Source organism: Bombina bombina, chromosome 10, assembly GCF_027579735.1.
Source record: "Bombina bombina isolate aBomBom1 chromosome 10, aBomBom1.pri, whole genome shotgun sequence".
Lineage (NCBI taxonomy): Eukaryota > Metazoa > Chordata > Amphibia > Anura > Bombinatoridae > Bombina > Bombina bombina.
In genome coordinates, this window is record NC_069508.1 from 162,818,116 (window position 1) to 162,956,541 (window position 138,426).

Sequence of the window (138,426 nt, forward strand, 5' to 3'; positions counted from 1 at the left end):
TTGTTGACGATGGATGTCCGGTCTTCAAAACTGTAAGTGGATCTTCGGGGGTTAGTGTTAGGTTTTTTTAAGAGTTTATTGGGTGGGTTTTAGTTTTAGATTAGGTTTTGGGCAGCAATAGAGCTAAATGCCCTTTTAAGGGCAATGCCCATCTAAATGCCCTTTTCAGGGGAATGAGGAGCTTAGGTTTTTTTTAGTTAGGGTTTTATTTGGGGGGTTAGTTGTGTGGGTGGTGGGTTTTACTGTTAGGGGGTTGTTTGTATTTTTTTTACAAGAGCTGATTTCTTTAGGGCAATGCCCCGCAAAAGGCCCTTTTAAGGGATATTGGTAGTTTAGTTTAGGTTAGGGTTTTTTTATTGTGGGGGGGCTTTTTTATTTTGATAGGGCTATTAGATTAGGTGTAATTAGTTGTAATTTAGGTATTTGTATTTAATTTAGTTAATTGTATTTATTTTAGGTAATTGTATTTAATTTAGGTAATTGATTTAATTGTAGTGTAAGGTTAGGTGTTAGAGTATGACAGGTTAGGTTTTATTTTACAGGTAAATTTGTATTTATTTTAGCTAGGTAGTTAGTAAATAGTTAATAACTATTTAGTAACTATTCTACCTAGTTAAAATAAATACAACGCAATTTTTACTCCCATAAGCTAACATGGAACTGTGTCAAAAATCGGTATCCAATATTCAGCGAGATGACTTACGTGGCGAAAATGGAGAAATGTTACTTGATTTTCACCTAGCCACACAAAGGCTGCCACAGCAAGCATTGCGCTGAGTATGGGAGCACTGTAACTCTCGTAACTGCCTGAAAATATAAACTAACACCAAACGCATGCACAATATCTATCTACCTGTCAACCACAATACCCCACCGCAATAACTAATAAAGTATATTAACCCCTATATCCAACATCAAACCCATACCGTAAGTAATAATTAAATTATTAATCCCTGTATACGCCATCAAACCCACACCGCAAGTAATAATTAAATTATTAACCCCTATATCCGCCATCAAACCCACACTGCTAGTAATAACTAAAGTATTAACCCCTAAATCCACCAACCCCAACATCGGAAACTACCTAATAAAACTATTAACCCCTAATCCGCCATTATCCCACAACGCAATAAACCTATTAAAGTATTAACCCCTAACCCTCCATACCCACACAACACAATGCTAATAAATCTATTAACCCCTAAACCGCCAAAGCCCACAACGCAAATAAGTAATTAAATTACTAAGCCCCCTAACCTAACACCCCCTAAATTAACCCAAATTACCTACATGAAAAAATACTAAAGTTGCTAACTATTAGAATAAAAAAACTAACATTACTTTAAAAATAAAAAATAAAAGTTTAAATTAATCTAAAATTACGGAAAATAAAAAAAAACATGTACAGCTAAAGGGGACTGCGATGGGGACTACGTTTGCCCTATCGTATGTGAACCTTTTTATGGATAATTTTGAAAGACATTTTATTTGGAACAATAATCCATTTAAGACTAATTTAATAGAATATTATAGGTACATAGATGATGTAATTATTTTATGGAAAGGGTCAGAAGACACTCTATTAGATTTTACTAATTACATCAATAAGAACAATTATAACCTAACATTTACAGGAAATAGTTAAACTGACAGTATTGAATTTTTGGACATTGTTCTTTTTGTAGATGGTTCTAATAATAAAATCTCAGTCAGGAACTTTAGGAAGACAGTAGATAAAAACAGCTTTGTGGATGTCCAAAGTGGCCATCTCAATAGCTGGAAGAATAATATTCCAGCCAGTCAGTACATTAGATTGAGACGCAATTGTACTAATTTTAAAGATTTTGAGAGTGAAGCCACCTTACTTGATGAGAAATTTATTAGGAAAGGTTATAACTTAGAAGTCTTAAATAAAGCTAAATATAAGCTAAATATAAGGCAATAACGGACACTATATTGCCACAAAGGGCCTCAATTTTAATAAACCCAAGGATAATACCACCAATATGGATGCTGTACATGTTATTACAAGTTTTAATGAGGGGGCACCAGCCATTAAAAAGGTTCTAAATAAACACTGGTACATACTCAGATCTGATCCCATCTTAGGTAATCTGATAGGGGACAGACCATTGATTACATTCAAGAAAAATAAAAATCTGAAAAATTATTTAGCACCAAGTAAAACTCAATAATGTAAATAAGTCCCCTTGCAATGGTAGTTTACAAAATTGTCTATCAGCTCCCAGAGGGACATTCAAATGTAATAAACCGAATTGCCCCATGTGTCCGTTTGTTAGAAAAGGTGACACCTTTTTTAATTATAATGGCTCAGAGACTTTTAATATGAAACATAGATGCAATTGGCAAACAACATATACAGTATATCTCCTGTCCTGCAAGTGTGAACATATTTATATTGGACGCACAACGAGAAAAACATCCAAAAGGTTTAGTGAACATCTTTACAATATTAAAACTGATTTTGAGAAACATAGTGTACCTGTTCATTTCACAACAGTTCATGGGCGTAGCAGTAAAGACCTTAAGATACAAGTTATAGACTGGGTACCTCCAGGAACTAATAATAGATTATTGAGTCTGAGGAGAAAAGAGACTGAATGGATTTACAGGTTAAAAAGCTTAGCCCCTCTTGGACTAAACATTGATCTAGATGTACAAGCTTTTTTATAGTTTTTACATAACTTGTTTATAGTGGTTGTTCAACTGTTTTTTTTAGAGTATTCGATGGTGTTTTATGTTTGATATTTCATGAAGTTTTTACATATGTGTTTAACAAATAGGCTTTTATGAATGAATAATGTTTTTAATGTTTTATTTTTTAACGTTTGTATGCACGAAATATGAAGTGGACTGTGCCTTTTTAACGTTTCTTAGCATATTCATAATGATGAATTATAAATTATATATGTGGACAAAGGCAAGTGTGTCTTGCCTACAGTCAAGAATGGTGGTGGGAGTGTCATGGTCTGAACCTGCATGAGTGCTGCCGGCACTGGGGAGCTACAGTTCATTGAGGGAACCATGAATGCCAACATGTACTGTGACAGACTGAAGCAGAGCATGATCCCCTACTGGACCGCAGGGCAGTAGTCCAACATAATAACGACCCCAAACACACCTCCAAGATGACCACTGCCTTGCTAAAGAAGCTAAGGGTAAAGGTGGTGGACTGTCCAAGCATGTCTCCAGACCTAAACCCTATTGAGCATCTGTGGGGCATCCTCAAACGGAAGGTGGGGGAGCGCAAGTTCTTTAACATCCACCAGCTCTGTGATGTTGTCAAGGAGGAGTGGAAGAGGACTCCAATGGCATCCTGTGAAGCTCTGGTGAACTCCATGCCAGAGGGTTAAGGCAGTGCCGGAAAATAATGGTGGTCACACAAAATATTGACACTGGACATTTCCACTTAGGGGTGTACTCACTTTTGTTGCCAATGGTTTAGACATTAATGGTTGTGTGTTGAGTCATTTTGAGGGGACAGCAAATTTACACTGTTATACAGGCTGCACACTCACTACTTTACATTGTAACAAAGTCTAATTTCTTCAGTGTTGTCACATGAAAAGATATAATAAAATATTTACAAACATGTGAAGGTTGTACTCACTTTTGTGGGATACTGTATATGTATATATGATAAATAGTTTATTCTTATATTTAGAATCATTAAGAAACACAATAATAACTGAACACAGGAATCCGACATAGGTGCAAATGAAAGAGTTTATTAGATTCTTATTTCTGTATCTGTTGTAGCTGCGTCAATCACAGGTGAAGGTCACATGTACAAAATACATATTTTACACAATTGTGTTGGAGTTGCTAAGCAACATACTTTGAGGCACTAATTTTCTTAAGAGACTAGCAAATTGCTGTGCATTAAATGAAAATGGGGGAGGGATACACTTAACACCCGAGCGGAGTGAAGAAGAATGTAAACTGGGTGAAAAACAGAAGCCGATATTACTTTACACCAGCCAAACACTTTATGGCTCAAAATGAACATCAGCAATGTAAGCTCAGTCCAATTCCTGCTTTACTATTGCTCTATTATCCCTCAGAGCCAATGACATATACAAATATAAGTGACCACCTTGCAAATTTACTGCTTAAGAATCAGGGCTTCTCAAGTAGTTATTGTGGGTACAGAGCACTCTCAGCAAAACCATAGAAACCCACTTGTGCCTTTGTCAAAATAGGGCCCTGAAAAGTCTGCTAGCCTTTTGTCTTCAGGTATACATTTGTCTTCATTCTGTTTGCCATTGTGTTGTTTAGCTTTTGCCATTATACACAGAAATAATGCTTCACCTTATTTAGCTGATGCGTTTTGTATCAGCTGCCTGTAACTTGGCAAATCCACTATTTGCACATTACTTGCTTATATTAGCTACAATCTGATACCCTTGTGTCTATAAATATTCTGTAAAGCTCCACTCATACCTATTATAATAACTATTACAGGTATACAGGATTGCAGAGTCCCTTTTTAATCAGTTACTTATAACAGGAGGTAGATATGCCAGCAGCCATAAAGTCCAAATTCTTAAAATGTTATATTCAGCTCCTATTATTTTATTTGTGAGTGGTAATAAGATATCTTTGTGTTAATCAATCAGCCCTGAATCCTAATAAAATGAAGCTAAATTCATTTTTTTTCCCTTTTGTTCTATTTGCCAATCAATATGGTAGAGGTAACACACATGATATCTAGCTGACTTCCTAAAGACTCAAGGAATAGAATCATTTTGCATGCGCCATGCGAGGGCAGGGGGTTGGCACCATTTAAGTTAGCAGTTGGCATATGTGCTGGTATTTGGTGGCAGCTGAGGACAGATAAGCACACAGAAAAAAAAAGTCTGGTAAATTAGCACAGACCGCATGTCTGAATTTTAGTCTATTCCCAGGTGAAGTCATATAAAATACATATCCTGAATCAGCCATAAAACAATGGTTTTCAGTCAGTCAGAGCTCATCCTGTATGGCATTATTCCACAAGAATGTGTCACATTAACACGTTATCTGCCAGGCTGAGTGCTACCAATTAAAAAGCCATTCTAGTACTACCTTTGGGCTCTGATTGTTTGCAACCTAAACTTTGAAGCAAGGTTGACAAGTCCTGTACCCTCACCACATATGTGTCTCTGCAAACTCTGCTTTTGTGCAAACTCATGATTTTTTTGTATTGATACTGCAGTGGATGCAACAAGTAATTAGTCACATCTAAATTGTAAGCTCCCCGGGCAAGATGTCCATTTGTATGACATTCGTCGAAAGATTAAAATGCATGTTACTTTAAATGAGGTCAGGTAGCCCCTTGCACATTGATAGTTGTCACTGTGGCTAGGAAACACCTCTGGAACAGTCTGTCAGGATCCTGGGGCTGATTATCACAGTCTAGTTTATGGTTCAGGAAATGTCTTTTGAACCCATTAGGAGCTGCTGATTGGCTGGATCTGCTGGGTCCTTCCAGAGAGCTCTGCTCTGTTCCTGCGAAGATAAAAATGAATCAGTGTATGATTGCAGCATTATTGCCCTATGTGACATCATTACAATATTTTACATCATGTTGGTGCATGGTGTGACATCACTGCTGTCATTTCACTGCTCAGCGGGGCATACTGTTTTCTGTAACATTACAGCTTGGTGAGACATCAGTGCTCTATATGACATCACAAGTGAGATGTCACTGCTCTATATAGCTTACTGTTTATCAGGTAGATTACGAGTTTTACGTTACAGTTTTTAACGCTGAAAAAATGGCAATTTCAGTGTAATAACAGTAACGCAGCTATTGCGAGTCATATTGGTATAGCTATACCGCAAGCATTTTAGCCTGTAACGCAACGGCCATTCCGCACTAAAAAAAATGATGCTTTTGCGTGGGATTTTCATAGCGCTGGTATTACAGGTTGTGTGGTGAGGCTAAAAAGCTTGCGTTACAGCCTATACCGACACAATCCATACCGTCATCTGAAACCAGTATTATGAGTTTTGCACCACAAAAATGTTTCATAAAACTCATAACTAAAGTGTTACAAAGTACACTAACACCTATAAACTACTTATTAACCTCTAAACTGCCACCCTCCCGCATAGCAAACACTATCTCAAACTTATTAACCCCTAATCTGCCGCTCCCAACATCGCCGACACTAATACAAATTATTAACCCCTATTTCAGCACCACTCCCCGGCATCACCGCCACTATAATAAAGTTATTAACCCCTATTCTGCCACTCCCCGACATCACTGCCACTATAATAAAGTTATTAACCCCTAAACCTCTGGCCTCCCACATCTCTGCAACTAAATAAACCTATTAACCCCTAAACATCCAGCCTCCCACATCTCTGCCACTAAATAAACATATTAGCCCCTAAACTGCTGGCCCCCCACATCGCAAAACACTAAACTAAACTATTAACCCCTAAACCTAACACCCCCTAACTTTAAATCAAAATTACAATATAACTATATTTAAATAATTCAAAACTCACCTGTGAAATAAAAATAAACCTAACATTAAACTATAAATTAACCTAGCCTTACTATTCTAATAAAAAAATCTAAAAATCTAAAATTACAAAAAATAATAAACACTAAATTTAGAAAAATAAAAAACTCTAAGCTTACAAAAAATAATAAACTAAATTATCAAAAATAAGCCCTATAAAATAAAAAAGCCCCTCCAAAATAAAAACACCCCCTAGCCTACAATAAACTACCAATAGCCCTTAAAATGGCCTTTTGTAGGGCATTGCCCTAAGTTAAACAGCTCTTTTACCTGTAAAAAAAGGTAAAGCCCCCCCCCAACAGTAAAACCCGCCACCCAACCAACCCCCAAAATAAAAAAACCTAGCTCTAAAAATAAAATAAGCTACCCATTGCCCCTAAAGGGGCATTTGTATGGGCATTGCCCTTAAAAGGGCATTCAGGTCTTTTTCATTGCCCTTAAAAGGGCATTTAGCTCTTTTTCAAAAGCCCAAATCCTAATCTGAAAAAAAACCAAAAAAAACCTTACACTAACCCCAGAATATCTACTCACAGTTGCTGAAGTCTGGACATCCAGGCGGCGAGAAGTCTTTATCCATGTTGCGACATCTTCATCTATCGCGGGGGCGTCTACTATCTTCATCCCGGCGGAGCGGCGAAGACATCCAGTGCAGAGTGTCCTCTTCATACAGTCCCCGCCGTACACTGAAGCTTCAAAGCAAGGTAGCCGTTTTAAAATGGCGTACCTTGCATTCCTATTGGCTGATTTGATTCTTCAAATTCAAATCAGTCAATAGGATGAGAACTTCTAAAATCCTATTGGCTGTTCAAAACAGCCAATAGGATGAGAGCTACTGAAATCCTATTGGCTGTTCAAATCAGCCAATAGGATTTTAGTAGCTCTCATCCTATTGGTTGTTTTGAACAGCCAATAGGATTTTAGAAGCTCTCGTCCTATTAGCTGTTTTGAACAGGCAATAGGATTTTAGAAGCTCTTGTCCTATTGGCTGATTTGAATTTGAAGAATCAAATCAGCCAATAGGAATGCAAGGTACGCCATTTTGAGACAGCTACCTTGCACTGAAGCTTCAGTGTACGGCGGGGACTATATGAAGAGGACCTTCCGTACTGGATTGTCTTCGCCCGCTCTGCACCACGCCGAGCCACCGGGATGAAGATAGAAGACGCCCCCGCAATGGATGAAGATGTCGCCACCTGAATGAAGACTTCTTGCCACCTGGATGTCTAGACTTCAGCAACCATGAGTAGATATTCCGGGGTTAGTGCTAAGTATTTTTTTATTTTTTGGGGTGTTTTTTTTTTCAGATTAAAGTTTGGGCTTTTGAAAAAGAGCTAAATGCCCTTTTAAGGGCAATGAAAAAGACCTGAATGTCCTTTTAAGGGCAATGCCCATACAAATGTCCCTTTAGGGGCAATGGGTAGTTTAGGATTTTTTTAGAGTTAGGTTATTTTATTTTGGGGGGTTGGTTGGGTGGGTGGTGGGTTTTACTGTTGGGAGGACTTTGTATTTTTTTTACAGGTAAAAGAGCTGTTTAACTTAGGGCAATGCCCTACAAAAGATCCTTTGAAGGGCTATTGGTAGTTTATTGTAGGCTAGGGGGTGTTTTTATTTTGGGGGGGCTTTTTTATTTTTTTATAGGGCTATTAGATTAGGTGTAATTGTTTTTATTTTTGATAACTTCGTTTATTATTTTTTGTAAGCTTAATTTTAGATTTTTTTATTTTTTTCGTAGTGTTAGGTTTTTTTACATTTGAAATTTAGATTTTTTTAATTGGTAGTTTTTTTATTTTATTAGAATTATTATGTTAGGTTAATTTATAATTTAGACTTAGGTTTTTTTTATTTCACAGGTAAGTTTTTATTTATTTGAATATAGTTATATTATAATTTTAATTTAAAGTTAAGGGGGTGTTAGGTTTAGGGGTCAATAGTGTTATTTAGTGTTTTGTGCTTTGAGGGTGGCCGGCGGTTTAGGGGTTAATAGGTTTATTTTGTTGTGGAGATGTGGGAGGCCGGCGGTTTAGGGGTTAATAGGTTTATTTAGTTGCGGAGATGTGGGAGGTCAGAGATTTAGGGGTAGGGTGACCATATTGCCGCTTTAAAAAGGGACACATATGAAAAATGCATATGTCATGGCTGTTTTCAGGGCTGTTTATTTTTGTATAAGAACCCTGACATATGTTTTTTTCATATGTGTCTCTTTTTAAAGCGGCAATATGGTCACCCTATTTAGGGGTTAATAGGTTTATTTAGTTGCGGAGATGTTGGAGGCCGGAGGTTTAGGGGTTAATAAGTTTATTTAGTTGCGGAGATGTGGGAGGCCGGAGGTTTAGGGGTTAATAACTTTATTATAGTGCCGGTGATGTCGGGGAGCGGCGGATTAGGGGTTAATCATTTTTTTAAGTGTCGGCGATGTGGGGAGCGGCAGATTAGGGGTTAATAACTTTATTTAGGTGTCAGCTATGTCAGGGGGTTAGATTAGGGGTGTTTAGACTTGGGGTTTATGTTAGGGTGTTAGGTTTAAACGTAACTTTTTTTCCCCCATAGACATCAGTGGGGTTGCGTTACGGAGATTTTTCATTCCGCCATCGCAGGTGTTAGCTTTTTTTCTAACATTCTCTCCCCATGGATGTCTAAGGGGGAAAGCGTGCATGAGCACGTCAAAGCAGCCCTTGGATTTTGTGCGCTATGGAGCTTATCGCCACCATATCGCATGCACAAGGAGGCTTTTCAGTAACTCGTAATGGCAACGCTATGGAAGGTGAAATAATGCAACTTTTTGGCGTTAGTTTCGCACCCTGTTTAGTGCAAAGCTCATAATCTAGGCGATTGTGAGATATTTCTGCACTAGTGTGACTTCACTGCTCTATAGCACATGAGTGGTGTGATGTCACTGCTCTGTATGGCACTACCTGCTTAAGTAATGACATCACTGCTGAGTTAAATTAATGTTCTCTTTACAAATGTACAAACTGTTCTATTTAACCATCACTATAGAATTCAAAAAGAGCATCCAGCTACATACTGCTCAATACATACAATCACATAGCCAAGTACTTTATGAATAAGTCTGTCAGCAAACATACACAAGTGATAATAAATGTCAGATCTAAACCACTATAGATAAATTACAATAGATATCAAAATAATTATTAGACTTGTGCGTGACGGAAAAATTTGTTTTGGTTCGTTTCAGACCAATTCAGATTTTTTTCGAATTTCATTTTTGGATCGATTCGAATTCGGATACATTCAAATGCATTTGTTTCGGATTTGAATAAATTTGGATGTATTCAGTTCGGATTCGATTCGTAAATTCGGAAGTTCGGTATGTGTTAGGTGGGATGTGCTGTGTATTAGACTAGTATTATGTACTGTATATTAGGTGTAACCCATCTGAATCAACATAAGTGCCAACCTCACAGGTACCAGATACACAATATACAACCGAGCTAGCAGAGGTATATAACCTAATATACAGTACATAATACTAGTGTAATACACATCACATCCCACCTAAGTACCAACCTCACAGGTACCAGCTACATAATGTGCCCTGCACAGAGCTAGCAGAATGATATAACCTAATATACTGTACAATACTACTGTAATTGTAATTAGTCCATGGCCATTCGAATGCAACAAATAAATCCGAACTAATTTGGATTTATTCGGTACAAATGCATTCAGATTAGTTACATTTCGTTGCTAGGGTAATTCGGAAATTTAAATCGATTCGATGCTCCGAATTTAACAAATTTGTCTGAATTTCGATTTGGAACGAAACGAAACGCACATGTCTAATAATTATAGATAGATGACAATAGGTAACTAAGTCACTAGAGGGTGCATATATATATATATATATATATAGTCTCAGTAAGCTGTAGCTATTTTTTCATCTCCCCCTCTGAAAAAAAAGTACGAAAAATTTTAATAGTCTTTAATTTATTATTAATTTTTTTTGTTAAACAAATATTTTTTTCTGATTTCAAACAGTGACTACAATAAATGTGTTTAAGTTGTATAGGGATGAATACAGAAGTGGTGATATGATAAAGTCAACTAGATTAAAATGGCATATATCATACAGTATATCAGTGATTAAGCATTGAACTGTAAATCAGTAAATAAAGGGATATAAAACCCCAAAACGTTCTTGTGGGATTCACACAGAACAAACCATTTTTTAAAAAGTTTCCAATTTACTTCTATTATCAAATTTGCTTTGTTCCCATGATATTCTTTGTTGGAGAGATACCTAGGTAGACATCCGGAGCCCTACATGGCAGGAAATAGAGCTGCCATATAGTGATCTTGCAAATAGATAACATTATTGCAAAACGGCTGCCTTATAGTGCTCCAGAAATAAGCTGGCTTAAAAGCTTACATCCTTGTTGTGCTACAAAAGATACCAAGAGAACGAAGAAAAATTGATAATAGAAGTAAATTAAAAAGTTGTTTGAAATTGATGCTCTGAATCATGAAAGAAACATTTTGGGTTTCATGTTCCTTTAAGAATTGCATTGCAAACCATCTCTAAACAAAATACGTGTTTTAAAAACTTTTGGTTTTTAATTTGGCAAAGAAACTGTGCCTAGCATTGACATTTCAGAGTAGCTTAGGGATCCATCACTTGAAAAACCTGGTGGATTTCATGTTCTTTGTCTGTTTTTCTGTTTTGCCAATCAGTGGTTACCCCTCTAGAAGTCAGTGTGACATGTGAGACTCACTGTAGCATTGCCCTATACACAGATAATCTCAGTATAACTGCAGTATGCACTCCTGGTCTGCTGTCCCTCTGGGGGTGACATGTGAGACTCACTGTAGCATTGCCCTATACACAGACAATCTCAGTATAACTGCAGTATGCACTCCTGGTCTGCTGTCCAGGGCCGGCGTTTTGTAATAGGCAGCTTAGGCTACCGCCTTAGGGCGCATTAGCAGGGGGGCGCTCAAGAGCAGCAGTGCATTTGCTGATTAATTTGCTGCTCAAAAAAAAAAAATTTTAAGTATTTTTTTTTTTACCACCCCCCCCAGCCCCCCCCCCCAGCCCCCCCCCCTGCCGACCGCAACATGAATGATTATGATTATAACATGTGTTGTGAATAATTTGAACAACTTCATCTTCAAGATTCACTGACACTGATCGATCGTTATAACAGGAAGTTGCCTATGCCTAAGTTCAGGCGCCAGTTGCTAAGTTGCGGCGCGGCGCAGCGCAGCACACACAGCCTCTCTGAGTGGCTGACTGAAGTCTGACTGACAGGCTGCCCGTCCAACCACCTGGTGACGTCACGTCACTTGACTGAGTGAGAGAGGGAACGTGACACAGGCAGCCTGAGCCAGCCACGTGAGGAGAGAGCCCGCTCGTGCTGCGCAGTTCACATCACCTGAGAAGAAGACCAGTCACCTCACCAGCCCAGCACAGCAGGCAGAGGGACTGGGAGCGCCGAGCGGACAACAACTTGAGAGTGAGAGTGAGACAAGTCGACACTCAACACAGTGACAGAAGACGTTCAAGTTACGGTAGGAGGATTTAGCCTATTTAGGAGGAGAATGGAGATATTTATATTTATATAATTTATATAAGCAGCCAGTCCATAAGCATATAAGCCTTACATTCAGTTCAGGATTGGATCATTTGGAATTAGGTTAGGTCGGTGGAGGATTATGAAAAAATAATAATAATCAATCATAATGGATATGGATGATGCATCATGTCATGCTGGCTGAGCCTGCTGGGGTCTGGGATGATGGATGGTCTGGATGGGGTTAGTAGTGTGAGTCGTGAGACAGTGTGATCATGACATGTTGTGTTGTTATTATGTATGTTAATTAAATTGTATAAAAAAATAAATATAAGATATGATGATGGTGGGGGACCGCCGGGGGGGGGGGGGTGCAGGCCCAGTCTACTAGTCTAGTGGTAACAGTCAGTCTGACTAAGACAGAGTGCAGCAGCAGGCAGCAGCACAGGACAGGACAGAGTCACAGTCAGAGAGTTAATTAAATTGTAAAATATATAAATATATCATATGATGATGGTGGGGGACCGGGGGTGCAGGCCCAGCCGCCCAGTCTACTAGTAGTAACAGTCAGTCTGACTAAGACAGAGTGCAGCAGCAGCAGCACAGGACAGGACAGAGTCACAGAGAGTTAATTAAATTGTATAAAATAAATATCATATGATGATGGTGGGGGACAGGGGGGGGTGCAGGCCCAGTCTACTACTAGTAGTAACAGTCAGTCTGACTAAGACAGAGTGCAGCAGCAGCAGCACAGGACAGAGTCCAGAACAGGACAGTAGGAATTTAGGATTATTTGGAGGATGATGGATCATTTGGAATTGGAAGGAATTAGGAAAAAAAATTCATAATCATTTATTCATGATGGATGCATGTCATGCTGGATCTGGATGGGTTAGTTAGTGAAGTCATGTGCATGGATGTGTGATCATGATGATGATCATGGGGGGGGACCGTGGGGGGGGGGGTGCAGCCCGTGGGATCTACTAGTCAGTCTGACTGAGTCTGAGAGTGAGTGGTCAGTGGAACTGTCACTGAGGTGAGGTCACGGTGAGGTTGGAAACTTGGAAGCTCAAGCCTGACACAGACAGAGACAGTCACCTGACCTAACCCAGACCACCAGTCCTACAGTTCATCACATTTCAAACAGTAACTAACCTAACACTACACAGTCAGTCAGTGACTGACTCACCACCGACTGTCTGTGAGACCCCAACAATGCATGCATGCATGATGCAGTAGTGTGGTGTCCACCGTGTCCTTAATTTATTAACTCAAAAATCTCTTGGCAGCAGTTGGCTTCATAAATAAACTGGCACTGGCAGACAGTTTACACATGGTACACACCCTGTCTTCATTATACTTTTTTATATTAAATGAATATATGTTGTTAGGTATAAAAAGAGATTGGAAAACATTAGAAAAAAATAATAAGTACAATGGCCCTTTAACAGTATAGCATGTCATTTATACATGGCTTTCTTTTGCTAAGACCTTGCATTTTCTGAGTTTCCAAGAGGTTGGTGATATTGTCTGGGTTTTTTGGTGGGGGGGGGGGGGCGTCCAAATGCACCTTCGCCTGTGTAGACAAAAATCCTTGCACCGGCCCTGCTGCTGTCCCTCTGGGGGTGACATGTGAGACTCACTGTAGCATTGCCCTATACACAGATAATCTCAGTATAACTGCAGTATGCACTCCTGGTCTCCTGTCTCTTTGGGTTTCACATGTGAGACTCACTGTAGCATTGCCCTATACACAGATAATCTCAGTATAACTGCAGTATGCACTCCTGGTCTGCTGTCCCTCTGGGGGTGACATGTGAGACTCACTGTAGCATTGCCCTATACACAGATAATCTCAGTATAACTGCAGTATGCACTCCTGGACTCCTGTCTCTCTGGGGGTGACATGTGAGACTCACTGTAGCATTACCTTATACACAGACAATCTCAGTATAGCTACAGTATGCACTCCTGGTCTCCTGTCCCCCTGGGGGTGACATGTGAGACTCACTGTAGCATTTCCCTATACACAGATAATCTCAGTATAACTGCAGTATACACTCCTGGTCTCCTGTCTCTTTGGGTTTCACATGTGAGACTCACTGTAGCATTGCCCTATACACAGATAATCTCAGTATAACTGCAGTATGCACTCCTGGTCTGCTGTCCCTCTGGGGGTGACATGTAAGACTCACTGTAGCATTGCCCTATACACAGATAATCTCAGTATAACTGCAGTATGCACTCCTGGTCTGCTGTCCCTCTGGGGGTGACATGTGAGACTCACTGTAGCATTGCCCTATACACAGATAATCTCAGTATAAATGCAGTATGCACTCCTGGTCTCCTGTTCCTCTGGGGTGACATGTGAGACTCACTGTAGCATTGCCCTATACACAGATAATCTCAGTATAACTGCAGTATGCACTCCTGGTCTCCTGTTCCTCTGGGGTGACATGTGAGACTCACTGTAGCATTGCCCTATACACAGACAATCTCAGTATAACTGCAGTATGCACTCCTGGTCTCCTGTCCCTCCACGGGTGACATGTGAGACTCACTGTAGCATTGCCCTATACACAGACAATCTCAGTATAACTGCAGTATGCACTCCTGGTCTCCTGTCCCTCTACGGGTGACATGTGAGACTCACTGTAGCATTGCTCTATACACAGACAATCTCAGTATAACTGCAGTATGCACTCCTGGTTTCCTGTCCTTCTAATGGGTGACATGTGAGACTCACTGTAACATTACCTTATACAAAGACAATCTCAGTATAACTGCAGTATGCACTCCTGGTCTCTGGGGGTCACATGTGAGACTCACTGTAGCATTGCCCTATACACAGACAATCTCAGTATAACTGCAGTATGCACTCCTGGTCTCCTGTCCCTCTATGGGTGACATGTGAGACTCACTGTAGAATTGCCCTATACACAGACAATCTCAGTATAACTGCAGTATGCACTCCTGGTCTCTGGGGGTCACATGTGAGACTCACTGTAGCATTGCCCTATACACAGACAATCTCAGTATAACTGCAGTATGCACTCCTGGTCTCCTGTCCCTCTACGGGTGACATGTGAGACTCACTGTAGCATTGCTCTATACACAGACAATCTCAGTATAACTGCAGTATGCACTCCTGGTTTCCTGTCCTTCTAATGGGTGACATGTGAGACTCACTGTAGCATTACCTTATACAAAGACAATCTCTGTATAAATGCAGTATGCACTCCTGGTCTCTGGGGGTCACATGTGAGACTCACTGTAGCATTGCCCTATACACAGACAATCTCAGTATAACTGCAGTATGCACTCCTGGTCTCCTGTCCTTCTAATGGGTTACATGTGAGACTCACTGTAGCATTGCCCTATACACAGACAATCTCAGTATAACTGCAGAATGTACTCCTGTCCCTCTAGGGCTGACATGTGAGACTCACTGCAGCATTGCCCTATACACAGACAATCTCAGTATAACTGCAGTATGCACTCCTGGTCTCCTGTCCCTCTAATGGGTGACATGTGAGACTCACTGTAGCATTGCCCTATACACAGACAATCTCAGTATAGCTACAGTATGCACTCCTGGTCTCCTGTCCCTCTGGGAGTGACATGTGAGACTTACTGTAGCATTGCCTTATACACAGACAATCTCAGTATAACGGCAGTATGCACTCCTGGTCTCCTGTCCCTCCAATGGGTGACATGTTAGACTCACTGTAGCATTGCCTTATACACAGACAATCTCAGTATAGCTACAGTATGCACTCCTGGTCTCCTGTCCCTCTGGGGGTGACATGTGAGACTCACTGTAGTATTGCCCTATACACAGACAATCTCAGTATAACTGCAGTATGCACTCCTGGTCTCCTGTCCCTCTAATGGGTGACATGTGAGACTCACTGTAGCATTGTCCTATACACAGACAATCTATGTATAGCTGCAGTATGTACTCCTGGTCTCCTGTCCTTCTGGGAGGTGACATGTGACACTCACTGTAGCATTACCTTAAACACAGACAATCTCAGTATAGCTGCAGTATGCACTCCTGGACTCCTGTCTCTCTGGGAGGTGACATGTGACACTCACTGTAGCATTACCTTATACACAGACAATCTCAGTATAGCTGCAGTATGCACTCCTGGACTCCTGTCCCTCTGGGGGGTGAGATGTGAGACTCACTGTAGCATTGCCCTATATACAGACAATCTCAATATAGCTACAGTATGCACTCCTGGTCTCCTGTCCCTCTGGGGGTGACATGTGATACTCACTGTAGCATTGCCCTATACACAGACAATCTCAGTATAGCTGCAGTATGCACTCTTGGTCTCCTGTCCCTCTAGGGGTGACATGTGAGACTCACTGTAGCATTGCCCTATACACAGATAATCTCAGTATAACTGCAGTATGCACTCCTGGTCTCCTGTCCCTCTAGGGGGTGACATGTGAGACTCACTGTAGCATTGCCCTATACACAGATAATCTCAGTATAGCTACAGTATGCACTCCTGGTCTCCTGTCCCTCTGGGGGTGACATGTGATACTCACTGTAGCATTGCCCTATACACAGACAATCTCAGTATAACTGCAGTATGCACTCCTTGACCCCTGTCCCTCTAATGGGTGACATGTGAGACTCACTGTAGCATTACCTTATACACAGACAATCTCAGTATAGCTGCAGTATGCACTCCTGGACTCCTGTCCCTCTGGGAGGTGACATGTGACACTCACTGTAGCATTACCTTATACACAGACAATCTCAGTATAGCTGCAGTATGCACTCCTGGACTCCTGTCCCTCTGGGGGGTGAGATGTGAGACTCACTGTAGCATTGCCCTATACACAGACAATCTCAGTATAACTGCAGTATGCACTCCTGGTCTCCTGTCCCTCTGGGGGGTGACATGTGAGACTCACTGTAGCATTGCCTTATCTCAGTATAGCTGCAGTATGCACTCCTGGTCTCCTGTCCCTCTGGGGGGGTGACATGTTAGACTCACTGTAGCATTGCCCTATACACAGACAATCTCAGTATAACTGCAGTATGCACTCCTGGTCTCCTGTCCCTCTAATGGGTGACATGTGAGACTCACTGTAGCATTGCCCTATACACAGACAATCTCAGTATAACTGCAGTATGCACTCCTGGTCTGCTTAACCTCTGAGGTGACATGTGACCCTCACTGTAGCATTACCCTATAAACAGATAATCTCAGTATAACTGCAGTATGCACTCCTGGTCTTCTGTCCCTATAAGGGTGGGAGTTGATATGTGAGACTTACTGTAGCAATGCTCTATACACAGACAATCTCAGTTTAACTGCAGTATGCACTCCTGGTCTCCTGTCCCTCTGGGAGGTGACATGTGAGATTCACTGTAGCATTGCCTTATACACAGACAATCTCAGTATAGCTGCAGTATGCACTCCTAGTCTCCTGTACCTCTGAGGGGGGGACATGTGAGATTCACTGTAGCATTACCTTATACACAGACAATCTCAGTATAGCTACAGTATGCACTCCTAGTCTCCTGTCCCTCTGGGGGGTGACATGTGAGACTCACTGTAGCATTGCCTTATACACAGACAATCTCAGTATAGCTGCAGTATGCACTCCTGGTCTCCTGTCCCTCTGAGGGGGGACATGTGAGATTCACTGTAGCATTACCTTATACACAGACAATCTCAGTATAGCTACAGTATGCACTCCTAGTCTCCTGTCCCTCTAGGGGTTGACATGTGAGACTCACTGTAGCATTGCCCTATACACAGACAATCTCAGTATAACTGCAGTATGTACTCCTGGTCTCTTGTCCCTCTGGGGGGTGACATGTGAGACTCAATGTAGCATTACCTGATACACAGACAATCTCAGGATAACTAAAGTATACACTCCTTGTCTCCTGTCCCTCTAGGAGTGACATGTGAGATTGGGTTACTATTTTGTATATGTTAGCATGTTCTGGTTTACAGATGGGTTACTATTTTGCATATGTTAGCGTCACGTGTTCTGGTTTATAGATGGGTCACTATTTTGCATATATTAGTGTGTTTGGGTTTATAAATGGGTCACTATTTTGTATATGTTAGCGTGTTCTGGTTTATAGATGGGTTACTATTTTGCATATTAAGTAAAAAGGAAGGTTGTGGGAGGCGCCAAAGGTAGTTAAAAAACTAATTATTCCTTAAAACTATAAATATATATATATATATGTATACAAGATTAACCAACCTAATTATTAAATGATCTGGGGCCCCATCCGATATGCAGCGTTGTCCGCAAAAGCCGGTGATGCCGGTTTTTGCGGGGTTTAGTATCACATATACGGCGTAGCATACAACTTACGCCCGTATATTTCACCCGTCGCCCGCAATTCTTACTCCCATAGGCTAACATGGGACAGCGTCGTAAATCGGTATCAAATATCCAGCGCAAGGCCTTACGTGGCGAAAATGGAGAAATCTTACTCCATTTTCACCTCGCCATAAAATGCAGCCGTAGCAGTATGGGAGCACCATAACTCCCTAAAATGCCTTCCAAAAAAGTTCAATCCGATTGGCTGATTGGATCAGCCAATATAATGTGAGGTCAATTCTATTGGCTGATCCGATCAGCCAATCGGATTGAACTTCAATCCGATTGGCTGTTTAAATCAACCAATCGGATTTTTCCTACCTTAATTCCGATTGGCTGATAGAATCCTATCAGCCAATCAGAATTCGAGGGACGCCATCGTGGATGACGTCATTTAAAGGAACCGTCATTCGTCGTTAGTCTGTCGTGCTGGAAGGATGCTCCGCACCGGAGGTCTTCAAGATGGAGCCGCTCTTCGTCAGATGGATGAAGATAGAAGATGCCGCTTGGATAAAGACGTCTGCCGGTCCAGATGTCCTCTTCTGCCCGGATAGGATGAAGACTTCTGCCGGTCCGGATGTCCTCTTCTGCCCCATCGGATGAAGACTTCTGCCCGGATCGGATGACCACTGGTGCCCGGCTGGGTGAAGACGGCTCAAGGTAGGGTGATCTTCAATGGGGTAGTGTTAGGCTTTTTTAAGGGGGGATCGGGTGGGTTTTAGAGTAGGGGTGTGTGGGTGGTGGGTTGTAATGTTGGGGGGGATTGTTCTTTTTTTTTACAGGTAAAAGAGCTGATTACTTTGGGGCAATGCCCTGCAAAAGGCCCTTTTAAGGGCTATTTGTAATTTAGTATAGGGTAGGGCATTTTATTATTTTGTTTTTTTTTAATTTTATTAGGGGGCTTAGATTAGGTCTAATTAGTTTAAACTTCTTGTAAAAATTTTTTTTTTGTTCTGTAATTTAGTTTGTTTTTTTTACTATAGTTTATTTTATTTAATTGTATTTTATTTTAGCTAATTGTAGTTAATTAATTTAATTTATTTATTGATAGTGTAGTGTTAGGTGTATTTGTAACTTAGGTTAGGATTTATTTTACAGGTAATTTTGTAATTATTTTAACTAGGTAGCTATTAAATAGTTATTAACTAATTAATAGCTATTGTACCTAGTTAAAATAAATACAAAGTTCCCTGTAAAATAAAAATAAATCCTAAAATAGCTACAATGTAATTATTAATTATATTGTAGCTATCTTAGGGTTTATTTTATAGGTAAGTATTTAGTTTTAAATAGGAATACTTTAGTTATTAATAGTAATATTATTTAGATTTATTTAAATAATAATTAAGTTAGGGGGTGTTAGGGTTAGGTTTAGGGGTTAATACTTTAATAGGTGTATTGCGTTGTGGGCTATGGCGGTTTAGGGGTTAATACTTTAATAGGTGTATTGTGTTGTGGGCTATGGCAGTTTAGGGGTTAATAATTTAGTTATTACTTGCGGTGTGGGCTATGGTGGTTTAGGGGTTAATACATTTATTATTAGGAGTGAGAGGGGGGATTGTGGGTATAGGGGTATATGTGTCGGGATTATTTTTGGGAGGCGTGTTAGACAGTTACGGGATATTTAAGATTTTAGTTAGTTTTCTTAGGCGCCGGCAGTTTCTAAAGTGCCGTAAGTCACTAGCGACTCCAGAAATTTGTAGATACGCTCATTTCTGGACATCGCTAGTTTATCCGACTTATGGCACTTTAGGAACTGCCGGCGGGGTATATGTAATACCCCGATGTGCGAGGTGAAATTACGGGCGGCGCGGGTTCCCTCGCTTGCGCCGAAAACTACGCTGTATATCGGATCGCCAAGTATGAGACTCCAAATAATATACTTTAGTCAGTTTAGCATTACACAAAATTTTAATATGTATAAAAATACATATAAAAATACAAGTTACTATTTTGCATATTTTAGCGTGTTCTGGTTTATAGATGGGTTACTATTTTGCATATGTTAGCGTGTTCTGGTTTATAGATGGGAAACTTTTTTCATTTTAATCCACTTGTTTTAAAAGGCATTTTTGCAGTCTGTGATTGTAGCAGAGAGCGACCGGTAATTTGGACGAGCATAAAATTGAATTCCTATAATTCCACAATTTTTCAGCGAGGTATTAATTTCAGCAGCAGATTTTACTGAATATTGGCCAGTCTATTTCATTGAATAATTTTCAATCCTTCAGAGACTTTCCGGTTAGAGTCTGCCTTGCATATTACTGCTAATTACTAATTATGTGGCATCACCTGCGTGAGAGGGCCATTTATATGTTTATACGACATCACATGAGCTTATAGTGGCACAGGTGAGAACAGGGGTTTCTGGGAGTTAAAGGGCAGCAAATAAGCCAGAGAAATGCAAGAATGACAGCCATGTGACAGCTCAAGCACAGATATAATTAGTTAAAATGCTGAAGCATGTACAAGACCTTGAATAAAACACGTAATGGAAACCATAACAAAGCCTTAATAAAAAAAACTATTATGGGCTGTTATTTGCTTTTCTTAAGTGGTTTAGAAATAACAAATAAACAAAGACTTACGTCTGGGAACCTAAGACCTGTCTGAAGTGAATCTGACTTTTTTTAAAAACAATTACAAAAACAAAACAGTAAATGCATTCTCAGCTGATCCAGAGACCCTCGGCATTCTGTCTGATTCTCTCAGTTAAAGGGACAGTCTAGTCAAAATTAAACTTTCATGATTCAGATAGAGCATGCAATCTTAAACAACTTTCCAATTTACTTTTATCATTACATTTGCTTTGTTCTCTTGGTATTCTTTGTTGAAAGCTAAACCTAGGTAGGCTCATATGCTAATATCTAAGCCCTTGAAGGCCAAACCTTATTTCAATGCATTTGACTGTGTTTCTGCAGAGGCTTAGATACAATGTAATCACAGAGGAAAAAAGTATATTAAAGGAACAATAAAGTCATCATTAGACATTCATGATTTAGACAGGATTTACCATTTTAAACAACTTTCCAATTTACGTCTATTATTTAATTTGTTTCCCCCTCTTGTTATTCTTTGCTGAAAGGTTTATCTAGGTAAGCTCAGGAGTAGCAAAGAACCTAGGTTCTAGCTGCTGATTGGTGGCTGCACATATATACCCATTGTCATTGGCTCACCCATGTGTTCAATTACAAACCAGTTTTGCGTTGCTGCTTCTTCAACAAATGATACCAAGAGAATGACGCTAATTTGATAAGAGAAGTAAACTGGAAAGTTGTTTAAAATTGTATGTTCTACCTAAATCATGAAATAAACATTTTGGGTTTCATGTCTCTTTAATATAATCGTGTTGGTTATGCAAAACTAGGGAATGGGTAATAAAGGCTAAATCTATCTTTAAAAAAAGAAAAATTCTGGCGTAGACTGTCTAAGCAAGATTGCGCCTTTTCGACTGTTTTTTATTGAGAGAGAACAAGCGTTCATGCACACTAAGGGGTAGATTTATCAAGCACAGGATGCTGCAATCTACCCACAAAGTTTCCAGCTCACCAGAAACTTAAGTTAAGAAGCAGCGGTCGAAAGACTGCTCCTTAACTCATTCGCCACCTCAGAGATGGAGGGCAGGAATCATCCTGGTCAGATACGGTCGGAATGATTGACACCGCTGATTGGCAGTGAATGTGAATGTGCAATGATAAATGCCGACAGTGTATGCTAGAGCGAATCACATCTGCCCGCAAGTTGATAAATCGGTTCCTTAGTCCAAATTTTTTCTCAAGAGTGTGTTTTAAAGTACTTGCACCTGCATTAATGAGCTCCCAGTCCGAAATGCTTTATCTAGTTTACAACTTCAATAATGTGGGTGCAAGTACTTTAAAATGCACTCTTGTGAATTAGTTTGGACTTGGCATGGAGGCTTGGGGGGCGATTTATCAAGGGCCGAATGGCCCCTGATGCAGTTATGAAGCAGCGGTCTTATGACCTCTGCTCCATAATTGATCTGCTGCCTCTCAGGCTGCGGCCTGCAATCCATCCAATCCTATACAATCGGGTTGATTGAGACCCCCTGCTAGCGGCTGTAAAATCTGCAGGGGGCGGCATTGCACAAGCAGTTCACCAGAACTGCTTGTGCGATGTTAAATGCTGGCAGCGTATGCTGTCGGCATTGAGCGTATCATGTCGGACAGACAATGATAAATCGGCCCCTCGTTCTCTTTAAAAACCCATTCACGAGACACAATTTTGATTAAGGGTCTCCTAGGCAGATACAATGTAGCAAGGCAGCAGGTTCAATACTTACAGTTAAAGAATTTTAAAATCCACCAAAAGAAAATATTATGGGCCCTATTTGTCAAAGTTTCAACTGAAAACTTGCTATAATTAAGCATCAAATTATGCACAAAATATATTAATTAAAGTTATCATGTTGTGAAAATGATTTAAGTTCTGTTGTGGCGATCTGTTGTGGGGGCTGTCTGAGTGTGTGTGTGTGGGGGGCCTGTCTGAGTGTGTGTGCGTGTGGGGGCTGTCTGAGTGTGTATGTTGTGGGGGCTGTCTGAGTGTGTGTATGTGTGGGGGCTGTCTGAGTGTGTGTGGGGGCTGTCTGAGTGTGTGTGGGGTCTGTTTGAGTGTGTGTGTGGGGTGGGGGCTGTCTGAGTGTGTGTGTGGGGGGGGGGCTGTCTGAGTGTGTGTGTGGGGGGCTGTCTGAGTGTGTATGTGTGTGGGGGCTGTCTGAGTGTGTGTGTGTGTGGGGGCTGTCTGAGTGTGTATGTGTATGGGGGCTGTCTGAGTGTGTGTGTGGGGGGGGCTGTCTGAGTGTGTGTGGGGGCTGTCTGAGTGTGTGTGTGGGGTGGGGGCTGTCTGAGTGTGTGTGGGGGGCTGTCTGAGTGTGTGTGTGTGTGGGGGGCTGTCTGAGTGTGTGTGGGGGCGGGGGCTATGGGGGCTGTGTGTGTGGGGATGTATGTGTATATAAGTATCTCTGTGTGTGTATTATATCTGTGCACTGTGTTTGTGTGGTACAGTGCATTGCCCCATTTCTTTTAAGTATTTTTTTGTTCTGGGTAGAGGCCCCGCGCTGTCTTTCTGCCTAGGGACCTGCACTTGCTGAGGCAGCCCTGGCATCTCTGTAATGTTCTTGTTATAATAAGAAAACACATAAAAATAAGGCACAGTTCAACTCCACTGTTCCTAATTGTCAGCATAATTCTTCATTATATAATAAACCGTTGTTCCAATATTACAAATGGTATATTGCAATATATACAATGTTATAGTGCTCCACTTTATTGGATTTATATATTTTTTTAATTTAAAATGTTGTGCATTACTTTAAATTATTTTTCTCCCATTGTTTTTATTTGTAAAAAACGGCGGGGGCGGAGATTGGGCGGGGTTGGGGCAGAGATTGGGTGGGTTGGGGGCGGGGTTTTGGAGCGGAGATTGGGCGGGTTGGGGGCGGGGATAAAGGGGGGCCCCATTATGTCATCCTGCCTTGGGCCCCGCAATGGCTAGGAATGCACCCAAAACTAGAGGGAAGTGGTAAATAACCTCAGAAGTGAAAGTTAAAAGTGACCATATAGCAAATGAGAAATGGTGCACAGTCTGCCCATCCTGACAACGTAAATGATGCATTCAGATGGTTTAGTAGTGGTGCGGATGGACATGGATTACAATAGGTTCCTTTGAAAGTCATGATTAAGCAATCCCCTTTTAAAACCCAATTTAAATAATGCTGTTATGACAATCAAAACTTTTTGAGTGTTACTTTAAATCAAATATCAAAAATAAAAAGTAAAAACATGCCTTTTGTAGATGTTTGTGTTCTGAACTGGCTATAGAAGTATATACATCATGACAAGATGCCTATGGCATTCATAGGGTTAATCAGTGTTGTGATTACAATAGGTTAATGTCACATGTAAATGAGTATTTGCCTTGAACAGTGAAAACATGGGTTCATGAATAGAGCTTTTCTGTAGCATTAGGAGCTGTGAATGGGCTATTGTATGAGTTAATTTTGGAAGACATCCCAGTTTCTATTTCTAAAACAGGTACTTAAAGGGATAGGAAACTCCAAAAAAATTATTATTTAAAATAATAATAAATTAACATGAGACTTTGTAATATGCACCTATTAAATATTTTAAAGGGTTTATGTGTATTTTTATATTAAAACTAATATTGCTGCTGTCACGGATACCAGGCTGCCAAGGCTACCCCCACCCCAACCCCCTACTACCTGGCTAACTCCTTTTTACTTTAGATTTGGTCCATTCATGGCTTATGTGATCTCTCAGACTCTTCCTATTACTTGTTTTGTGGTTTGTACATCCTCACAGAAGAGCTGATCTCTGACCGACTAATCCCTTTCTGGCTGGCCAGGCTCCTGGAACTGTCGGTCCACCTCACCACCCCGGACACCCGCTAACCTATTCCCAAAGGTTGCTCCAGCGGACCTTTGCCCCAGAGCTCTGCTTTTTTTGGGATTGGTACCCCCTAGGGAGGGCAAGAGGTGGGGTGATTGCCGGAAGAGAGCTCCCTTGGGAACTTGGGGTTTCAGACCCCCCTACAATCCCAACTTCCCCTGGCTTCTCTGGTGTATGTTTGATCAACTGCTGCTCCGGCCCCCAGCAACGGATTATGTAGTTTTTTTAATGTGGCATCTGGGGACCGAGGGCTTTCCAACAACATCTTGGAAGTACCGCCGCTCACCCGGGATCACCCTGGAATCACTACCTCTGTACCACTGGGACTCTATGGGACTACGGATACTATGCCGGTTGCCAGCCTGTCTGGAGGGGCGGGAATGGTGGGAGATCTAGGGGTCAGATACAACGCTTATCAATGTGAGCTGGGTGTATATAAGTGTGTGTGTTTCACAATAAAGTATGTTCTTGTTTCAACTGAATACTGGTTCTGTCTGGTTATTTGGGTGGGCTCTGGCTATAATCACTTTTCTCCGCTCTATAGCTACGAGTTCCAGAGACAGGAAGGACCCTCCTGGCAGAGCTACTCAGTCGGGGTAGCCGGTGTCCAACACAACTGGTTGACAGCAGTGGGATGCTTCCGTCTAACTGGAAAATCTAAACCACCAATTAAGCTCGGGGGCAAGTCGCCGGCAACAAGTACAAAGCAGCATTCATCGCCGAAATGATGGAAGGTGATCAAGATAGCCGGCTAGTGAGCCTGGCAGCAGACGGAGCAGTGACCGGCTCAGTAAGACATCAACCAGGGGGAAAGCCATGTCCAATATTAAGAGGGAGATCCAGTGGCGACTGGTTCTCTATGGGACCATCCCACCAGAATAGGTTATCACCCGGATAATCGCAGATGCCACCCGCCTCTGAATGTTGGAGGTCCAGAAGTCTATGGGGGGAGCCGTGCCAGTCACTCTCCAGCCTCCTCCCCCGAAAAGAAAACTACCACATGAGGCATTCCACGCCTATAAAGAAGAAGATGAGGAGGTAGACAGATACCCAAGGGTTTGAGACGCAATGCAAACTGCAGGGCATTGCCAGTGTCGATCGAGTCACCCTCCTGATCAGAGAGTTATTAGGGCAAGCCATTGAGACCTTCCACACTGTTCCCTCGGAGGACATAAAGAACTATGACCGGGTGAAGGAGCGCATCCTAGCCCGGTATGCTATCACGCCGGAGGCTGACTGGCTGAAGTTTTGGGGACTCAGGAGACAAGAGGGGCAGCCTTTCACAGAGTGGACACACCAGTTCACCCGCTCCTTGCCAAGTAACCACCCTGGCCAAAGCCACCCAGCTCATTCTGCTCGAGCACTTCTATGATCACTCCCTACTGGAGGTATGAGAGTTGGTCAGGGATTGGAAGCCCGAGACAGCCAACTAAGCCGCCATCCTGGCTGACCAGTTCCTGGATGATCGGCGTCAGGCACGACCTGAGCCTCGCCCGGTGAGCTGCTCCACTATAGCCTCCGCTCGCCCACCGGTGGCTCCTAGGTACCCCCAGACCCAACAGGCACCCTCTGTCAGCATTTGGTTTGTAACTACACCTTTAACACCAGATCTCCTCCCCAAAGTGAATCCTATTTAAGTCCACATTTCCCAGGAATCATTGCTTGATTATTAAAGTGTGTTAGGTGACTTCAACTTAGTCTCTCTAACTTCATCCTGAATTGAGCCAAACCAAAGCCTAAACTTTAAACTCTAAATTGGGTTTCATCAAATCTTATATCCCTCTGTCCTGTGGGAATTTACTAGAGTAACTATAACTTTTATATTTCTCTAATTAGGAAGCTAAACCTTTTGCTTCCAACAGCCAACAGTAGCTGCAGCTCTTTGCCGATACAGGCTGTGAACGGACGCTCATCCAACAGCTGACGTCATCTCCGGTTTCAGTGAAACAACTGCGCAGCACGCCAGAGTCGGTAATCTCGCTGATCACACTGAATGCTGCTCTCCTGTCTCCACCTAAAGTCGATCGGATCTCTGTGTATCAAGTAAGACTTGCAAACTCTCTCAAATCTATACTTTGAAAGGTATGTGCACCAACGATTATTTATAGCATGCTGGAACCAAATCTAATAGTAATGCATTACTGAATTAACTTTGTTTATATCATCCTGTGACTCAAATCTCTTTCATTCAATTACAAATCGAGTGTCTTATCTTTGGATTATAAAATACCAGAAAACCAATATCTAAGATTTTGTTCTCATTCATAAACATTAAGCATTTTATCAGATTATAACATTCAAAGCTCTACAGGTCATTTTATTCACTGAACCACCAATTATTATAATCTGTGTCTGAAACCATATATTATTATTACTGTTTATTGTCATTTACATTTCTTTTGACATCTGTCATTTTTCACATCATAATATTGAGATTATCACAACTAATGAGTTATTTAGTTTGTGACTTTAACTACAAATCATTTAGTAATTATGTATTCATACATGAACCTAATATCTAAGCCATGGTATTATGGAGATTATGAATGCAAACATTTACTTAAATAATAAATACATATAAAACTTTGTAAATATATATTTCTTTAGACCTAGTTATCACAGAATAATCAAGCCTGAAAAAATAAATAATTAATCTTAGCTACATATTTCCAGGTATAACATGGATCCTGTTGAAATGGCTAACCAAATCTCCTCACTAAACCAGAAAGTGGAAATATTGGCCCAAGGTTTAACTGAAATAAAAAATGAAAACAGCACACTAAAAAGAATACTTAATGAATTTGTCACGCAAAAAGCTAATGAGACTCCAGAACCTCAGGTTAACCCCCCAATACCATTTTCTGGTGATCGCACGAAATTTTGTGAGTTTAAGAATGCTTGTATTCTATTATTTACTCTAAAACCACGAACCTACCGAACTGATAAGATTAAAGTTTTCACTACCATCTCCTACCTCTCTGGAGAGCCCAGAGCATGGGCAGACAGATTTCTAGAAACAGAAGATCCTATACTAAATTCCCTGGAAAGCTTTTTTCAAACAATGGCTGTACTTTATGATGACATAAATAAACAGCAAACCGCCGAACACAGATTAAGATCACTCAAACAAGGAAAAAGACCAGTGGAAGATTACATAGCGGATTTTCAGCTATGGGCCACGGATTCGGAGTGGAACTCAGTAAGTCTAAAAAAACAGTTCCGTCTAGGTTTATCTGAACATCTTAAAGATGAACTTTCCAGAGTCGATTTCCCGGAAAGCTTGGAATCTTTAATCAAGTTGTGCATAGCCATGGATAGGAGATATCGCGAAAGGAAGACTGAAAAACATCATTTTGAAAGCACACCCAAAAGATCTTTTCAATCTTATCAAGAAAAGTCCCACTCAACACCTGTACCAATGGAAATAGGTACCATTGGCGGACCTCTTAGTTTTGAAGAAAAACAAAGGAGAAGATCCGCTAATCTTTGCCTCTATTGTGCAAATAAAGATCACGATGTAGCTTCGTGTCCTGTCCTCTCTCGACAAAAGAAGGGTAAGTTGACACTTAACTATACATCTAAAAAATTTAAAGACCCTTCTTACCTGTCAATAACATTGTCTTTACAGTGGGACAGTCTGCAACTTCAGAACGAAGCCATTATTGATTCCGGAGCTGATGGTATATTCCTTGATGAATCTATAGTGAAACAAAATAAAATACCTATTCTGCAGAAATCTTCTACTGTCTTTGTAAGGGTAATAGATGGCACTCAGATTTTAAAGGGACCTATCACTCATCACACAATACCATTGTTAACCATCACACCAGATGGGCATAAAGAGTTTTTAACATATGATATAATTCCTAGTTCAATTCATCCCATAATACTTGGGTTACCATGGTTACAAAAACATAACCCATCAATAGATTGGACCCAAAATGTAATCACTTTCAAATCACAATATTGCTTAAAGACATGTTACCCATATGTAAATATTGGACATATAGCCTCTATATTATCTAATGAATACCATGAGTTTAATGATGTGTTTAATTTAAAAAATGCTGAATCTCTCCCACCTCATAGGCATTTTGATTGTCCCATTGACACAAAACCAGGGTTAGAAATACCATCAGGAAAAATATTTCCCCTCTCACAAAAAGAATTGAAACAGCTTAGGGAATACTTGGGTGAAAACCTTAGAAAAGGATTCATATGACCATCTTCATCTCCTGTTGCCTCAGCTATTTTCTTTGTTACTAACAAAGATGGCACACTTAGACCAATTATAGATTATCGAGCCCTCAACGCTGTCACCATAAAAAATAGATACCCGTTACCACTCATCCCGGAGATAATCGAACGTCTTAGTGGAGCTACCATATTCACTAAGTTAGACCTTAAGGGAGCATACAATTTAATACGTATGAGATCCGGAGATGAGTGGAAAACGGCTTTCATAACCAGATATGGGCTATTCCAATATAATGTAATGCCTTTTGGTCTGACGAACGCTCCTGCCACATTCCAGTTTTTTATAAATGAGATCTTTAAAGAACTTATGGATGTGTGCGTAATTGTCTATCTAGACGATATTCTTATATATTCCAAAAATCTAGAGGACCATAGAAAACACGTGAGATGGGTTCTTTCTACTCTTGGAGATCATTAGTTATACGCTAAAATGGAAAAATGTCAGTTCCACAAAGACACCATCAAATTTTTAGGATACATAATATCTCCTAAAGGCATTCAAATGGATCAAGAGTTTGAAGTTTGAAGTTTGAAATCTTTACAAAGATTTCTGGGTTTCACAAACTTTTACAGAAAGTTCATTAATCACTTTTCAACCATTGTCCAACCTTTAACCCGTTTGACAGGTAAACAAAAATTTATTTGGGATTCCAGCACTGAGCAAGCTTTCCAAGATCTAAAGGGGAAGTTTACAACAGCTCCTGTGTTGAGTATACCTGATCCTGATTTGCCTTACACCTTGGAGGTAGATGCTTCCAATGTTGGAATAGGTGCTATACTCTCACAACCTGGAAAACAGGGTGATCATCTCCATCCTATTGCCTATTATTCTCGAAGATTAACTCCTGCAGAGAGTAATTATTCAATAGGTGATAAGGAATTACTAGCAATGAAATCAGCAATGGAACATTGGCGACATCTCTTGGAGGGAACTACAATTCCATTCCAGGTTTTCACTGATCATAAGAATCTTCAATATCTGAAGAAAAATAAAACTCTGTCTTCAAGACAGGTACATTGGGCTCTATTCTTGGATCGCTTCAATTTCTCACTTACACATATACCAGGTACAAAGAATATAAAAGCTGATGCTCTATCCCGATCATTTGAAACTATAGAAGACTCTCATATCAATACATATATAATTCCGCCATCTAAAATCATTGCTGCAGTAGTTTTAGAAACTTCTGACATAATTCAGGCACAACATTCAGATCCTGAAATTCCACCTATTTGTACTCCAGATTCCGAATCTGGGTTATACATGAACAATGGTCTGATTTATGTTCCACATACCCTGAGAAACCAAATCATCCAACAACATCATGATACCCCCTTAGCTGGTCATCCAGGCATTGAAAAAACAACTGAACTTATCAGTAGAGAATACTGGTGGCCTCAGATGAAAACAGCCATACATACGTATATTATGAATTGTGAAACCTGCGCTAAGAAAAAGAAGGAACATCATAAACCTTATGGTCTCCTATCGCCCTTACCCATTCCCATAAAACCTTGGGATATGATAGCAATTGATTTCATTGTAGATTTACCTATATCTAATGGTCACAACACCATAATGGTTGTAATAGACCATTTAACTAAAATGGCACATTTTATTCCATTAAAAAGAACACCGACTGCATTTACAACTGCAAAATTCTTCCATAATCATGTAGTTAGACTACATGGATTACCCGCATCCATTGTAACGGATCGTGGAAGTAAGTTCACTTCAAAATTTTGGAAATACTTATGTAAAACATTGCAAATCTCACTCAGGCTCACAACTGCGTTTCATCCGCAGTCCAATGGCCAAACGGAACGTCTAAACCAAACCCTCGAACAGTACTTGAGATGTTTTATTTCATCTCAACAAGATGATTGGTACGATTGGATACCAAGCGCTGAATTCGCTTATAATAATTCAATCAATACCTCAACTAAAGTTTCTCCTTTTTTCGCAACTTATGGCTTTCATCCACGTACTTATCCGAATACGCTAACTTGTTCCCATTCACCATCAGTTTCCAACTACACTGAATCCTTGAAAGATGTTATGGAAACTTTGCAGAACCATTTGGTTACTGCTAAAGAAACACAGAAAAAATACTACGACAAAAAGAGAGTACCACCTCCAGTATATAAACCAAATGATATGGTTTGGTTATCCACAAAGAATATCAAACTACCCGTACCAAGTAAGAAATTAGCTGACCAGTTCATTGGTCCATTCCCAATACTTAAAATAATCAACGAGAATGCAGTGACTTTGAAGTTACCTGGTACAATGAAAATCCACCCCTCCTTTCATATGTCTTTATTAAAACCTTATTTGGGTACCGCTGTTCCTACTGAGGATACCTCACTGCTTACTTTACCTGATCCTGAGGATTATGAAGTTGATGGGATTCTGGATTCCAGACTTCGTAGGGGTAGACTTGAATACCTGGTCCATTGGAAGGATTATGGTGATGATGAGAATTCATGGGTTCTATTGCGTGACTTGAATGCACCCGATTTATTGGCAGACTTTCATCTTGCTTTTCCCTTTAAACCGGGTCCTCGGTTTGCTGGACGGGGCTCTTGAATGGGGGGATCTGTCAGCATTTGGTTTGTAACTACACCTTTAACACCAGATCTCCTCCCCAAAGTGAATCCTATTTAAGTCCACATTTCCCAGGAATCATTGCTTGATTATTAAAGTGTATTAGGTGACTTCAACTCAGTCTCTCTAACTTCATCCTGAATTGAGCCAAACCAAAGCCTAAACTTTAAACTCTAAATTGGGTTTCATCAAATCTTATATCCCTCTGTCCTGTGGGAATTTACTAGAGTAACTATAACTTTTATATTTCTCTAATTAGGAAGCTAAACCTTTTGCTTCCAACAGCCAACAGTAGCTGCAGCTCTTTGCCGATACAGGCTGTGAACAGATGCTCATCCAACAGCTGACGTCATCTCCGGTTTCAGTGAAACAACTGCGCAGCACGCCAGAGTCGGTAATCTTGCTGATCACACTGAACGCTGCTCTCCTGTCTCCACCTAAAGTCGATCGGATCTCTGTGTATCAAGTAAGACTTGCAAACTCTCTCAAATCTATACTTTGAAAGGTATGTGCACCAACGATTATTTATAGCATGCTGGAACCAAATCTAATAGTAATGCATTACTGAATTAACTTTGTTTATATCATCCTGTGACTCAAATCTCTTTCATTCAATTACAAATCGAGTGTCTTATCTTTGGATTATAAAATACCAGAAAACCAATATCTAAGATTTTGTTCTCATTCATAAACATTAAGCATTTTATCAGATTATAACATTCAAAGCTCTACAGGTCATTTTATTCACTGAACCACCAATTATTATAATCTGTGTCTGAAACCATATATTATTATTACTGTTTATTGTCATTTACATTTCTTTTGACATCTGTCATTTTTCACATCATAATATTGAGATTATCACAACTAATGAGTTATTTAGTTTGTGACTTTAACTACAAATCATTTAGTAATTATGTATTCATACATGAACCTAATATCTAAGCCATGGTATTATGGAGATTATGATTGCAAACATTTACTTAAATAATAAATACATATAAAACTTTGTAAATATATATTTCTTTAGACCTAGTTATCACACCCTCCCACCCCTCCGAGGCACCCTCCCACCCCTCCGAGCCCAGCTCACCCCAGAGATGCTATGGGTGCAATCAGATGGGTCACATCTGAGCCCACTGTCTGATGGGCGAAAAAGCATGGAATCCACCCCCGTTCAATGGACAAGAGCCCCTGCTGGAGGCTACAGGGCCGCTGCCCACTGTTTGGACTCAGAGGGCCCAGCTGACTATGCCAATTGGGCAGAAGAAGAGGTTGGTGTCCTACATTAGGTGGACCCCGTACTAGCTGCAACCAGAGACAACCACCTGCACCACTGCCAGGTCATCAACGGTTGGCAGGCACAGGATCAATGGTTGGCAGGCACAGGGACTACAAGACAGCGGAGCCACTGTTACCCTTGTCCAGCCACACATGGTCACCAGTTCGGACCTGACACGGAAGTCCCTTACAGTACTTGTGGCTGAGGGTAAGGTGCTCCGGATCCCTGCCGCATAGGTTAACCTGGATTGGGGTGCCGGCTCCCGTGCTGTGGAAGTGGGGGTCATGAACCATTTACCCGCAGAGGTCTTGCTGGGCAAAGACTTTGGGCACCTCGCTTCCTCCTTTGTATGGGACAGCCCCACAAATGCTTACCCAGTCACCACCCACCAGCAAGCCAGACGATAGGCCACTGCACATGATCAGGGGACCCAGGTAAGCCACTACACCCTGACTCCTACCCTGACCACTGACCAGATATCCTGGGCATCCCCCACCAACTTCGCCCAGGAGACCTTGAGAAACCCAACCTTAGCTCCCCACCAGGGCCAAGCAGGGACTGACCTAGGGTGCCTAGGAGGGGACCGTTTTCGAATGGGAGAGAGGGCTCCTATACAGGATAACAAAGAGGGGAGGAGGCAGGCAGATGCCCAAGCACCAGCTGGTGGTACCGCAGAAGTATCGGTACGATCTGCTGCGTATAGGGCACAACATTCTCTTGGCAAATATAGAAGCTATAATATAAAAAAGAGGTTTGAGTGGTTGCGCCTATGTAGTCAAAAACAAAGTCTGAAAATGGATAACACTAAGGTCAGTACTTGCAAAAAAAAAAAAATAATAATTTTAATAATTTTAATAAGGCAAGAGTGTAAAAAATAAAGTTTACTAGTTAAAAAAATTGAACATATAACTCACATGAAATAATATAATACATATAAATACCAATAATAATAGAAGAATCTATAATCTAGAACAGTGTTTTTCAACCAGTGAGCTTTCATATAATTGGCAAGAGTCCATGAGCTAGTGACATATGGGATATCAATACTCAAGATGTGGATCTCCACTCAAGAGTCACTAGAGAGGGAGGGAATAAAAATAAAAACAGCCATATTCCGCTGAAAAAGTTAATCCACAACCCAAAAAAAAATAAGTTTATTTTTATTTTTGAAAGAAAAAAACTTAAATCAAAAGCAGAAGAATCAAACTGAAACAGCTGCCTGAAGAACTTTTCTACCAAAAACTGCTTCCAAAGAAGCAAATACATCAAAATGGTAGAATTTAGTAAATGTATGCAAAGAGGACCAAGTTGCCGCTTTGCAAATCTGATCAACTGAAGCTTCATTCTTAAAAGCCCACGAAGTGGAGACTGATCTATTAGAATGAGCCGTAATTCTCTGAGGCGGGGCCTGACCCGACTCCAAATAAGCTTGATGAATCAAAAGTTTCAACCAAGAAGCCAGAAATAGCAGAAGCCTTCTGACCTTTCCTAGGACCAGAAAATAAAACAAATAGACTGGAAGTCTTCCTGAAATCTTTAGTAGCCTCCACATAATATTTCAAAGCTCTTACCACATCCAAAGAATGTAAGGATCTTTCCAAAGAATTCTTAGGATTAGGACACAAGGAAGGGACAACAATTTCTCTACTAATGTTGTTAGAATTCACAACCTTAGGTAAAAATTGAAAAGAAGTCCGCAAAACTGCCTTATCCTGATGAAAAATCAGAAAAGGAGACTCACAAGAAAGAGCAGATAACTCAGAAACTCTTCTAGCAGAAGAGATGGCTAAAAGAAACAACACTTTCCAAGAAAGTAGTTTAATGTCCAAAGAATGCATAGGTTCAAATGGAGGAGCCTGTAAAGCCTTCAGAACCAAATTAAGACTCCAAGGAGGAGAAATTGATTTAATAACAGGCTTAATACGAACTAAAGCCTGTACAAAACAGTGTATATCAGGAAGTATAGCAATCTTTCTGTGAAATAAAACAGAAAGAGCGGAGATTTGTCCTTTCAAGGAACTTGCAGACAAACCCTTATCCAAACCATCCTGAAGAAACTGTTAAATTCTAGGAATTCTAAAAGAATGCCAGGAGAATTTATGAGAAGAACACCATGAAATGTAAGTCTTCCAAACTCTATAATAAATCTTTCTAGAGACAGATTTACGAGCTTGTAACATAGTATTAATCACTGAGTTAGAGAAACCTCTATGACTTAGTACTAAGCGTTCAATTTCCATACCTTCAAATTTAATGATTTGAGATCCCGATGGAAAAACGGACCTTGAGATAGTAGGTCTGACCGTAACGGAAGTGGCCAAGGCGGGCAACTGGACATCCGTACCAGATCTGCATACCAAAACCTGTGTGGCCATGTTGGAGCCACCAGCAACACAAATGACTGTTCCATGATGATTTTGGAGATCACTCTTGGAAGGAGAACTAGAGGCGGGAAAATGTAAGCAGGATGATAACACCAAGGAAGTGTCAGCGCATCCACTGCTTCCGCCTGAACATCCCTGGACCTGGACAGGTATCTGGGAAGTTTCTTGTTTAGATGAGAGGCCATGAGATATATCTCTGGAAGACCCCACATCTGAACAATCTGAGAAAACACATCTGGATGGAGCGACCACTCCCCTGGATGTAAAGTCTGGCGTCTGAGATAATCCGTCTCCCAATTGTCTACACCTGGGATATGCACCGCAGAGATTAGACAGGAAGCGGATTCTGCCCAAACAAGTATCCGAGATACTTCTTTCATAGCTTGTGGACTGTGAGTCCCACCCTGATGATTGACATAAGCCACTGTTGTGATATTGTCTGTCTGAAAACAAATGAACGGTTCTCTCTTTAGCAGAGGCCAAAACTGAAGAGCTCTGAGAATTGCACGGAGTTCTAAAATATTTATTGGTAATCTCGCCTCTTGAGATTTCCAAACCCCTTGTGCTGTCATCGATCCCCAAACAGCTCCCCAACCTGAAAGACTCGCATCTGTTGTGATCACAGTCTAGGTTGGCCGAACAAAAGAAGCCCCTTGACCTAAACGATGGGGATCTATCCACCATGTCAGAGAGTGTCGTACATTGGGATTCAAGGATATTAATTGTGATATCTTTGTATAATCCCTGCACCATTAATTCAGCATACAAAACTGTAGCGGTCTCATGTGAAAACGAGCAAAGGGGATCGCGTCCAATGCTGTAGTCATGAGACCTAAAACTTCCATGCACATAGCCACTGAAGGGAATAACTGAGACTGAAGGTGCCGGCAGGCTGCAACCAATTTTAAACGTCTCTTGTCTGTTAGAGACAGAGTCATGGACACTGAATCTTTCTGGAAGCCTAAAAAGCTGACCCTTGTCTGAGGAATCAAGAAACATTTTGGTAAATTGATCCTTCAACCATGTTTCCAAAGAAACAACACTAGTTGATTTGTGTGAGATTCTGCAGTACGTAAAGACTGAGCTCGTTCCAGGATATCGTCCAAATAAGGAAACACTGCAATACCCTGTTCTCTGATTACAGATAGTAGGGCACCCAGAACCTTTGAAAAGATTCTTGGAGCTGTTGCTAGGCCAAATGGAAGAGCAACAAATTGGTAATGATTGTCTAGAAAAGAGAATCTCAGAAACTGATAGTGTTCTGGATGAATCGGAATATGAAGGTATGCATCCTGTAAGTCTATTGTGGACATATAATGTCCTCGCTGAACAAAAGGCAGAATAGTCCTTATAGTCACCATCTTGAAAGTTGGTACTCTTACATAACGATTCAAAATTTTCAAATCCAGAACTGGTCTGAATAAATTTTCTTTCTTTGGTACAATGAATAGGTTTGAATAAAACCCCAAACCTTGTTCCTGAGGAGGAACTGGCATGATTACCCCTGAAGACTCCAGGTCTGAAACACACTTCAGGAAAGCCTGAGCTTTTACTGGATTTACAGGGATACGTGAGAGAAAAAAATCTTCTCACAGGAGGTCTTACTCTGAATCCTATTCGATACCCTTGGGAGATAATGCTCTGAATCCAATGATTTTGGACAGATTTTATCCAAATATCCTTGAAAACCTTTAATCTGCTCACTAGCAACTGATCTGGAATGAGGGCCGCACCTTCATGCGGACTTAGGGGCTGACTTTGGTTTCCTAAATGGCTTGGATTTATTCCAATTTGAGGAAGGCTTCCAATTGGAAGCAGATTCCTTGGGGGGAGGATTGAGTTTTTGTTCCTTATTCTGACGAAAGGAACGAAAACAGTTAGAAGCCTTAGATTTACCCTTAGGTTTTTTATCCTGAGGCAGAAAAACTCCCTTTCCCCCAGTGATAGTTGAAATAATAGAATCCAACTGAGAACCAAATAAATTATTACCTTGAAAAGAAAGAGATAGTAATCTAGATTTAGATGTCATATCAGCATTCCAAGATTTAAGCCTCAAAGCTCTTCTAGCTAATACAGCTAAAGACATGGATCTAACATAAATTTTGATAATATCAAAAATGGCATCACAAATAAAATGATCAGCATGTTGCAGTAAGCGAATAATGCTAGATATGTCAGAATCCAATTCTTGTTGCACTAAATTCTCCAACCAGAAAGTTGATGCAGCCGCAACATCAGCCAAAGAAATTGCAGGTCTGAGAAGATGACCTGAATATAAATGGGCCTTCCTTAGATAAGATTCAAGCTTCCTATCTAAAGGATCCTTAAAGGAAATACTACCTTCCATAGGAATAGTGGTACGTTTAGCAAGAGTAGAAATAGCCCCATCAACTTTGGGGATTTTTTCCCAAAACTCTATAGATTTTGCTGGTAAAGGATACCATTTTTTTAAACCTTGAAGAAGGAATAAAAGAAGTACCTGGCTTATTCCATTCCCTAGAAATCATATCAGAAATAGCCTCAGGAATAGGAAAAACCCCTGGAGAAACCACAGGAGGTTTAAAAACAGCATTTAAACGTTTATTAGACTGAACGTCAATAGGACTGGTTACCTCAATATCCAAAGTAATTAACACTTCTTTTAATAAAGAACGCATATACTCTATTTTAAATAAATTAGATAAATAAATAAAAGAAGATTTGTCAGTGTCAATGACTGAGGAAGGATCTTCTGTATCAGATAGATCCTCATCAGAAGAAGATAAATTATTATGTTGTTGGTCATTTGAAATTTCATCAGCTAAATGAGAAGACCTTTTACGTTTATTAGAAGGTGGAAATGCAGACAAAGCCTTCAGTATAGAATCAGAAACAAATTCTTTAAAATTTACAGGTATATCATGCACATTAGAAGTTGAAGGCACTGCAACTGGCAATATACTATTACTGATGGATACACTATCTGCATGTAAAAGTTTATCATGACAACTATTACAAATGACATTCAGCGAAATAATTTCTACAATTTTACAACAAATGCACTTAGCTTTGGTAGAACCGATGTCAGGCAGCAATGTTCCAGCAGAAACTTCTGAGACAGGATCGGATTGAGACATCTTGCACAATGTAAGAGAAAAAACAACATATAAATATATCTATTTCCTTATATGACAGTTTCAGGAATGGGAAAAAAATGCAAATAACATAGCCCTCTGATAGAGAAAAAAGCAAGAGACAAACATTCATGGGGTATTAAATAATGAAAAAGTTTGGCGCCAAGTATGACGCACAGCGTAAAAACTTTTTTGGCGCCAAAAATAACCGGAAAAGACACACTCGCGTCACTAATGACGCAACCATGTGAAAGGTCTCAGCGTCAAGTATGACGCCGGAAATTACGAAGTTGCGTCATAGACTTATTTTTTTGCGTCAAAAATATTTTCGCGCCAACAATGACGCAATAAAGTTTAGCATTTGACGCACCCGCTGGCCTAATACCCGCAATTTGCAAGAAGTAGTCAATTGAAAAAAAAAAAAGACTAAACCCCAGGTAAGAAATACATTTCTTAAAAAAATGTTTATATTCCCCAAATATGAAACTTACAGTCTGCAAAAGGAAATTCATGAACCTGACTCATGGCAAATATAAGTACAATACATATATTTAGAACTTTATATAAATGCATAAAGTGCCCAACCATAGCTGAGGTGTCTTAAGTAATAAAAAACATACTTTCCAAAAGACACCCATCCACTTATAGCAGATAGCCAAACCAGTACTAAAACAGTTATTAGTAGAAGTAATGGTAAATTGAGAGTATATCGTCGATCTGAAAAGGGAGGTAGGAGATGAATCTCTACGACCGATAACAGAGAACCTATGAAATACACCCCCGTTAGGGAAATCATCGTATTCATATAAGCGATACTCCCTTCACGTCCCTCTGACATTCGCTGTACTCTGAGAGGAATCGGGCTTCAACAATGCTGAGAAGCGCATATCAACGTAGAAATCATAGCACAAACTTACTTCACCACCTCCATAGGAGGCAAAGTTTGTAAAACTGAATTGTGGGTGTGGTGAGGGGTGCATTTATAGGCATTTTGAGGTTTGGGAAACTTTGCCCCTCCTGGTAGGATTGTATATCCCATATGTCACTAGCTCATGGACTCTTGCCAATTACATGAAAGAAAATGATTTCTTTATAAAAGGATGCACCAAAGTTTCAAATAGGAGTGTTACAATTTGTATCAATCAGAGTGTCATGATTTCTAGAAAAAATAAATAGTCCGTTAATTAGTCTGTAATTGAGGTTTGGGAAACTTTGCCCCTCCTGGTAGGATTGTATATCCCATATGTCACTAGCTCATGGACTCTTGCCAATTACATGAAAGAAAACGATTTCTTTATAAAAGGATGCACCAAAGTTTCAAATCGGAGTGTTACAATTTGTATCAATCAGAGTGTCACGATTTCTAGAAAAAATAAATAGGCCGTTAATTAGTCTGTAATTATATCCATAATTTGATAAAAAGTAAAAAGCAAGTTATGAGATACACTACGCTATACACTACTTACTATTTCCATATCCTCTTTCTTGTCACAACATTCTCTTGGCAGGACATCTAGGCATCACTAGGACCCGTCATCGACTGACTCCGACCTTCTTTTGGTCGGGGGTTACAGGGCATGTTAGGCAGTACTGCTGGACCTGTGACGTTTGTCACAGAGTAGGCAAGACAGGGGACTACTCCAAAGCCTCCCTGCACCCTCTCCCCACCATTGATGAACCCTTCAGCATAGTAGCTGTAGACATTATTGGTCCCTTTCCCCGTCCCAGTCCCTCCGGTAAAAAGTGTATTCTGACAGTGGTAGATTATGCCACCCAATACCCGGAGGCAATCCCCCTGTCCAATATCCAGGCCGAGACAGTGGATGATGCACTGCTCTGGATATTTGCCAGGGTGGGTTTCCCCCGGGAAGTGATCTAAGACCAAGGAACCCAGTTCACTGCTGAGCTCACCCAGCAGCTATGGAGGCTTTGCGGGATAAAACCCCTGTCAAGCTCTCCATATCCCCCCCTAGACTAATGGGTTGTGTGAGAGGTTCAACTGGACCCTGAAGCAGCTGCTTAGGATGTTCTTGGACTCTCACAAAGATACCTGCTGCCTCTCCTGTTCGAATACAGGGAGGTGCCCCAGAAATCCACTGGGTTCTCCCCCTTTGAATTAGTGTATGGCCAGAGGGTGAGGGGGCCCCTAGACCTACTAAGAGCCCACTGGGAAGGATCAGTTGGGGAGAAAGGGCACTCCATTGAGGGGTTCATCCTCAAGTTTAGGGGCCGACTGAAGCACCTAGCCAATAGGGTGTGAGAGAACCTTCAGGTCGCTCAAGGTAGGCAGAAGCGGTGGTACGACCGGAATGCTCATAACCGGACCCTAGACATAGGACAGAAGGTCCTGGCCCTGAAGCCTGTCAAGACAGACAAGCTACAGGCTTCCTGGAAGGCACCCTATCAAGTGGTAGAGCAGCTGTGTGACACAACCTATCTGGTAGCCAAATGCTCAGATGACCAGGTCCGTCGGCCCATTCATGTAAACATCCTGAAGGCATACCAGAAGAGGCCAGAGGACGTGGCCACCATGTGTGCTTCGGCCATGGAGGACTCAGAAAGTCTCCCCATACCGGAGCTACCCGGGTGGAATAGGGCACCCACAGGCATAGGTGACATACAGCTATACGAGAGGCTAGGGGCTAGGCAGAGAGAGCAAGTCAGGCAGGTGCTAGAGAACCAAAGAGACATGTTCTCTACTGAACCTGGGTACACCACAGAAGCGGTGCACCAAGTGGAGACCCCGAGACAGGCGCCCCTGCGGCAGCTGGTGTACCGGGTCCCCGAATCTGTTAGGGAAAATATGTGCAGAGAAATGCTGGACACAGGCGTCATTGAGCCGTCCAACAGTCCCTGGGCATCCCAGGTGGTACTAGTACCCATTTGGTCCATCTTGGCATCATTCTGGACCGCATCAAGGCTGCCGGATTGACACTTAAGCCAGGCAAATGTATGGTAGGGCACTCAGAGGTCCAGTACTTTGAGCACCGAATAGGCTGTGGGAAGCAGCAGCCAGAGCCGGCCAAGATTGAGGCAGTCGCGAACTGGCCAACCCCCAAGACCCCTGACTGACCTGACCAGAAAACATTTGCCCAGAATGATCCTGTGGTCCCCCGAGTGTGAGACCACCTTCCAAAGCCTTAAAACAGCCTTAACTTCTGCCCCTATCCTGGCCACACCTAACCAATCCAAACGGGTTGGGAGCAGTGCTGAGCCAGGTGGATGAGGAGGGCTATAAACACCCCAAAGCCTATATCAGTAGGAAAGCTGTTGCCCAGAGAAGTAGGCTATGCGGCGGTGGAGAAAGAATGCCTGGATCTGGTATGGGCCCTTAAAAAACATAAACCCTATCTCTATGGAAGGGCCTTCACCATTCTCATGGACCACAACTCCCTTGTCTAGCTCAACAGAAATTCTGGGGACAATGGATGCCTATTGCGGTGGAGTTTAGCCTTGCAGCTCTTCAACTTCGCTATCCAATACCGGCCGGGAAAGGCTAATGGACTTTCCCAGCAAACTGAGTTGGAATAGCTCCCAGGACAGCCCCAGGCCGACCCGTGTGTGGATCTATCCAGGTCTGCCGGACTTTTCAGGGAGGAGCACTGTCACAGATAGCAGGCTGCCAAGGCTACCCCCAACCCTCTACTACCTGGCTAACTCCTTTTTTACTTCAGATTTGGCCCTATTATGGCTTACGCAATCTTTCAGACTCTTCCTATTGCTTGTTTTGCAGTTTGTACATCCTCATGGAAGAGCTGATTACTAACCCTTTTCCGGCTGGCCGGGCTCGTGGAACTGCCGGTCGGCCGCTAACCTATACCCCAGATGGCTCCAGCAGCCCTTTGTCCCAAAGCTCCGCTCTTTTGGGGATTGGTACCCCCTAGGGAGGGCAAGAGGTGGGTGATTGCTGGAAGGGAGCTCCCTTGGGAACTTAGGGTTTCGGACCCCCCTACAACTCCTACTTCCCCTGGATTTTCCGGTGTACGTTTGATCAACTGTCGCTCCAGCCCCCAGCAACGGATCATGACGCTTTTTGGACTGTGGCATCTGGGGACGGAGGGCTTTCCAGTTATCCCCCAGAATCACTACTGCTGTACCACTGGGACTCTATGGGACTATGGACACTATGGGTACGCCAGCCTGTCTGGAGGGGCAGGAATGGCGGGAGATCTAGGGGTCAGGTAAGACCCTTATCAAGATGAGCTGGGTGAATACCTAAATACTGGTTCTGTCTGGTATTTTTGGGTGCACTCTGGCTATAATCCCTTTTCTCCGCTCTATAGCTATGAGTTCCAGAGACAGGAAGGACCCTCCTGGCAGAGCTGTGTCCATCACAGCTGCCAAATCTACCCTTTAACTTAATATGCAGGTCCTATAACGATGGTCTACCCAGGTAGGACCATCATTATGCCCCTGCGCATGCAAATTTTTCATGTTTCTGAAACTAATGCAAGCGCATAAAGGATCACATTTTGCCTCTGTAGTGAGGAGTGTCATTGCTAATGCACCAGAAGGCGAGATTGTGATGTTACATTGCCTTCTCCTTAACAAATATCGGATTCTGGTGCGTATCCATACAGTATTAGTATTGTAGATATGGTGTTCACTAGCTCAAAGCTCGCATATTTAGACTCTAGTCCAACACTTCATTCAACATGTGAAAATACAAGTTGAAAGTATATTAAATCTTAAATCGAATATACCTTTAGATACATTTTTGCACAATTCCCATGGAATTAGGGAGTAATTTCACTTTCAGCGAATGCTGATCATGGCAACGGAACTTAAATCGTTTTGACAACATGATATTGTAAGTCATCTATTTTGCAGGTAATTTGATGCACAATTTCTAGTTAAAGCTTTGATAAATAGGGCCCGTAATATCTTTTTTTAGTGCATTTTAAAATTCTTTAAACTTTAAATCCTGAACCAGCTGCCCAGTCTGCCCATCTGGAAAACCTAAATGATGCATTCACATAAACCATCTGAATGCGTTGCTTAGGTTGTCGTGTGGACCAAATGGATGAAAGTCATGATTAAGCGATCCTCTTTTAAAAAACAATTTTATTCACGCCGTTGTGACCATAACTTTTAGAGTGTGACTTTTAATCAAATATTAAAAATAAAAAATATGCCGTTTGTAGATGTTTGTGTTCTGAATTGGCTATAGAAGTATAGATATATATCATGCCTAGATGCTGATGGCATTTATATGATTAATCATTGATGAGGATGTATTGTGATTACAATAGGTTAATGTCACTATACAGGGGGCCTGGACACTTGATACTAGGAAGTTAATTTAACAAGCAACGGATGCTGCTTTCTACGCCCAAAGTTTCAGGCTCGCCTTAAATGTAAGTGCCGATTGTAAAACCGCTGCTTCTTAACTTCTCCGCCACCTCTGGATGATTGACACCCCCTGCTAGCGGCAGATTGGCAGCGAATGTGCAGGGGGCAGCATTGCACAAGTATTTCAATGCTTGTGCAATGTTAAATGCCGACAGCGTATGCTGTCGGCATTTAGCGATGTCGGGCGGACATGATTCGCTATAGCGCACTTGTTAAATCTACCCCTAGGTTCTATGTAATTCTGAATAAACAGGTAAAGGACTTGATTAAATAAAGGTATGTGCAGAACCTTTATGTTGAAATATTTTTTATTGGTTTATAACAAAGTAAAAACAAGACAATAAACTTCAACCTTTAGAATAACGTGAGGATGACAATTTGTCAAATTGTCACTAACTATCTCCTGCATTTCTAAGCAGCCAGATAAAGGGTTGGCTTTGCTATTCCAGTATTTAGACTACATGATGACACCTTTGTGAGTTTGTGTTGGGTTCACATCTCATATTAAAAGAAAAAACATTCAGGAAATGTCTATTTTTTGACAGTTCTGAATCAATCAGTCCATTTATCAAACCTTCTGCAGAAAGTTTGTGTAAAGGAATCACAGGACATGTTGCTAAAATAAATTTAGAATTGATTCAGATATCTTTAAGTACAAAGCTAACACTGCTCTTATTTAGCTCTGCAAATATCAGGCTCTCTGAAATAATTATTTGTTTGAGGGAAGATGTGATAATTTGCAGTTTAAACCTTGTATTACTGCGCTGAAGCTTTTCCTATGAATATGAATTAAAGATGAATGCTAAAGAACAGTTATCCTGTGCTCAGATGTCATTTTAAAAGAGTTTTCAGCAACTAGGTAAAGGATAATAATGTGATCTGATACAAAAAGTAACATTACAGGGACAAAGAAACAAAAAAAAGGGGGAAAAAAAGAAATATTTGTTTAAGTTAAAATATATTCTTAAACTAGTTTTATTGTTCCAGATGACTGGATGCAGCTCTTAAAGAGACAGTCTACTTTAATTTGTTTATTGTTTAAATCAATAGATAATCCCTTTAATACCCATTCCCTAGTTTTGCATAACTAACGCTGTTATATTAATACACTTTTTTCCTCTGTGATTACCTTGTAGCTAAGCGTATGCAGACTGACTCCTTATCTAAGGTCTTTTGACAGACTTGAATTTTAGCCAATCAGTGCTGACTCATAAATAACTACACAGGAGTGAGCACAGTGTTATTTATATAGCACACGTGAACTAGCGCTCTCTATCTGGGAAAACTTGTTAAAATGCAGATAAGAGGCAGACTTCAAGGGCTTAGAAATGGCATATGAGCCTACCTAGGTTTAACTTTCAACAAAGAATACCAAGAGAACAAAGCAAATTTAATTATAAAAGTAAATTGTTAAAGGGACAGTAAAGTCAAAATTAAATGTTCATGATTCGATAGAGCATGCAATTTTAAATAAACTTTCCAATTTACTTCTGTTATAAAAATTTGCTTTGTTCTCTTGATATCTTTTATTGAAGAGTAAAACTAGGTAGGCTACCAAAGGGCTAACATATGACTGTTTGAAGTCTAAAGAGTTTAAAGGGACAGCCAAGCCAAAATTAAACTTTCACGATTCAGATACAGCAGCAGTTTTAATTTGCTTTGTTGATAGGAGTGTGCACGTGTCTTTAGAAATCTATGGCAGCAGTGTTTTGCAACATTGTATCACAAAGCTACAAATAATGTTGAAAAACACTGCTCCCATAGAGATCTTATGAGCCTTCCTAGTTTTCCTCTTCAATAAAAGATATCAAGAGAACAAAGCAAATTTGAAATTTGCTTAAAACTGCTGCTCTATCTGAATCATGAAAGCTTAATTTTGGCTTTGCTGTCCCTTTAAACTCTTTAGACTTCAAACAGTCATATGTTAGCCCTTTGGTAGCCATGGTGAGCTGCAACAGAATCAAACTGGCACCTGCCTGGCATTATTTTGCATCATTAAAGGGACATTCTACACAGTCATATTATTTGTTTTACCTCTGTGATTACCTTGTATCTAAGCCTCTGCACACCGTATCTCAGTGCTTTTGACAGACATGCAGTTTATCCAATCAGTGCAGACTCCTAAATAACTCCACGGGAGTAAGCACAATGTTATCTATATGACACACATGAACTAGTACTGTCTAACTGTGAAAAACTTTCAAAAAGCTTTGAGCTAAGAGGCTTTTTTCAACGGTTTAGAAATCAGTTTGAGCCTAGCTAGGTTTAACTTTTCAAAAATACCACCAAGGGAAAAAAGCAGATTTTATGATAAAAGTCAGTTGGAAAGTTGTTTAAAATTGCATGCCCTATCTGACTCATGAAAGTTTAATTCAGACTAGACTGCCCCTTTAAGAGTCAATTGAAGAAATGAGCAGTTGGTACAGGAAACATATCAGTGTTTTACTATAGTGTTTGCCCTGTATGTATTTCTAATTGCTGGATGAATAAACTTTAGACATTTATGATTTAGACAGAGCATAGAATATTAAGCAACTTTCCAATTTACTTCTATTGTTTAATTTACTTCCTTTTCTTGCTATCCTTTGCTGAAAGGTGTATCTAGGAAAGCAGGAGCAGCAAAGAACCTAGGTTCTAGCTGCTGATTGGTGGCTGCATCTCTATACCGATTGTCAATGGCTCGCCCATGTGTTCAGTTAGAAACCAGTAGTGCATTGCTGCTCCTTCAACAAATGATACCAAGAGAATGAAGCAAATTTGATAATAGAAGTAAACTGGAAAGTTGTTTAAAATGATATGTTCTACCTAAATCATGAAAGAAAACTTTTGGGTTCCATGTCCCTTAAAGGAACACTCAGGTTAAATTAAATTTTCATGATTCAGATACAGCATGTAATTTTAAACAACTTTCCAATTTACTTCCATTAAAAAAAATGTGCAGAGTCTTTTATATTTACAATTTTTGAGTCACCAGATCCTATTGAGCATGTGCAAGAATTCACAGACTATACATATATGCATTTGTGATTGGCTAATTGCTATCATATGGTACAGGGGGAGTGGAAATATACATAAGTTTGAAATTTGTTATAAAAAATCTACTACTCATTTGAAGTTCAGACTAAGTGCTATTGCATTGTCTTGTTATCTTACATCTGTTGATTATGCAAATCTAATGTGTTGACTGGTCCTTTAAGGAGTCTTAGGAGTGTCTGCACAAGTCTTTTTGTTGTGTTCCTGGGATATTGCAGGGCTCAGAGCCCCTCATGTTTGTACTGTAAATATAGTTCTCCTTTGAGCACATGAGAGTCAATTATAACGGCAAGAGCACAAATTATAGATCTGGTTTGATGCACAGAAATCCTGGCCTTCTGATGTGTCCTGAGGGCTGGAGCTGAGACAAAATACTCTGTACTTTGTCCTCTAACCTTGTTAAATCAGTCCTGTGTTTTCTGGGAATAGTTATACAGATTTGACCTGATTTACAATAAAATAAACTGCCAAATGAACTTACATTAATACAATTAGAAAGCCGACTGTTTAAACACAAGTAATCATATCCTTAAATTCTGGGGGGGTAGCCAAAAATGACAAGTTGGATTCTTTATTTTTGCTTATATTCAGCCCTATATATACCTCTCAATATTTCCAAGAAATGATACAGGATGGGGAGGCTGGGGGCTTAGTCATGGATATCCAAGGACAGAGTCACTTTAATCTCGAGGAGTCGCAACAGATTGGGGCAGATCTGGGCATGACAGGTGGAGAGTTGTGGCAAGAATGGAGCAGAATGGATGTGACTATTTGACCCTTGGCAAAACCAAAACTTTCATAGGGCCCTGCAGATCTGTGTGAGCTAGACTACAAGTGGAGCTCAATTTATTGATCACACTCTGCGCTCGACTTCAACTTTTTGGGTGCATCGGATCTGTCATGCTATTTCAAGTTGAAAATAAAGCGTTTTCGCTCATGCGCTAACCCAGCGGGTGCAAAAAGACCAAAGTTACAATATCAAAATTGGCTGATTGGAATAGCCAATAGAATTCGAGCTCAATCCTATTGGCTGATTGGATCAGCCAATAGGATGAAAGCTCAATCCTATTGGCTGATTGCAACATCCAATAGGATTTTTTCAACCTTAATTCCGATTAGCTGATAGAATTCTATCAGCCAATCGGAATCTAAGGTACACCATCTTAGATGACGTCATTTAAAGGAACCTTCATTCGGAAGAAGACGTCATAAGAAGAGTATGCTCCGCGCCGGATGGATCAAGATAGAAGATGCCGTTTGGATGAAGACTTCTGTCCGGTTGGATGAAGACGTCAGCCCGCTTAGATAAAGACTTCTGTCGGCTTTGATGAGGACTTCTGCCGCTTCGTTGAGGATGGATGTCGGCTCTTCAGAAACTGTAAGTGGATCTTCAGGGGTTAGTGTTAGGCTTTTTTAAGGGTTTATTGGGTGGGTTTTAATTTTAGATTAGGGTTTGTATTTTTTATTTACAGGTAAAAACATAATTTATGTAAGAACTTACCTGATAAATTCATTTCTTTCATATTAGCAAGAGTCCATGAGCTAGTGACGTATGGGATATACATTCCTACCAGGAGGGGCAAAGTTTCCCAAACCTCAAAAGGCCTATAAATACACCCCTCACCACACCCACAAATCAGTTTAACGAATAGCCAAGAAGTGGGGTGATAAGAAAAAAGTGCGAAAGCATAAAAAACAAGGAATTGGAATAATTGTGCTTTATACAAAAAAATCATAACCACCACAAAAAAGGGTGGGCTCATGGACTCTTGCTAATATGAAAGAAATGAATTTATCAGGTAAGTTCTTACATAAATTATGTTTTCTTTCATGTAATTAGCAAGAGTCCATGAGCTAGTGACGTATGGGATAATGACTACCCAAGATGTGGATCTTCCACGCAAGAGTCACTAGAGAGGGAGGGATAAAATAAAGACAGCCAATTCCGCTGAAAAATAATCCACACCCAAAATAAAGTTTAAATCTTATAATGAAGAAAACTGAAATTATAAGCAGAAGAATCAAACTGAAACAGCTGCCTGAAGTATTTTTTCTACCAAAAACTGCTTCAGAAGAAGAATACACATCAAAAATGGTAGAATTTAGTAAAAGTATGCAAAGAAGACCAAGTTGCCGCTTTGCAAATCTGATCAATCGAAGCTTCATTCCTAAATGCCCAGGAAGTAGAAACTGACCTAGTAGAATGAGCTGTAATCCTTTGAGGCAGAGATTTACCCGACTCGACATAAGCATGATGAATTAAAGATTTCAACCAAGATGCCAAATAAATGGCAGAGGCCTTCTGACCTTTCCTAGAACCGGAAAAGATAACAAATAGACTAGAAGTCTTTCGGAAATTCTTAGTAGCTTCAACATAATATTTCAAACTCTAACAACATCCAAAGAATGCAATGATCTCTCCTTAGAATTCTTAGGATTAGGACATAATGAAGGAACCACAATTTCTCTACTAATGTTGTTAGAATTCACAACCTTAGGTAAAAATTTAAAAGAAGTTCACAACACCGCCTTATCCTGATAAAAAATCAGAAAAGGAGACTCACAAGAAAAGAGCAGATAATTCAGAAACTCTTCTAGCAGAAGAGATGGGCAAAAGAAACAAAACTTTCCAAGAAAGTAATTTAATGTCCAGTGAATGCATAGGTTCAAACGGAGGAGCTTGAAGAGCCCCCAGAACCAAATTCAAACTCCAAGGAGGAGAAATTGATTTAATAACAGGTTTTATACAAACCAAAGCTTGTATAAAACAATGAATATCAGGAAGAATAGCAATCCTTCTGTGAAAAAGAACAGAAAGAGCAGAGATTTGTCCTTTCAAGGAACTTGCAGACAAACCTTTATCCAAACCATCCTGAAGAAACTGTAAAATTCTCGGAATTCTAAAAGAATGCCAGGAAAAATGATGAGAAAGACACCAAGAAATGTAAGTCTTCCAGACTCGATAATATATCATCCTAAATACAGATCTATGAGCCTGTAACATAGTATTAATCACAGAGTCAGAGAAACCTCTTTGACTAAGAATCAAGCGTTCAATCTCCATACCTTTAAATTTAAGGATTTGAGATCCTGATGGTAAAAAAGGACTTTATGACAGAAGGTCTGGTCTTAACGGAAGAGTCCACGGTTGACAAGAAGCCATGCGGACAAGATCCGCATACCAAAACCTGTGAGGCCATGCTGCAGCCACCAGCAGAAAAAACGAGCATTCCTTCAGAATCTTGGAGATTACTCTTGGAAGAAGAACTAGAGGCGGAAAAATATAGGCAGGATGATACTTCCAAGGAAGTGACAATGCATCCACTGCTTCCGCCTGAGGATCCCTGGATCTGGACAGATACCTGGGAAGTTTCTTGTGTAGATGAGAAGCCATCAGATCTATTTCTGGAAGTCCCCACATTTGAACAATCTGAAGAAACACCTCTGGGTGAAGAGACCACTCGCCCGGATGTAACGTTTGGCGACTGAGATAATCCGCTTCCCAATTGTCTATACCTGGGATATGAACCGCAGAGATTAGACAGGAGCTGGATTCCGCCCATACCAGTATTCGAGATACTTCTTTCATAGCCAGAGGACTGTGAGTCCCTCCTTGATGATTGATATATGCCACAGTTGTGACATTGTCTGTCTGAAAACAAATGAACGATTCTCTCTTTAGAAGAGGCCATGACTGAAGAGCTCTGAAAATTGCACGGAGTTCCAAAATATTGATTGGTAATCTCACCTCCTGAGATTTCCCAAACCCCTTGTGCTGTCAGAAACCCCCCTACAGCTCCCCAACCTGTCAGACTTGCATCTGTTGAGATCACAGTCCAGGTTGGAAGAAAAAAAGAAGCCCGCTGAACTAAACGATGGTGGTCTGTACCACGTCAGAGGTGTCGAACAATCGGTTTTAAAGATATTAAATGAGATATCTTTGTATAATCCCGGCACCACTGGTTCAGCATACAGAGCTGAAGAGGTCGCATGTGAAAAATGAGCAAAGGGGAACACGTCCAATGCAGCAGTCATAAGAACCTAGAATTTCCATGCATAAGGCTACCGAAGGGAATGATTGAGACTGAAGGTTTCGATAAGCTGAAACCAATTTCAGACGTCTCTAATCCAACAGAAACAGAGTCATGGACACTGAATCTATCTGGAAATCTAAAAAAGGTTACTCTTGTCTGAGGAATCAACAAACTTTTTGGTTAATTGATCCTCCAACCATGTTCTTGAAGAAACAACACTCATAAAAAGCTGGAAAGGATCTTTCCATAGAAAATGAGCAAAGGGAATTGAATCCAATGCTGTTAAAACTTCTATGCATATATAGCAACTGAAGGAAATAATCGAGACTAAAGGTACCGATAGACGGAACCCAATACAAATTGTCCCTTGTCTGATAGAGACAAAGATAGTGACATAAACCATCTGGAAACCTAAAAAAAAAGGTGACCCTTGCGTGAGGAATCAAGAGCTTTTGAAAAAAAGATCCTCTAACTATGTCCTGAAGAGCAAGTGAAACATATGAGATTCCGCATCCACAGGAAATAATCTGAATGAAAACAGAAAAATGAAGAATATGCATTTATTGTATCTAATGAAAACAAATAATGCTATCAATGACCATAAAAAGGCAGAATAGTTTGAATTAAACTCCAAAACCCAGTTCCTAGAAAAAGAACTGGAAGAAATTTCCCAGAAGATTCCAGGTCTGAGCAGCGCTTGAACCCCATGGGTACCCAGCCATGCTTCAACAGTATCCAAAATATATAGGACAGAAACACACTGAAAGAAAGTGTTAGCCTTACTGGAATAAAATCAAAGAAATTTGGACAGAATAGAACCAAATAAATTTCAAAGAAGTCTTAACCTGCCCCTTACCAGCCAAGCTGGAATACGGCACGTACATCGCAATCTTAGGGAGCTGATTTTGAACCCCAATTATAAACATGTTACTTGGGAAAGAACTCAGGAATTCGTTCCTTAATAAGAACAACCAAACTAATATAAGCTTAAAGTTTAGTCTTAGAACTCAATCTTGAAGCCCATAGTAACAGTTAAGAATTGAATCCAATTATAATTGATTATCTTAGAACAAAAGAAATATGGATTTTCTTTTTTTTTTTATTTTATTTTTAAAAACACAAAATTCTTCTAGCTAAAATAGCTAAAGACATAGATTAACCCTCATTTGCGAATATATTCAATAAAATGTAGACACAAATGAAATCATTAGCATGATAGTCCAGTTTAAAGGACCAGTCAAAACAGAGGACTTGCAAAATGCAAAACAACAAGACAAATGCAACAGCACCTAGTCTAGTAAATGTTGTCCCTTTAACAATGCTAAAATAAATCATAATCTGATACTTGATCTTAAAGTAAACAGAAAAAATTAAGCAATTTCAATATCAGAGGACCAAGAAAAGGACCTGAAACTAGATAATTTTCCATAAATAAGATATAACTATATAAAGGAAAATAAATACTATTTTGCTATAAAAACAATAGCATAATTAGTAGGAGTAGAGATAGCTCCAATAAATTGGAGAACCCTCCAAATTAAATTTAACTGCTGACAAAGAATATAGTTTAAAATAAAAGAAAATTCTCAGCCTATTCCATTCCCTAGTGTGGGGAATTGGAAAGAAAACCCCTGAAATCACAGAAGAATAAAAAGGCAGAAATAGTGTCAGCTAGTTTTAAAGAACTAGTTACCTTAATATCCAAAATAATCAACACCTCTTCAACAAAGAACAAATGTACTTTAATAATAAAAAAAATTATATAAAAAAGTAGATTTGTTAGTGTCAATATCTGATGAAGAGAATTTCTGAAAGAGAAAAAAAACATCATCAGAGAAGGATAAATCAGTATGTTGTTGGTCATTTGAAACTTTAATAATTAAAAAAGAAGTGAAAAGACCTAAAAATTGTATTAGAAGGCACAAAGTCAGACAAAGCCTTAATCAGAAAAAATATTTCTTATAAATCTTCTAAACATTTCTTGTACTTAAGAATGGAAATGTATAAAGCATAAATACTAATGGAATCTGCATGTAAAAGTATATCATAATAACTTAATACAAACCATAGCTAAAGATAAACATTTATAACATTTAAAATAAATGAACTTAGCTTTGGTAGAACTGAAACTCCGTTAAGCATTTTTCCAGAAGTGGCTTCTGACTCAGGGACAATCGGAGACATCTTGCAATATGTAAAAGAAAAAACAACATATAAAGCAAAATTGATCAAATTCCTTGAATGACAGTTTCAGGAATGGGAAAAAAAGCCAGTGAACAAGCTTCTAGCAACCAGAAGCAATAAATAATGAGACTTAAATAATGTGGAGACAATAGTGACGCCCATATTTTTTAGCGCCAAAAAAGACGCCCAAATTATTTGGCGCCTAAATGCTTTTGGCGCCAAAAATGACGCCACATCTGGAACGCCGACACTTTTGGCGCAAAAAAAACGTCAAAAAAAAATGACGCAACTTCCGGCGACACGTATGACGCCGGAAACAGAAAAAAAAATTTGCGCCAAAAAAGTCAGCGCCAAGAATGACGCAATAAAATGAAGCATTTTCAGCCCCCGCGAGCCTAATAGCCCACAGGGAAAAAGTCAAATTTTAAGGTAAGAAAAAAATTGATTAATTCATATGCATTATCCCAAATATGAAACTGACTGTCTGAAATAAGGAACGTTGAACATCTTGAGTCAAGGCAAATAAATGTTTGAACACATATATTTAGAACTTTATATAAAAGTGCCCAACCATAGCTTAGAGTGTCACAGAAAATAAGACTTACTTACCCCAGGACACTCATCTACAAGTAGTAGAAAGCCAAACCAGTACTGAAACGAGAATCAGTAGAGGTAATGGTATATATAAGAGTATATCGTCGATCTGAAAAGGGAGGTAAGAGATGAATCTCTACGACCGATAACAGAGAACCTATGAAATAGACCCCGTAGAAGGAGATCGTTGAATTCAAATAGGCAATACTCTCCTCACATCCCTCTGACATTCACTGCACGCTGAGAGGAAAACCGGGCTCCAACCTGCTGCGGAGCGCATATCAACGTAGAATCTAGCACAAACTTACTTCACCACCTCCATAGGAGGCAAAGTTTGTAAAACTGATTTGTGGGTGTGGTGAGGGGTGTATTTATAGGCATTTTGAGGTTTGGGAAACTTTGCCCCTCCTGGTAGGAATGTATATCCCATACGTCACTAGCTCATGGATTCTTGCTAATTACATGAAAGAAAGAGCTGATTTCTTTGGGGCAATGCCCCGCAAAAGGCCCTTTTAAGGGCCATTGGTAGTTTATTGTAGGCTATGGGGGGGTTTTATTTGGGGGGGGCTTTTTATTTTCATAGGGCTCTTAGATTAGGTGTAATTAGTTTAAATATTTGATAATTTATTTTTTATTTTGTGTAACTTAGTGTTTATTTATTTTTTCTAACTTAGTGTTTATTATTTTGTGTAACTTAGTTGTTAGTTTTTTGTAACTTTGTAATTTTTAATTGTAGATTTAAATTATTTGAGTAGGGTTAGGTTTTTAACTATATAATATAGTTAATTTAATTTGTAGTTTAATTTAATTTTAGTATAACAGTTAGGGTAGATTAATTATTAGTTTAATATAGTTTAGTTTAATTTAATTTTAGCATAATAGTTAGGGTAGATTAATTATTAGTTTAAAATAGTTAATTTAAATCTAAAGGTAAGTTTAAATTTATTATAAGATAGGGATGAGTTAATATTTAATGTAAAGTTAAGGGGTTGTTAGGTTTAGGGGTTAATAGGTTAATTTAGTTTATGGCGATGTAGGGGGCTGGCGGTTTAGGAGTTAATAGGTTTAGTAAGTGCTAGTGATGTGGGAGGCCAGGGGTTTAGGGGTTAATACATTTATTTAGGTGGGCTCCGGGAGAGGCGGGATAGGGGTTAATAACTTTATGTAGGTGGCGGCGATGTCAGGGTGGCAGATTAGGGGTTAATAAGTATAATGTAGGTGGCAGCAATGTCGGAGGCGGCAGATTAGGGGTTAATAAGTATAATGTAGGTTGTGGCGGTGTTGGGGCGGCAGATTAGGGGTTAATAAGTATAATGTAGGTGGCGGCGGTGTAGGGGGCAGCAGATTAGGGGTGTTTAGACTCAGGGTACATGTTAGGGTGTTAGGTGTACACATAACTTTTATTCTCCCATAGGAATCAATGGGATATCGGGCAGCAGCAAACATAAGTTTTCGCTGCTTTCAGACTCCCATTGATTCCTATGGCATCCACCGCCTCCAGGTACGCTGGGCCAGAATAGTGGCGAGCGTACCTGGTAGATATTTGATAACTAGCAAAAGTTGTCAGATAGTGCAGAATTTGCATTCAGAACATCTGTAATGGCGTAAGCATCGATCTGTGTCGGACTGAGACCGGCGGATCGTATGTTACATCACAGATTTCAACTTTTGCTTTGATAAATAAGGGGAATCAGGCTCGCCACAATTACGCTGCGGAATTCCAGCGTATTTGCGGTTGGCGGCTTGATAAATAGGCCTCCAAGTTTAAATGAATACGCCAAATTCAACAGTGATTACCTTAATCGCCCCATGGTATTTTGGGAGGCTGCAAAAGCAGTGCTAAGAGGAGAAATAATATAATTCAGCTCCAATATATTAAGAAAACTAAGAGCAAGAGAGAAGGAAGTGCTTAGATCGTTGACCAACTAATATAATCTCTATCTCTTAGAAAGAACACCAGCAAATTGGTTAAGATATATTAGATCCAAAAATGAAAGAGACACATATCTAATTTATCAGGCAACACAAAAAGACTTAAAAGTCCAAGCTAAATTTCATAGATCACAGAGCTTCTTACAAAATATTATCAAGAACTGTATTCTTTTAAAAAATAGGACAAGGTCCAATCTGACCAATTTTGGAGCAAAAAAAATTTCCGACACTTATGTCAGGAGCTATTGAAAATTTGAATGCTCCAATTCTTGAGTCTGAAATTGAGAGATTTATAGCTGACCTCGCATTGGACAAGGCACCAGACCCAGATGCGTTACCCAATAAATTTTATAAAATCCTCTCCCCTCTGATAGTTCCGAATCTATGCCAACTATACAATGCTATGTATATTGATAGTCTACCGCTTCTTCCTCTGTTTTTAGCATCCTATACGACCTTAATACCCAAGCAAGGGAAAGATCTCAGATTGAAGGAATCTTATAGACCTATAGCTCTCCTGAACACAGACTATAAGATCTTTACTTCGGTTCTAGCTAATAGGCTACAGTCTACACTAGCTACTATTATACATCAGGATCAAGCTGGGTTCCTCCATAAACAGAATTCATCAGCAAAAATAAGGGAGATCCTACTGGTCGTTGACTACTTTAAGACATTAGAGAAAATGGTGCAGGGGGAGAGAGAGGATATCCCAGACATAGTGGTCATCTCAATAGATGCTGAGAAAGCATTTGATTCGGTACACTATGACCATCTACTTTTTTCCCTATCTAAATTTGGATTTGAAGGCAAATTCCTTTAATTTATGAGGAACTTATACAACAAACCCCACACGAGACTGTTAGTTAATAATATACTCTCGCCAGAGATCACCTTAGAAAGGGGAACATGGCAGGGCTGCTCTCTCTCTCCCCTTCTTTTTGATGTCTCAATTGAACCTCTGGCAATTATGGTCAGGCACCAACTTGAGGGTATAAAAATTGGTAGGAAAGAGCTTAAAATCGCTCTCTATGCGGACAACATTCTTCTCTATATATCAAATACCAGAAAGATTCTACCTAAATTACTATCAATTATCGATCAATTTGGTTCTTTTTCAGGCTACAAGGTAAATACTTCAAAGTCTGAATTTCTTTGGTTAAGGAAAAACAAAGACCCCCCCATTAAATATACCCTTTAAGATTATCTTAGATTCATTTAAATATTTGGGTGTCTGGATTTAGTCTAACCCGGATAACTCTTATGCTCTCAATATTCTCCCAATACTGTCAGACATTAAAGAGAGAATGAAAAACTGGCAAAATCTCCCATTATCCATCTCAGGTCGGATATCCCTGTTTAAGATGGTTTTACTTCCAAAATTGTTATATATCTTGCAAAATGTTCCGATAATACTTAAAAGGAAAGATATCAGGTTACTTAATACTACCTTAAGAAGCTTCATATGGCAAAACAAAACCCAGAGGATTGCTCTATCTAAATTGCAATTACCTCAAAAATGTGGGGGTTTTGCACTACCAGACCTGCGCTTTTATAATTATGCTTTTTTAGCACGTATAGTGGCAGACTGGATTTTCTCCAATAATTATGTTACAGACAATAAATTGGAGAATAATGTATGTTATCCATTTCTTCCTGTAGCTCTAATCCATTGTAAGCCCAAGCTGATACCCCAAGAAATTAAATCACTTAAAACTATATTCAATCCTATTCAAAGCTGGTGGAAAATAGGTAAGTTTCTGGCTTTGGATTGTAATGTGTCAAAAAATGTCCCACTCATGGGCAACCCCAGATTTTTAGCAGGTATATACTCGGCACCATTCCAAAGATGGTGTGGACTAGGCTTGGACAGGGCTATCCACTTTATCGACAGTGAAAATCAGTCTGTCAAAATGTTTGACACACTTAAACAAGAATTTAATCTTTCTAATAAAGAGTTTTTTGTGTATCTGCACAGTATCTGCAAAGTTAGACACTTTGAAGCAGAACTAACAAGTGAGTCAAGCTGGCATTGGTCCTGGGGGAATCTGGAAAGTTGTTTAACTATGGTTAAGAAAGGACATATGTCTATCTCTCCATGTTACCATCTTCTTATTTCTCTTAAGGGCAGATCAAATCTTGAAAAGCTTTCTGCAGATTGGAATAGTTTGATCCCTGACAATAATATTGATGTAGGGTTTGTCCAACTTTCTATTGAAAAAACAGTACAGGTTACACTGTCTTCCACTTGGAGGGAATCACACACTAAGCTTCTTTGCAAGTCATACTTTACCCCTGAAAAAGGTTTTAGATGCGGAAACACAGAATTTAATAAGTACCCTAAGTGCTCAAAGCCTGCATCTGATATTGTTCATATGTTATGGAACTGTCCCAGAATCAGACAATTTTGGATGAAAGTAGAATTATGGTTAAAAAACTCACTTAAGGTCTTCACTCTGGTTCTGACACTGGTTTATATTGTGTTTCTAGGGAAGCATAGGGAAAAACCATATCCACAGGATAAACTAATCAATATGACTGTCCTTGCAGCCAGATATCTAATTTTTAAGAAATGGAAAACTAACGCAACTCCATCTATCATAGAAGTTAAAAATTGCTTGAAAAAGTAATGTATATTAGAACAGATTGACACTAATATGAAGGATGAGGTCGACATTAGGCAGTTTTTTTACAAAGTGGTCTGTATTTATTAAAACCTTTCCTCCAGCTGAAATAGACTATATGATTTTTCAATTTAGGAATTCAGAATTAGTGCCACTGGGACTATGGTAAAATCTTACACTGCTGCCTTGTCCATCATATGTTTTGTTTTTGTTTTTTCTCTCCTCTTCGGAATACAGGGACTATTATCAGATACTAGTGGAACAGAAAAACATATTCTGTTTCGAAGTTCCTCGTTAACTTAATGACCAGAATAGGAGAGGAGGGGGGTTGAAGGGTATTGGAGGGAGGGGTGGGGGGAGATTGAGGAAATAGAAACTCTGGTATCCATTCAGGGGTAATATGAAGCCTTGTGAAATATTAAGATAAGGTAGTATGTCCTTGGTTATGTTAATTCATAAGGTTATTTTCTGTGTTTTTGGACTGAACATTTTTTAATTATTTTGGGGACCAAAATGTAAAGACCAGATTATGGTATAATTACAAGATATATAACTCAGGTTTGAACACTGATTTGTAAGACTTGTATTTAATTATTGTGTAAAAAATGGTGTTTACCATGTTTCCTACCTCTTTCTTTTTTTCTGTACCCTGAAATGGATTACCAATTCAAAATAAAATATAAAAAAAAAAATACAAAAATTCTTTCTAAACATTAATATTAAATACCAGTATACTTACTACCCTTGGTCTAATTAATATTAAATATAAGAATAAATCTCCTTTTAAATCACACTACGGTATAACTATAGTTTTAGAATACCTTGATTTAAAACATTAAAAATATAGAGCAGCCGTATACATTATAAAATAAACCAATTTGTAAGTTTCAGCTTTTTCAGATTAATCCAGTTCACCGTCATAAATAAGAGGTTTTGCACTTATGGAAACAGAAAAGTTAGGCCCAGTTTTGCTTTATAGAGACAGTGTTCCAAAGGCAATGGTTGTCAGTCAGTCAAAATTCATGCAAAGACCCCATTCTTTCCTCTTGCATGAGCTTTTATCAAGTGATAAGCCTGCCTCTATTTTGTAATCAATGGTGAATATTCGGATACACACTTATCGAAGCTTGTCCCTTCATTGGCTTACTGGGAATGTATGGTTGTTTGATACTACAATCTCCTTTGGTTGTAATTCTCGCATAAACCACCAGAGGGCAACATGAGCAGGAAAAAACGGCTTTGCTAGCACAATATTATTATATCCAAATGTATCTTTAATATACTTACTATTTCCTGATATTAATAAATTATATGTTCAGCATATATGGAACCATATAGTACTATTTAATCTCAATATTTTCATACTAAACATGAGTAAATCTCTAGTACCATATTACAGAGTAATTCCTATACATTTAAATATTTGGGTATTTAAAAGGATTTTTAATAATTTAGCATGGATCTAATTAATATTTTATATATTTTTAATTATTCAAAATAATACATAGAATATATATATATATATATACATATTACAGTATGTGTATTAATTGTTAATAATCTTAATTTTTTTAATATTGCATGTGTAATATATCAATAATGCGTCTTAAGAATAAGTTTTCATATGTGCTAACTCGACCATGTTAAGATCTAAATTGAGAAATCCGATGCGCAAAGCATATATTTAAAATTTTTATGTTCTTCTCATAGAAAATAATGTACTTTTTATTATTAAATATATATATACACCCTGTTCCAAATTATTATGCCAATGATATCTTTCTCATTTACCTAAATAATTGATGCAAACAACAGTCAGCATAATTCTCATGTTATCAACTATTAAGAGTACAATTCAAATTTTATTGAACAAACCTCCTAATGATAACAGTATCAAAATAAAAAACAATGCACTGTTCCAAATTATTACGCACAGTAAGTTTCAATACACTTTATAGGTTGTAAAGAACTGAAAATTGTCATTTGTTGTGTTTGCAGCATATTTACTGAAATCAAAAGCCATTTCAATCAAACTTTGAACATTTTATCTTTTTAAACATTTTAACAGGTCACGTTACATAATATTGCTTGAAAATGGTGCTCTGCTTAATAATGTGGAACACCCTCCTTTAGTAGTTATCCCTTTAATTGGGCTCACCTGGCAATCTAATTATCACAGGTGTGCGAGATTGTTTTCAGTGATCAAAAGAGCCCTGAGACTCAATGCCAACCATGAATTAAACTGAAAAAAAATAAAATAATAATCTTTGTGACACTGAAATAGAATTTGCATAATAATTTGGAAAAGGCTGTATATATGATACTGTTCATGTAAAATACATATTTATACCTATATATCTATAGGAATAGATATGCAGGTATAGGTATATACACATATACCTATAAAAAAATGTATTAAATAATAAAAAGGACATAATCCTGTAAATTAATTTTGGAATGTGAAATATGTACAGTAAATATACAGTAAAACACATAAATACATCTATACACACATAAATATACATACATATCCATCTTTAGACATGCATATGTATGTATCTCTATGTTGAAGCCCTTTGCCTGCTTTTTTTTTCTAACACCTGAGACCTTAGGTAAGATCACATATGCGGCGGCGTCCGCAAAAGCCGGCGATGCAGGTGTTTAGTCCAGTTTTTGTCAGGGTTTTTTCCCTGTTTTGTTTGCCATGTGCTGCTGGCAGCCATTTTACTCAACTCTCTTGCTGACTATGGTGCATTGTGGGGGATGCTGCTCATTTCCTGCACTTCCTTTTATGGCCAGACTGGTGTGCATCATCCGTGTGAGACAGGATGCAGTCTCAGAATTGTGATGTCATCACATATTATTTAAAGGGCCTCTGTTCAGTATGCTTTGCTTTTGACCGCCTCAAGGGAGCTATGGTCTTTACTAAACTTGATTTGAGAGGAGCGTACAATCCCGTTAGGATTAAGGAGGGCCACGAATGGAAAACAGCATTTAACACCAAGAGCAGGCATTATGAGTATCTTGTAATGTCCTTTGGCCTATGTAATGCTCCTGCTGTTTTTCAGGAATGTATTAATGATGTCCTACGAGATATGTTGCCACAGTGTGTTGTGGTGTACTTAGACGACATCCTCATACACTCACCCACTTGAGGCTCATCGTTCTGATGTTACACGGGTTTTTCAGAGACTACGTGAAAACGGCCTGTTTTGTAAACTCGAGAAATGTGAGTTCTATCAGACTCAAGTAACCTTATGTTCTCCATGGATCCTGACAAGTTATCTCAGTTATTATTATCAGGTATTTGTAGAGCGCCAACAGATTCCGCAGCGCTGTAAACATAGTCGGTGTACAGGATAGCTTTTGTAGGGGTCAAGTGGGTAGAGGGCCCTGCCGAGAGTTTCACTGTTGTAGTCGGCTCTTATGAAGCGATCTGTAAACAGCTGGGCCCATAGGCTTACAATCTAAGGGGTTCAAGGGGAAAGCAATGGTGTTAGGAAAGGTTAGTGTTGGTTGTATGCATCCCTGAATAGTAGAGTTTTTAGGGAGTGCTTGAAGCTGTTAAAACTAGGGGAGAGTCTTATGGAGCGAGGCAGGGAATTCCACAAGATGGGGGCCAGTCTGGAGAAGTCCTGTAAACGTGAATGTGAGGAAGTAACAAGAGAGGGGGAGAGAAGGAGATCCTGAGCTGATCGAAGGGGATGGGAGGGAGAGTATCTAGAGATGTAGAGGGGAGCAGTGCAGTTGAGAGCTTTATATGTCAGGGTGAGGATTTTATGTTTAATCCTAGAGGCAAGAGGAAGCCAGTGAAGGGATTGGCAGAGAGGTGCAGCAGATGAAGAGCGACGAGTAAGGAAGATGAGCCTGGCAGAGGCATTCATAATGGATTGTAAAGGAGCTATGCGGCAGCTAGGTAGACCAGAGAGGACGGAATTGCAGTAGTCGAGGCGGGAAAGGATGAGAGAGTGGATTAAAATCTTGGTTGTATCTTGTGTAAGGAAATGTCTAATTTTAGCAATGTTTTTAAGGTGGAAGCGGCAGGCTTTAGCCAAGGACTGGATGTGAGGAGTGAAGGAAAGATCTGAGTCAAGTGTGACCCCAAGACATCGGGTGAGCGAGGTAGGGATAATGATGGAATTATCAACAGTTATAGAAATTTTGGGGGTGGAGACATTGGAAGAAGGGGGAAAAATAAGGAGTTCAGTTTTGGAGGGATTTAGCTTAAGGTAGTGAGAGGACATCCAAGATGAGATGTGAGAAAGACAGTTAGTGACACGGGTTAGTAAGGAAGGAGGTAGGTCTGGTGCAGAGAGGTAGATTTGGGTGTCATCGGCATACAAATGGTATTGAAACCCATGGGACTTTATTAAGGAACCTAGTGACGACCTGTAGATTGAAAAGACAAGGGGACCAAGGACAGAGCCTTGAGGTACCCCAACAGAAAGTGGTAACGGGGCAGAGGATGCTCCGGAGAAGGCTACACTAAATGTACGGTTAGTCAGATAGGAAGAGAACCACGAGAGAGCTGTGTCACAGATGCCGAAGGATTGGAGGGTTTGGAGCAGAAGAGGGTGGTCAACAGTGTCAAAGGCTGCAGACAGGTCAAGGAGGATGAGCAGAGAGAAGTGGCCTTTGGATTTTGCTGTAAGTAGGTCATTGGTAACCTTGACAATTGCTGTTTCTGTAGAGTGATGGGAACGAAATCCAGATTGCAATGGGTCAAGAAGAGAGTTTAGTGTAAGGAAATGGGATAGATGTGCGTAAACTAGCTTTTCGAGGAGCTTTGAGGCAAGAGGGAGTAGGGAAATAGGGTGGTAATTGGAAGGGGAGGTTGGATCAAGGGAAGGTTTTTTGAGGATAGGTTTGACCAGTGCATGTTTTAGAGATGAGGGAAATATACCAGTGCTGAGGGAGAGGTTGAAAATGTGTGTGAGTATGGGGGTGAGGGTAGAAGAGAGGGAGGGGAGTAGCTATGAGGGGATGGGGTCGAGGGGACAGGTAGTGAGGTGGGAGGACAGTATAAGGGCAGAAACTTCATCCTCATTAACAGGGGTTATTTTGGGTTTTGGGTGATCGTGAGCTTTTGAGGGGGTGGGAGATTGGAAGTATGTTGAGAGCTGATTTCACTTCTGATGGAGTCAATTTTGTTGTTGAAGTGGCTTGCAAAATCTTGAGCTGAGAGAGAGGTTGTGTTAGGAGGTGGGGGTGGGCGGAGAAGAGTGTTGAACGTGGAGAACAGACGTTTAGGGTTAGAGGAAAGAGTAGAGATGAGATTAGAAAAATATTGTTGCTTATAAAGATTAAGGGCAGAATAGTAGGAGTTCAGGATGAACTTGTAGTGAAGAAAGTCAGCTGAACTCTGGGATTTCCTCCAATGTCGCTCAGCAGTACGGGAGCATCTGCGTAGGTATCGTGTCAGAGGAGTATGCCAGGGTTGAGGATGAGAGTGTTCTGCAGTGGCCTCGCTCAGTTGGTCTTCGGTCTATTCAACGTTTTTTGGGGTTTGCCAATTACTATAGAAAGTTTATTAAAAACCTTTCTTCCTTGGTCAAACCTATCACAGACATGACCCGTAAAGAGAATGATCCACTCCATTGGTCACCTACTGCCATTAAGGCCTTTGATAGTCTTAAGACTGCCTTTGCTGCCGCTCCATTTCTGTCTCATCCTAACCCTGTCCTGCCTTTCGTTCTTGAGGTCGATGCGTCTGAGACTGGAGTAGGTGCCCTCTTGTCTCAACGTCCTACGCCTGACGGTTCCTTGCATCCGTGTGGTTTCTTCTCTAAGAAATTGTCTCCAGCGGAGTGCCATTATGAAATTGGAGACAGGGAATTACTGGCCATAATTTTGGCACTCAAGGAATGGAGGCATCTTCTCGTGGGTACTAGCGTGCCAGTGCTCATTATTACTGACCATAAGAATTTAACTTATCTATCTGAAGTAAAACGTTTGTCGCCCCGACAGGCCAGATGGGCGCTATTTTTCCTTCACTAAGGTCTGTACCTTGGAAAATGTCTGTCACAGCCTTGGTCCGTGCCTATCCATGCATATGCACACACATATACAAATAAATATATATATATATATATATATATATATATACTTACACAGTTACATACATACACAAGCACAAACACATATGGATATACTTACACACACACGTGCACACAAACATCTACATATATAACAACACAAACACTGCCCTAGGTCACACACACTATTCTGGGTTATACAGCCACGAGCAAACAGCTCTGTGCTATTCACGCACACACAGTACTCTGCTGATGCTCTGTGTGTAACGCAGGGAAATCCTTGGTAATGCCCAGGACAGGCTGACCGTTGAGACAGCTGCTCTCTGTAATGACATTTAATGTGAATCACTGACTTAAAGCCAATAACATTTCCCAGAAATCAGTATTTTCAGCTGCCTTTAAGATTCAATAAGAGCAATAAGTGTGTGTATGAATCGTTCCCCCTTCACGGTCCAAGTGTTTTCAATTACTGAGAAATAAAGGTATAGAAAATCAAAATATGGATGAACCGTTCCTATCAGCATCCTGCCCTTCTAAGGCAATATTGTCTGACGCAGAACATAAAGTGCAGAGCCATATAGCAGTGTCCTCAGGCCCACTAACAGGACATATAAGTCCTCAGGCACACTAACAGGACAGATTTTCAGGTAAAATAATTAGTTTGCCAGGCTTACTAACCTAGTAACCAGCTCTTACCCAAGGTAACCCTAAAAACCTGTCTTGTTGGTGTTCCTGAGGACTGGAATTAAGACACACTATACAGCATACAGGCCAGACAGGTCAGTGAGTGTGATACACAGCATACAGAGCCAGACAGGTCAGTGAGTGTGATACACAGCATGCAGAGCCAGACAGGTCAGTGAGTGTGATACACAGCATACAGAGCCAGACAGGTCAGTGAGTGTGATACACAGCATGCAGAGCCCGACAGGTCAGTGAGTGTGATACACAGCATGCAGAGCCAGACAGGTCAGTGAGTGTGATACACAGCATGCAGAGCCCGACAGGTCAGTAAGTGTGATACACACCATGCAGATTCAGACAGGTCGGTGAGTGTGATACACAGCATGCAGAGCCCGACAGGTCAGTAAGTGTGATACACACCATGCAGAGTCAGACAGGTCGGTGAGTGTGATACACAGCATGCAGAGCCAGACAGGTCAGTGAGTGTGATACACAGCATGCAGAGCCAGACAGGTCAGTGAGTGTGATACACAGCATGCAGAGCCAGACTGTTCAGTGAGTGTGATACACAGCATGCAGAGCCCGACAGGTCAGTAAGTGTGATACACACCATGCAGAGTCAGACAGGTCGGTGAGTGTGATACACAGCATACAGAGCCAGACAGGTCAGTGAGTGTGATACACAGCATGCAGAGCCCGACAGGTCAGTGAGTGTGATACACAGCATACAGAGCCAGACAGGTCAATGAGTGTGATACACAGCATGCAGAGCCCGACAGGTCAGTAAGTGTGATACACACCATGCAGAGTCAGACAGGTCGGTGAGTGTGATACACAGCATACAGAGCCAGACAGGTCAGTGAGTGTGATACACAGCATGCAGAGCCAGACAGGTCAGTGAGTGTGATACACAGCATGCAGAACTAGAAAGGTCAGTGAGTGTGATACACAGCATGCAGAGCCCGACAGGTCAGTGAGTGTGATACACAGCATGCAGAGCCAGACAGGTCAGTGAGTGTGATACACAACATGCAGAGCCAGACAGGTCAGTGAGTGTGATACACAGCATGCAGAGCCAGACAGGTCAGTGAGTGTGATACACAGCATACAGAGCCCGACAGGTCAGTGAGTGTGATACACAGCATGCAGAGCCAGACAGGTCAGTGAGTGTGATACACAGCATGCAGAGCCAGACAGGTCAGTGAGTGTGATACACAGCATGCAGAGCCCGACAGGTCAGTGAGTGTGATACACAGCATACAGAGTCAGACAGGTCAGTGAGTATGATACACAGCATACAGAGTCAGACAGGTCAGTGAGTGTGATACACAGCATATAGAGCCAGACAGGTCAGTGAGTGTGATACACAGCATGCAGAGCCAGACAGGTCAGTGAGTGTGATACACAGCATGCAGAGTCAGACAGGTCAGTGAGTGTGATACACAGCATACAGAGCCAGACAGGTCAGTGAGTGTGATACACAGCATGCAGAGTCAGACAGGTCAGTGAGTGTGATACACAGCATATAGAGCCCGACAGGTCAGTGAGTGTGATACACAGCATGCAGAGCCAGACAGGTCAGTGAGTGTGATACAAAGCATGCAGAGCCAGACAGGTCAGTGAGTGTGATACACAGCATGCAGAGCCAGACAGGTCAGTGAGTGTGATACACAGCATGCAGAGCCAGACAGGTCAGTGAGTGTGATACACAGCATGCAGAGCCAGACAGGTCAGTGAGTGTGATACACAGCATGCAGAGTCAGACAGGTCAGTGAGTGTGATACACAGCATACAGAGCCAGACAGGTCAGTGAGTGTGATACACAGCATACAGAGCCAGACAGGTCAGTGAGTGTGATACACAGCATGCAGAGCCAGACAGGTCAGTGAGTGTGATACACAGCATACAGAGCCAGACAGGTCAGTGAGTGTGATACACAGCATACAGAGCCAGACAGGTCAGTGAGTGTGATACAAAGCATGCAGAGCCAGACAGGTCAGTGAGTGTGATACACAGCATGCAGAGCCAGACAGGTCAGTGAGTGTGATACACAGCATGCAGAGCCAGACAGGTCAGTGAGTGTGATACACAGCATGCAGAGTCAGACAGGTCAGTGAGTGTGATACACAGCATATAGAGCCAGACAGGTCAGTGAGTGTGATACACAGCATGCAGAGCCAGACAGGTCAGTGAGTGTGATACACAGCATGCAGAGTCAGACAGGTCAGTGAATGTGATACACAGCATACAGAGCCCGACAGGTCAGTGAGTGTGATACACAGCATATAGAGCCCGACAGGTCAGTGAGTGTGATACACAGCATGCAGAGCCAGACAGGTCAGTGAGTGTGATACAAAGCATGCAGAGCCAGACAGGTCAGTGAGTGTGATACACAGCATGCAGAGCCAGACAGGTCAGTGAGTGTGATACACAGCATGCAGAGCCAGACAGGTCAGTGAGTGTGATACACAGCATACAGAGCCAGACAGGTCAGTGAGTGTGATACACAGCATGCAGAGTCAGACAGGTCAGTGAGTGTGATACACAGCATACAGAGCCAGACAGGTCAGTGAGTGTGATACACAGCATACAGAGCCAGACAGGTCAGTGAGTGTGATACACAGCATGCAGAGCCAGACAGGTCAGTGAGTGTGATACACAGCATACAGAGCCAGACAGGTCAGTGAGTGTGATACACAGCATACAGAGCCAGACAGGTCAGTGAGTGTGATACACAGCATGCAGAGCCAGACAGGTCAGTGAGTGTGATACACAGCATGCAGAGCCAGACAGGTCAGTGAGTGTGATACACAGCATGCAGAGCCAGACAGGTCAGTGAGTGTGATACACAGCATGCAGAGTCAGACAGGTCAGTGAGTGTGATACACAGCATATAGAGCCAGACAGGTCAGTGAGTGTGATACACAGCATGCAGAGCCAGACAGGTCAGTGAGTGTGATACACAGCATGCAGAGTCAGACAGGTCAGTGAATGTGATACACAGCATACAGAGCCCGACAGGTCAGTGAGTGTGATACACAGCATGCAGAGCCAGACAGGTCAGTGAGTGTGATACACAGCATACAGAGCCAGACAGGTCAGTGAGTGTGATACACAGCATACAGAGCCCGACAGGTCAGTGAGTGTGATACACAGCATGCAGAGCCAGACAGGTCAGTGAGTGTGATACAAAGCATGCAGAGCCAGACAGGTCAGTGAGTGTGATACACAGCATGCAGAGCCAGACAGGTCAGTGAGTGTGATACACAGCATGCAGAGCCAGACAGGTCAGTGAGTGTGATACACAGCATACAGAGCCAGACAGGTCAGTGAGTGTGATACACAGCATGCAGAGTCAGACAGGTCAGTGAGTGTGATACACAGCATACAGAGCCAGACAGGTCAGTGAGTGTGATACACAGCATACAGAGCCAGACAGGTCAGTGAGTGTGATACACAGCATGCAGAGCCAAACAGGTCAGTGAGTGTGATACACAGCATACAGAGCCAGACAGGTCAGTGAGTGTGATACACAGCATACAGAGCCCGACAGGTCAGTGAGTGTGATACACAGCATGCAGAGCCAGACAGGTCAGTGAGTGTGATACACAGCATGCAGAGCCAGACAGGTCAGTGAGTGTGATACACAGCATACAGAGTCAGACAGGTCAGTGAGTGTGATACACAACATGCAGAGCCCGACAGGTCAGTGAGTGTGATACACAGCATGCAGAGCCCGACAGGTCAGTGAGTGTGATACACAGCATACTACTATGTCAAAAACATTGGGATGTAAAATATTTACAGTACATACATAGTAAAACAATACTTCATTTTCTAAGGAAAGTGTCTTTCAGCATGGACTAAGGGGGATATTTATCAAAGCCTCAACTATGCTGCATTCACCGGCACCAATACGTTTGCCTAACATCGCGGACCTGAATACGATCTCCATATTTATAAAAAAAAAGCCAGCAAAAAGCCACGCACCAAGTACGGGGCGATGAGCATCGGACTGTTGTTAACTATCAGTCATCGATCTCGCTGCTATACTATACTAAAATGTTTAACCCCTATCCCGCCGCACCCGGACCCCACCGCCACCTAAATAAACATATTAACCCCTAAACCTCTGGCCTCCCACATCACTACCATTAACTAAACCTATTAACCCCTAAACCGCAAGCCCCCCACATCGCCATAAACTAAATTAAGCTATTAACCCCTAAACCTAACAACCCGCTAACTTTACATTAAAATGACATCCCTATCTTATAATAAATTAAAACTTACCTATAGAATTAAAATAAACTATATTAAACTATTAATTAACCTACCCTAACTATTATACTAAAATTACATAAAACTAGCAATTAAATTAACTATATTACATATTAAAAAACCTAACCCTACTCAAATTATTTAAATCTACTATTAGAAAATACTAAATTACAAAAAAAACAAAGACTAAGTTACAAAAACAAACAAATACTAAGATACAAAAATAAACAAACCACAGTATCAAAAATAAAAACAAATTACACCTAATCTAATAGCCCTATCAAAATAAAAAAGCCCCCCAAAATAAAAAAAAAACCTAGCCTACAATAAACTACCAATGGCCCTTAAAAGGGCCTTTTGCGGGGCATTGCCCCAAAGAAATCAGCTCTTTCACCTGAAAAAAAATACAAACACCCCCCCAACAGTAAAACCCACCACCCCCACAGCCAACCCACCCCCAAATAAAAAGCCTATCTAAAAAAACTAAGTTCCCCATTGCCCTGAAAAGGGCATTTGTAAGGGCATTTAGCTCTTTTACCTGCCCAGATCCTACTCTAAAAATAAAAACCACCCAAAAAAAAAACCTTAAATAAACCTAACACTAACCCCCTACGATCCACTTAATAGTTGTGCTTGCCTCATGGGGCCCACTGGGCCCCTGACAGGAGTCACTCTATTCACCCCCTGATGGCGGCCCTGGTCGCCGCTGTAAACTGGAACTTAAATGCAAGTGATGTCATCCAAGATGGTGTCCCTTGCATTCCTATTGGCTGAAAAGTTCCAATCAGCCAATAGGATTAGAGCTGCTAAAATCTTATTGGCTGTTCCAATCAGCCAATAGGATGAGAGCTCAATCCTATTGGCTGATTGGAACAGCCAATAGGATGAGAGCTGCTCAAATCCTATTGGCTGATTGTAACAGCCAATATGATTTTAGCAGCTCTAAACCTATTGACTGATTGAAACCTCTCAGCCAATAGGAATGCAAGGGACGCCATCTTGAATGACGTCATTTTGCATTAAAGTTCCAATTTACGGCGGTGACCGTATTGAAGAGGATCTCCGCTCCTTATGTCTTCTTGAGGGACCCGCTCCGCACCGGATGGATGAAGACTTCGCTGGATGGATGAAGACAGAAGAGGCCGTCCGGATCAAGACTTCTTGCCGGCTGGATCCTTCAAGCGGAACTTAAAAAATTGTAAGTGGATCGTCGGGGGTTAGTGTTAGGTTTATTTAAGGGTTTTTTGGGTGGGTTTTATTTTTAGAGTAGGATCTGGGCAGGTAAAATAGCTAAATGCCCTTTTAAGGGCAATGCCCATACAAATGCCCTTTTCAGGGCAATGGGGAGCTTAGGTTTTTTAGAAATACTTACCTATAAAATAACTAATAGTTACATTGTAGCTAGCTTAGGGTTTATTTTTATTTTACAGCTAAGTTTGTATTTATTTTAACTAGGTAGAATAATTACTAAATAGTTATTAACTATTTACTTACTACCTAGCTAAAAAAAATACAAATTTACCTGTAAAATAAAACCTAACCTGAGTTACACTAACACCTAATCTTACACTACAATTAAATAAATTACCTAAATTAAATACAATTACCGAAATTACAAAAAAAACAAAACACTAAATTACACAAAATAAAAAAAGAAAATATCAGATATTTAAACTAATTACACCTAATCTAATAGCCCTATCAAAATAAAAAAAATCCCCCCCAAAATAAAAAAAACCCCTAGCCTACAATAAGCTTCAATCCTATTGGCTGTTCCAATCAGCCAATAGAATGTGAGCTCAATCCTATTGGCTGATTGGATCAGCCAATAGGATTGAAGCTCAATCCTATTGGCTGATTGCATCAGCCAATAGGATTTTTTCACCTTTAATTCTGATTGGCTGATAGAATTCTATCAGCCAATCGGAATTCAAGGGACACCATCTTTGATGACATCATTTAAAGGAACCTTCATTCGTCTTTAGTCGTCGGAAGAAGAGGATGCTCCGCTGGATGTCTTGAAGATGGACCCGCTCCGCGCCGGATGGATGAAGATAGAAGATGCCGTCTGGATGAAGACTTCAGCCCGTCTGGAGGACCACTTCTGCCGGCTTGGATGAAGACTTCTCCCGGCTTCGTTGAGGACTTCTTGCCGCTTCGCTGAGGACTTCTCCTGGCTTCGTTGAGGATGGATGTCGGCTCTTCAAAACTGTAAGTGGATCTTCAGGGGTTAGTGTGTTTTTAAGGGTTTATTGGGTGGGTTTTAGTTTTAGAGTAGGATCTGGGCAGGTAAAATAGCTAAATGCCCTTTTAAGGGCAATGCCCATACAAATGCCTTTTTCAGGGCAATGGGGAGCTTAGGTTTTTTAGATAGGCTTTTTATTTGGGGGGGTAGGTTGGGGGGGGAGGTTGGGTGGGTGGGGGGGGTTTACTGTTGGGGGGTCTTTGTATTTTTTTTTTCAGGTGTAAGAGCTGATTTCTTTGGGGCAATGCCCCGCAAAAGGCCCCTTTAAGGGCCATTGGTAGTTTATTGTAGGCTAGGGTTTTTTTATTTTGGGGGGGCTTTTTTATTTTGATAGGGCTATTAGATTAGGTGTAATTCGTTTTTATTCTTGATACTGTGTTTTGTTTTTTTTGTAACTTAGTGTTTGTTTGTTTTTCTAACTTAGTGGGGGGGTTTTGTAATTTAGTAATTTTTAATAGTAGATTTAAATAATTTGAGTAGGGTTAGGGTTTTGTAATATGTAATATAATTAATTTAATTGCTAGTTTAATGTAATTTTAGTATAATAGTTAGGGTAGGTTAATTAATAGTTTAATATAATTTATTTTAATTCTAAAGGTAAGTTTTAATTTATTATAAGATAGGGATGTTGTAATCTTGATGTAAAGTTAGCGGGTTGTTAGGTTTAGGGGTTAATAGCTTAATTTAGTTTATGGCAATGTGGGGGGCTGGCGGTTTAGGGTTTAATAGGTTTAGTTAATGGTAGTGATGTGGGAGGCCAGAGGTTTAGAAGTTAATACGTTTATTTAGGTGGCGGCGGGGTCCGGGAGCGGCGGGATAGGGGTTAATAACTTTATTTAGTGGCGGCGGGGTCCGGGAGTGGCGGAATAGGGGTGTTTAGACTCGGGGCTTATGTTAGGGTGTTAGGTGTAAACATCAATGGGATATCTGGCAGCATCGAACATAAGCTTTTGCTGCTTTCAGACCCCATTGATTCCTATGGCATCCGCGGCCTCCAGGGTGGTGGATTGAAAACCAGGTACGCTGGGCCGGAATAGCCACGAGCGTACCAGTTAAATATTTGATAACTTTTAAAAAGTGTCAAATAGTGCTCAATGTGTATTCGGAACATCTTTAATGACGTAAGCATCGATCTGTGTCGGATTGAGACCGGCGGATCGTATGTTACGTCATAGATTTCAGCTTTTTCCGTCTGTAGACTTTGATAACTAGGTCGAATTAAGCTCGCCACAATTACGCTGCGGAATTCCAGTGTATTTGCGGTTGACGGCTTGATAAATATCCCCCTAAAGGTGTTAATTCATTGAGATTATAAAGTTAAAAAAAAACTATTATCGAAATTGTGATTACACAAACTGCTGTAAAGTAACAAAAGGGCACTCGCACAAAGATTTTATTCACTTATCCCTGCTACAGCTGTACATGTCTGTCAACAAGCTGCACATAATTACTGCAGACCTCAAACAGTTCCTAAAGAGATCTGAGATCACAAAATTCCCTTACTGCCATCTCTCTATCCAGCTAAAATATGTCCATCAAATTTAATTGCATTATTCTCCAAGACAAATGTTAATACCAGTGTAACAACTTGTATATGTGTCTCATACTGAACTCCTCACCATTCTACACATCCTTTTTCATGTAGATTGCAGGAGTACAGACTTTGCACATCAAAGGATGCTCGTATCAAATCTGGTCCACTCTTTAAACTATCTAATCTGTTTAAGCATCAGCAGTATCTTCTACATATGATGATTTTTTTTGGGAAAATAAATGAATGTAGAAATTGTCAAAATAACTCAAATGTTCTTTATCAATCTTTAGCAATCCACAACATGCATAGACATTAAAATAATTTTAAGCTCAAAAGACCTGGGTCCTTGCTGTATTAAGCAAATGAACTCATTCAGCTTCAACCAATTCCCTCCTTTATCGCTAAGTCTTTTCTATGCATTAAATCTTTCAAAGCAATTCTTTCTCTGCATGTTACATTACCAGCAACTATGTTAGTAAAACTAATCTCTGAACTATCCCTCAATAGACTTTATGAAATACTGAGAGGGTTCTTAGCAATTCAGAATGTTAATACATCCATCATATGTAAAATGTACTGCTGAAGTAGACTGGTTGGTTTAGAGGTGGAATCAGATTTAATGCTGGTATCTTTTGATGTGAAAATTCTTCATTTCTTGATCTCATATAAAATAGGGATAGAAGGCTGGAGGAGAGATTTGTAAAGTAAAGGAACTCAGTGCTATACGTGCTTGAATAAAGATATTGAAATACTAATCATAAGTCTATAAATGAGGATAATAGGTCCATAGAAGATGAGGTATAAATCACAATGTCTAGAAGTATGGGAAGGTGTATTTCTAAGCTGACATTGGCATTAAGACAAAAGTGAAGACAACAAAGAGGGCACACACACACCAGTATTGGCCAAATTACAAATGGCGCTCTATTTAGCATTTTCGCCCGCGTGCAAACACCACTGGAAGTAAACTTGTAATGCCTGCGGGTTAGCACACATATTACAGGTTGAAAGTAATGCACTAACTTCAGGACTTCGGATATCATGACCACGCTAACACATTTGGCCCATACACTGCAATGGACCACGGTATTAAAAAAAACTAACACTTATCACTTGTGCACTAACCCACCACCGAATTAGACCTATAGCGCTAAACCCAAAGGTAGTTATTCATATTTTACATTCCAATCGGCAAGATTATGAGTTTTGCGTTATTTGTAAAAAAGCAGAGTTATGAGTTATAACGCTGCTTTTTCACTGCCGCTGCTATTGCGAGTCTTGCAGGTACAGCTGTACCGCAAAATTTTTTGGCCTTAACACAAATTAACTTACGCAATTTGCGTAAAGTCTTTTTTCAATGGGACTTCCATAGCGCCGATATTGCAAGCATTTTCTGGGAGGTCAAAAGGTGAGCAGTACAGCCTGTCCCACAAGATTTGTAACGCATTCTAAAGTCAGTAGTTATGAGTTTTACGCTAAAGTGCTAAAAAGTACACTAACAACCATAAACTACCTATTAACCCCTAAACCGAGGCCCTCCCGCATCGCAAACACTATCATAAAATTATTAACCCCTAATCTGCCGCTCCGGACATCGCCGCCACTATAATAAACATATTAACCCCTAAACCGACGCACTCCTGCATCGAAAACACTAGTTAAATATTATTAACCCCTAATCTGCTGTCCCTAACATCGCCGCAACCAAAACTAAATACTTACCTATAAAATAACTAATAGTTACATTGTAGCTAGCTTAGGGTTTATTTTTATTTTACAGCTAAGTTTGTATTTATTTTAACTAGGTAGAATAGTTACTAAATAGTTATTAACTATTTACTTACTACCTAGCTAAAATAAATACAAATTTACCTGTAAAATAAAACCTAACCTGAGTTACACTAACACCTAACCTTACACTAAAATTAAATAAATTACCTAAATTAAATACAATTACCTAAATTACAAAAAAAACCCCACTAAATTACACAAAATAAAAAATGAAAATATCAGATATTTAAACTAATTACATCTAATCTAATAGCCCTATCAAAATAAAAAAAATCCCCCCCAATATAAAAAAACCCTAGCCTACAATAAGCTTCAATCCTATTGGCTGATCCAATCAGCCAATAGGATTGAGCTTGCATTCTATTGGCTGTTCCAATCAGTCAATAGAATGTGAGCTCAATCCTATTGGCTGATTGCATCAGCCAATAGGATTTTTTCACCTTTAATTCTGATTGGCTTATAGAATTCTATCAGCCAATCGGAATTCAAGGGACGCTATCTTGGATGACGTCATTTAAAGGAACCTTCATTTGTCTTTAGTCGTCGGAAGAAGAGGATGCTCCGCCGGATGTCTTGAAGATGGACCCGCTCCACGCCGGATGGATGAAGATAGAAGATGCCGTCTGGATGAAGACTTCTGCCCGTCTGGAGGACCACTTCTCCCGGCTTGGATGAAGACTTCTCCCGGCTTCGCTGAGAACTTCTTGCCGCTTCGCTGAGGACTTCTTCCGGCTTCGTTGAGGATGGATGTCGGCTCTTCGAAACTGTAAGTGGATCTTCAGGGGTTAGTGTGTTTTTAAGGGTTAATTGGGTGGGTTTTAGATTAAACTTTGGGCAATTGAAAAAGAGCTAAATGCCCTTTTAAGGGCAATGCCAATCCAAATGCCCTTTTCAGGGCAATGGGGAGCTTAGGTTTTTTTATTTGGGGGTATGGTTGTGTGGGTGGTGGGTTTTACTGTTGGGGGTGTTTGTATTTTTTTTTTTAAAAGTAAAAGAGCTGATTTCTTTGGGGCAATGCCCAGCAAAAGGCCATTTTAAGGGCTATTGGTAGTTTATTGTAGGCTAGGTTTTTTGTTTTTTTTGGGGGGGGGGGTATTTTGATAGGGCTATTAGATTAGGTGTAATTAGTTTAAATATCTGATAATTTCTTTTTTTATTTTGTGTAATTTAGTGTTTGTTTGTTTTTGTAATTTAGGTAATTGTATTTAATTTAGGTAATTTATTTCATTGTAGTGTAAGGTTAGGTGTTAGTGTAACTCAGGTTAGGTTTTATTTTACAGGTGCATTTGTATTTATTTTAGCTAGGTAGTTAGTAAATAGTTAATAACTATTTAGTAACTATTCTACCTAGTTAAAATAAGTACAAACTTAGCTGTAAAATAATAATAAACCTTAAGCTAGCTACAATGTAACTATTAGTTATATTGTAGCTAGCTTAGGGTTTATTTTATAGGTACTAAGTATATAGTTTTAAATAGGAATTATTTAGTTATTAATAGTAGGCTTTATTTAGATTTATTTTAATTATATTTAAGTTAGGGCGTGTTAGGGTTAGACTTAGGTTTAGGGGTTAATAACTTTAGTATAGTGGCAGCGACGTTGGAAGCGTCAGATTAGGGGTTAATAACAGTAATGCAGGTTGGGGCGATGTTAGGGACAGCAGATTAGGGGTTAATAATATTTAACTAGTGTCTGTGATGCGGGAGTGCGGCAGTTTAGGGGTTAATATGTTTATTATAGTGGCAGCGATATCCGGAGCGGCAGATTAGGGGTTAATAAGTATAATGTAAGTGTCGGCGATGTCGGGCGGCAGATTAGGGGTTAATAAGTGTAAGATTAGGGGTGTTTAGAATCGGGGTTCATGTTAGGGTGTTAGGTGTAAACAAACATTTTGTTTCCCCATAGGAATCAATAGGGCTGCGTTAAGGAACTTTACGCTGCTTTTTTGCAGGTGTTAGGCTTTTTTTCAGCCGGCTCTACCCATTGATGTCTATGGAGAAATCGTGCACAAGCACGTAAAACCAGCTCACCGCTGACTTAAGCAGTGCTGGTATTGGAGTGTGGTATGGAGCACAATTTTGCTCTACGCTCGCTTCTTGCCTGATAACGCCGGGTTTCTGAACACCTGTAATACCAGCGCTGTACGGAAGTGAGCAGTGACAATAACGTGCAAGTTAGCACCGCACCCCTCATAAGGCAAAACTCGTAATCTAGCCAAATGTTCTTCACATAGAAGAAAATATTCTGCTTAATATTTAACCCCTTAAGGACCGGGCACTTCAGACAAAACTTCCCCAAAAGACCAGAGCATTTTTTAGCATTTTTGCCATCACTATATTTAAACAGAAATAGAGCCTTTTTAATACTTACCTATCAAAACTATATATTTATTATAGTATACAACCCAAAGTATTGATCTAGGCCCATTTTGGTATATTTCATGCCACCATTTCACCGCCAAATGCAATCAAATAAAAATAATCGTTAACTTTTTCACAATTTTAATTTTCTCACTGAAATGATTTACAAACAGCTTGCGCAATCATGGCACAAATGGTTGTAAATGCTTCTCTGGGATCCCCTTTGTTCAGAAATAGCAGACATATATGGCTTTGGCATTGCTTTTAGGTCATTAGAAGGCTGATAAATACCCCTGCGCACTACACTTGTATAATGCCCAGCAGTGAAGGGGTTAATTGGGTAGCTTGTAGGGTTCATTTTAGAGTTAGTGTAGAGATCAGCCTCCCACCTGACACACCCCTCCTGATTCCTCCCTGACCCCTCTCAAACAGCTCTCTTCCCTCCCCCACCCCCAAAGGTCACCCCCATCTTAAGTACTGGCAGAAAGTCTTGTTTTTTTTTAATTTTATATTTTCTGCAGGGTAGTATCCCCCTTACATTCCAACCTCCCTGACCCCTCACAAACAGCTCTCTAAGCCTCCCCCTCTACCTATTAGCGGCCATCTTAGGTCCTGGCAGCTGTCTGCCATTACCCAGTTTGCAGCAAAATAGGCAATTTAATTTTTTTTTATATATAATACTCGTTTTTCTGTAGTGTATCTGCCCCCCCCCTCAATACCCAAACCCCTCTCCCAGATCCCTTTTTTCCAAATTACCCCACATATGATCCCCTCATTGCTCCTCCTCCCTCCTTCCCCCTCAACCACTCCCGCCCTCCTCCCGCTATCTCCAGCGATGGGCCACCAACCCACCTCCCTTCTTACGCTCACCCACCAACGATCGGTCCCACCGCTATCCGATGAAGAGAGGTCCACAGAGTGGCCCTCTCTGCTTTGGTAAATCTGTAACTCTATTTCTGCAGTGCCCCACTTGTGGGGCATACAGAAATAGCGCAATCTCGCAAGTTTGAGTGAGATCGCGGCAGAGAGAAGCCCAGAACTGCAGCGACGTAAGGGTATAATGACCACAGGGTACGGCGCTGGTCGCTAAGGGGTTAAAAAATAAATAAATAAAAAATATATATATATTTATATATTAATATATACAGGTATAGATATATACATATATATATATATATATATATATATATATATTTAAAAATACAAAGAACATTTTATAATATTTGAAGAACACTGGAATGTAAAATATTTACAGTACATCCACAGTAAAACACATTTGAAAATATTAAAATTGAATTAAAATGATTTTTCATGTTTTAAGGTATTGAGTGGAAATGGCTACATAATGTGTATATATATATATATATATATATATATATATATATATATACAAACATGTGTATATGTGTTTATATGTGTATATATGTATGTATATACATATATAAATACATAAATACACATATATACACAAATATATTAACATATATATATACTGCATATATAAAAGCATACACATATTTAGACATATATGTATACAATATAGCCCTTTCCAGTCAAATACCTTTTAACTCTTATAAAACATTTGTATAAATATTTATATAAATATTTTTTTTATCAGATAGTGTATATATAAGTGTAACAGTTTAATTTAATGTATTTATGTTGTGTTTGGTGTATTTTTTTTATAACACTTAGGTCGCCATTTATAAACTGCTGGATGGACAATGTTCATTCATGCAAACCTGTTTGCCTGGTATAGCAGAATGTGGGCAGCATATTACATAAATGGGGGGCCTTTATCTTTAAACAAGGTCTTCAGTTGTTCAGTTCAAATTTAGTTGAACATGTTTACTTTCAAATTTGCGCACAAGTTAGCACGGTTGCGATATTACATATTGCCATTTGTAATCTGGCCTGATTTTATCTTAAAGGGACATAGTACTCAAAATGAAATTTTCATGATTCATATATAATACAGAATTTGAAAAAGCTGCTTTCCATGAGAGTATACTAAGGTAGGTTTAGGAGCGTGCATGTATCTTGGTCACTATATAGCAGTGGTGTTGCAATAATGTTTGTAACTATAGGGTCATTCCAATCTTTGTGATCCTATATGTGGGCCTTTTTTTTGGCTCCCAATCCGTATTTTTCACGTTCTGAGAGATCTCCAAGCTTTAACATCATTTCCATTTTTGGAAAAGTTCTTATCAGATCTGAGCAAGGAAATTCACTCATACAATGCATGCACAGCAATGGGTTTGGCAATCACAATACTCCCGACCATGGGTTTTGCAATTTATTTCGGCAACAAAACAGACACATCAAACTTAATACACAAAGGGTGCAAAACATGTTTGTCAGAAGAGGATTTGGAATAATTACATTGTCTTGCAAACAGATTATATAAAAATACTATTGTATTATGTTATGTGGCTTTTGTGTTGTATCTTATAGACAAAAAAAATCTGTTTCTATCTAGTTTAGCTAAATATGTAAAGGATTAATGGTCTAATTATTCTGTAGCTTAAGTACAGGTGGAATATACACCCCCTTATATCCCTGAATGGTGGTTATAGACTTTGTTATTACAGCACTATATTACAGCTGATATTTAATAACCTTGACTTTGTGGCCGACTTTGGCACTGTGCTTGGTGATCAAAAACATGCACTTTATAATTACACATTAACCGGGGCTGCTTGGCCACTCCACTTGGCTATATATAGGTGTGCCTGGAGTTTGGCAGTAGTTACTTATGACCCCTAAGCACACTTCTTTCCAGAACTGCTCTTCATACAGAACTACCTGATGACGGAGTGAGGGCCTAGTGCACAAGAAAGATCGTTTTACTCCTGTCGGACTTATGTGTGCAAGCCCAACAAGAGTAAACTAATTATTCAGGTGCACTAACCTGACATGAGTTATCGTAAAGGAATATTCCAGCCAAAATTGGAATCCACATGGGTACATTTCAGTTTTGAATAGAAACATTTTTGTAATATACATGTATTAAAAAAAATGCTTCTAAAAAAAGATATAGCTGTTTCAATTGTGTATTTAAATATGTACTGTGCACCAACATTTTAAACACAGCACTTGTACCATCTGGTAATAACTCACGGCTAGATTACATATTTTGTGTTATGGCTGGCTCGGTAATAACTTGCAAGTTATTTCCACCGTTCACCTTTAATAGCGCTGCTATTACAGGTTTTCCAAAAACCTGTGTTAGTGGGCAATATGGTTGCATTGAGCTCCATACCGCACACAAATACCAGCGCTACTTTAAGCTGGTTTTACGTGCTCGTGCACGATTTCCCCATAGACATCAATGGGGAGAGCCGGCTAAAAAAAAGCCTAACACCTGCAATAAAGGAGCGTAAAGCACCGTAACGCAGCCCCATTGATTCCTATGGGAAAAGAAAATGTATGTTTAAACCTAACACCCTAACATAAACCCTGTGTCTAAACACCTCTAATCTGCCGCCCCCGACATCGCTGACACCGAAATAAAGTTATTAATCCCTAATCTGCCACCCCTGACATCGCCGTCACCTACCTACACTTATTAACCCCTAATCTGCCGTCCCTAACATCACCGCCACCTACATTACAATTATTAACCCCTAATCTGCTGCCCCCAATGTCGTCGCCACCACTATACTAAAGTTATTAACCCCTAAACCTCTGACCTCCCACATCACTAACACTAAATAAATATATTAACCCCTAACCCTAAGTCTAAACCTAACCCTAACACCCCTAACTTTAATATAATTAAAATAAATCTAAATAAAACTTACTATTATTACCTAACTAATTCCTGTTTAAAACTAAATACTTACCTATAAAATAAACCCTAAGCTAGCTACAGTATAACATATAGTTACATTGTAGCTAGCTTAGGTTTTATTTTTATTTCACAGCTAAGTTTGTATTTATTTTAACTAGGTAGACTAGTTAGTAAATAGTTATTAACTATTTACTATCTAGTTAAAATAAATACAAATTTACCTGTAAAATAAAACCTAACCTGAGTTACACTAACACCTAACGTTACACTAAAATTAAATCAATTACATTAATTAAATACAATTAACTAAATTACAAACAAAAAATAAACACTAAATTACACAAAATAAAAAAGAAATGATCAAATATTTAAACTAACTACACCTAATCTAATCGTCCTATCAAAATAAAAAAGCCCTCCCAAAACAAAAAAAACTCCTAGCCTAAACTAAACTGCCAATAGCCCATAAAAGGGCCTTTTGCGGGGCATTGCCCCAAAGAAATAAGCTCTTTTACCTATAAAAAAAAACACAACCACCCACACAACCAAGAACCCCAAATAAAATCCTATCTAAAAAAACCTAAGCTAGGTTTTGCCATGAAAAGGGCATTTGGATGGCATTGCCCTTAAAAGGGCATTTAGCTCTTTTTCGGTGCCCAAACCCCTAATCTAAAAATAAAACCCACCCAATAAACCCTTAATAAAACCTAACACTAACCCCCGAAGATCCACTTACAATCGGAATTAAAGGGTGAAAATCCTATTGGTTGATGCAATCAGCCAATAGGATTGAGCTTTAATCCTATTGTCTGATCCAATCAGCCAATAGGATTGAGCTCGCATTCTATTGGATGATTGTATTATTTTTTTACAGGTAAAAGAGTTGATCTCTTTGGGGCAATGCCCCGCAAAAGGCCCTTTTAAGGGCTATTGGCAGTTTAGTTTAGGCTAGGAGTTTTTTTATTTTGGGGGGGCTTTTTTTATTTTGATAGGGCTATTAGATTAGGTGTAATTAGTTTAAATATTGGATCATTTCTTTTTTATTTTGTGTAATTTAGTGTTTATTTTTTTTGTAATTTAGTTAATTGTATTTAATTAATGTAATTGATTTAATTTTATTGTAATCTTAGTGTAACTCAGGTTAGGTTTTATTTTACAGGTAAATTTGTATTTATTTTAACCAGATAATAAATAGTTAATAACTATTTACTAACTAGTCTACCTAGTTAAAATAAATAAAAACTTAACTGTGAAATTAAAATAAAACCTAAGATAGCTACAGTGTAACTATTAGTTATATTGTAGCTAGCTTAGGGTTTATTTTATAGGTAAGTATTTAGTTTTAAATAGGAATTATTTAGTTAATGATAGTAATTTGTATTTAGGTTTATTTTAATTATATTAAAGTTAGGGGTGTTAGGGTTAGACTTAGGGTTAGGTTTAGTGGTTAATAACTTTAGTATAGTGGCGGCGGTGACGTTGGGGGCGGCAGATTAGGGGTTAATAATATTTAACTAGTGTTTGCGATGCAGGAGTGCGGCGGTTTATGGGTTATTATGTTTATTATAGTGGTGGCGATGTCCGGAGCGGCAGATTAGGGGTTCATATTTTTATTATAGTTTTTGCGATGCGGGAGGGCCTCGGTTTAGGGGTTAATATGTAGTTTATGGGTGTTAGTGTACTTTGTAACACTTTAGTTATGAGTTTTATGCTACAGCTTTGTAGCGCAAAACCCATAACTACTGATTTTAGATGGCAGTACGAATCTTTTCGGTATAGGCTGTACCGCTCACTTTTTGGCCTCCCAGGCAAAACTCGTAATACCAGCACTATGGAAGTCCCATTAAAAAAGGACTTTTTGAAAGGTGCGGTAGTTACGTTGCATTATGGCCAAAAAAGTGTGCGGTACAGCTATACCTACAAGACAGCGGTAGTGGAAAAACAGCGTTATGAGCCATAACCCAAAACTCATAATCTAGCCGTTAATTTGTTAATTGCTGACATGATACAAGCCCCACTGGCACTCTGAACAGCTACAGTATTTAAAATGCTGGTGCACTGAGAATATCTCACTATGCTTCAAATGCACGTGCAGAGAAAAATGACACTAAAACAATGATAACTTTTACTAGAAACATTTTTGCCAATACATTTATTTTGCAAATATACTTCTATTAAAAGATGTAATTCATCTATGTGCAGTTAAATTTTGACCGGAATGTCCCTTTAAGGTGCATAATGCATTTATTAAATCTTAAAAAACATATATATATATATATTAATAATTAATGTAAATAATTAATATAGATGTACTAAACTATAATAATTATTAATAATATATTTAACAATATTTCATATTTAATATTTCAATAACGTGCCTTAAAAGTGAATGTAAATCATCAATTAGTGCCTGTTTTTTTGTTTTTTTTTTTAAACCTGGGCACTAATTGATGAAAGTTTACATTCACTTTAAGATAACTAATTCTGCATGTGCACTAACCTGACAACACTTTAGATGTAAAGAGATAAACCCGAAGTGCGTTATGCCAATTTTACATTCCTATGTTCTTTAAAGAGAATTTTTTTAAATTTGTATTATATATATATATATATATATGATAATGTTAATGTAAAATATATATATCTATACCTATATATCTATATGAATATATATATATATATATATATATATATATATGTATATATATATATATATATATATACATATATATTTATATATATATATATATATATATATATATATATATATATATATAGGTATATATAGATATATAGAGAAATATGTATTTAAAATAAAAATAACATTTTCCTGTATGTGAAGAACATTGGAATGTTAAATATTTACAGTACATACACAGTAAAACACATTAAATATTATTATATAAGTACTAGTTAGACACACATTTATATATATATATATATATATATATATATATATATATGTGTGTGTGTGTGTTATAGCCCTTTATTGTCAAATACATTGTTATATACCATACACCTTTGAACCATTATAAAAAAATATATATTCATGCAAATAATGTTTAAATCAGTGTAATAGTATATTTTAATGTATTTATGTTGCGTTTGGTACAACTTTTATTTTACCCCTAACCCTTTACGAAAGCTCTTCAGTCACGTTAACCCGACACGCATTAAATTAGATTGCACTCAAGTGAACACATTTACTTTTAACTTTTAACGCGAGCGAAAATTTAACACGCCCGTGATATTCTAATATCACTAACGCGCAAATGTTAGCACGACACTTGTAATCTAGCACATTGTCTATACAAAGCTTTAGCAGTGCGGATCAATTTTGTTACCTGCATTATTGTTTCACTTTACTTTTTTATTCTGAGCAACAAGCCACAGCTACAAATGGTTACTATAATAACACTTTTTCATGTCACGGATTGATACATTATTTTGAACAATATAACTGTATTTTCTTCAAAGTTTATATTGTGTGTGTGGAGTGCTTAAAGTTATGGTAAATCCTAGCGTTTGTGAAACGCTAGGCTTTACCATTGGCACAAATTAAGGGGACTTTCCTGCATGGCTATTGGCTAAGAGGTGGAAACGTCACCTCTCAGCCAAATAGCGTTCTGCCGGAGCAGCTCAGTGCGGTGAACGCTGCAAACAAATAAAGTAGCTTTCAGTATGAAGTAAATCACTGTCTGTACAGTGAGAGTGAGGTTTGTAAATTGCTGTCTGTAGAGTGAGAATGAGGTTTGTAAATCGCAGTCTGTACAGTGAGAGTGAGGTTTGTAAATCGCTGTCTGTACAGTGAGAATGAGGTTTGTAAATCACAGTCTGTACAGTGAGAGTGAGGTTTGTAAATCACAGTCTGTACAGTGAGAGTGAGGTTTGTAAATCACAGTCTGTACAGTGAGAGTGAGGTTTATAAATCGCTGTCTGTACAGTGAGAATGAGGTTTGTAAATCACAGTCTGTACAGTGAGAGTGAGGTTTGTAAATCACAGTCTGTACAGTGAGAGTGAGGTTTGTAAATCACGGTCTGTACAGTGAGAGTGAGGTTTGTAAATCACAGTCTGTACAGTGAGAGTAAGGTTTGTAAATCACAGTCTGTACAGTGAAAGTGAGGTCTGTAAATCACAGTCTGTACAGTGAAAGTGAGGTTGGTAAATCACAGTCTGTACAGTGAGAGTGAGGTTTGTAAATCACAGTCTGTACAGTGAGAGTGAGGTTTGTAAATCACAGTCTGTACAGTGAGAATGAGGTTTGTAAATCACAGTCTGTACAGTGAGAGTGAGGTTTGTAAATCACAGTCTGTAGAGTGAGAGTGAGGTTTGTAAATTGCTGTCTGTACAGTGAGAGTGAGGTTTGTAAATTGCTGTCTGTAGAGTGAGAATGAGGTTTGTAAATCATAGTCTGTACAGTGAGAGTGAGGTTTGTAAATTACGGTCTGCACAATGAGAGTGAAGTTTGTAAATCACAGTCTGTACAGTGAGAGTGAGGTTTGTAAATCACGGTATGTACAGTGAGAGTGAGGATTGTAAATCACAATCTGTACAGTGAGAGTGAGGTTAGTAAATCACAGTCTGTACAGTGAGAGTGAGGTTTGTAAATCACAGTCTGTACAGTGAGAGTGAGGTTTGTAAATCACAGTCTGTACAGTGAGAGTGAGGTTTGGCTATCACGTTCTGTACAGTGAGAGTGAGGTTTGTAAATCACAGTCTGTACAGTGAGAGTGAGGTTTGTAAATCACATTCTGTACAGTGAGAGTGAGGTTTGTAAATCACAGTCTATACAGTGAGAGTGACGTTAGTAAATCACGGTTTGTACAGTGAGAATGAGATTTGTAAATCACAGTCTGTACAGTGAGAGTGAGGTTAGTAAATCACAGTCTGTACAGTGAGAGTGAGGTTAGTAAATCACAATCTGTACAGTTAGTGACGTTTGTAAATCACAGTCTGTACAGTGAGAGTGAGGTTTGTAAATCACAATCTGTGCAGTGAGAGTGTGGTTTGTCAATCACGATCTGTACAGTGAGAGTGAGGTTTGTAAATCACGGTCTGTACAGTGAGAGTGAGGTTTGTAAATCACGGTCTGTACAGTGAGAGTGAGGTTTGTAAATCACAGTCTGTATAGTTAGAGTGAGGTTTGTAAATCACAATCTGTACAGTGAGAGTGAGGTTAGTAAATCACAATCTGTACAGTGAGTGACGTTTGTAAATCACAGTCTGTACAGTGAGAGTGAGGTTTGTAAATCACAATCTGTACAGTGAGAGTGTGGTTTGTCAATCACGATCTGTACAGTGAGAGTGAGGTTTGTAAATCACGGTCTGTACAGTGAGAGTGAGGTCTGTAAATCATAGTCTGTACAGTGAGAGTGAGGTTAGTAAATCACAGTCTCTACAGTGAGAGTGATGTTTGGAAACTGCGGTTTGTACAGTGAGAGTGAGGTTTGGAAACTGTGGTTTGTACAGTGAGAATGAGGTTTGGAAACTGCGGTTTGTACAGTGAGAGTGAGGTTTGGAAACTGTGGTTTGTACAGTGAGAGTGAGGTTTGGAAACTGCGGTTTGTACAGTGAGAGTGAGGTTTGGAAACTGCGGTTTGCACAGTGAGAGTGAGGTTTGGAAACTGTGGTTTGTACAGTGAGAGTGAGGTTTGGAAACTGCGGTTTGTACAGTGAGAGTGAGGTTTGGAAACTGTGGTTTGTACAGTGAGAGTGAGGTTTGGAAACTGCGGTTTGTACAGTGAGAGTGAGGTTTGGAAACTGTGGGTTGTACAGTGAGAATGAGGTTTGGAAATCGCTCAATGGGTTTTTAAAATTACAGTTTGAGAACTATTAAAATCTCTTGCACTATGTTTCTTGATTTTAGATACAAATCTCTCCAAAATGAAAATAAATTAAAAAAAATAAATTAATAAATAAAATACTTATTAAAAGCATAAAATACTTAAAAAACATAATTGACCAATCACACCCAGTATACCTATCAGGTACATATACAAATAGCATTGATATTGTTTTACATTTATCATAAAGATCGCTCTATGCAAGCTTGGCTGTGATCACTCAGTATGAGTCATTTTATGATAAGAATAAATTGAAAGATCTGTTTGTTTTTCTGTCTACATTATCTTAATCATGGAAATGATTCCATGTCTCCATGAAACACTATATTTTCCTGCAACACCAGTTATTAGAATGGAATTGATTGTTTTTAGATTGGATAATCCTCAAAAGCTCCCCTCTTAGTTCAGCTGTTATGGCTTTGTAGTTCAATAAAAATGATTATTTGACCAATGCCAGCATACAAAGGGTTTACAGTGATAATATGTGTGCATTAAGCAATCAATAAAATCTCTCCTCTGGTTCAGAAGGAGTTAATAATAAGTTGTTTTATAACAATAACATTCTCAGTGCTGTCATGGAAATAACTGCAGCTCTAAGCTGGCCTTGTCTTGTTGCCTCTGCTAATAGCAATCACACAGGTTGCTTTGTGTACAAATGGTACAGAAATAATCTGGATACCCACTGATGTTTGATTACAGAGATGTCATACACAGACAGAGCACACAGCCTTCAGAACTGCCGGCTCCGGCACCTGATCCATTATCACGAGGTCTGATCTAGGACATCAGCCAAAGACTGGTGTTAGCTTGTAGCCACACATTAAAGCTCGGCATTGGTCACTCTGCCAAGAGCCCTAAACACAAGGGACATGTAATGCGCTGCACAAGTGACAAATCCTAATTTTGCCTAAATTCCACCCCATTGCCACCCAGATCAGAATTCATGTGCAACTCAAAACGCGTAGTTATGGGTCAAAGCCTAATTATTTCAAAGCTAACAATATTGTCTTGTTTCTATTTCACTTTAAAGGGATATAAAATTCAAAATTTTTCTTTCACGATTCAAACAGAGGATGGAATTTCAAACAACTTTCCACTTTAGTTCTATTATCTAATTTGCTTTGTTCACTTGATATCCTTTGTTGAAAAACATACATAGGTAGGCCCAGGAGCAGCAAAGCACTACTGGGAGCTAGCTTCTGATTGGTGGCTGCACATATATACCTCTTGTCATTGGTTCACTAGATGTGTTCAGCTAGCTCCCATTCGTGCATTACTTCAACTAAGGATACCGAGAGAATGAAACTAATTAGATAATAGAAGTAAACTGGAAAGTTGTTTAAAGTTGTAGGGTCTACCTAAATCATGAAAGGAACATTTTGGGTTTCATGTCCCTTTAACTGTTTTCAATTCCTCTTTTTACAGATATTAGCATGACCTGTTGTAATTTGAACATTCCCTGTATCATTGTAAAGGTCTACCATTTTTGGGTGAGCTTTTTTAATGAGATATAATCACTTTGTAGCATGTTGCAGGGTCACCATACTTGATGGAGGCTATTCAGCCTCTCTGAGAGGGAGTGGACCAAGCACAATTCTTAGAAGTATTTTAAAGCAAAGGCAGCAAAATAAATAGTAACTGTATATTGTACAGTTGTTTTCCTTAAAGGGCCATAATACCCAAATGTTTAAACACTTGAAAGTGATGCAGCATAGCTGTAAAAAAGCTGATTAGAAAATATCTCCTGAACATCTCTATGTAAAAAAGAAAGATATTTTACGTCAAAAGTTCCTCAGTAGCCACCTCCCATTGTAAAGGATTTCTAAGCAGCATATTAGTGTGTCTGTCCTAGGACAGCTTAGGGGATGAGCCTCGTGAACTCTCATATTATTTCACCAATCAGGTAAAGGAAGCTTACTATGAAATCTCATGAGAGTTAAGTCAAATCTCATGAGATCACAGTAAGAGTTCATGACCTCAGCACTGCTGATGCTGATTGGCTGCAGTTCATTTCTTCATTTTTTTAAATTTTTTACCTGCAGCTGGGAGCAGCTGAGTATAACTTTTTACACAGAACTTACTCTGCTGAGCTGAGGAGATTGTGAGGTAAAATATCTTCCTTTTTTACATAGAGATGCTCAGGTGATATTTTCCTGTCAGCTTTTTACAGTTATACTGCATCAGTTCCAAGTGATTTAGCATATGAGTATTATGTCCCTTTAATTAAATATTTAACTTTGAGAGTAAGAGGCCGATTTATCAAGCTCCGTATGGAGCTTGATGCCCCTTGTCTAAAGACCCCTGCTCCATAACTTGACCACCTGCTCTGAGGTCACGGACAGAAATCAACCCGATCGAATACGATCGGGTTGATTGACACCCCCTGCTAGCGGCCGATTGGCCGTGAATCTGCAAGGGGCAGCATTGCACCAGGAGTTCACAAGAACTGCTGGTGCAATGATAAATGCTGACAGTGTATGCTGTCGGCATTTATTGATGTCCGATGTCTTTAACAAGAAGCTGGAAACTTTCATTTTTTTGAAAAAGTTTGTTAAGAAATGTGCTTCACCCACAACAACATTTTAGCTGTTTGATTGTCTTTGTAATCTATATAAAACCTAATATATTATACAGAGACCTAAGCACTAAACATTTATATCATATATATATAGTATAGCTCGTCTGTAAATGTGACATTGTAATTATTGTTTGGTTATCAATCAATAAATATCATTTATGATCAAGGCAGTTAACCCATTATTTACCAGAGAAGCCAGTGATACGTTGTGTAGCCTTGTCAAATCGATCTGATATAGAGGTCTCCATTTTAAACTCATTACACAATAAAGCACCTGATTAAAGATCCAAAATGGAGACCTGATTGCAGTTTTTAAATAAGCAGTAAAATAAGTTGTAATATTCATTGTTTCCCATAAAATGCTATCAACACCTAGGTAAGTGATTGTCGGTGTGCTCTCAAAACCTAGGTATGTGTCTCTGTGTGTCATCCTTCATAACTTAATTATTTGCCTCTGCTGTGCACAGAGACCAAGGTAAGTGGCTCTGTATGTTGTCACTCATGATCTAGGCATGTGCCTATGAGTGTGGTCACTCCCCTAGGTAAGGGCCTGTAGGTGTGGTTACTCATAACCTAGGTAGGTATCTCTGGGTGTGATATATCAGGTTATGGAGTATGTTCTGTCTAGGCTTGGATATGTGGTTCTCTGTCTATTCTTGTAATGAGTGTTGTCTTATCTGTTTATAGAGATCTGTGCATTGGCCTGGCACATGAGAAACCCACTACTTACCTGCTGTCTGTAGACTCAGCCCTGTGTCCAGTTTGTGATGAGGTTTGTTGCTGATGAAGAGATAGCAGAGAACACACACAGTGATGACAAAGGCCAGAAGTACTACAGCTGCAATAGATAAACCGACCAGAGCGCCAACACTGCAAAAACAGACACAAAGAGTTTGTTAGTTTACTGTGCTGGAACAGAAAGCCATGAATACACAGCAATATACACAAAGCCATGAACACACAGCAATATACACAAAGCCATAAAAACACAGCAATATACACAAAGCCATAAACACACAGCAATATACACAAAGCCATAAACACACAGCAATATACACAAAGCCATAAATACACAGCAATATACACAAAGCCATAAACACACAGCAATATACACAAAGCCATAAACACACAGCAGTATACACAAAGCCATGAGCACCCGACAATATATGCAAAGCCATAAACACACAGCAATATACACAAAGCCATAAATACACAGTAATATACACAAAGCCATGAACACACAGCAATATACACAAAGCCATAAACACACAGCAATATTCACAAAGCCATAAACACACAGCAATTTACACAAAGCTATAAACACACAGTAATATACACAAAGCTATAAACACACAGCAATATACACAAAGCCATGAACACACAACAATATACACAAACCCATAAACACACATCAATATACACAAAGCCATGAACACACAGCAATATACACAAAGCCATGAACACACAGCAATATACACAAAGCCATAAACACACAGCAATATACACAAAGCCATGAGCACCCGACAATATATGCAAAGCCATAAACACACAGCAATATACACAAAGCCATAAACACACAGCAATATACACAAAGCCATAAACACACAGCAATATACACAAAGCCATAAATACACAGCAATATACACAAAGCCATAAACACACAGCAATATACACAAAGCCATAAACACACAGCAATATACACAAAGCCATAAACACACAGCAATATACACAAAGCCATAAATACACAGTAATATACACAAAGCCATGAACACACAGCAATATACACAAAGCCATAAACACACAGCAATATACACAAAGCTATAAACACACAGTAATATACACAAAGTTATAAACACACAGTAATATACACAAAGCTATAAACACACAGGGGTCTATTTATCAAGCCCCAAACGGAACTTGATGCCCCGTGTTTCTGGCGAGTCTTCAGGCTCATTAGAAAAACAAGTTATGAAGCAGCTGTCTAAAGACCGCTGCTCCATAACCTGTCCGCCTGCTCTGAGGCAGCGGACAGACATCGCCGGAAATCAACCCGATCCAACCCGAATCTGCAGGGGGCAGCGTTGCACCAGCAGTTCACAAGAACTGCTGGTGCAATGATAAATAAAATGATCGGCATTTATCGGTGTGCGGCGGACATGGTTCGCTATAGCGGATCATGTCCGTCCGCCCAATGATAAATGAACCCCACAGTAATATTCACAAAGCTATAAACACACAGCAATATACACAAAGCTATAAACACACAGTAATATACACAAAGCTATAAATATACAGTAATATACACAAAGCTATAAACATAGCAATATCAACTTAACACAGCTACATACTAAACGTGTGCATTCGGCATTGATTTACATAAACAAATGGCGTAAATATTGTACTGTGTCATTTGTTTAACAGTACAACACACACAGGGGTATATTTATCAAAGCGTCAACCGAAAATACGCTGGAATTCCGCGTCGTAATTGTCGCGAGATTGATCCGCTGTAGCTATCAAAGCGTCAACATGGGCAAATGTTGAACTTTGTGATGTAACATACGATCCCGCAATCTCAATCCGACGCAGATCGATGCGAGTTGAAAACTCATGGAATTCAAGCGGAATCATGTTCATTCGCCCTCCTATTCAACACTATTTGAAGCTCTCACGAAGTTATAAAAAATTCTACATTTACGCTCGCGTCTTTTCTGACTCAGCGTACCTAGTTTTCAATCTGCCAACCTTGAGGTCACGGATGCCATAGAACTCAATGGGAGTCTGAAAACACAGAAAGTTTATGTTTGATGCTGCAAGACAATGAAGTATATTACATAATAAAAGTAAATTAGAAACTTTATTAAATATGTATACCCTTTAAAAATCAAATTCAATTATTGCGACACATTTAGTGCACTAGTAGATATAGGGATACAAATGAAAAGTACATTACTACTGATGGATTATGCTAAAACGTTGTCTCCCATTACAAAGCAAGTGGACAATATACACATTTATTTAAAATTTTTGCACCAAACTTGTCACACTAATAGATATAGAGATAAAAAATTAAATACAAAACATATAGCTAACTTCATTTAATTTTTATTTTTAAATCTATTTGCACCATGGTTTTTTTTTTTTTTTTTTTTTTTTTTTTTTTTTTTAAATTACCAAGACTTTATTAGTTCCCCTTACTTCGCTGGGGGTCTTCCTTTTCCCTTCCAGTTTTCCCTTGAAGGGGGATTTTCCCCCATAACTAAATTTTATTCTATACATTTTTCTAAAATCAAAATTAGTATACATTATATTCCTTTATGTGTTAACCTTAAAAGCTAAAACCAATATCAAGAGATTCAGAGAGAACAGGGGCACTGTTCATGCTACAGGGCCTTGTTGTCTTTCTAAGCTATCTTTATGCTCTTTAAGAAACTCGCTTACTTCCTCTGCATCTGTGAATATCCTGTTCCCTGCGGTGGTACTAATGCTAAGTCTGGCAGGGTACAAAAGCCTAACTCTCCACCCGTCTTGTATTAGTTTGGTACATATTGGCGCAAGAGAGCGTCGTTTGTTAGATGTCTCGTAAGAGAAGTCATTAAATAACAAAAGTTTTCTGCCTCTATAGATAATTTCTCCATTTGCTTTCCTATAAGCATTCATAATTTTAATTTTTCCCTGAAAATTCAGCAATTTCATGATAACCGGTCTGCCTGCTTTGTTTCTTCCCTCCTCTTGTCTCTCTGAACCTATTCTATGTATTCTCTCAATTATTATATTTTGAGTTTCGTCTCCAATATTTAATAGAGCCATTAGTTCTACCTCCACAAATCTCTTAAGATCTTTCTCCTGTATGTCCTCTGTTAGGCCAATAAGACGTAAATTATTTCTTCTGGCCCTATTTTCTAAGTCCTCAAGTTTATTTTTCATATTTTCAATCTGGGTGGACATAGTGCGTAGTGTTTGGTCCCTCTGTAGGGCCCCATCCTCAATATCCGATATTCTCTGTTCTGCATACGTGAGTCTGGTTGCAAATTGTTTTACTTCAAGTGTTAGTGAGGTGATATTATTTTGAATTAAGTCAAACTTGGGTGTAAATAGTGCGTCAAGCTGCTTAATTAATTCTTCATTGTTAGAACTTTGTGGTAAATTTATTTCGCCCATTCCCCCCTGTGATTCTTGTGAAATTCTATTCCCTTTTTTTTCTTGATTTTTACTTCGGGAAGACATGCTTGGTGAAGTGATTTTGCTTTTGTTTAAGTATTTTTCCATAAATATATGTGACCTCCCCCTTTACCCCGCAATTAGGTGATTACCCCTTGTGTTTAAAAAGTGGGACTATATATTGATAAATAGTGCCAGACTGTGTAAGTGATATTGAGGAGTTTTTAGGCCTACCTCTGTTAGTTAGAGGGCGCAGAATATTTTTCCTAGTTAAATTAAATTGTAGACTGCCCCTTTAAGTAGATATAGACGTGCTTATTCGTGTTTGCTATTTTCTTTTCTAACTTGAGCTATCTGAGCTAGGTATATGATATTCAGATTTTATTTGTAGCTAACAAGTATACTGATCTTCTCTAGGCTGCTTTGTACCTTATATTGTTTTATAAAATTACAACACACCAAAATAGCCTAAATATCTGAATATGAGACATGTATGGTATCACTTAAAAAGGAGACACTTGTGAATTTCTAATCCTTATAAAGTGTTAAGCAAGGCTAGCAACGGCTAGTTTGAGACCTGAGATGATTTTTTTTTCTCTTTTCTCCTTCCCTTCCCCTTTTTCTTTCCCTTTTTTTTCTCTTTCTTTTTCTTTCCTTCTTAGGGAGTAAAGCTAGCTCAATTATCAATTATCACCTTTGCCTTAAATCTTATATTATTTTGCAAAGTACAACATACCAAGATATCCTAGATGTCTAACAAACATGTGGTATCACTTAATATTGCAAACCTATACATTTCTATCATAATTTTTAGCCCTGTACCGACATTATCAATCAGAAAGAGAGAGCACCAGATAACATGAGTGAAACAACTCTTTTAACCCTGGGTTACCCCCGGGGCATATTCAGTAAAAGTTTCTATAGCCAATATCCTTATGCAAGGAGGCTAATTGTTCCACTGCTGATATTATTATAGCAGGTGCTGCTTGAGAGTTTTTATAAGTCCCACATCTTTTTGTAGTGAGTAAACAGAGGGAAGAGAAAGAAAGCAGTTCTCTGGGCTTTCTTTTTCCTTCTTCACTTCCTTTTCCCCTTCCTTCTCTCTCTTCCCCTTCTCTCACTTCTGCTCTCCTTCTTTCCAACAGCAGGCCCAGTTAGTAGACTATGCTTTTTTTTTTTCTTTTTTCTTTTCTTTCTTTGAAAAAAAGGTCTCCTTTTCTCTTTCCTCTCTCTTTCCCCTTTTAGACAAATTGCTTGCTTTACTTTCCTTTGTAAGTGCTCTCTTTACCCTGTTTTCTTACAGGGGAGACATTAAATGTTCATAATCTGATACTCTTCATTCAGGACTCTTGCTCTTCAGGGGGTTACACTGCACTAGGAGGGTTGAGGGGGGGGATGAGTAACCTATGTCAGGCCCTACTCTTGCAGGAGCTCCAATATGTTCACAGTCTGGCTCTACACCTGACACCCCCCCCTCTACCAATTGTATGCAGACATTGTTTCAGCAAAGTTATTAAAGAAAAAGACAAATCCAAACTTATCTTATTCTGTAGCGATGATTCTGGTAACTGTGGTTTCACCGCTCAGCAGGACTTTCTCTCCTGCTGATCCTCCAAGTATATGGACTTGCTGGCAGGTCGAGGTGATGTTGTGCTCAGGATCCCTTTAGCCTGTGTCCTGAGCTGGCCGACAAGGAACACTTGTCTCCTTTCCTCCTGGGGCAAGAAGTTGATATATGTGACACCTTTCCCACTGCTATATCCGCTCACCAACTGCTCCTTGGGTCCTGGCGGGCAGCGTGTGTCACTAGGGGCTCTTTAGGCAGCCACTGTAGATGGGCCTAGTAGGCCGGTGACAATAGGCTCTGCAGGGCTGTCGGCCTCCTTAATGGCAGCTACGGGTCCTGGGCTGGGTGGTTGCGGCCCGCCTATAGGCACTCGATGCCGCGGCTTCTTTCTTAGGCCTCTGGAAGCAGGCAGCGTACTACACACGCGTCTGCTTGCTTAGCCCCTCCTACCGGAAGTTCTATTTGCACCATGGTTAATGTTTTCTATACGCAAAGACAAATGTTACCAACACAAAGTTGTTAAATAGCATTCCCTTTAGACTTGTGCATGATCGAAAAATTCGTTTTGGTTCGGTTCGGATCGATTCGGATTTTTTCGAATTTCGGATCGGTTCGAATTCGGAAAAATTCGAATGAATTTGTTTCGGATTTGTTTCGGATTCTAATAAATTCGGCTGGATTTGATTTGGTTCGGTTCGGAAATTCGGAATTTCGGTATGTGTTAGGTGGGATGTGCTGTGTATTAGACTAGTATTATGTACTGTATATTAGGTGTAACCCATAGCAGAGTGATATAACCTAATATACTGTACAATACTGGTGTAATCCATGGCCATCCGAATTTACCGAATAAATCCGAACTAATTCGGATTTGTTTGGTAGATTTGGTACTACCGTAATTCGGAAATTCGAATCGTTCCGAATCTCCGAATTTAACTAATTCGCCCGAATTTCGAATCGAACCGCACATGTCTAATTCTCTTTCTGTCATGTTTTGCAATGGTGATACTCTACATTATTCTTCAATTCACTATGCAAATATTTTTTTAACAAAGTATAGCAAGATAATGAAAACAGTGGCATGCAAAATACATTGAAATGATTTTAAAATGGCATTCGACTTCACACAAAGGATAGCAAGAGAATGAAAACAGTGGCATGCAAAATACATTAAAAGGATTTTAAAATAGCATTCAACTTCACACAAAGGATAGCAAGAAAATGAAAACAGTGGCATGCAAAATACATTGAAATGATTTTAAAATGGCATTCGACTTCACACAAAGGATAGCAAGAGAATGAAAACAGTGGCATGCAAAATACATTGAAATGATTTTAAAATGGCATTCAACTTCACACAAAGGATAGCAAGAGAATGAAAACAGTGGCATGCAAATTGTTAAAATTTTAAAATTATATTTTTTCTTACTTTGCTCTATCTGAGTTTTAAAATTACATACATTTACACAATTTAACTAAATGTCTAATTACTTTACTATCACATGCTATTCATGACTCCTGAAATTAAAATTATTTATTCATTTAACATTTAATAGAAGTGAGTTGTTTATATATATTTATATATATATATATATATATATATATATATATATATATATATATATATATATATATATATAAGAAACAAACTCTAGCCTCGCGCGCTGCCTTACCCGTCCGTTACTTCCTGCTTCCTTACTACGGCACAATGGAGCATGGGATAACGTCACTCGTAGACGCACTGCAATAGGTATCCAGGCTACAGCACTCACTCCGTCCAAGGAGCGCTAGAAGTGTACAAAATTACAAAGGAAAGTCCAGATCCAAAATGCAGATAAAACTTACTTCTTTTATTCGGAAAGCCAAGTAAAAACACAGTGTATCAGCAGATACAATTTCTCCAAAACCTAGACTGACATGTTAGCATAGACAGCTGGGCAATCTGCAGCAGACATGTTTCGTGCCTACAGGCACTTGTTCACTGCTCACAGGTGTCCCAGCTCCTCATCCTTAAATAGGTCATTCTTAAAGGTATAGACACACATATTTAGAATTCAAATTCATTCCATGCTAACAAACTCTTCACTAATGTTGTATACAAAAAGTTCACAAACATTTCAAATAAATTTGATAATCAACAAGCACAAATCAACACATGAGATTATTCATAAATACTTCAAAATATAATCTGTAAAAACTAAGCATTATATTAATCACATTTTTATACCATTCTTAGTCATGTTGCAATGCTATAAGGCATCAAATGTATTAAAAAAATCCTTATTATACAAATGGGGCTACTGCATAGGCATATTTGTAGGAAATACATATGAGGAATTATAATAAACATATCCCATGTAAAATTCTTCTCACTTATGCTATACATATATATACACACTAAAGTATGTATGTCCAATATTAAAAAAGAATTAGAATAATTCACTCTCCCCTTTGCACCAAATATGTCGCTAATTGCTATATTTACAATTCCTGGTCAGGAAAATAATACATTTATAATTAATGTAAATATGTTTGCTAAAGATTTCTGACATAACACATTCACACACACACACACACATATATATATATACTTCCCACGGAGGATAGGAGGAGTCCGGGGCATCCAACATGAGCATAGGGACCACATTGTCTATGAGATGATGCGGCGGATTCGAAGGGTGTCCGGGATAAGGATGTCGCGTCAGAGTTGTTTTTGGACCTTCAGAGACGCGAAAACGAACGCTACCGGGAGTTCCGATTGCTCATTAGAGCCTGTAAGTAGCATTTATTATATAGTGTATTATAATTATAAATTATGTATATTTCAGTGACGCAGAAAAATCAAATTTTATTTCATGATAGAGCATTACATTTTAATTGACTGTAATGTAGTCCTATATATTTTATTTCATTCTGTTAATATCTTTACTTGAAAATACAAGATTATACAGTTAGTTGCAGGCCCATTTTAATTTCAAAACATGGGTTTTATTTGCTGATTGTTGGCTTAATGGCAGCCACCAATTTTATGCCAGCCACCACTAAAAAAAGTTCTGTAAAGGTTCACTAAACTCAAATTGACTGCCTCCTTAGCTTATATACATTATTTTTTAAATTAAGACAGCCATAGAAAAAAGAAAAATTGATAATATGAGAAAATTTGGTTAATTAAAATATAATACTCTACAAGAATCATTTAAATAAAAAAAATAAAAAAATATTGAAAAATATATATATTCTATATATATGTAATTTTACTTTTTGTTTTATATATATATATATATATATATATATATATATATATATGTGTGTGTGTGTGTGTGATTTCAAATAGGTTGTTATTTTCACCACAGGAAATAAAGATTACATGAATTACAGCTGCAGATACATTACACAGAAGAAAAATATCACATGGATCTAATGTTGACATACAACTTTATTTTTTCACACATCTCAGGCGGCCAAGAGAAAGAATTGCCCGGTACATCAGACCAGTGTCATTGGCTACCCCTAGGAGCAACTGCTCTTCTCCCCCGCTGCCATTGACACTGCTTGAGCGTCATCCAGAGGATGAGTCAGGAACAGATTTGGACGTCTCTGATATCCAAGGTAATTTTAAAGTATAATACTATGTTTGCAGTATTTAATATTAAAAAAAAATTTTTTAGACAGGTTCGTTTAGAGTGCAGGTTAATGTAATGGATTGTATTTGTAAAATTGAAATTGTTGTACCAGTTTTTCCACAACATTTTTGTGTATAATATAGGCCTTTGTATAACAGATTTCCTTTTGTCTTTTTATAGATCTTGATCAGGGGACCCAGACAGAGCCCTTTCTGTCTGTTATCTTTCGGCAGCTGGCGAAGGGGCTGGATATTGTATCCAGGGCTATGCGGGCCCTGCAGGAGGCCATGAGCAATTTTAATTGACTTTTATATTTTTATGTATAATAAATACATATTTAATCTAAATTATGGTGTAGCTGTATTCATTAAAATATTATTTTGAAGTGACATAAAAACACAATATATGTTGAATGATGTATAAATAGCATGCTATGTGGTCATTTTTTGTATATTTTTTATATATATATTTTTTTTATCTATATTTAATTTCTCTTGATCTTTTAAATATACTTGGATGAAGAGCATATTTTGATAAACTATGTAGCTGCTGATTGATGACTGCACATAGATAACTCATATGATTGGCTTGCACATGTGCATTGCTATTTCTATTCAAAAGGATATCTGAGGATTAAAGGGAAACTGAACCCAAATTGTATCTTTCATGCTGCAGATAGAGCGTGCAATTTTAAGCAACTTTCTATTTTACTCCTATTAACAACATTTCTTCATTCTATTTGTATCTTTATTTGAAAGTCAAGAAAGTAAGTTTAGAAGCAGGCCCATTTTTTAAGAACAAACTGGGTTGACCTTGCTGATTGGACAGCACCAATAAACAAGTGATGTCCATTGTCTGAAACAGAATTTGCCTGGCTCCTTAGCTTACATGCCTTCTTTTTCAAATAAAAATAACAAGAGAACAAAGATAAATTGATACTAGGAGTAAGTTTATTAAAATTGAATGATCTATCTGAATCATGAAAGAAAAAAATTGTGTTTGTGTCCCTTTAATAAAAGTCCAAGGGTTGCAATGTTGCTTGAGATGGTCTTCTATATCTTCATAATAATATTTCTGATATGATTTTGATATCCCTTTAAGATCGGAAATAACATTATTTAAAAAAAAATATGAAAAGAAGAATGAATATATATATATATATATATATATACATATATATTTACACACATATATACATATATATAATTAATATATATATACATACATATATATTTACACACATATATACATATATATAATATATATATATATATATATATACATACATATATATTTACACACATATATACATATATAATTAATATATATATATATATATATACATACATATATATTTACACACATATATACATATATATAATTAATATATATATACATACATATATATTTACATGTATATAGATACATATAAATATATCAATGAAAGAAAAAATGTATATATATATATATATACACACTAAAGTATGTAATATTAAAAAAGAATTAGAATAATTCACTCTCCACTTTGCACCAAATATGTCGCTAATTGCTATATTTACAATTCCTGGTCAGGAAAATAATACATTTAAAATTAATGTAAATATGATTGCTAAATATTTCTGACATAACACATGCACACACACACACACGCACGCACATATATATATATAATATTAAAAATAATTAAAATTGATAAATCTCCACATACAATTTTAAACAACTTTCAAAATGACTTATATTGTCAAATTTGCTTCATTCGCTGAACACATCTATTAAGCCAATCACAAGAGACAAATGTGTGCAGGCACCAATTATCAGCTAGCTCCCACTAGTGTAGGATATGTGCGTTTCTTTTCCAACAAGGGATACCAGGAGAACAAAGCACATTTGAAACTAGAAGTGAAACTGAAAGTGTTTTAAAATGACATGCTCTATCTGAATCATGCAACTTAAATGTTTACTTTCCTATCCCTTTAAAATATCCATTGTTTGCAAATAAATACATATGATACCCTGATTACATGTTATAATCGCAATTATTCCTGCTCAGAAAAATAATACATTTACAATCTATACGTATAGTTGTATAAATCAACAGAGATATGACAGACAACATTGTTTAGAAGAAAAAAAAGGAACTTAGGGACATGTAAATATGTTTGCAATAGATTTCTGAAAAAACAAACAAACATATATATATATATATATATATATATATATATATATATATATATGTGTGTGTGTGTGTATATACATAATAAAATATGTATGTCCAATCTTAAAGAGAATTCTAATAATTCCCTCTCCACTTTGCCCCAAATATGTCGCTACTTGCTATATTCGCAATGAGTCCTGCTCAGAAAAATAATTCGTAAACAGTAATGAAATGGTATAAATAAAGTTTGGAAAAACCCGAATAGACGCAAAATCGATGACTGCTAGTTAACAACAGTCCGATGTTCTTGGCACCGTACGTGACGCGCGTGTTTTTGACAGCTTTTTTTATAAATAAGGAGATCGCATTCAGATCCGCGGCTGCGATGTTTGGTGATGTTTGGCGAGCGTATTGACGCCCGCGAATACAACATAGTTGACGCTTTGATAAATATCCCCCATAGTGTGTGTTTCACTATTACACAATGGCTGTTTGTTTATATAAATGAATACTGAATGCACATATCTACTACATACCCAACACACTTCTAGCACTCTGCTGGGTATATGGCAGTATGGGGTACAGGTATTAGAGTATTGTCTAAGTCTATGAGAAAGCAGACAAAAGTATGTTAAAACCTACTCTTTTTATACACAGCCCATCTCATACCCATCCTGCACACAGCTCAACCCAACAAAGCCTGTCTCTTCTGTGCACAGTCCACCCAAACCTCTCTAGTTTTGTACACAGTCAACCCAAGTATGCCCTTCTGTAGACCATCCCACCGTTTACTCTGTAACTAGCCACTTTGGTGCAAAGCCCACCCTGATTCTTTCATGAAAAATTCATCCAAGTCACATCACTTTTGAAGTCTGCCCATGTCATCACATTTTAAACACATCCTACTTATTGTTTGTCCATGTCTTCTCATTTTAAACCCATCCTACTTATGAAGTCTGCCCATGTCATGCCGTTTTAAACCCATCCTACTTATGAAGTCTGCTCATGTCATGCCGTTTTAAACTCATCCTACTTATGAAGTCTGCTCATGTCATGTCGTTTTAAACCCATACTACTTATGAAGTCTGTCCATGACATTTTAAACCCATCCTACTTATGAAGTCTGCCCATGTCATGTAGTTTTAAACCCATTCTACTTATGAAGTCTGCCCATGTCATGTCGTTTTAAACACATCCTACTTATGAAGTCTGCCCATGTCATGCCGTTTTAAACCCATACTACTTATGAAGTCTGCCCATGTCATGTCATTTTAAACCCATCCTACTTATGAAGTCTGCCCATGTCATGTCATTTTAAACCCATCCTACTTATGAAGTCTGCCCATGTCATGTAGTTTTAAACCCATCCTACTTATGAAGTTTGCCTATGTCATGTTGTTTTAAACCCATCCTACTTATGAAGTCTGCCCATGTCATTTAGTTTAAAACCCATCCTGATTTCACTGTTTTCATGATGCTGAGAGGTGAGGGTTAGGATGGATAGTACTGGCACTAGTTAGTGCAGAAATATGTTGCAGTGCTAGTGTCAGTACAGTAAAATAAACAGCAATCACTGGCAAGTGTGCGTTACCCCCCTTTTTTATTCCCTAAACATCAATCTCAAAAGCTTAATCAGTGTTCCTATATAAATGCAACTGATTTGCTAACGCAACAGTTCCCATGTTATTATTTTATTTTTTGTATCTCATGCACTAAAGCACCCGCCAGCCTCACCAGTTCCTATGTTATTCTATGTACTGTATCTGATTCACTAAAGCTCTGTCCAGCATCTCCAGCTTCACCAGTCCCTATGTTTTCTATGGATGTTGGAGGGGGATTTAGTGAATCAGGTACACAGTTTCACCAGTCCCTATGTTAATCTAAGTACTGTACCTGATTCATTAAATCTTCCTCAAGCCTCTACAGTTTCACCATTCTTTATGTTATTCTATGTATCTGATTCACTAAAGCCACCTCCAGTCTCTCATGTCCCTTTGTTAATCTATATACCTGATTCACTAAAGCTCCCTCCAGCCTCACCAGTCCCTATGTTATTCTGTGTATCTGATTCACTAAAGCTACCTCCAGCCTCTCCTGTCCCTTTATTATTTTATGCACCTGATTAACTAAAGTTCCCTCCAGCCTCACCAGTCCCTATGATTTTCTATGTACCTGATTCACTAAAGCCTCACCAGTTCCTTTGTTATCATAGGCAGCTGATTCACCAAAGCTCCCTCTAGCCTCTCCAACCTCACCAATCCCTGTTATTCGATGCAGTTGATTCACCAAAGTGCCCTCCAGCCTCTCCAGCTTCAACAGTTCCTATGTTATTCTACAGTATCTCACAAAGGTGAGTACACCCCTCCCATTTTTGTAAATATTTTATTATATCTTTTCATGTGACATCACTGAAGAAATGACACTTTGCTACAATGTAAAGTAGTGAGTGTACAGCCTGTATACTAGTGTAAATTTGCTGTCTCCTCAAAATAACTCAACACACAGCCATTAATGTCTAAACCGTTGACAACAAAAGTGAGTACACCCCTAAGTGGAAATGTCTAAATTGGGCCCAAATATTTTGTGGGGCCACCATTTTTTTCCAGCACTGCCTTAAGCCTCTTGGGCATGGAGTTCAGCAGAGCTTCAGAGGTTGCCACTGGAGTCCTCTTCCACTCCTCCATGACGACATCACGGAGCTGGGGGATGTTAGAGACCTTGCGCTCCCCCAACTTCCATTTGAGGATGCCCCACATATGATCAATAGGGTTTAGGTCTGGAGACATGCTTGTCCAGTCCATCACCTTTACCCTCTGCTTCTTTAGCAGGGCAGTGGTTGTCTTGGAGGTGTGTTTGGGGTTGTTATCATGTTGGAATACTGCCCTGCGGCCCAGTTTCCGAAGAGAGGGGATCATGCTCTGCTTCAGTATGTCACAGTACATGTTGGCATTCATGATTCCCTCAATGAAATGTAGCTCCCAAGTGCGGGCAGCACTCATGCAGGTCCAGACCATGACACTCCCACCACCATGCTTGACTGTAGGCAAAACCCACTAGTCTTTGTACTCCTCACCTGGTTGCCGCCACACATGCTTGACACCATCTGAACCAAATAAGTTTATCTTGGTTTCATCGTACCACAGGACATGGTTCCAGTAATCCCTGTCCTTAGTCTGCTTGTCTTCAGCAAACTGTTTGCGGGCTTTCTTGTGCATCATCTTTAGAAGAGGCTTCCTTCTGGGACGACAGCCATGCAGACCAATTTGATGCAGTGTGCGGCGTATGGTTTGAACACTGACAGGCTGACCCCCCACCCAGGGGCGTATTTAGGTTTTGTGCTGCCCTAGGCACTCAAAATTCTGCTGCCCCCCCCCCCCACCCCACCCCAGGTTTAAGGCCTTTTTTTAGACATAATATTTTTGGGGCAGGGTGTAAAAAATTAAAAAAAAAAGTCTTTTAAAGTAGATGTTCATCGGGGCTTGTATTCACTCTGGTCACACACACACACACACATATATATATATATATATATATATATATATATATATATATATATATATATATATTAAGACATTATTTTGCAAGTCAGATGATTAAAGTGTTTATATCAGAAAAAAATATCCTTCACTGTATGATAGTTTGTCATTAGGTAGTTGTTTAACCTTAAACATCTTCTTTGGTGATTGACAGTTATTTAAGCAAAATATCTGCTTGGATAAATATGTAATGAATATACAAACTGGTCTTTAAAAGTACTTAAAAAATACAACAGTAGTTATGATAGGTTTAGGAATTGTATCCTAGGGGATAAAGTCACATGATACAATCATAATAAAGTATATACTTGTATTGTTTCTGAATGTATTAAATGCATACAACATATTTTTAGTTGTGTTTTAAGTTACATAGTTGTATAGATTCAGCAATAAATACTTATTCTTTGCATGTATGACAGATAGACAAACAATAAATGTACAAGTATTTAGTGACTAATCCGTTTAAGTATTTTAATGCCTAATGAAGATGTATTGAAGGGAGAAAGGCATATGCTGTTTCACAGTGGTCACGGTGTAGTGCACACTGCACTGTGTAGTCTGTGTGAGTCTCAATCACGCGGTGGAGCCAGGAAGAATACCGCATTCCCTCTTAGTCCAGGCCAGGCTGAGCAAGTGAGCTCCGCCTCCACTGTCACCACGTCATGCGCACCCACATACAATCCCATAGGATAGCAAAAGCTGGGCCAGCCATTTAAGTCATTTATAATTGGTTGATTTAGCCACCCGGCCCTGAGTTCAGTAGAGTGGCCCTAGGGACTCAAAATTCTGCTGCCCTTAAAAATCTTGCACCCTAGGCACCGGCCTCGTTGGCCTATGCCTTAATACGCCCCTGCCCCCACCCCTTCATTCTCTGCAGCAATGCTGGCAGCAGTCATACGTCTATTTCCCAAAGACAACCTCTGGATATGACGCTGCGCACGTGCACTCAATTTCTTTAGTCGATCATGGCAAGGCCTGTTCTGAGTGAAATCTATTCTGTGAAACCGCTGTATTGTCTTGCCCACCGTGCTGCATCTCAGTTTCAGGGTCTTGGCAATCTTCTTATAGCCTAGGCCATCTTTATGTAGAGCAGCAAGTCTTTTTTTCAGATCCTCAGAGAGTTCTTTGCCATGAGGTGCCATGTTGAACTTCCAGTGACAAGTATGAGAGAGTGTGAGAGCGATAACACCAAATTTAACACACCTGCTCCTCATTCACACCTGAGACCTTATAACACTAACGAGTCACATGACACCGGGAAGGGAAAATGGCTAATTGGGACGAATTTAGACATTTCCACTTAGGGGTGTACTCACTTTTGTTGCCAATGGTTTAGACATTAATGGCTGTGTGGAGTTATTTTGAGGGGACAGCAAATTTACACTGTTATACAGGCTGTACACTCACTACTTTACATTGAAGCAAAGTGTCATTTCTTCAGTGTTGTCGCATGAAAAGATGTAATAAAATATTTACAAACATGTGAGGGGTGTACTCACTTTTGTGAGATATTGTATGTACATGATTCATGAAAGTTCCTTCCAGCCTCTCCAGCTTCAACAGTTCCTATGTTATTCTACGTAACGGATTCATTAAAGCTACCCCCACCCTGCCCTGGTTCATCAGTCCCTATGTTATTCTATTTATCTGATTCACTAAATCTCCCTTCAGCCTCTCCATCTTCAACAGTCCTTATGTTATTTCTATGTAGTTTATTTACTAAAGCTCCCTCCAGCCTCTCCAGCTTCAACAGTTCCTATGTTATTCTACGTAACGGATTCACTAAAGCTTCCTCCACTCTGTCCTGCTTCAACAGTCCCTATGTTATTCTATTTATCTGATTCACTAAAGCTCCCTTCAGCCTCTCCATCTTCAACAGTCCTTATGTTATTCTATGTAGTTTATTCACTAAAGCTCCCTCCAGCCTCTACAGCCTCACCAGTTCATATGTTACTATATGTACCTGATTCACTAGATCTCCCTCCAGCTTCATCAGTTCCTATGTTATCCTATGTACCTGATTCACTAAAGCTCCCTGCAGCCTCTCCAGTTCCTATGTTATTCTATGTATTTGATTCACTAAAGCTCCATCAAGCCTCTCCAGCTTCACCAGTTCCTATGTTATTCTATACAGCTGATTCACTAAAGCTCCCTCCAGCCTCTCAAGTTCCTATGTTATTCTATGTACCTGATTCCCTAAAGCTCTCTCCAGCCTCTACAGTTTCACCAGTTCGTATGCTATTCTATGTAACTGATTCACTAAAACTCCCTTGAACTTCTCTGGCTTCACCAGTTCTTATGTTATTCTATGCAGCTGATTCACTAAAGCTTCCTCCAGCCTCTCCAGCTGTATAAGTTAATATGGTATTCTATGCAGCTGACTCAATGAACCCTATAAAGCTCTCTGTTTTAGTGAAGAAGCTGCTTATTATAATGTATAGACTGATTAAGCTTAATACGTTTTCTAGTGTATTTTGCCCTCATGGGTCATTATCTCTTACAGATCACCCCTATAGGCTTAATCCCTTATACAAGTCTTTTCAACCTTAACTAACGTCCATTCACATCCTTTGGTTATGGGCTGTGGGTCTGGGTTTCCTGACAGCAGGCAGATCACTGCTGTTTTAGGCTGACACAAGTGTAGGGTAATGTTGTAATTTACTGTACAGGGAGTTTGATTAGTATGAGCGAACTTAGTAACACAATAAAACTCATTTTGATTATTCTGGTCACAGCAGGAGCCGCCTAATTCTCTTTTAAACGAATTATCCTGCTGCTCCATAAATACACAGAGGGCAGTGCAGTAGTACAGTTTTGTGACTCACAAAGGACACTAGGACAGTGTAAAGACTCTCTTGTCTCAGGTAGCTGGTGCTGCAGAGGAAATGAATAAAATACAGGATACCAAGATATAGAGAGAGAGGTACCAGCAGCAGTAAATAAGGCTCACTTATGCCACGTTTTTATCACTAGTCACAATTAGCAGAGAATCCTGTGTATAATTATGGAAACCCAACAGATTCACAATATATCAGATCAGATACTATCAAGGGAGATAAATGCCAAGTTCTTCCATATTGCTCTCCTAATTCACTAACATTTGGAGAATGCGCTTAAATTTTTTTTTCTTTCATGATTCAGACAGAGCAATTTTAAGCAACTTTCTAATTTACTCCTATTATCAAATTTTCTTCGTTCTCTTGCTATCTTTATTTTAAAAAGCAGGAATCTAAGCTAAGGAGCCGGGCCATTTTTGGTTCAGCACCCTAGATAGCACTTGCTGATTGGTGGCTACATTTAGCCACCAATTAGCAAGCGCAACCCAGGTGCTGAACCACAACTGGGCCGGCTCCTAACCTTACATTCTTGCATTTCAAATAAAGATAGCAAGTGAACAAAGAAAAATTGATAATAGAAGTAAATTAGAAAGTTGCTTAACATTGCTCTGCCACCAATCAGCAAGCACAACCCAGGTGCTGAACCGAAAATTGGCTGGCTCATTCAGTTATTTTATTAAAGGGATACTACACCCACATTTTTTTCTTTCATGATTCAGACAGAGCAATGTTAAGCAACTTTCTAATTTACTTCTATTATCAATTTTTCTTCGTTCACTTGCTATCTTTATTTGAAATGCAAGAATGTAAGGTTAGGAGCCGGCCCAGTTGTGGTTCAGCACCTGGGTTGCGCTTGCTAATTGGTGGCTAAATGTAGCCACCAATCAGCAAGTGCTATCTAGGGTGCTGAACCAAAAATGGCCCGGCTCCTTAGCTTAGATTCCTGCTTTTTAAAATAAAGATAGCAAGAGAACGAAGAAAATTTGATAATAGGAGTAAATTAGAAAGTTGCTTAAAATTGCTCTGTCTGAATCATGAAAGAAAAAAAAAATGGGTTTGTATCCCTTTAATAAAATAACTTACCAATAAGACAGTATTTTCAGGATATAGGTAAACTGAAAATTGTATAACTGAGGCTGCTAAACTGGTGCAGTAGCAAACCCCTTTTGGAAATGTAAGAATACTAGAGAAATTCTTACATTTATCCTTGGGATTAATTAACAAAATCAGTTCACATAGGAAAAAGAACAGATTATATAGAAGTTCTGGTTCTCATTTTCAATTGAAATCTCTTTTTCTATATTTCAGAAATACATTCAGTAAATGTGAGGACAGCCCATAAAGACTTAACCCAATGGGGAAGTGGAATTTAAATGTTGGAATGTAGCTAAAAAGAAACTTCACAAGTCTTATACAGCGCAGTCGAGTACAGGTCACACATCATGTCAGGAGCAGTGATACTGTGTAGTGATACTGTGTAGTGATACTGTGTAGTGATACTGTGTAGTGATATTGTGTAGTAATGTCAGGTGATGTGTGTGCTATAGCATAACTGTACAGTGTAGTGATATTGTGTAGTGATGTCAGGTGATGTGTGTGCTGTAACAATATTGTACAGTGTAGTGATATTGTGTAGTGATGTCAGGTGATGTGTGTGCTGTAGCATTACTGTACAGTGTAGTGATATTGTGTAGTGATGTGTGTGCTGTAGCATTATGTACAGTGTAGTGATATTGTGTAGTAATGTCAGGTGATATGTGTGTTGTAGCATTACTGTACAGTGTAGTGATATTGTGTAGTGATGTGTGTGCTGTAGCATTATTGTACAGTGCAGTGAAAGTCTTTAGTGATGTCAGGTGATGTGTGTACTGTAACAATATTGTACGGTGTAGTGATATTGTGTAGTGATGTGTGTGCTGTAGCATTATGTACAGTGTAGTGATATTGTGTAGTAATGTCAGGTGATGTGTGTGCTGTAGCATTACTGTACAGTCTAGTGATATTGTGTAGTGATGTGTGTGATGTAGCATTACTGTACAGTGTAGTGATATTGTGTAGTGATGTGTGTGCTGGAGGATTATTGTACAGTGTAATGATATTGTGTAGTAATGTCAGGTGATGTGTGTGCTGTAGCATTACTGTACAGTCTAGTGATATTGTGTAGTGATGTGTGTGATGTAGCATTATTGTACAGTGTAGTGATATTGTGTAGTAATATCAGGTGATGTGTGTGCTGTAGCATTACTGTACAGTGTAGTGATATTGTGTAGTGATGTGTGTGATGTAGCGTTACTGTACAGTGTAGTGATATTGTGTAGTGATGTGTGTGCTGTAACAATATTGTACAGTGTAGTGATATTGTGTAGTGATGTCAGGTGATGTGTGTGCTGTAGCATAACTGTACAGTGTAGTGATATTGTGTAGTGATGTCAGGTGATGTGTGTGCTGTAACAATATTGTACAGTGTAGTGATATTGTGTAGTGATGTCAGGTGATGTGTGTGCTGTAGCATTACTGTACAGTGTAGTGATATTGTGTAGTGATGTGTGTGCTGTAGCATTATGTACAGTGTAGTGATATTGTGTAGTAATGTCAGGTGATATGTGTGTTGTAGCATTACTGTACAGTGTAGTGATATTGTGTAGTGATGTGTGTGCTGTAGCATTATTGTACAGTGTAGTGAAAGTCTTTAGTGATGTCAGGTGATGTGTGTACTGTAACAATATTGTACGGTGTAGTGATATTGTGTAGTGATGTGTGTGCTGTAGCATTATGTACAGTGTAGTGATATTGTGTAGTAATGTCAGGTGATGTGTGTGCTGTAGCATTACTGTACAGTCTAGTGATATTTTGTAGTGATGTGTGTGATGTAGCATTACTGTACAGTGTAGTGATATTGTGTAGTGATGTGTGTGCTGGAGGATTATTGTACAGTGTAATGATATTGTGTAGTAATGTCAGGTGATGTGTGTGCTGTAGCATTACTGTACAGTCTAGTGATATTGTGTAGTGATGTGTGTGATGTAGCATTATTGTACAGTGTAGTGATATTGTGTAGTAATATCAGGTGATGTGTGTGCTGTAGCATTACTGTACAGTGTAGTGATATTGTGTAGTGATGTGTGTGATGTAGCGTTACTGTACAGTGTAGTGATATTGTGTAGTGATGTGTGTGCTGTAACAATATTGTACAGTGTAGTGATATTGTGTAGTGATGTCAGGTGATGTGTGTGCTGTAGCATAACTGTACAGTGTAGTGATATTGTGTAGTGATGTCAAGTGATGTGTGTGCTGTAGCATTATTGTACAGTGTAGTGATATTGTGTAGTAATGTCAGGTGATGTGTGTGCTGTAACAATATTGTACGGTGTAGTGATATTGTGTAGTGATGTCAGGTGATGTGTGTGCTGTAGCATTATTGTACAGTCTAGTGATATTGTGTAGTGATGTAGCATTATTGTACAGTGTAGTGATATTGTGTAGTAATGTCAGGTGATGTGTGTGCTGTAGCATTACTGTACAGTGTAGTGATATTGTGTAGTGATGTGTGTGATGTAGCATTACTGTACAGTGTAGTGATATTGTGTAGTGATGTGTGTGCTGTAGCATAACTGTACAGTGTAGTGATATTGTGTAGTGATGTCTGGTGATGTGTGCGCTGTACCATTATTGTACAGTGTAGTGATATTGTGTAGTGATGTCAGGTGATGTGTGCGCTGTACCATTATTGTACTGTGTAGTGGTATTGTGTAGTGATGTCTGGTGATGTGTGTGCTGTAGCATTACTGTACAGTATAGTGATATTGTGTAGTGATGTGTGTGCTGTAGCATTATTGTACAGTGTAGTGAAAGTCTTTAGTGATGTCAGGTGATGTGTGTGCTGTAACAATATTGTACGGTGTAGTGATATTGTGTAGTGATGTCAGGTGATGTGTGTGCTGTAACAATATTGTACGGTGTAGTGATATTGTGTAGTGATGTGTGTGCTGTAGCATTACTGTACAGTGTAGTGATATTGTGTAGTGATGTGTGTGCTGTAGCATTATTGTACAGTGTAGTGATATTGTGTAGTAATGTCAGGTGATGTGTGTGCTGTAGCATAACTGTACAGTGTAGTGATATTGTGTAGTGATGTCAGGTGATGTGTGTGCTGTAGCATAACTGTACAGTGTAGTGATATTGTGTAGTGATGTCAGGTGATGTGTGTGCTGTAACAATATTGTACAGTGTAGTGATATTGTGTAGTGATGTCAGGTGATGTGTGTGCTGTAGCATTACTGTACAGTGTAGTGATATTGTGTAGTGATGTGTGTGCTGTAGCATTATTGTACAGTGTAGTGATATTGTGTAGTAATGTCAGGTGATGTGTGTGCTGTAGCATTACTGTACAGTGTAGTGATATTGTGTAGTGATGTCAGGTGATGTGTGTGCTGTAGCATTACTGTACAGTGTAGTGATATTGTGAAGTGATGTGTGTGCTGTAGCATTATTGTACAGTGTAGTGATATTGTGTAGTTATGTCAGGTGATGTGTGTGCTGTAACAATATTGTACAGTGTAGTGATATTGTGTAGTGATGTGTGTGCTGTAGCATTATTGTACAGTGTAGTGATATTGTGTAGTGATGTCAGGGGATGTGTGTGCTGTAGCATTATTGTACAGTGTAGTGATATTGTGTAGTGATGTCAGGTGATGTGTGTGCTGTAGCATTACTGTACAGTCTAGTGATATTGTGTAGTGATGTGTGTGCTGTAGCATTATTGTACAGTGTAGTGATATTGTGTAGTAATGTCAGGTGATGTGTGTGCTGTAGGATTATTGTACAGTGTAATGATATTGTGTGGTGATATTGTGTAGTGATGTCAGGTGATGTGTGTCCTGTAGCATTATTGTACAGTGTAGTGATATTGTGTAGTGATGTCAGGTGATGTGTGTGCTGTAGCATTACTGTACAGTGTAGTGATATTGTGTAGTGATGTGTGTGCTGTAGCATTATTGTACAGTGTAGTGATATTGTGTAGTGATGTCAGGTGATGTGTGTGCTGTAGCATTATTGTACAGTCTAGTGATGTCAGGTGATGTGTGTGCTGTAGCATTACTGTACAGTCTAGTGATGTCAGGTGATGTGTGTGCTGTAGCATTATTGTACAGTGTAGTGATATTGTGTAGTGATGTCAGGTGATGTGTGGCTTGTAGCATTGTTGTACAGTGTAGTGATATTGTGTAGTGATGTCAGGTGATGTGTGTGCTGTACCATTATTGTACAGTGTAGTGATATTGTGTAGTGATGTCAGGTGATGTGTGTGCTGTAGCATTACTGTACAGTGTAGTGATATTGTGTAGTGATGTCAGGTGATGTGTGTGTTGTAGCATTGTTGTACAGTATAGTGAAAGTCTTTAGTGATGTCAGGTGATGTGTGTGTTGTAGCATTGTTGTACAGTGTAGTGATATTATGTAGTGATATTGTGTAGTGATGTCAGGTGATGTGTGTGTTGTAGCATTTTTGTACAGTGTAGTGATATTGTGTAGTGATGTCAGGTGATGTGTGTGCTGTAGCATTACTGTACAGTGTAGTGATATTGTGTAGTGATGTCAGGTGATGTGTGTGCTGTAGCATTACTGTACAGTGTAGTGATATTGTGTAGTGATGTCAGGTGATGTGTGTGTTGTAACATTATTGTACAGTGTAGTGATATTGTGTAGTGATGTCAGGTGATGTGTGTGCTGTAGCATTACTGTACAGTGTAGTGAAAGTGTTTAGTTATGTCAGGTGATGTGTGTGTTGTAACATTATTGTACAGTGTAGTGATATTGTGTAGTGATGTCAGGTGATGTGTGTGCTGTAGCATTACTGTACAGTGTAGTGAAAGTGTTTAGTTATGTCAGGTGATGTGTGTGTTGTAACAATATTGTACAGTGTAGTGATATTGTGTAGTGATGTGTGTGCTGTAGCATTATTGTACAGTGTAATGATATTGTGTAGTGATGTCAGGTGATGTGTGCTGTAGCATTACTGTACAGTCTAGTGATGTCAGGTGATGTGTGTGCTGTAGCATTATTGTACAGTGTAGTGATATTGTGTAGTGATGTCAGGTTATGTGTGGCTTGTAGCATTGTTGTACAGTGTAGTGATATTGTGTAGTGATGTGTGTGCTGTACCATTATTGTACAGTGTAGTGATATTGTGTAGTGATGTCAGGTGATGTGTGTGCTGTAGCATTATTGTACAGTGTAGTGATATTGTGTAGTGATGTCAGGTGATGTGTGTGCTGTAGCATTACTGTACAGTGTAGTGATATTGTGTAGTGATGTCAGGTGATGTGTGTGTTGTAGCATTGTTGTACAGTGTAGTGAAAGTCTTTAGTGATGTCAGGTGATGTGTGTGTTGTAGCATTGTTGTACAGTGTAGTGATATTATGTAGTGATATTGTGTAGTGATGTCAGGTGATGTGTGTGTTGTAGCATTGTTGTACAGTGTAGTGATATTGTGTAGTGATGTCAGGTGATGTGTGTGCTGTAGCATTACTGTACAGTGTAGTGCTATTGTGTAGTGATGTCAGGTGATGTGTGTGCTGTAGCATTACTGTACAGTGTAGTGATATTGTGTAGTGATGTCAGGTGATGTGTGTGTTGTAGCATTGTTGTACAGTGTAGTGAAAGTCTTTAGTGATGTCAGGTGATGTGTGTGTTGTAACATTATTGTACAGTGTAGTGATATTGTGTAGTGATGTCAGGTGATGTGTGTGCTGTAGCATTACTGTACAGTGTAGTGAAAGTGTTTAGTTATGTCAGGTGATGTGTGTGTTGTAACATTATTGTACAGTGTAGTAATATTGTGTAGTGATGTCAGGTGATGTGTGTGCTGTAGCATTACTGTACAGTGTAGTGAATGTGTTTAGTTATGTCAGGTGATGTGTGTGTTGTAACATTATTGTACAGTGTAGTGATATTGTGTAGTGATGTCAGGTGATGTGTGTGCTGTAGCATTACTGTACAGTGTAGTGAAAGTCTTTAGTGATGTCAGGTGATGTGTGTGTTGTAACAATATTGTACAGTGTAGTGATATTGTGTAGTGATGTGTGTGCTGTAGCATTATTGTACAGTGTAATGATATTGTGTAGTAATGTCAGGTGATGTGTGTGCTGTAGCATTACTGTACAGTGTAGTGATATTGTGTAGTGATGTGTGTCCTGTAGCATTATTGTACAGTGTAATGATATTGTGTAGTGATGTGTGTGCTGTAGCATTATTGTACAGTGTAATGATATTGTGTAGTAATGTCAGGTGATGTGTGTGCTGTAGCATTACTGTACAGTGTAGTGATATTGTGTAGTGATGTGTGTCCTGTAGCATTATTGTACAGTGTAATGATATTGTGTAGTAATGTCAGGTGATGTGTGTGCTGTAGCATTACTGTACAGTGTAGTGATATTGTGTAGTGATGTGTGTGCTGTAGCATTATTGTACAGTGTAATGATATTGTGTAGTAATGTCAGGTGATGTGTGTGCTGTAGCATTATTGTACAGTGTAGTGATATTGTGTAGTGATGTGTGTCCTGTAGCATTATTGTACAGTGTAATGATATTGTGTAGTAATGTCAGGTGATGTGTGTGCTGTAGCATTATTGTACAGTGTAGTGATATTGTGTAGTGATGTCAGGTGATGTGTGTGCTGTAACAATATTGTACAGTGTAATGATATTGTGTAGTGATGTCAGGTGATGTGTGGCTTGTAGCATTGTTGTACAGTGTAGTGATATTGTGTAGTGATGTCAGGTGATGTGTGGCTTGTAGCATTACTGTACAGTCTAGTGATGTCAGGTGATGTGTGTGCTGTAGCATTATTGTACAGTGTAGTGATATTGTGTAGTGATGTCAGGTGATGTGTGGCTTGTAGCATTGTTGTACAGTGTAGTGATATTGTGTAGTGATGTCAGGTGATGTGTGTGCTGTAGCATTACTGTACAGTCTAGTGATATTGTGTAGTGATGTGTGTGCTGTAGCATTATTGTACAGGGTAGTGATATTGTGTAGTGATGTCAGGTGATGTGTGTGCTGTAGCATTACTGTACAGTGTAGTGATATTGTGTAGTGATGTGTGTGCTGGAGGATTATTGTACAGTGTAATGATATTGTGTAGTAATGTCAGGTGATGTGTGTGCTGTAGCATTACTGTACAGTCTAGTGATGTCAGGTGATGTGTGTGCTGTAGCATTATTGTACAGTGTAGTGATATTGTGTAGTGATGTCAGGTGATGTGTGGCTTGTAGCATTGTTGTACAGTGTAGTGATATTGTGTAGTGATGTCAGGTGATGTGTGGCTTGTAGCATTACTGTACAGTCTAGTGATGTCAGGTGATGTGTGTGCTGTAGCATTATTGTACAGTGTAGTGATATTGTGTAGTGATGTCAGGTGATGTGTGGCTTGTAGCATTGTTGTACAGTGTAGTGATATTGTGTAGTGATGTCAGGTGATGTGTGGCTTGTAGCATTACTGTACAGTCTAGTGATGTCAGGTGATGTGTGTGCTGTAGCATTATTGTACAGTGTAGTGATATTGTGTAGTGATGTCAGGTGATGTGTGGCTTGTAGCATTGTTGTACAGTGTAGTGATATTGTGTAGTGATGTCAGGTGATGAGTGTGATGTAGCATTATTGTACAGTGTAGTGATATTGTGTAGTGATATCAGGTGATGTGTGTGCTGTAGCATTATTGTACAGTGTAGTGATATTGTGTAGTGATGTCAGGTGATGTGTGTGCTGTAACAATATTGTACAGTGTAATGATATTGTGTAGTGATGTCAGGTGATGTGTGTGCTGTAGCATTATTGTACGGTGTAGTGATATTATGTAGTGATATTGTGTAGTGATGTCAGGTGATGTGTGTGTTGTAGCATTGTTGTACAGTGTAATGATATTGTGTAGTGATGTCAGGTGATGTGTGTGCTGTAGCATTACTGTACAGTCTAGTGATATTGTGTAGTGATGTGTGTGCTGTAGCATTATTGTACAGGGTAGTGATATTGTGTAGTGATGTCAGGTGATGTGTGTGCTGTAGCATTACTGTACAGTGTAGTGATATTGTGTAGTGATGTGTGTGCTGGAGGATTATTGTACAGTGTAATGATATTGTGTAGTAATGTCAGGTGATGTGTGTGCTGTAGCATTACTGTACAGTCTAGTGATGTCAGGTGATGTGTGTGCTGTAGCATTATTGTACAGTGTAGTGATATTGTGTAGTGATGTCAGGTGATGTGTGGCTTGTAGCATTGTTGTACAGTGTAGTGATATTGTGTAGTGATGTCAGGTGATGTGTGGCTTGTAGCATTACTGTACAGTCTAGTGATGTCAGGTGATGTGTGTGCTGTAGCATTATTGTACAGTGTAGTGATATTGTGTAGTGATGTCAGGTGATGTGTGGCTTGTAGCATTGTTGTACAGTGTAGTGATATTGTGTAGTGATGTCAGGTGATGTGTGGCTTGTAGCATTACTGTACAGTCTAGTGATGTCAGGTGATGTGTGTGCTGTAGCATTATTGTACAGTGTAGTGATATTGTGTAGTGATGTCAGGTGATGTGTGGCTTGTAGCATTGTTGTACAGTGTAGTGATATTGTGTAGTGATGTCAGGTGATGAGTGTGATGTAGCATTATTGTACAGTGTAGTGATATTGTGTAGTGATATCAGGTGATGTGTGTGCTGTAGCATTATTGTACAGTGTAGTGATATTGTGTAGTGATGTCAGGTGATGTGTGTGTTGTAGCATTGTTGTACAGTGTAGTGATATTATGTAGTGATGTCAGGTGATGTGTGTGCTGTAGCATTACTGTACAGTGTAGTGATATTGTGTAGTGATGTCAGGTGATGTGTGTGCTGTACCATTATTGTACAGTGTAGTGATGTCAAGTGATGTGTGTGCTGTAGCATTATTGTACTGTGTAGTGATATTGTGTAGTGATGTCAGGTGATGTGTGTGCTGTAGCATTATTGTACTGTGTAGTGATATTGTGTAGTGATGTCAGGTGATGTGTGTGCTGTAGCATTATAGTACAGTGTAATATTGTGTAGTGATGTCAGGTGATGTGTGTGCTGTACCATTATTGTACAGTGAAGTGATATTGTGTAGTGATGTCAGGTGATGTCAGGGGATGTCAGGTGATGTGTGTGCTGTAGCATTATTGTACAGTGTAGTGATATTGTGTAGTGATGTCAGGTGATGTGTGCGCTGTAACATTATTGTATGATGAAGTAATCTGTGCTGCTTCTGTATAATGCACTGTGGTGTTGTGTGACCTTGTGCTCTCTACATTGTTGTGTTGTGTGACATTGTATAGTTTGTTGTAATTGTATGAGGTGTAGTCTAATCTTTTGCTTGTATATATCCCAGTTATCCTTGCACTCCCTTAATACATTTCCCAAATTACTGCTGAACGGCTATTTCATGTATCCACTACACTTTCTGTAAAGTGCTTCTGTAAATTACATCTGAGCCTGGCACCTTCCAACATCATTGGTTTCTTATTAAATAATATTTCCTCCTGAACTTGATTAAATCCTTTAATACAGATGAAGGTTTGTAGAATATCACATATACCAGCCCTCTACGCTACAATATGTATAATAAAGTCATGAAGTCTTCCCTTCTAAGGTTTGTGTTCAGTCTATATACCCTGTAATATCCTTTTTTTGTGTGTGTTTTCTTTTCCTTTACAAATCTCTAGGACTGAGCTTGGCAGGGGGATACTACAGTATAAAATCTGTGTGTGTGCCAATGAAGGTAATTATCAATAGTGGAGTTAGGGGATTATCATTCCTTCCTGCTTTTCCTATTTACATTTTCACACATTACGTAGAGCACAATATACGTAAAGGCTTACATTTCAAATTGGTGTTCAGTGTTCTAGGTGAGGTCTCATTAGTTACCTACAAGATTTAGTCTCTGGTTTTCTCCAGCTAATTCCCCTTCCTACAGCATCAAGCATCATGCTGGCTTTCACTGCTCTATATGGTTCTTCTGTAACAAACAGCAGCCAGATAGTGGTTTAAAAAGCTGACAATCTACTTGCTTACCTGAGCCACCACATGTAGCTGTGCTCATAGGGAAAGAAGCTGTTGGGGTCATCACAGCAGTATTTTATGTCTTTAAATCCGCAACAGTAAATGGCGCCTGGGTCACTGTCCTCTCCTGGGCAGCTGAAAGCCCTAATCAGGATCTTGTCTGCTGTGGTGTAGCTGGAGCACTCAGTACTCATGATCTGGCAGCCAAGAGGCCAAGGAGAGTCAGGCAGCATGAAGAGGGGAATGGGAAGGTCTAGTAAAGTCAGGCAGCATGAAGAGGAGAACCAGCAGGTCCAGTAAAGTCAGGCAGCATGAAGAGGAGAATCAGGAAGTCCAGTAAAGTCAGGCAGCATGAAGTAGATTACCAGGATGTCCAGTAAAAGTCAAGCGGCATGTAGAGGGAAACTAAGAGGTTAAGTAAAGTCAGGCAGCACCAAGAGGCGAACGAGAAAGCCCAGCAAAGTCAGTTGGCATGAAAAAGGGAACTAGCAGACCAAGGGAACCAGGAGGTCCATTAAGGTCAGGAAGCATGAAGAGAAGAACCAGGAGGTCCAGTAAAGTCTTGCAGCATGAAGAGGGAACCAGGAGATCCAGTAATGTCAGGCAACAGGGAGAAGGGAACAGAAAGCTCCAGTAAAGTTAGACAGCATAAAAATGTGAACTTGGAGGTCCAAAAAAGTTAGGCAGCATGAAGAGAGAAAATGGAAGGTCAATTAAAGTTACAACACATGAAGAGGGGAACCATGAGATCCAGTAAATTCAGGCTGCATGAAGAGAACTGAGAAACCAGAACGGCAGCAGAGACCAGACAACTTGTGCTGAATGTAGAAAGGCCCCAGGAGAATCTAATAATTCAGAATGAAAAGATATTCCAGTAGACCCCAGTGATTCTGATGTGCAGCAGACAGGAGACACTAATTTATCTGACATTTAGAGGATTCAGGCAAGTCAGGTAGCACATGAGTATTAAACAATGTGTGCAGAGGAGAGGATTTAAGTGACTTAGTGACTCCAGGGAGCCAAATAAGTGAGTCAAAGATAAATAAGGAGCCAGGACCCACAGGAGAATCCAGCAGCATCAACAGGGGGTCCGGGAGACACAGGCAGGTCAGCCAGATGGGTGACAGGAGCAGCAGTGTGAGTCCCTGTCTGTCTCTGCAGGCAGCAGTGCAGTGTGTGATCTCCACAGCAGCTCCCTCTGCCTTACAGCTCCACCAGCTGCACTTATACTGCTCACAGCATCCTCTCTCTGTCCTTCTACTGTACCCCTCTATCTCTCTCTGCTCTTTCTATCTCCTCTCCCTCCCATTACACTCTATCCTATAATCAGCTTGTGTCTCCTCCTCATTCTCTCAGTCCCCCTCCACTCAGAGACTCTGTTTATGTTCCCTCTATTCTCTCACTCTTATTCTCTCGCTTTTACTTTATTGTTGTCTTTCCCCACTTAGTGTAACTCAGTCTCCTAAGTTTCTCTATTCCTGTTACCAATCACAATTGTGTAAAACCTTCAAATAAGTAATGATTAGTATAGATACTTTTTGATCACACAAGTGCTAATATTTGTCTAGGAGTATGTACAATACAGTGGTACAATAATGTACAATACAGTGGTACAATGATGTGGTACAATAATGTGGTACAATAATGTAAAATACTGTGGTACAATGATGTATAATACTGTGGTACAATGATGTACAATACTGTGGTGCAATAATGTAAAATACTGTGGTACAATAATGTACAATATTGTGGTACAATAATGTACAATATTATGGTACAATAATGTATAATACTGTGGTACAATAATGTACAATACTGTGGTACAATAATGTACAATACTGTGGTACAATAATGTACAATACTGTGGTACAATAATGTACAATACTCTGGTACAATGATGTACAATACTGTGGTACAATGATGTACAATACTGTGGTACAATGATGTACAATACTGTTGTACAATAATGTAAAATACTGTGGTAAAATAATGTACAATACTGTGGTACAATTATGTACAATACTGTGGTACAGTGATGTACAATACTGTTGTACAATAATGTAAAATACTGTGGTACAATAATGTACAATAATGTGGTACAATATTGTATAATACTGTGGTACAATAATGTACAATACTGTAGTACAATAATGTACAATACTGTGGTATAATTATGTACAATACTGTGGTACAATAATGTACAATACTGTGGTACAATAATGTACAATACTGTGGTACAATATTGTATAATACTGTGGTACAATAATGTACAATACTGTAGTACAATAATGTACAATACTGTGGTACAATGATGCACAATACTGTGGTACAATGATGTACAATACTGTGGTACAATGATGTAAAATACTGTGGTACAATGATGTAAAATACTGTGGTACAATGATGTATAATAGTGTGGTACAATTATGTACAATACTGTGGTACAATGATGTACAATACTGTGGTACAATGATGTACAATACTGTGGTACAATGATGTATAATACTGTGGTACAATGATGTAAAATACTGTGGTACAATGATGTAAAATACTGTGGTACAATGATGTACAATAATGTGTTACAATGATGTAAAATACTATGGTACAATGATGTAAAATACTGTGGTACAATGGTGTACAATAATGTGGTACAATGATGTATAATAGTGAGGTACAATTATTTAAAATACTGTGGTACAATGATGTACAATACTGTGGTACAATTATGTACAATTCTGTGGTACAATGATATAAAATACTGTGGTACAATGATGTACAATAATGTGGTACAATGATGTATAATAGTGAGGTACAATTATTTAAAATACTGTGGTACAATGATGTACAATACTATGGTACAATTATGTAAAATACTGTGGTACAATGATGTACAATACTGTCGTACAATGATGTATAATAGTGAGGTACAATGATGTACAATACTGTGGTGCAATGATGTATAATATCGTGGTACAATGATGTATAATAGTGTGGTACAATGATGTAAAATACTGTGGTACAATGATATACAATACTGTGGTACAATGATTTAAAATACTGTGGTACAATGATGTAAAATACTGTGGTACAATGATGTATAATAGTGTGGTACAATGATGTATAATAGTGTGGTACAATGATGTACAATACTGTGGTACAATGATGTAAAATACTGTGGTATAATGATGTATAATAGTGTGGTACAATGATGTATAATAGTGTGGTACAATGATGTAAAATACTGTGGTACAATGATGTACAATACTGTGGTACAATGATGTAAAATACTGTGGTACAATGATGTACAATACTGTGGTACAATGATGTACAATTCTGTGGTACAATGATGTATAATAGTGTGGTACAATGATGTACAATACTGTGGTGCAATGATGTAAAATACTGTGGTACAATGATGTACAATACTGTGGTACAATGATGTAAAATACTGTGGTACAATGATGTACAATACTGTGGTGCAATGATGTAAAATACTGTGGTACAATGATGTATAATAGTGTGGTACAATGATGTACAATACTGTGGTGCAATGATGTAAAATACTGTGGTACAATGATGTATAATAGTGTGGTACAATGATGTACAATACTGTGGTGCAATGATGTAAAATACTGTGGTACAATGATGTATAATAGTGTGGTACAATGATGTATAATAGTGTGGTACAATGATGTATAATAGTGTGGTACAATGATGTATAATACTGTGGTACAATTATGTATAATACTGTGGTATAATGGTGTTCAATGATGTATAATACTGTGTCAGCAGATTCTCTCTCTCCTCCCCAGGCTTTCTCACATCCACCTATTCTATCTCACTGTGCTAGCATCAGACTATTTATCTCTTTTGGTTCCTATAAGAGCCATTCCTAGCTCTCTCTTCTTCTCAGCCACTCTAACTATTTCTCAGCATCTCTCCCTCTCAGCCTCTCCCTCTTTTTCCTCCTCTCTTAGCCTTTCCCTCTCCCCAGCCACTCTCTTTCAGCCTCTCTCTCTCCCTCTCATCCTCTTTCTCTCCCCCTCTTTCTTTTTCTCCCTCAGCCTCTCTCTCTCTCTCTCACACACACTCTCTCACCTTTTCTCTTATCCTCTCTGTTTCTCTCCTTCAACCCCTCTCTCGACTCTCAGCCTCTTCCTCTCTCTCAGCCTCTCTTTTCTCTCTCCCTCAGCCTCTCTCTCTCAGCCTCTCTCGCAGTCTTTCTCTCTCTCACGCTCTCTCTCAGCCTATCTCTTTCTCACTATCTCCCTCTCTCAGCATCTATCCCTCTCTCACCTTCTCTCTCTTAGACTGTCTCTCTCTCTCTCAGCCTCTTTTCTCTCTCAGCCTCTCTCTCTTTTTTAAGTCTCTCTCTCACACTTTCTCTCTCTCTTTCTCTCAGCCTCTCCCTCTCACACACCTCTCTCTCTCTCTTTCAGCCCCTCTGTCAGTCTCTTCCTCTCTCTCTCAGCCTCTCTTTTCTCTCTCTCCCTCAGCCTCTCTTTCTCTCTCTCTCTCCCTCAGCCCCTCTCTTTCTCAGCTATCTTTCTCAGCCTCTCTTTCTCTCTCTCTCTCCCTCAGCCCCTCTCTTTCTCAGCTATCTCTCTCAGCCTCTCTTGCAGTTTTTCTCTCTCAGCCTCTCTCTCGCTATCTCCCTCTCTCAGCATCTATCTCTTTCTCTCAGCCTCTCATTTTCTCTCTCTCTCAGCATCTTTCTCTCATTTTCTAAGCCTCTCTCTCTCCCTCTCAGCCTCTCCCTCTCTCAGCATCTCTTTGTTTCCTTCTGTTTGTTTATATTTTCACACTTTTTATTCTGTTTCTCTCCTCAGCACCACCTGTCCGAATCTCTCATCACTGTAGTTGTGTTTCTCTGTCTCCCTCTAGTGGTTATAAAAATCATAACTTCTGGTCTGTAATGTAGGAACTCACGAATGCAGCACAGTTTTAGCTTGACATTTATTAGGTTTGTTTGCATTGATTAATAAATGTTTCAAAAAAAGGCCACATGAACAGACAAATAATAATAATTTTTTGATAATTGGTAGATAAAAATAGAATTACAGCAGCTATAGATTTATGGACATTACATATACGGCTAGATTTGGAGTTTTGTCGGTAACGACCCGAAAAACTAACGCCGGCTTTTTTCTGGCCGCACCATAAAAATAACTCTGGTATTGAGAGTCCACAGAATGGCTGCGTTAGGCTCCAAAAAAGGAGCGTAGAGCATTTTCAACGCAGCTTCAACTCTCGATACCAGAGTTGCTTACGGACACGGCCAGCCTCAAAAACGTGCTCGTGCACGATTCCCACATAGGAAACAATGGGGCTATTTGAGCTGAAAAAAAACCTAACACCTGCAAAAAAGCCGCGTTCAGCTCCTAACGCAGCCCCATTGTTTGCTATGCGGTAACCCTTCCTACGTCTGCACTTAACACTCTAACATGTACCCCGAGTCTAAACACCCCTAACCTTACACTTATTAACCCCTAATCTGCCGCCCCCCGCTATCGCTGACCCCTGCATATTATTATTAACCCCTAATCTTCCGCTCCGTAAACCGCCGCTACTTACATTATCCCTATGTACCCCTAATCTGGTTCCCTAACATCGCCGACCCCTATATTATATTTATTAACCCCTAATCTGCCCCCTACAACGTCGCCTCCACCTGCCTACACTTATTAACCCCTAATCTGCCGAGCGGACCTGAGCGCTACTATAATAAAGTTATTAACCCCTAATCCGCCACACTAACCCTATAATAAATAGTATTAACCCCTAATCTGCCCTCCCTAACATCGCCGACACCTAACTTCAATTATTAACCCCTAATCTGCCGACCGGAGTTCACCGCTATTCTAATAAATGTATTAACCCCTAAAGCTAAGTCTAACCCTAACACTAACACCCCCCTAAATTAAATATAATTTTAATCTAACGAAATTAATTATCTCTTATTAAATAAATTATTCCTATTTAAAGCTAAATACTTACCTGTAAAATAAATCCTAATATAGCTACAATATAAATTATAATTATATTATAGCTATTTTAGGATTTATATTTATTTTACAGGTAACTTTGTATTTATTTTAACCAGGTACAATAGCTATTAAATAGTTAAGAACTATTTAATAGCTAAAATAGTTAAAATAATTACAAATTTACCTGTAAAAGAAATCCTAACCTAAGTTACAATTAAACCTAACACTATACTATCAATAAATTAATTAAATAAACTACCTACAATTACCTACAATTAACCTAACACTACACTATCAATAAATTAATTAAATACAATTCCTACAAATAAATACAATTAAATAAACTTGCTAAAGTACAAAAAATAAAAAAGAACTAAGTTACAAAAAATAAAAAAATATTTACAAACATAAGAAAAATATTACAACAATTTTAAACTAATTACACCTACTCTAAGCCCCCTAATAAAATAACAAAGCCCCCCAAAATAACAAAATACCCTATTCTAAATAACTAAAGTTCAAAGCTCTTTTACCTTACCAGCCCTGAACAGGGCCCTTTGCGGGGCATGCCCCAAGAAGTTCAGCTCTTTTGCCTGTAAAAAAAAACATACAATACCCAAGCCCCCCAACATTACAACCCACCACCCACATACCCCTAATCTAACCCAAACCCCCCTTAAATAAACCTAACACTAAGCCCCTGAAGATCTTCCTACCTTGTCTTCACCATACCAGGTTCACCGATCCGTCCTGAAGAGCTCCTCCGATGTCCTAATCCAAGCCCAAGCGGGGGGCTGAAGAGGTCCATGATCCGGCTGAAGTATTCATCCAAGCGGGAGCTGAAGAGGTCCATGATCCGGATGAAGTCTTCATCCAAGCGGGAGCTGAAGAGGTCCATGATCCGGATGAAGTCTTCTATCAACGGCATCTTCAATCTTCTTTCTTCCGGATCCATCTTGCAGACCTCCGACGCGGAACATCCTGCTGGCCCGACGGACTAACGACGAATGGCGGTTCCTTTAAGGGACGTCATCCAAGATGGCGTCCCTCGAATTCCGATTGGCTGATAGGATTCTATCAGCCAATCGGAATTAAGGTAGGAAAATTCTGATTGGCTGATGGAATCAGCCAATTAGATTCAAGTTCAATCCGATTGGCTGATTGAGCTCGCAATCTATTGGCTGTTCCGATCAGCCAATAGAATGCAAGCTCAATCTGATTGGCTGATTGGATCAGCCAATCGGATTGAACTTGATTCTGATTGGCTGATTCCATCAGCCAATCAGAATATTCCTACCTTAATTCTGAGTGGCTGATAGAATCCTATCAGCCAATCGGAATTCGAGGGACGCCATCTTGGATGACGTCCCTTAAAGGAACCGTCATTCGTCGTTAGTCCGTCGGGCCAGCAGGATGTTCCGCGTCGGAGGTCTGCAAGATGGATCCGGAAGAAAGAAGATTGAAGATGCCGTTGATAGAAGACTTCATCCGGATCATGGACCTCTTCAGCTCCCGCTTGGATGAAGACTTCATCCGGATCATGGACCTCTTCAGCTCCCGCTTGGATGAATACTTCAGCCGGATCATGGACCTCTTCAGCCCCCCGCTTGGGCTTGGATTAGGACATCGTAGGAGCTCTTCAGGACGGATCGGTGAACCTGGTATGGTGAAGACAAGGTAGGAAGATCTTCAGGGGCTTAGTGTTAGGTTTATTTAAAGGGGGTTTGGGTTAGATTAGGGGTATGTGGGTGGTGGGTTGTAATGTTGGGGGGCTTGGGTATTGTATGTTTTTTTTTACAGGCAAAAGAGCTGAACTTCTTGGGGCATGCCCCGCAAAGGGCCCTGTTCAGGGCTGGTAAGGTAAAAGAGCTTTGAACTTTAGTTATTTAGAATAGGGTAGGGCATTTTGTTATTTTGGGGGTCTTTGTTATTTTATTAGGGGGCTTAGAGTAGGTGTAATTAGTTTAAAATTGTTGTAATATTTTTCTTATGTTTGTAAATATTTTTTTATTTTTTGTAACTTAGTTCTTTTTCATTTTTTGTACTTTAGCAAGTTTATTTAATTGTATTTATTTGTAGGAATTGTATTTAATTAATTTATTGATAGTGTAGTGTTAGGTTAATTGTAGGTAGTTTATTTAATTAATTTATTGATAGTATAGTGTTAGTTTTAATTGTAACTTAGGTTAGGATTTCTTTTACAGGTAAATTTGTAATTATTTTAACTATTTTAGCTATTAAATAGTTCTTAACTATTTAATAGCTATTGTACCTGGTTAAAATAAATACAAAGTTACCTGTAAAATAAATATTAATCCTAAAATAGCTATAATATAATTATAATTTATATTGTAGCTATATTAGGATTTATTTTACAGGTAAGTATTTAGCTTTAAATAGGAATAATTTATTTAATAAGAGTTAATTTATTTAGTTAGATTTAAATTATATTTAACTTAGGGGGGTGTTAGTGTTAGGGTTAGACTTAGCTTTAGGGGTTAATACATTTATTAGAATAGCGGTGAGCTCCGGTCGGCAGATTAGGGGTTAATAATTGAAGTTAGGTGTCGGCGATGTTAGGGAGGGCAGATTAGGGGTTAATACTATTTATTATAGGGTTAGTTCGGCGGATTAGGGGTTAATAACTTTATTATAGTAGCGCTCAGGTCCGGTCGGCAGATTAGGGGTTAATAAGTGTAGGCAGGTGGAGGCGACGTTGAGGGGGGCAGATTAGGGGTTAATAAATATAATATAGGGGTCGGCGGTGTTAGGGGCAGCAGATTAGGGGTACATAAGGATAACGTAGGTGGCGGTCGGCAGATTAGGGGTTAAAGAAAATTATTCGAGTGTCGGCGATGTGGGGGGACCTCGGTTTAGGGGTACATAGGTAGTTTATGGGTGTTAGTGTACTTTAGAGCACAGTAGTTAAGAGCTTTATAAACCGGCGTTATCCCAGAAAGCTCTTAACTACTGACTTTTTTCCTGCGGCTGGAGTTTTGTCGTTAGATGTCTAACGCTCACTTCAGACACGACTCTAAATACCGGAGTTAGAAAAATCCCATTGAAAAGATAGGATACGCAATTTTTGTAAGGGGATCTGCGGTATGGAAAAGTCGCGGATGAAAAGTGAGCGTTAGACCCTATTTTGAGTGACTCCAAATACCGGCGGTAGCCTAAAACCAGCGTTAGGAGCCTCTAACGCTGGTTTTCACGGCTAACGCCAAACTCCAAATCTAGGTCATAGTTTGTGAGAAATAAAGGTTAGCTGGCCCAGAAGTGGATATACAATAAATATAATTTATAGGATATATGGATTTGCTTTGATAAGAGTACAATAAATAGAACTGATTATTCAAACCACTTATGCCAGTTAATATCACAATTAATATGGTCACTCACTACTGACAGTGCACAAATATGTATGTACTTAAAGGGACAGTAAAGTCCAAATTAAACTTTCATGATTCAGATAGGGCATGTCATTTTGAAAAACTTTCCTATTTACTTTTAACATCAAATTTGCTTTGTTCTCTTGGTATTCTTTGTTGAAAGCTAAACCTAGGTAGCGTCATATGCTAATTTCTAAGCCCTTAAAGACCGCCTCTTATCTTAATGCCTTTGACAGTCAACACTAATTGCCTGAAATGCAAGTCTGTCAACGGATTTGAGATAAGGAGACAGTCTGTAGAAGCTTAGATACAGGGTAATTATAGAGATAAAAAGTATATGAATATAACAGTGTTGGTTATGAAAAAATGGGAAATAAAAGCATTGTCTATCTTTTTAAACAATAACATTTTCGGTATTTACTGTCCCTTTAAGAATTGGCTACACATTCCGCAGTATATAAAATCCCTGATGTAGTGCCGTACAGGCATGAAACGCGTCTGATGAATGCTATTGTTTTCTGAGATGGTGATGCTATACTTTTACTGTAACTTTGAATAAATGTTGAACTTTTAAAATTTTACTTGGAAGCTCGGACTGTCTCCGTCTTTATTGAATGTCCAAATAGAAAATATTATAAAAACAAGCTTTAAGCTAATAGGTAATGTATTGTAGAGATGTGCATTCGTTTTCGGACGAATGCACGTTTTTCACGAAATTCCAAAAGAATTGTACTAACGAAACTAAAGAAAACAAATAAATACTGACTAAAACCGTCAGCATTCACCCAATTCTTTATTATTATTTTTTAAGCACTTAACACTTACCTTAACACGCTCTCCATGCTGTGGTAAGTATTGTAGCTACAGGTGAACTTTTCACCTGTAGCTTTGCAATGTTTACATTCGATTTAACAAAAAGAATGAAAATATTTAACAAATATTCGATTTTCGTTTAATTTTAAACAAAACAAAAACTGAATAGTGCGGGCAACGAATATTTGGGTAAACTATTTTCCCTGAATATCTGAAACAAAAATTTTGTCTGAAATGAAATTTTCTTCCCTGCACATGTCTAATGTATTGTAGAGTATTATCACATGACTCATGAAGGCTTTCCTCTTAAAGGGACAGTCTACTTAAAAAAAGTTATTGTTTTAAACTACCCCCTTATTTCAGTGCTTTTGACAGACATGCATTTTAGCCAATCAGTGCTGGCCCCTAAATACCTCCACGGGAGTGAGCATAATGTTTATCTATATGACACACATGAACGAGAACTATCTAACTGTGAAAAACTATCAAAATGCACTGTGATAAGAGGCGGTTTTCAACAGTTAAAAAAATCAGTTTGAGCCTACCTAGGTTTAGCTTTCAAAAAAGAACACCAAAAGAACAAAGCACAATTGATGATAAAAGTAAATTGGAAAGTTGTTTAAAACTGCATGACCTATCTCAATCATGAAAGTTTAATTTTGACTAGACTGTCTCTCTAACAAACACACACTAGGCAGTTACCTATATCTAGGGTTACCATATTGCCCCTTTAAAAAGGGACACATTACACATATGAAAAATCACCTAATGAGAAATCCAGCGGCAAGCAAATGATCCATATAATATAAAACTGAACCAGTCTGTACAGTGAGAAATGTACACATACTACACACATTACTGTATACCCATAATGCCCCAACTCAAATGGATTAAAAATTAATGTTGTAATTTTTTCTTGTAAAAAACCAATGCCACTAATTTTGCAACCTCTAAATATATGTGTTATGGTCACCATATCCTAACAAGAAATACTCAAAATGGTGTCTATTACCCACATATTTCATCTTGATATTTTTGAAAACTTGTGCAATGGATCTTGAAACTGGAAAAAACACCCCTTTAGTACAAAACCATGACAAATGTTGTTTTAAATAATGAGACTGGTGTACATTAAAATGACATTAATGCTAATATGAAATACATAGTCATTGCATGTTGCAACCATGATTTCTGTATTCTCGTGTTTCTATTGGTTCTTGTGTGCTGTGAGACATTACATATAACTGGCTGATTAATATTGTTAAATATATCAATTTCAGGACCAACCAATAGTGGACTATATGAATATAACCTTAAAGGGACATGATACTCAACAAAAATTACATTTATCATTCAGATAGAATATACAATTTTAAACAACATTCCAATTTTCTTCTATTATCTAATTTGCTAAGTTCTCTTGGTATCCATTGTTGCAGAGCATACCTAGGTAGGCTCAGGAGGGGGGAGCTAGTTGCTGATTGGTGGCTGCACATATATGCCTCTTGTCCTTCCACAAAGGATACCAAGAGAATGAAGCAAAAGTGACAATAGAAGTGAATTGGAAAGTGTGTTATATCCAAATATATTCTACATTTGAATATATGTTCCATGTGAATCATGAAAGAGAAATGTTGTGTTATTTGTTTATTTAAAGGACCACTAAACATAGTGATCAGGGCTGGATTGGCCTACCAGGATACCAGGAGATTTCCCGGTGGACTGCAGCAGCTGGGTCTGGAAAGCTACAATTGAAAGGGGTGATTAATGGTTGCAAATTGGGTTGTAGGGCTGCTATATAACATCAATCTGACATTTGTATTTAATACAAAGTAATATAATTTATTTCTGAAAAAATATTGGGGAAGGAGTGTCCCAGTAATCCCCTTTGAGGAAAATAGGGCATGTGCATTCTATCGACTCAAAGGAAAATAAGGCTGGTCTTCATATTTTTCCAGGGCTGCTTTTTATTCCCAGTCCAGCCCTGATAGTGATTAACATAATCAATAAACGCATTATAAAAAGGCAATGCAAAAATCACTTAGTTTAAATTTCAAACGAGTAGTAGATGTTTGTCAAACTAATGTCAGTCAGTTACATTTTCCTTCCTAATGCATCATGTGACAGCCATCAGCCAATCACAAAATGCATATACATATTTTCTGTGTATCTTGCACATGCTCAGTAGGAGCTGGTGCTTCATAAGGTATGCGTATAAAACGATTGTGCACATTTCGATAATGGAAGTGAATTGGAAAATTGTTTAAAATTGTTTGCTCTATCTAAATCATGAATTTAATTTTGACTTGACTGTCCCTTTAATGATTCTAGACCAATCTATAAACGGCATTTGTGTGATTTGTTTATGCACAAAACCAATGTCCTTTGTAAAAGGACTTGAAACAGCGTGAAAATAAAAAATATGAGTGGCCGCTGAAGCCCTGTATGTGCAGTCGCAATGACCAGAACTGTTCACTTTGGTTAATATTTCCAGCGTTAATGGAACAAAGCAAGTCTGGTAATAAAAGTATAACCTCTATGTTTAGAGGTCCTGGGTCACGGTTAAGGGAAATTCTGCAAACTGGGACATATGGCTGTCTCAGAGCGACAGAGATTAGAATCAGTAACAGATAGGAGGTCTGCAAAAGCAAATTGTAATTTGTTTTAAATTGCTTGTTCTAGCTGAATCATTTAATATTGCTTTTGTGGTTTAATCTGTCCCCTAGAGGGCGCTATTGTATTATATGTCAATATCTGTCCTGAGGGCTAATATATGCAGATGGCTGTTGGTTGGTTATTAGGATCTGGAAGGGATGTTAATATGTATTTAGTTTGTATAGTGCGTACTAAAGAATCAAGTGTGAATTAAAAACAACAATTTCTGGATCTGTCAGCAATGAATCAATTTTATATGTAAGTAGTGCACTTTGCTGTAGCAATATCAGAGGGTACTGCAGTCTGCCCCAGTTTAGCATATTTACTGATTTATGCTGCACCCAACACCAGACTAGATTACAAGTGGAGCAATATCGTTTGGGCGCGAGTGATATTGGGTTTTCTAGGTCGTTTGCACGCAAGTTAAATTCCGCCCATATTACAAGTTGAAAGTAAATGAGAATGCATGAGCACAGTTGCAATTTACCACAACTTCAGAGCTGTGGTTAACTGTTACGCGAGTCAAAAATGTGTCACAAAACACATTAAAAAATACATTTAAAAGTACAATTACACTTATAATAACACTAATAAAAAATTATTTAAAAAAATATGCAATCAAAAGTTATAAGGGCTCAAAGATCTCAGGGGTTAAAAAAGGCAGACAAAAGGGCTTTAACATATATGTGTGTGTGTATATATATATATATATATATATATATATATATATATATATATATATATATATATACACACACACACACACACACACGTTTCGTTTATATGTATTTATGCATCACATCAAAAATACATTTAAAAGTACAGTTACACTCATATTAACACTAATGAAATTATTTTAACAAAATTAAAATAAAAAGTTATAAGGGCTCAGGTGTTAGAAATAATGGCTTTAACATAGAGAGACATACATACTCATGTCTAAATATGTATATGTATTTATAAATGTAAGTGTGTATAAGTATTTACAGACATATATACACATAAATACATTTGTACACGCATATACTGCAGACATAAGTGCATTGGAGCCCTTGTAGTCAAGTAGATGTAATCAAATAAAAATCATATTTATGCAATATTCATAATAAATAAAGTGTTTGTGTATTTACTGTAAATATTTCACATTCCAATGTCCTTTACAGAGAAATATGTTCTAAGTATTTTAAATAGATATTCCTATATATACAGTATCTGTATATATCTATACCTATATATAATCATGTATATATTTATATATATATATATATATATATATATCTATAGTACCAAAATACCATCAGATATATGTAGAAATATGTATTTATTAATAAATAGAACATATTCTTCTATGTGAAGAACATTGGAATGTGAAATATTCATATTTTCATGTTGGGTTAGTGCATTTGAAGAATGTGCATTTTTGCGCTCTATTGAAGTCTAGGGGAGAATACATCTACGCAACCACGATATAGTAATTTCAGCTTTTTGCGCACGTCGGATTAGCGCACAAGTAAAAACTTTTCACTTTCAACTTGTAGGAAGCGCAGTATCAGACACGTGCAAAAAGCCAAAGTTAAGCGCATTTAGCGGGAGCGATAGACCTCCACTCGTAATCTAGCCCATAGTGAGTTCTCTGGGGTTAGTGTTAGGTTTATTTAAGGGTTTTTTGGGTTGGTTTTATTTTTAGAGTAGGGTCTGGGCAGGTAAAAGAGCTAATGCCCTTTTAAGGGCAATTTCCATACAAATGCCCTGTTCAGCTTAGGTTATTTTAGATAGGGTTTTTATTAGGGGGGGGTTGGTTGGTTGGGTGGTGGGTTTTACTGTTAGGGGGTGTTTGTATTTTTTTTTTTTACAGGTAAAAAAGCTGATTTCTTTGGGGCAATGCCCCACAAAAGGCCCTTTTATTGTAGGCTGTTTTTTTTGGGGGGGGGGGGTGGGCTTTTTTATTTTGATAGAGTTATTAGATTAGGTGTAATTCTTTTCTATTTTTGATAATGTGGTTTGTTTTTTTTCGTAATTTAGTGGGGGAGGTTGTAACTTAGCGTTGATTTTTTTTGTAATTTAGTCATTTTTAATGTTATGTAGTATAATTAAATAATTTGAGAAGGGATAGGTTTTTTAATATGTAATTTAGTTAATTTAATTGGTAGTTTAATTTAAGTGTAGTATAATCGTTAAGGTAGGTTAATTAATATTTTAAAAATTGTTTATTTTAATTCTACAGGTAAGTTTTAATTTATTTGAAGATAGGGATGTTGAAATTGTAATTTAAAGTTAGCGGGTTGTTAGGTTTAAGGGTTGATAGCTTAATTTAGTTTATGGCGATGTGGGGGGCTGGGAGTTTAGGGGTTAATAGGTTTAGTTAGTGGTAGTGATGTGGGAGGCCAGAGGTTTAGGGGTTAATACGTTTATTTAGTGGTGGCGGGGTCCGGGAGTGGCGGGATAGGGGTTAATACTCTTATTTAGGTTGTGGCAGGGAGCGGCGGAATAGGGGTTAATAAATTTTATTTAGGTTGCAGTGATGATGGGGCGGCAGATTAGGGGTGTTTAGACTCAGGGTTTATGTTAGGGTGTTAGGTGTAAACGTTACATGTTTACTACCATAGAAATCAATAGGATAACTGGCAGCATCGAACATAAGCTTTCAATGCTTTCAGACTCCCATTGATTCCTATGGCATCCGCAGCCTCCAGGGTGGCGGATTGAAAACCAGATACGCTGGGCCGGAATAGCCACAAGCGTACCTGTTAACTATTTGATGACTTTGAAAAAGTGTCAAATAGAGCCGAATGTGTATTCGGAACATCTGTAATGACGTAAGCATCAATCTGCGTTGTATTAAGACAGGCGGATCGTATGTTACGTCACAGATTTCAACTTTTGCCGGTCTGTAGGCTTTGATAACTAGGTCGGATCAAGCTTGCAACAATTACGCTGCGGAATTCTAGCGTATTTGCGGTTGACGGCTTGATAAATATCCTCCCATCGTGAATTCCCTGAACAGTATTAGATATGGTGAGTTCCCTGTATTGTCACCTATACATGATGGCCTTGCACTATGACAGGTGGTGAGCTCCCTGTATCGTCTCTTGTGTGGTAAGCTTTGCACAACTCATGTATTGAATTCCCTGCTCCATTAGTCTGACTGTATCCCTGCTGTGTAACCAATACATGATGTCCTTGCACTCCAACAGGTGGTGAGCTCCCTGTATAGTCTCATGTGTGGTAAGCTCTGTACAACTCATGTACTGAACTCCCTGCTCTGTCACAATACGTGATGTCCTTGCACTATGACAGGTGGTGAGCTCCCTATATAGTCTCACATATGGTAAGCTCTGTACAACTCATACTGAATCCCTGCTCTGTCACCAATACGTGATGTCCTTCCACTCCGACAGGTGGTGAGCTCCCTGTATAGTCTTATGTGTGGTAAGCTCTGTACAACTCATGTACTGAACTCCCTGCTCTGTCACAATACGTGATGTCCTTGCACTATGACAGGTGGTGAGCTCCCTATATAGTCTCACGTGTGGTAAGCTCTGTACAACTCATACTGAATCCCTGCTCTGTCACCAATACGTGATGTCCTTGCACTATGACAGGTGGTAAGCTCCCTGGGTCCTTACCTTTGTGTCATGCTGTTACGTTATTTCTTGTCACTCATGCTGTTTAATTACAGGAATGTTAGAACGCATGTTAAACACTTTTAATAATAATTCCTGGCATGTGCATCCCCTGAGCAGTCTGGGAAGATTTATTTTAGTTTCTTTAATTATTTTATGATTATGGACATATGGCAATTTATAATTATCTGTAAACCCAAAAAGATTCCGTATGCTGAGATTTAAAAGATAATTTCTCTGAGGAAATCTGGTGATAACGCAGTGATGTACGGCGCTAATAGACAGTTCTGATCATTACTATAAAACAGCTCTGTTTAAAAAAAAATCAAATTTTATTACATCTGTAAACCCCCTAGGCGGTCACCGATGTCCATTATAGCCAATGGCAGCACCAGGATATAATGCCCCTAATACTGGCCTAGTTACTAGGTCAGTGGTAATAAAGGTGTTAAATTACCATAGTAATGGAGTGGACATGCTCACTCAGCTTGTGCACATCTTTGTGCAGTATAAGACCACTAACTCTAAACTTGTGCACCCATCTCCTCTTTCAAATGTGGATCACATGACACTTTGGTTATCACACAGTTAAAATCAATATGGCCTATTAGACACCAGGTTTACAATATAAAGTTTGCGTCGGGGGCTCTGGAATTGTGCATCTCTAGATATATTAAATTCCTTTACCAGGAGACCCTTTATTTCCAGCATAGGTACGGAAATTAAACGACATCAGGCGAGATTATATATGCGGCACAGGCTTCATCCTAACTGCTGAAACCCACGTCGCCCGTAATTTCACCTTGCACATTGGGAAATCACATAAACTCCGCCGGCAGTTCATAAACTGCCGTAAGTCATAAACTGCCGGCACCTAAAAAAAATTAAAAAAATTTCAAATCTCCCATAAAAGTCTAACCTGCCTCCCAAAAATAAACCCGACACATAAAACCCCTATATCCGCCATCACCCTCATATCGGAATTAATAATGTATTAACCCCTAATCCACCAACCCCCCACATCGCAATCTAACTAAACTATTAACCCCTAATCCGCCATCCCCCAATCGCAATCTAATAAATGTATTAACCCCTAATTCACCATTCACTCACAACACATAAAACCTAATTAACCTATTAACCCTTAAACCGCCAACCGCTTACAACGCAAATAACTAACTGAAGTCCTATTGGCTGCAAATGATTTCAGTAGCTCTCATACTTTTCACTGATTTGAACATGTCAGCCAATAGGAATGCAAGGTACCCCATATTTAAACGGTACCTTGATTTCAATCCTCAGTGTGCGGCTATGATCGTATGAAGATTTCCACGATTGATGGCTCCACGGTTGCCGGTCTTCTGTTCCACGGTAATCTCCGCGCTGGCTTGGTCCTGGATGAAGATAGAAGAGGTCGCCGCGATTTAAGAAGATATCGCCTCTTGGAAGAAGACTTCACCGCTTGGAAGAAGACTTTCTCCGCCGGACTTCAGGAATGGTGAGTACCTATGTGGGGGTTAGACTTTTTTTTTTTTCTTTTTTTGGGGGTTTGTTTTTTTAGATTAGGGATTTCATGGGCACTCGTAAAAGAGCTAAATGCCCTTTTAAGGGCAATGCCCATACAAATGCCCCTTTAGGGGCAATTGGTAGTTTAGTTTTTTTAGTGTTAGGTTTATTTTATTTTGGGGGGTTTTGTGGGTGGAAATTGTTACTGTTAGGGGGGGACTTAGTATTTATTTAATGTAAAAGAGCTGTTTAACTTAGGGCAATGCCCTACAAAAGGCCCTTTTAAGGGCTATTGATAGTTTAGATTTGGGGGCTTTTTTATTTTCATAGGGATTAGGTTTAAATTTTTTAATTTTGATAATTTGGTTTATTATTTTCTGTGAAGTTAGACTTTTTTATTTTTTGTAATGTTAGATTATTTTAAACTTAGTTTTTTTATTTTTAAAGTAATGTTAGTTTTTTTTAATTTTAAATGTACTTTAGTATTTTTTAATTGTAGGTAATTGGGGTTAATTAAGGTGGTATTAGGTTAGGGGGCTTAGTAATTTAATTAGTTATTTATGTTGTGGGGGTTTGGCGGTTTAGGAGTTAATAGATTTATTAGGTTTATTGTGTTGTGGGGGGTTGGCGGTTAAGGGGTTAATAAGATTTATTAGTTTACTGCGTTGTGGGGGTTTGGCGGATTAGGAGTTAATAGATTTATTAGGTTTATTGCGTTGTGGGGTTTTTTTGGATTAGGGGTTAATATGTTTATAAAATACTTTGCAATGTGGGGGTTGGCGGATTAGGGGTTAATAGATAGATTACCATGTGGGGGTTTGGCGGATTAGGGATTAATAGTTTAATTAGGCATATTGTGATGTGGGCATTGGCAGATTAGGGGTTAATATACTATCAACCAGATTACGAGTTTTGCGTTATGGCTGGCTCGCTAATAACGTGTACGTTTTTTTCACCACTCACCTTTCACAGCGCTGCTATTACAGGTTAGCAAAAACCCGGCTTGTGCGGGCGATATGGTTGCGTTGAGCTCCATATCTCACCGAAATACAACCGCTGCTTTGAAGTGCTTGTGCACGATTTCCCCATAGACATTAATGGGGAGAGCCGGCTATAAAAAAAAGCCTAACACCTGCAATCGTGGAGCGTAAAGCTCCTTAATGCAGCCCCATTGATGTTTATGGGGAAAAAAATGTACCATAAACCATAAATGTAACATAAACCCCGAGTCTAAAAACCCCTAATCTGCTGCCCCTGACATCGCCGACACCTACATTACACTTATTAACCCTTTATCTGCCATCACCTACCTACACTTATTAACCCCTAATCTGCCGTCCCCAGTGTTGCTGCCACCTACCTACACTTATTAACCCTTAATCTGCTGCCCCCAATGTCGCCGCCGCCACTATACTAAAGTTATTAACCCCTGAACCTCTGGCCTCCAACATCACTAACACTAAATAAATATATTAACCCCTAACGTAACCCTAAGTCTAACCCTAACCACCTCTAACTTTAACATAATTAAAATAATTCTAAATAAAACTCACTAATAACTAAATAATTCCTATTTAAAAAGAAATACTTAATTACCTGTAAAATAAACCCTAAGCTAGCTACAATATAACTAATAGTTACATTGTAGTTAGCTTAGCTGTTATTTTTATTTCACAGGTAAGTTTGTATTTATTTTAACTAGGTAGACTAGTTAGTAAATAGTTATTAACTATATACTAGCTACCTAGTTAAAATAAATACAAATTTACCTGTAAAATAAAACCTAACCTGAGTTACACTAACACCTAACATTACAATAAATTAACAAAATAACAATAATCTAAATTACAAAAAAATAAACTCTAAATACACAAAATAAAAAAAGAAATTATCAAAAATAAAAACTAATTACTCCTAATCTAATAGCCCTATCAAAATAAAAAATCCCCCCCCCCCAATAAAAGGGCCTTTTGTGGGGCATTGCCCCAAATAAATCAGCTTTTTTACCTGTAAAAAAAAAAATACAAACAACCCCCCAACAGTAAAACCCACCACCCACACAACCAAACCCCCCAAATAAAACCCTATCTAAATAAATCTAAGCTC

At 39.0% G+C, this 138,426-nt stretch overlaps 1 protein-coding gene across 2 annotated transcripts; it reads right to left on the reverse strand.

Moving 5' to 3' along the window:
• Nucleotides 1-5,329: 5,329 nt before the first annotated feature.
• Nucleotides 5,330-118,541, reverse strand: SHISAL2A (shisa like 2A). Of its 2 annotated transcripts, XM_053693999.1 has the most exons (3): nucleotides 118,360-118,541; nucleotides 90,140-90,279; nucleotides 5,330-5,514 (listed from the first exon to the last, which is right to left on the reverse strand). In XM_053693999.1, the coding sequence occupies exons 1-3, from the start codon at nucleotides 118,539-118,541 to the stop codon at nucleotides 5,330-5,332; spliced, it is 507 nt and encodes a 168-aa protein (XP_053549974.1). The 2 variants fall into 2 exon arrangements, 1 of the variants encoding a protein (XP_053549974.1); XR_008399477.1 differs by lacking the exons at nucleotides 5,330-5,514; nucleotides 118,360-118,541 and adding an exon at nucleotides 92,135-92,164 and having other exon boundaries at nucleotides 90,160-90,279.
• Between the last annotated feature and the right edge of the window lie 19,885 nt (nucleotides 118,542-138,426).

What these genes read in the sequence shown, in the direction of transcription:
- SHISAL2A (XM_053693999.1), bottom strand. Translation starts at nt 118,541, where the DNA reads ATGAGTACTGAGTGCTCCAGCTACACCACAGCAGACAAGATCCTGATT. An exon ending in AGCTACATGTGGTGGCTCAG is followed by an intron (nt 90,280 to 118,359) that starts GTAAGCAAGTAG and finishes CTGTTTTTGCAG; the next exon opens with TGTTGGCGCTCTGGTCGGTT. An exon ending in GCTGAGTCTACAGACAGCAG is followed by an intron (nt 5,515 to 90,139) that starts GTAAGTAGTGGG and finishes TTATCTTCGCAG; the next exon opens with GAACAGAGCAGAGCTCTCTG.